Here is a 140,459-nt window from a genome sequence, read left to right as displayed (position 1 = left end):
AGCCACAGTAATATCGCACGCTCTGTCTGGACTGACCCTCAGATGGTGCAGACATTGGAAGCGTGCCTTCAGGAGGCCAAAGGTCATCTCGATCCGAGCCCTTGTCCTGGCATGGGCATTGTTATATGCCTGCTGTGCTCCCTGAGGGTCTGCGTAAGGTGTGAGGCAAAAAGGCTCACAGGCATACCCTCTGTCCCCCAGCAGCGTGCGCCATCAGGCAGTGGCCTGGCTTTGCTGATCAGGTAGTCAGCATTGCAGACCATCGGAAATGATAAGATGTAGACTATTAAACCAATCAATGCACATCACAAGCAATGTACAGTGTTCATTAATGTCATAAAGTCATATCCACCTGAACATTAATGCTGTGAAAGGATTTCCTGTTCACAAAATTTCCCTCATGGGCACCTGAGGGGTTAGGTCAGCTAGTGGTGACCCACCACCCGTGCCTTGCTTGTGTTTTTTTTTTTTTTTTTTCAATTGCTATAAGTACAGACAATATGTGAGCAGGCACCCTCTGGGTACAAAGTATGTACATGCATAATATTTGTCAGGGCACTTACTGTTCTGCAGGATGTTCTTGTACTTTATCCTGACTTGCTGCCAAGTTCGTTTGGGCCCTGTCATGTTTAATCTGAAAATAATAAATTAAATAAAAAAAGGAACAAAGGACACACACACATAATGAATGAAACAACAGAAGAGCATGAGGAGAAAATACGGAGCTGCATTTACATGATTTTACTCACATCTGCAGTCAATTTCACTGGTAGTTCCAGCTGTTTCATAATCAGAATACAACTATGTTTTTGGGGATGTTAACCCATAACAACCCACGGTGACACAGGTGTCACACGTCCAAATTTTCCTAAAACATGAAATAATCCGAGTTCTCAATGCCCAATGTGACACATCATTTGAGATCTTGGACAGTAGAGGGTGGTGTTTTGAAAAAAAAGTCAGAAATGTGTATATGTGGTCTATTTAGTCTGTCTTATATCCCCCATAATTTTCCTAAAAGCAGAAATGGGTCCTGGTTCTTATGGGTTAAGGGTCTTCTATGGGTCTCTCACCTCTTCATATGCGTCCATAATTATCTCCTGCTCCAACGGAGAGAAGTAAGCTGCACGAGATGCCACGGTGAATCAGTGAATCTGTGATTGATTGCGGGCCCTATTTGAGGAGCAGTGTGCTGCAACTTATCCAGGATTGGTTTCACCTGGCTTGATAAATCCGTGTCTACTTATCCTGGCCTGGCGTTTGTGCAACCAATTAAGCCTGAACTCTGTTATTTTGGATTGGTGGAGCCAGGCTCAATAACTTATCTTGGATGTCTAAATCCTACTTTTGTGCAACAGGCCCCTGGTTTCACTGGATGTTTCATTGATGGCTGTTCTACTGTACAGCGGAAAAAGTAGCTTCTGGCTCACTTAGGACTAATTGAGGCACACTGCATGAGCAGTGATGGGCATGGGTCATATCTGTAAGCACTAGTGGAAGAATTTATGTGGTAGGCAGGGTTTTTTGTTGTTGTTTGTTTGTTTTGACATCATAGAGCAAAAATTTAGAAAATCGTGTCTGACCACATCCAGGCTCCACACTGAGCCTCTTCCTCATTATGTTCAATGCCTATGTTCAATGCCATGGTGCATGTAGCCACAAGTGGTGAAGAGATATGATGACAAATAGTGGGGAATAACTTCTGAGGGCAACCTTTGTTGTCAATTTGAATTTGTGGATTTGGTGGGAGGGGCTTAGGAGAGTGAGTGTTGAAAGGTTTTGAATATGTTTGCACTGATTTTGCAGCTTTAAGTAAAAATAGTAATACCACAATGTAAACTGAACTGGGTTGAAATCTAGTATGGCTGGACCATGTATGGCCATTGTGCTCCTGGGTCTGCGCCAGGCGCTAAAGTGTGCACACTCAAAGGGAAGTGATCATGCCTCTTGCATCAAGCATATAGTTTGCACAAGTAGTTGTGGTGTATGATGATAAAGGGGTCTATCTGCAGTCCAGCCAAGTAGTTCTGGTGCCTGAACGTAACCGTTTCGAAGGTATATAATGTAGTTGGCATGTCCTGTTGTGTGTCCGCCATTATGCTGCAATCCATCGCAAGTCGGAAGTTAATAGTTTCAAGTCCAACTTCCAATTTGAATTCATCTCACTGCATCTGCTTAGGATGGATGCATGCTCACAAGATAAAATGAGATTTGATAAAACTTTATTAATCCCATGCTGGGGAAATTAAGTTGTTACAGACAGCAATATATATATGTGTGTGTGTATATATATATATATATATATACACACTTTTTTATATCTTTCTATGTCTCTCTTTTATCCAATCTTCCTCTGTCCAATGTCTGTGTTCTTTTGCCCATATTAATCTTTTTCTTTTATTGGCCAGTCTCAGATATGGCTTTTTCTTTGCCACTCTGCCCTGAAGGCTGGCATCCTGGAGTCACGTCTTCACTGTAGATGTGACCCCAAACTTTTGAACGGCAGTGTATAGCCCTCACACATCTGGACAAAAAAGACTCTTACGTCAGAATGCTGCTCATAGACTTCAGCTCAGCATTCACACAATCATCCCGCAACAGCTCATCACAAAACTGGACCAGCTGGGATTAAACACCTCACTGTGCAACTGGCTGCTGGACTTCCTGACTGGGAGACCTCAGGCAGTTCGGGTCGGCAGGAACACATCCAGCACCACCACACTGAACACGGGGGCCCCCCAAGGATGTGTGCTGAGCCCCCTCCTCTTCACTCTGCTGGCCCACGACTGCACACCGTCGCACAGCTCCAACCTCCTCGTCAAGTTCGCCGATGACACAACTGTGGTGGGTCTCATCAGCAACGACGACGAGACGGACTACAGGAGCGAGGTGAGCCGCCTGGCCTCGTGGTGTGAACACAACAATCTCTCTCTGAATGTGGAGGAGACGAAAGAGATTGTTGTGGACTTCAGGAGAAGACGCCCCCAGCATGCCCCCCTTACCATCAATGGTGCTACGGTGGAGAGGGTAAGCAGCCCCAAATTCCTGGGAGTGCACGTCACTGAGGACCTCTCCTGGACCACCAACACCACATCGCTGGCCAAGAAAGCGAACCAGCGCCTCTACTTCCTCCGCAAACCTCCCCCCACACACACAAACACACACACACGCACACACACACACACACACACACACACACACACTGGACTCTGAAATGCCTCCACCACACACACACACACACACACACCCTGGACTCTACAAACTCTCACTGATGTGAACTCCTCCCCTCAGGAAACAACACATAGTCACTTTATTCACCTCCAGTCGTTAAGCTAATTCTTTTTGCACTACCAGTTACATTTGCACTATTACATTTTCGCAATTTCGATTCTCTGTCTGTCCTGGACATACTGTAGAATTGACAATAAAGCTGACTTTGACTTAGACTTTGATATATATATAGTATATACATTAATATACATTATACACAAGAAAAGAAGAATACTGTTGCCATGAAAAATACTTTTGCCAAATTTAATTGCACATGAGAAAAAATGCTATTGCCATATTGAATTTCACATGAGTCAGATATGGATAATAAATATGTTTTTTTTACCATTGCGCAGTAGAAAAAAATATACAACACAGTAAAAAATATGCAACATTGCACAAGATGTAACGAATATGAGTGTATGTTAGCATAAATAACAGCAGTGCAAACAGTAAGTTTGTGATGTTGTAATGGGAAACAACATGCCATGTTAGATAATGCTGGAGTAAAATAGTCTGACTGTCACACCGCGGTGAGGTTTGTCTTGTCATGGGTTTTTTGTCTTGTTATTTCCTGTTTTATTTTGAAGGCCTAACTCTCCTCTCGTTTCAGAGCACTTGCCCTTCCTCATGTGTCCCGTGTGTCCGCCCTGATTACCTATTGTCTCCACCTGTTCCTGATTACCCTCCACGTGTTAAATAGTCTGCGTCTCCCTTGTCTTGTGCCAGTGTGTCTTTGTCCGCCAAGCAATTCACCCGAGCCTGTCATCTCCCTTGCCCGTCATCTCCCTTGCCCGTACCACAGCCACAGTTATTGTCGTAAGCTCTGGTTTCCTCTTCGTGAGTGTTTTTTGTTTGTAATTTTGATAACTTTTTGGTTTATTTTTGTAAGATTCTTCTTAGCCGATTTGTTTTCCTCTTTATAGAGTGATTTTCTGTTGTGATAGTTTTGCCTTTTTGTTACCTGTTCCTCCATTATTTTCGGAGTAGATTTTGAGTTCATTGTTTTCCTTACCTAGTCTTGTTTAGTCATAGCTGTTTGAGTTTCCTCCTTCGGGAGCGATTTTTGTTTCTAGTATTCATAGTCGTAGAGTTCCTTAGTTATTCCTCTTAGTGAGTGTTTTCTGTTCTTTGTTATTTTTCTTATTATTGATATTATTATAGATATAGCATTTTGCCTAGATTAATTTTATAGCCGGTTTGTTTAACACGCGAATTGGTTCCTGAGTGTTCAATAAACTTCTGTGTGTACTTATCTCTGCGTCTGAGTCCTCTTCTGAGTCCCCGCCTGACAGTACACACTGGCCAGCATGGACTCAGCAGAGACCAGCCAGCTCACCGCCGCAGTCCATGCCCAGGAATCTCGCCTTTCCCGTCAGAAAGAGTTCCAGGCAGCCATGGCGTCACAGTTAGGTCAGTTGTCGTCTCAAGTCCAGGATCTGATTGATCACTTCCGTCAACCTACCAGAACCATGGCAGCACCACAGCCCTCCCCGACACCGGTCCCGAGTTTCTCCGGCACCGGAGTCGGACCCAAGCTCGCTCCACCGGAACTCTACTCCGGAGAACCGGGTCAGTGCAAGGCATTCATGATAGATTGTTCTATTCATTTTGAACACTCTCCCTATGCGTTTCCCACAGAACGATCTAAGATCGCGTTCATGATCTCCCACCTGACCGGGTGAGCAAGGGCTTGGGCTTCAGCAGAGTGGGATCGAGAATCACCATTCCGTTCCTCCCTAAAAGACTTTAAGGAGGCTTTGACAAGGACTTCTGACCCGGTGACAACCAGCCGGGAGAAGGCTCGAGAGCTGAGCGGCCTCAAACAAGGCTAGAGCTTCGTCAGCGACTACGCCATCCACTTCCGCACTCTGGCGGCGGAGAGTGGGTGGAACTCCACAGCACTGTACGACGTGTTCCTGAAGGGACTCTCCACCTCCATCCAGGAGATGTTGGTTCCCTTGGACCTCCCCCCGGACCTCGACTCGCTGATAGCTCTGGCTATCCGTACCGAAAGCAGGATCCACGAACTCAAGCAACACCGAGGCAGCCGGACACTGGAGGAAAGGGGCTCTCATGCTCTTAATCCTACACTGCTGGAAGCCCTTCATCCGTCCCCAGACTCGTCCCAGCACTCGGGTTCCGAGGGAAAATCCGAACCCATGCAACTGGGTCGAACTCGGCTGACACCCGAGGAACGTCGACGCAGAATAACCGAGGGACGGTGCTTCTACTGCGGAGAGACGGGTCACCTCATTGCCTCATGCCCGGCCAAAAAGAAAACCAAGCCGGTGAGTTCAACCCCCCTGGCGGTTGCTGCATCACGAATCTTCACGCCGATTCAGGTAAAACACAATACCATTATCTCACACCTGAACGCACTCAGACTCAGGGGCAGACGAAAGTCTGATGACATGGGATTTAGCAGCTAAGTTGGGGCTCAAAACTGAGCTTCTGACTACCCCAGTGCGAGCTCGCGCTCTGGACGGTAAGGAGCTGTTCGTCATCACCCATACCACTGAGCCCCTGGAAACCTATGTCCAGGGTCATAAGGAAATAATGAACTTTTTCCTGTTTCACTCTCCCTCACAGACTTTGATCCTGGGTTATCCCTGGCTGCGGGAAAACAACCCCCTCATAAACTGGAAAACTGGAACTATTATGGGATGGGGGGGTGAATGCACTAATCACTGTAAGTCCCATCAGAACCAAGCTGAGAATGTGTCTACGATTAACCATGTCTCTCTTAATGTCACATCTCACAGACCCTACGACTGTGCCATAGACCTGCTCCCGGGCTCCACCATTCCCAAGGGCCGGCTTTATTCGGTTTCTGGACCGGAGAGGAAGGCTATGACGGATTACATCCAAACCTCTCTCAAAGCAGGGCTGATACGCCCCTCCTCCTCTCCGGCCGGAGCAGGGTTCTTCTTCGTGGGTAAGAAAGACGGGTCGCTTCGCCCATGCATTGACTATAGTCCGCTTAACGCTATAACTGTAAAGAACCGTTATCCCCTTCCCCTCATGTCGTCAGTATTTGACCAGCTTCAGCAGGCCCGAATATTCACTAAACTTGATCTCAGAAACGCCTATCACCTGGTTAGAATCAGGGAAGGGGATGAGTGGAAGACGGGGTTTAACACCCCCAGTGGACATTATGAATACCTAGTCATGCCATTCGGACTCACTAATGCACCCGCGGTGTTCCAAGCCATGATAAACGACGTATTAAGGGACTTTATAGATCAATTTGTGTATGTTTAGTTAGATGACATACTGATCTACTCTCCCGACCTCGTTACACACCAGAGACACGTAGCGGCCGTGCTCAAGCGTCTATTGGACAATAAACTGTATGTCAAGGCAGAAAAAAGTGAGTTCCATGCCGAAACCATCTCCTTCCTGGGCTTCATCATAGCCCCTGGAAGGGTGCAAATGGACCCGGCTAAAGTTAGCGCTGTGGCCGAATGGCCCACTCCTGATAGCTGTCGCAAAGTTCAGCAATTCCTAGGTTTTGCTAACTTTTACAGACGGTTTATCAGAGGCTTCAGCGCAATAGCTTCTCCTTTGCATGCTCTTACCTCCTCCAAGGTCCACTTCTCCTGGTCACCCGAAGCTGAGAAGGCCTTTCAGAAACTCAAAGCCAGCTTCACCACAGCACCCATTCTCATCCTGCCTGATCCACAGCGACAATTTGTGGTGGAAGTGGACGCTTCCAATGAAGGCATCGGGGCCATCCTCTCCCAGTATGCTGAACGGGATGGCAAGCTGCATCCATGCGCCTTTCTGTCACGACGGCTGTCTAAGGCGGAACGAAACTATGACGTGGGTAACAGGGAACTTCTGGTGGTCAAGGTGGCGCTGGAGGAGTGGAGGCACTGGTTGGAGGGGGCTGAGCACCCATTCCTTGGTTTGGACTGATAACAAGAATCTAGAATACATCCGTCACGCAAAAAGATTAAACTCACGCCAGGCCAGGTGGGCGCTATTTTTTAACTGATTCTCATTCTCTCTTTCTTACAGGCCGGGGTCCAAGAACGGAAAGCCGGACGCCTTGTCCCGACTCTACGACCCCGAGCCGGTGGCCAAGGAACCAGAACCCATCCTTTCACGAACCTGTGTGGTCGGAGCGGTAACTTGGCATATGGAAAATGAGGTCAAGCGAGCTAATGGAGTAACCCTGCCACCTAGTGGGTGCCCTGAAAATCGCTTATTTGTCCCGGTTAATCTGCGCCCACAGGTGATCCACTGGGCTCACTCCTCGCTGCTATCGTGTCATCTGGGGGTGAAACGAACTATGTTCGCCATCGCCCGGAGGTTCTGGTGGCCATCCATGGAGCCGGAGGTCCGGGAGTACGTAGAGGCTTGCTCAGTCTGCGCCCGAAACAAGCCGTCCTCTGGATCACGCATGGGGTTGTTACAACCTCTGCCCGTTCCCTCCAGACCGTGGTTCGACATATCTATGGACTTCGTCACGGGGCTCCCGGTCTCTCAAGGTAACACCACAGTCCTCACAGTGGTAGACAGAGTTTCTAAAATGACTAGATTTATTGCCTTACCAAAGTTACCTTCTGCTAAAGAAACTGCAGAAATCATGATTGATCATGTATTTAAAATCCACGGATTCCCCAAAGATATAGTTTCAGACCGGGGGCCCCAATTTGTGTCGCGATTCTGGGGGGAATTCTGCTGTCTCATTGGGGCCAAAGCTAGCCTGACTTCAGGCTATCATCCAGAGGCGAATGGCCAGACTGAGCGTCTCAACCAGCAGCTGGAAACCGGACTCCGGTGCCTGGTGTCCCAGAACCCCTCTACATGGAGCAAACACCTGGTCTGGGTCGAGTATGCTCATAATTCATTACCCACTTCAGCCACTGGTTTTTCCCCTTTCAAATGTGTTTATTGTTATGACCCTCCAGTCTTTCCAGATCAGGAACCAGAGGTCTCAGTTCCCACGCCGTGATCCGCAGGTGCCAACGCATCTGTGCTGCTGCCCGGCAGGTCCTCATCCGCCAAGGGGACCGGGTCAAAGTAGCTGCTGACCGCAAGCGTCGACCAGCACCCGCATACCAACCGGGCCAGAAGGTCTGGCTCTCGGCCAAGAATCTCCACCTTCGGGTGCCTTCCCAGAAACTGGCACAGAGATTTGTGGGACCGTTCCCGGTCACCAAAGCCGTTGGTCCTGCTGCGGTCCACCTCCGCCTCCCTCGCTCTCTTCGGGTCCACCGCACCTTCCATGTGAGCCAAGTCAAACCTGTCAAGGAAAGCTCCATGGTCCCTGCCCCCCCACCCCCTCCTCCTCCGGAGATGGTAGACGGGGGTCCGGTCTACAAAGTCAAGCGCTTACTGGCCGTGCGCAACAGAGGCAGGGGCAAGCAGTACTTGGTGGACTGGGTGGGTTACGGCCCAGAAGAGAGGCAGTGGGTGCCCTCACGTTTCATCTTCGACAAGTCCCTCATCAGACTTTAATCGGGACCATCCTGAGCAGCCTGGACTGTCTGGTAGCCGGTCCTAGAGGGGGGGGTAATGTCACACCGCGGTGAGGTTTGTCTTGTCATGGGTTTTTTGTCTTGTTATTTCCTGTTTTATTTTGAAGGCCTAACTCTCCTGTCGTTTCAGAGCACTTGCCCTTCCTCATGTGTCCCGTGTGTCCGCCCTGATTACCTATTGTCTCCACCTGTTCCTGATTACCCTCCACGTGTTAAATAGTCTGCGTCTCCCTTGTCTTGTGCCAGTGTGTCTTTGTCCGCCAAGCAATTCACCCGAGCCTGTCTTCTCCCTTGCCCGTACCACAGCCACAGATATTGTCGTAAGCTCTTGTTTCCTCTTCGTGAGTGTTTTTTGTTTGTAATTGTGATAACTTAGTTTTTGGTTTATTTTTGTAAGATTCTTCTTAGACGATTTGTTTTCCTCTTTATAGAGTGATTTTCTGTTGTGATAGTTTTGCCTTTTTGTTACCTGTTCCTCCATTATTTTCGGAGTAGATTTTGAGTTCATTGTTTTCCTTACCTAGTCTTGTTTAGTCATAGCTGTTTGAGTTTCCTCCTTCGGGAGCGATTTTTGTTTCTAGTATTCATAGTCGTAGAGTTCCTTAGTTATTCCTCTTAGTGAGTGTTTTCTGTTCTTTGTTATTTTTCTTATTATTGATATTATTATAGATATAGCATTTTGCCTAGATTAATTTTATAGCCGGTTTGTTTAACACTTCGCGAATTGGTTCCTGAGTGTTCAATAAACTTCTGTGTGTACTGATCTCTGCGTCTGAGTCCTCTTCTGAGTCCCCGCCTGACACTGACAGCTGTTTGAATGAAGGACCTGCGATAGTGTAGGAGCTGCCTAAGGTCCCCACGGTCTCATACAGGGGGTGAGAGGGGTTGTCCATGGGTACATCCCAAGTCTCTTAAATTGCATCCATGTTTTCCTCACATGCGTCACTTGGAAACCACGCAAGGAGAGAATAAGGGAGGAAATATGTTTTATGGAAACTGAGACATCCTGTCCTCTGAAGTGTCATGTGAAGCAACGTCTGTTTCTGATGACGGTGGCACAGCTGGATCTGCTGCATAAAGGGGCCTGCATTTACCATGAAATTCACACTGACACAAACACGCCTGCCCTTATTACTCCATTTAGACACATTCACTTATATTTACAGTATCAGAAAAAAGTCACCTGTACTAGCAAATCAGTATGTAGCACCTTTATTAATGCACATGAGAATTAATTAAAGTACTACATACTTATTTCTGAGTGCTGAATACTTCATTTACCAATTCTGTGATATTTGGGTGAACACCTATTGTACTCTGAAGACATTTGTGTCAAGCCAGGTTAAGAAAAGAAAGTCATTGTGTGTGTGTCAGACCAGGACTCAGAGGAGGACTCAGGTGCAGAGAGTTCAAATGGCACAGGTTTACTGAACACAACCCAGAGACCTCTTCGCAGAGTGTAACAGAATAACTATGAAAAGACTAGCAATATAAATCAAGTGAGAAAAGCAAAGTAACAAAAAACGCTCCGTAAGGAGGATAAGAAAAAAACAACGATGGTTTTAAAACTTACTGAACAAAAAAACACTCCTGAGGGAGGAAGAATACAAACGGCTATGAAAAAGACTAAGAAGCTCACTAGCAAAACTATGGAAACAAAAATTCACTCCTAAAACACGGAGGAAGACAATCACTAACTCTATAATACAAACGAACAAAAGAACACTCTTAAACAGGACTATGATTCGGCTATGATCAAATAAAAAGCAAGACAGCAAAAACTAGACTATAGAACTGACAACAAAAAACACTCACGAAGAGGAACTAAGGATTTTGTAGGCAAGAACACTGTGACTATGGCGATGATCAAAGGCAGGCACGGTTGACCGAAGGATCGACCGAAGGACAAAGGCACACTGGCACAAGACAAGGATGACGCCGACTATTTAAACACGTGGAGGGTAATGGGGAAAAGGTGGAGACAACAGGTGATCAGGGCGGACACACCGGTGACACAAGAGGAAGGGCAAGTGCTCTGAAACGAGAGGAGAGTGAGAGTTAGACTTTCAAAAAAAAAACAGGAAATGACAAGACAAAAAACCCAGGACGAGACAAACCTCACCACGGTGTGACAGAACCCCCCCCCCCCCTCTAGGACTGGCTACCAGATACTGGGAGGGTCATAACCTAAACACATTTGAATGGGGAGAAACCAGCAGCTGACGTGGGAAGTGAATTATTAGCATACTCAACCCAGACCAGGTGTTTGCTCCATGTAGAGCAGAGGTCTCAAACTGATTCCATAAAGGGCCATGTGGCTGCAGGTTTTTGTTCCAACCGAGGAGGAGCACACCAGGCTGGAATCAATTAATCAGCTGATTGTTATGATCAGTAGCTATCACTAGGTGTCTGCTGTCTGGACTGGTACTGTTTGAATTAGGCAGCAGCAGAAGGAGATGCTCTGTGTTATATGTGAACTCTGTCTTGTTGAGTTGAGCTTTCACCAGAGAAGCTGACGTGGATTGAAGTCGCCAGAAAGCCTGGACCTGTTGGGAAACGTTGATGAAAACTGGCGTGCATTCAAGTAGTGGTTCAACTTGTATGTCACGGCCATGGGACTGGAAACAAAGCCAGACACGAGAAAGGTAGCACTTTTGCTAATATTAGCAGGGCCAAAGGCCATTGAAATGTTCAAAATTTGCGGCTGAGGACAGAGAAAAGATGGACGCCATGTGAACTTCTCAGTTGTGAATGAGAAATGTGAATCACTGCTGGGTGATAAGAGCTGTGAAGAGCTTGGGCTTGTGAAAAGAGTGTACTGTATTGAAACAAATTCAAAATGTGACATTAATGCTATTGTGCAAAATTTTTCTGATGTGTTCAAAGGTTTTGGTACACTGTCGTTTACATATAAAACCCAACTAAAGGACGGTGCCCAGCCAGTTGTGCATGCACCACGTAGGGTCCCAGCACCACTACGTGAAGCTCTTAAAGGAGAACTGGACAGGATGACCAACCTGGGTGTGATCAGAAAGATCCAGGAGCCTAAAGATTGGGTCAACTCCATGGTTGTCACCAAGAAAAAGAACAGTGAGTTAAGAACATGCATGGACCCAAAAGATCTGAACAAGAACTATCAAATACCCAGAGAAGAGGAGATAATCAGTGAAATGGCAGGAGCTAACTATTTCACAAAACTTGACGCTTCACAAGGTTTCTGGCAATTAAGACTGGATGAGAGCAGTGCTAAATATTGTACCTTTAATACACCTTTTGGGAGGTACTGTTTTCTTAGACTGCCATTTGGAATAAAATCTGCACCAGAATATACAACAGAGCAATGGAACAGATCGTTGAAGGCTTAGAGGGAGCCAGAGTTTACATTGATGACATTATTGTATGAGGCTCGACTCTCCAAGAGCACAACCAGAGACTTTACAAGGTAATGGAGCGTATACAGCAGTATGGACTGAAACTCAATAGAGCCAAGTGTGAGTTTGCAGTGCAAGAAATCCTCTCCCTCGGAGACAAACTCACAGCTCAGGGTGTACAACCAGACCAAGACAAGATAAAAGCAATACTGAACATGCCAAGACCAACAGACAAAACAGGCATCTTGCATTATGGGAATGGTAAACTTCATATGCAAATTTATTCCCAACCTCACGCCAAAGACTTCTTGTATCCATGAGCTCTTACACAATGACTGCAACTTCAAATGGGCTACCAAACATGAGCAAGAGTGGCAAAGTCTAAAACAGACTCTCACCAAGGCACCAGCATTAGCCTACTATGACCACACAAAAAAGCTCAAAGTGTCAACAGATGCCTCCAAAGATGGTATTGGGCAGTGATTCTGCAAGTTGAGGGACAGCACTGGAAACCAGTAGCCTATGCTTCTAGGGCTATGACAAATCTGAATGCAAGTATGCCCAGATTGAGAAGGAATGCTTAGGTGTAGCTTATGGCTTGGAGCGGTTTCACAGTTACATCTATGGACTACCGTCGTTCACTGTGGAAACTGACCACCGCCCACTGGTCTCCATTATCAAAAAGAATCTAAATGACATGTCACCACGCATCCAGCATTTAATGATGAGAATGCAAAGATGCGTCTTTGAACTGGTTTATACACCTGGAAAACACCTGGTACTCACAGATGCCTTGTCCAGAGCACCTGCTGAAAGCTGTGTAAGTGCAACAGATGAGGACATTGAGAGTCACATAAATATGGTATCAAGTGCTCTGCCAGTATCTGACACCAAGTTAAGAGAAATAGCTGAAGCAACATCACAGGACGCAGAGCTGCAGCGTGTTATTCAAAACATGGATGACGGATGGCATGCGGGCTCATGCCCTCACTACTACCATGTTCGAGCAGATCTCAGTTTTTTTGATGGCCTTTTACTACAGAAAGGGAGGATAGTCATCCCAGAAGCTCTGAGGCCAGATCTGTTAAAAAGGATACACAAAGGACATCTCGGCATTGAAAAATGTAAAAGGAGAGCGAGAGAGTCAGTGTATTGGCCCGGACTAAACAAAGACATTGAGACATTTGTGAGTAAATGTGAAGTGTGCCAAAACACAGAAACAAACAAAGCAAAGAACCAATGGTGTTAGCTGAAGTGCCTGCATCCCCTTGGCACAAAGTAGGGATGGTCTTGTTAAGGTTAAGACTACCTTGTAGTTGTATATTATCTGTGCAACTATCCAGAAATGGCACTACTCACAAACACATCATCAGCACGTGTGATTACCCACACCAAATCCATATTCGCCAGGCATGGCATTCCACACATTGTAGTGAGTGATAATGGACCATGTTTTAGTAGCAGAGAATGGCAAAGGTTTGCAGAGCAGTAAGAGTTTCATCATGTCACGTCAAGTCCACACTATGCACAATCTAATGGACAAGCAGAAAAAAGGTGTCCACATCCTAAAGCTGGAATACAAAAGGAACGGTGTTGCAAGAAGTTGCTCCAAGATGGACAGTGCTTCAGTCTCCTGAAGCTTCCTGTGAGCCCAACAATACTGAGTTGGACTGTAACGCAAACATTTCACCAGACAAACATGAACTCAGAAGGTCAAATCTTGAAATAAAGGAACCTGACCGACTGAACTTACAGTATAAAGGTTGAGATTTTAAAAAAAAAAGTTTAAACATATGTAAATTTGGTATTTCTTTGGAGCATGGTGGTTCATTGAAAGTTTTGGTTTACACAAGTGTTGGCCTATGCACAAAAGGAAAAAGCATTGTTATATTTTGCTGATAACTAATGTGATCCCTTGATGTTGATTCGTTAGCCAGGTGTACTCCTACATGGTTAGAATAAAAACCTGCAGCCACTTGGCCCTTTATGGAATCGGTTTGAGATGCCTGATGTAGAGGGATTCTGGGACACCAGGCACCGGACGCCGGTTTCCAACTGTTGATTTTAGGCGTTCAGTCTGGCCATTAGCCTCCGGGTGGTAACCTGAGGTCAGGCTGGCTTTAGCTCCGATGAGCCGACAGAACTCCCTCCCAGAACCGTGACACGAACTGGGGCCCCCGGTCTGACAGAATGTCTCTAGGGAATCATGATTTCTTTGGCTGAGGATAATTTAGGCAAAGCAATTAATCGGGTCATTTTAGAGAACCTGTCAATGACAGTGAGGACTGTGGTGTTTCCTTAGGAGACCAGAAGCCCATAGATACAGTATGTTGGACCACGGTCTGGAGGGGATGGGCAGAGGTTGCAAAGGTGATAGTGCTCATCCTCTGCGTGGGATTAGCTGATTGCAGCGGTTTTTCCCTCTGAGGTAGGTCTGTTTCATTGCTGCTGAAGTTGTTTTGTAACAATGAGCTCCAATAATGGCTGCATTTCATATTCTACCCTAGCTCTCTGTGTGGCTGCAGAGCCGCCCACATCTCGGCTTCCGGTTCCCTGACGCCAACTCATCATTCGGCTCCAGCCCGGCTGGTCGCTGTACTGCAGCAGGCCTGACCTTATTCTTTTGGCCATCGCGTGTTTTATTGTTTGTATATGATTCTACTAGAACTACTCTTAACCCGGAGGAAATATGCCATTTACTGGAACTCTGCCTAAAAAACACCTATTTTCAATTTAGGGGAAGGTTTTACAGGCAAAAACATGGGTGTGCGATGGGCTCACCAGTATCCCCCATTGTGGCTAATCTTTACATGGAGAACATGGAAAGAACGGCTCTGAACTCTTTCAAGGGAACAACACCAAGTCATTGGTACAGATATGTGGATGACACTTGGGTAAAAATCCAAAGCCAAGAAGTGCAAGCCTTCACCGAGCACATTAACTCAGTGGACAAGAACATCAAATTCACTCGAGAGGATGTCAAGGACATGAGTTTGCCTTTTTTGGACTGTGATGTCCACATTGGAGAGAACAGGCGCCTCCAGATTGGGGTTTACAGAAAACCCACTCACACAGACCAGTACCTCCTTTTTCACTCACATCACCCACTGGAACACAAACTAGGTGTTATCAGAACTCTCCAACACAGAGCTGATAATGTTCCAACCAGCCAAGGACAAGGAACACAAACACCTGAGGGGGGCCCTCAAAACCTGTGGTTACCCCAGCTGGTCCTTTGTGAAAAGTTCAGCTGCTTCCAGAAAGAACAGGGTGACAGAGGAGGAAAAGAGGGACAGGCGGCATAACATCGTCATTCCATATGTGTCTGGTGTATCGGAGAAACTCAGGCGAATCTTCAACAAAAACAACATCCCGGTACATTTCAAACCTGGGAACACTCTCAGACAAAGGCTGGTGCACCCCAAAGACCGGACACCTCACACTCAGAAGAACAATCTGGTGTATGCAGTCCGGTGCAGTGAGGAATGCACAGACTTGTATATTAGGGAAACCAAACAGCCACTGAGCAGACGCATGGCACAACACAGAAGGGCAAACTCTTCAGGGCTGGACTCAGCTGTTTACCTGCATCTCAAGGAGAAAGCACACTGCTTTGAGGATAAAAATGTGCATATTCTGGAGAGAGAAGACAGATGGTTTGAAAGAGGAGTACGAGAAGCCATCTATGTCAAGGTTGAAAAACCATCTCTGAACAGAGGGGGAGGTCTGAGACACCACCTATCTCCCACATACAATGCTGTCCTTTCATCTCTCCCAAAAAGATTCAAAGATTTAGCCTCTGAGGATAAACAACAAAGCCATTCACACATGGCTCCAGGAGCCTCCCAATGACAACAATGGGACACTAACAAGGCAAACGACTGTCGTTGACATCCAAGGGTTGCACCCCACCCCGCCTTAATGGGGGGATCGTTTGCCTCACAATAGAGTGATACCATTCTTGGTTTTGGGGGTTGGCCTCACTCAGGGGATAAATACTTGAACCTAACACCATTGCATTGGACTAGAGCTGTCCTATCTAGTCTGGTTGCATACGAACTGATGAAGCCTGAGCCTGAGCCTGATGGGCCCTTGGTGTGTCGACAACAGCCAGGCCACTTTGCACGAGACTGCGATGGTGAGCATGTTCCTCCTCGTGCTCGTGTTAATTCTGCTTCGGGTCTGCCTTCCCACTCTTCCCCCCCGCAGGGAAGGTTCAAGGTTCAAGGAGTCTTTATTGTCCCTGTGGGGCAAATTGCTCTACAGCCAGCAGTAACAAAAACAGTCAACAATCACAGATTGCACAGATGAAATAATACATGGAACAGCAGATTAATCAATCACTTATTCAGAAGACCTATGGCAGCAGGGACAAAAGAATACTTAAGTCTATTAGTCCTGCATCTTGGCAGGATGAACCTGTGGCCTGACGGGAGCAGCACAAGCTCACCAACCAAAGGGTGACTCTCGTCAATGAGAAGTGAGTGGGCCTTATTCAGGGTCCTGACCTTATACATGTCAGCAAGATCGTTGAGGTCAGTGCCTGTAATTTTGCTGCACACTCTCACTATACCCTGCAGTCTGTTTTTGTTCTTGAGGGAAAGTAAGGCGTGCCAGCAAATAAAATAAAAGGTCAGAATAGACTCAATAAAGCAAGAATAAAACATTCTCTTAAAAGTGCAGTCAACATTAAAACTCTGCAATTTGATGTGCCTTCTTGCAAGCAGCATTGACATGGAAATCAAAAGACAGCTTGTCATCAATGTTAGTGCCAAGATATTTATAATTACGGACCAGCTCAACGGCTTGATCCTCAATGACAAGAGGAAACTGAAGCCCACTGAGCCGCAGAGCCACAGTTCAGGTGGGGAGTCCACAGGCTCACAGGAAATGTCAACAGCTGGGCTGATGTCCACATGTCCTACCCTTGATGTCTTGATTGGTGGCGTTTCTGTTTCTTGTTTGGTGGACACTGGGTCCATGGTGTCCACAGTAACAGAACGCTTCTTTTTGGAACAGTTTGCACCTTGGGGCCATGACCGCCTTCAATCCTGTCACTGGTTGCAGCTGCGAGCAGCCAATGGGCTCGCCATACCATATATTGGTTACCTGGAGCTGGATATGGAATTGTGTGGCAAGGTTATCCCTCGTTGTGGCATCTTGGTGGCTGGGGATCCCCCAGCTCCAATTTCTTCTGCCCCTGGAATCCTGGGGATTCTATTACAGAGAGCTGTTTGGCGAGTATGGTCCATCTCTTTTCGATTGTCCTCTTTTGTCACAGGCTCCTGGCCCCGTTCGTGAGGCCCTCCAGCAGACTGAGGTGAGAGCATTACTCCAGAAATACAGTTCTGTCTTTTCTGCCAATGAGAGTGATTTAGGCTGTACCAACCTCCTCTTTCATGACATCCCTCTTCTTGATGATGTCCCCATCCAGCAGCGGTACAGATGCATTCCACCATCAGAGTATGAAGCAGTGAAGGCCCACATCAATCAGCTCCTCGAGGCCCAGGTAATCAGGGAAAGCAGCAGTCCATACGCCTCCCCTATTGTCCTGGTACGTAAGAAGGACGGGACTCTACGGCTGTGCATAGACTTCTTAACCAGAAGACCAGGAAGGATGCATTTCCCCTTCCTCATATTGAGGAGAGTTTGGATGCACTTTCTGGGGCCTGCTGATTTTCCACTATGGATTTAGCTAGCGGGTACAACCAGGTCCTGGTAACTGAGCAGGACAAGCCCAAGACTGCCTTTTGTACCCCCTTCTGCCTGTTCGAGTGGAACAGAACAACACACAGAACAAGTGATGGCCGATGTGTGTAATCAAAACGTCAAAGTTGCTGACGTGTGAAGTTAATAAATAACAGAGTGCTGTCGTCTATGTGATCAAATATGTTTCACACATGCTGGGAGGCTGCTGTTAGTGAGATTTATAACATAACAAAACAGGTTGTGTGGTGTGTGGATATGTGAGGCTGGGGGTTGGGTTTTGTGTGTGCTCTCTCTGACAGTATCGGTGTGGCTTGCGTGTTGAGGAGGAGCTGGCTGCACACACCTGTGCCTGATCTTCATCAGGAGCTTACATAAGGCGGGCCCGCCTGTGTTCTCGCTGCCAGATTGTCACCGCTTTGTGGTAGATCGTTCGCTAGTGCCTCAGAGAATTGCCATTTGTGTTTTCTTATACTTACCCGTGTTCTCTATATTCAGGATCCAGCTCGTTACCCTCAAGCCACCCAGCACCTGTGCCAGCCAGCTCGAGCCACCACTGCGCCACACGGCCTACCGTGTCCCCTCATTGTACAGGCCATCTGTGTTGTTAGTCTAGTCCAGTTAGTTGTTGAGGTAATGCCCAACTATTTGTACTTGCCCACATTCTCAATGTCCAAACACTGGATGTTCCCTGGTGTAATCTGTGGCACCTTCCTGCACCTTCCATTTCCTTAGTCTTGCTGGGATTTACGTGCAGGTGGTTCAGTCCACATCAGGAGACAAAGGTGGTGATGACTTGCCTGCATTTTAGTTAGTTTTCCTGTGATACATGTCCAATGATGGCTGTAACATCTGAGAACTTCTGGAGGTGGCAGCTGTCAGCGTTCTGCAAACTACCACTCCGACACACAGTTGCAGAGCCTCACATACTGCTGTCTGCTGGTGAGGTAGTTGATGGTCCACACAGCCAAGTGGCTTTCTACTGTGGCTCCTTCCACCTTCCCCCTCAGCAGTGATGGCTGGATTGAGTTGAAAGCAGAAGTCAAAAACATGACCCTCTCTGTGTTCCCAGTGCTCTCCAGATTGAAAAGACAGGGATGGAGCAGGTAAATGATTTCTTCCTCCACACCAATGCCTGGTTGGTATGCCAATTGTAGGGGGTCCAGCTTGCTGCTCACCAGATGAAGGAGGTGGTTAAGTATAACCGTCTCCAGGGCCTTCATCTGGTGGGATGTTACGGCTACTGGCTTGAAGTGGTTGGGCTCCCTGGGATGCACAGTCTTTGGCACCGGAACCACGCAGGAAGTTTTCCACAGGGCAGGAACTCTCTCCAGACTGAAGCTCATGTTGAGTATGCGCAGAACAACCCCGCAGAGCTGATCTTTACAGTCCCTGAGCAGTCTGGAGCTGATACCATCAGGGCCAATGTACCGACAGCAGCTGAAATATACTAAAATGTATATAAATAGGAAACAATAAAATATACCAATGAAATGAAATACCAGTGGCCCTGTAGAAGTTGATGAGCAACTGAGAGGAGAGTCCAGCCCATTTCAGTTTCCTGAGGAAGAAGAGCCTTTGTTGTGCCTTCTTCACCAGGCGGGAGGTGTTCATGGACCAGGAAAGATCAAATGTGATGTGGAGGCCCAGGAACATGATGTTGTCCATACGCTCCACCACTTCTCTGTCCATGAGGAGGGGGCCGTGATCCGTCTTCCTGGACCTCCTGAAATCCACAATGACCTCCTTGGTCTTCCCTGTGTTCAGCACCAGGTTGTTGGCTGAACATCAGAGATGGGGGGACTCGAGTCGATGACTTGACTCGAGTCAGACTCGAGTTGCCATATTTGTGACTTGTGACTTACTTGATCAATATGAACTTAAGACTTGACTTGACTTTGACTTGCCTCTCCTGACCTGTGACTTGACTTGGACTTGAGTCGTGTGACTTGCCAAGTCACTGCACTCTTGTTTTTTTTTAAATCAACAAATAAATTATTACATGATGAACATTGCTTTATTGTGCGTGAGTGCTCTTGACCTGTAGCATATCAGCAAACCTGGCAACCCCGCTCTACCACGCGACAAGCGACACGCTGCTGCGGGCGGAGTGATGATTAGACAGAGCATGGCAGAGAGATGGATTGCACCACCCTCGTCCCGAAAATCGTACAATTTACAAAGATTATACAACAACACAACACAGAAGAGGAGCTGTCTGCAAAATCTGCAATGTTAAAGTCACGTATACTGCAAGCACCACATCGAATTTTATCAGACATCTCAGGACTATACAAGTATACAAGTAACGTTAACATGCCGTGAAGCTTGCTGGATGGATAAAGTTAATGTCTTGACGATTGTTTTTTCGCTATTTGGCTGCTGACAAGAGAGTACTAGGCCAGTGGATTGATAACATTTTGATATCGACAATTCCACAAATTCGACAAATGGCTAAAATTGCAAATTTGGCGGCAACGAACATGAGACAGTAACCATGGAAAGAAGAGGACAAATTTCGAGCAATTTTTAATTCAGCCCCGATTACTGTCGGCTGTAACCACGCCGATCTCACTCGCTCGCTGTGACAAACACCACACATGCATCCAGGCTCCCTCACCTCTTTCCCCGCCCCCTCTGCCCTCTCGGCCAATGCCTCTGACAACTCTTGGTGCGTTCATGAACCGAACAGGTATAGGAATTTTCACCAGTTCTAAACTTGTTAACAAACATGTTAATTTTGTTATTTATTCATTCATGAATTAAATAAATGTATTTCTATTCATCCATAAATTTATATATTGTAGAAACTTACTGTTATATTTGTGTCATGCTGTTAAGTGCAGAACTCAAAAGTTCCTACTGTTCGCTGCCATGCACTTGCCATTTACATCCAAAACATCTATACATGCCTGCCTAGAATGAGGCTGTACGAATCAAAACTTTATTCTCAGATGTTTTGACTACTTTGTAGGCAGTAATGACAAGCTGTGCAATGAATACATGGGTTTAAAATGAATCTTCTTCTCCCTCTGTCCCAATGTTGAGGTATGAAGAATAAATAATGAGTGATTTTGTTTGTGCTTTTTCTTTGCTGAATTGATTCTCCAAGAGTCAAGCAAAGCGGCGCCAACTCCATGCGGAGAAGAGGAGGAAGAGGTTGAGGACACAGAACCTTCGTCAGCCTTTTTGCGTCTTACAATAGGAAGAGGCAAAAGAAGGATTCCACTTCAACACCACATATGCAGCTTACACACTTTTTGGACATTTGTAGTGGACAAGACTGCCTCCATTTCTGGACACTAAACAGACACACCCTTCCTTCTCTCTTGGAGGTTGTGGCAAGACTGTTGCATATTCCTGCATCCAGCGCGCCAGTAGAGCGTGGTTTCAGCCATGGTGGTGTGATCATGGGACCTCATCATTCCCAACTCAGTGCAAAAGTGTTGACTCATCTGATGTTTTGCAAGTGTAATAGCCATTGGTAATGGCTCACACAACTCAAGATATTCTGATGCTCTCTAAGGCGCACACACACCACACACTGTTCTTTTTCTCTCTCTCTCGCATACACTGATATACTGTAAAATTCCAATAGCCTAGTCCTGAATAGAGGCCGAAGGAAGGATATATCCTTACTACCCCCTCAATCCTCTCTCTCTCACACACACACACACACTCACTCTCACACACAGACATAGACAAACACATACATTTTTGTTGGATTAAGTACATTCTACCTCAAGTTTCAGTTCCGGTGTTATTTTTTCCATGTACGACAGTAATGTGGTTGTTTTTAAGTAATAAAAAACTGTTTAAAATTCATTCATGTTGAGCTGATTCATTAACTTATCAGCTTACTTTAAAAAGAAAAGATATTGATTCTGAAAAACAAGATTGGTGAAATACAGACATTTGAAAAAAGTAATTAATTTGATAATGACTTGACTTGTGACTTGACTTGACTTGCTTGACTAAAGCTATGCTTGGACTTGACTTGCTCGATCCTCCTTACAGACGACTTGGGACTTACTTGAGGGGTAAGACTTGGGACTTACTTGGGACTTGCATGTATGGGACTTGCCCCCATCTCTGCTGAACACCACCATTGTCCGGGAGGCAGACACCCTCTCTACATTTAAGAGCAGGCTTAAAACTTTCCTCTTTGATAAAGCCTAAACTGTTAAAAATTACCAGCATTTCACAATAATTAACAGTATTTTTTTACAGTAACTTGTTGTAATCATGTTCCCCCGTAATATCCCAATGAATACCTGTAAAAACTACTGTATTCTTAGATTTTACAGCATTTACCTGTTTTACAGTAAAATGCTGCAATCAAAAAACCCCAGTTACATCACAACAAGGTATGTAATATCACAGCAACACAGTAAAAAAATGCAAGAATTTCACAGCATTCAATAGTATTATTACAGTGAAACACTGTATTCAAATATTCCTTGGTAAGTCACATGACGTAACTGAACTGTAAAGCTATAGCCAGTAATCCTGTTCAGAAAAACTTTTTGTTATACTGGATGAAATGGACCTTCCATCCTGAGAGAAGTCAATACATCAAAAAAAAAAAAAAAAAAAGGAACAAAAGAACCAGACCTCTGTGGCCGCTGCAGGCTTGTAAACACTTTGACCAATCCTTGCCTTTCGGTCTGAGTCGAAAGAACCAATCAGATGCCTTCATGTCTCGTCCTGCCCCGCACACTCACCACGTTTCACAGTTGCCAGAAATATTAAGCACACTCCTCAGCAGAAATACCAAGTTAACAGGAGAATAAGTTGATAAGGGTACATATGGCTCATGTAACTGATAGTATCTGAACTTCCTACACGGAGAATTGAGCGAGCAAGTTTCTGGAGGCGTGGCTTTGGATGGAGCACTGACGGGAGGAGGGGGTGGAGCTCAGCAGAGGCGCCGCTTTCAATTTGTCTTCTGAGCTGAATGGAGGAGGTGAGCTGCATGCCTAACGTCCATTTGCAATGCACCCAAGTTGTTTTACATGATAATAATATTTATTTTCAAATGAACGTCTATCGCATGACACCGTTCATATTTTGTTAGCAAGTGCCTGAAACTGTCGGAAGTTCTCTCACGTCCCACTGTATGTAAAAGTAATTGGCGAACGGTAGCAGTAGCAACTTTTAGCACTATTAGGTAACCAGCCAACGTTAGCTTGCTAAAGCGTTTGCCTGTGTGGTCTGATATAGGCTAGCTAACGCTAGCTAGCTAACGTTAGAGTTTGCTGTTTACCACAGCCTGGATCAGACAAACATGAGGCAGCCGCTCTAATTATTTAAATTTCAATACCTAAATACTGTACATTGTGCTTTTACTGAACTGTTTTAAGCATTTGTGTAGCATAAGATTATGAAGGTACATAACTCAGCATTTGATCAGATATACAGTAGTTAGGTGAATCATCATTATATTAATGGTGAAAGTTTTGCATGGCGGTCAACCTGTTATGCATTTTTTTAGTAATTGTCTAATTGCCTATTTTCAGGAATTATCCAAAAACATTTGGCGACATTGGCAAGCACCCTGATATTGCTGGAGACGGATGTCACTCTCTTCTGCAACAAGGAGCAAGAGGAATAATACTCTTGCTCGACGCCGCAGCGAAGGAAGACCGCGCAGGGGAACGGCAGGAGAGGCCAGACTGGCAAGAGGTCCTGTTGACCAATACGGGTATGTGACAATATACGGGTAAAGTCTGTCAACATTTTGATCGAAAGCATTGTATATGAACATGAATAACCCTGAAACAGGACAAAACATACTTTTCTCTTGACTACTTTATTGACACTTTAACATGGACCCTTTTCACGTCAAGCATGTTTTGGTGTCAATAGTGTAGTAAACACAGATGTAGACCCTTCAGCCATGAGACGACCTGCTCCAACTTCTGAGCTATAACCACCCCCAATAGCATTGTTACCCTGTGATGCCCACCCCTAGGTGTGTGAGGTAGGGCCCAGCAGATTTGCCAGTGGGGGAGACCGAGGCAACGTTGGAGAATATTAAGAGGGATCTGCTCAACATCTACTCAGGCATGCAATCTACTGTCTTTTTTTTTTTTTTTTTAATTTTGTGCAATGCAAATTTGGGTGACTTTAGTCAATTGTTACTTGGGTACTAACAATACATTTGTGTATCTGTATACACAGAGGAAGGAATGAGTGGGGCAGAGAGAGCAGAACCAATAATGACGAAGACATACGTCATCCTGCGGAAATACCTTAACAAAGTGCCTGCCCCAGTGATGTCCGAGATCAAACTGGAGTGGCCCTTTCTCTTCTCTCAGAAATGCCTATTCTATATAAGATTTTTTTATTCAAATATTTAAAATGCAAAATGAGTGATTACATTGTACGCCATTTATTACCTTGATACCTGATTTACCTCTGACCAATGAACAATATTTATCCTTTAATGTTAAATCTATGCTATTGTGTGTTACTGTGTTACAGCCATGTGCCACTGCTGTGGATGTTAATACTGCAGAACTCCCCAGCACCCCCTGCTTGATCGTTCAAGGTATTGTTACTTGGATTTTGAATCAAAATTTCCAACAAAGCTCATTGACTTTGAGTGGGCATCATAGTTTTTTTTTTTTTTTTGCTGCAGGATTTGTCTGGCTCAGTTTTGAATATTTCTTTTTGTATTTTTTTGAAGACAACACTACAAGATTTTTGTAGTGTGGCAACGCTGTGTACTGCATGGGTTATAGAATGTTTGAGACTGAGAGGAGCGCATCACCCCGTGGTGACATCCCTTCATCGATCTCTCTCTTACTCTCTTACCTTGCCATGTAGGCCTCATTCCCATTCTCGTACTGTTATTGTGACACAGCTGGGTAGCCCGGACAAATGCCTTTCTCATGTATTAAATTAAATAAGGTTAAAACAGAATAACATGTCTGTTGCTGTTATTGTGACACAGCTGTGGAAAGTTTATGACTCGGATGTTAATTTCTTGAATTGCTTGGCAGTTATGGTGAATAACCCTTGTAGGAGCCAAATATGTGTGTTTTCTGTTATAAGGTTTCTGTGTGTCATTCACTGATGTGAACATGGGGTGTCGCTGTAATGCCAGCCTATTTGGGCTAACTTATAAAGGTAGAAGGAAGTATGTTTACGTCAGGTGTTCAACCCAGAAGGGGCAAATGGTTTTTGACCGCTGTGGCGCGGAGGGATTACTGCGAAGCTGTATGTTTGGTCTTTGATATCTGTCACGATCGGTGCATCAGAAAGCAATAGAGTATTGTCAAGTTGCAACAAGCGCTGCCTGTGGATTATTGACGAAGCAACAGAATCACGGTATCTCAAAGTGAAGCGCGTTGACCAGGTCACACCGGGGGAAGACATCTCAGGAGTTAGCACTGGGCTAAGCCCTTCAACCCTTTTTTGTATATAAATATGTAATTGGGCTAACATTGACTTTACCTCAAAGTGTGGTGGCAGTGGGGGGTTTGATTTTAATTGTATAATGATTGTACTGTGTATTCCTGTTGTGGTATTGTGTGGATGTTGCCTTTCTTATGTATTAAATTAAATTAGATGAAAAAAAACATGTCTGTTAATGTTTTTGTGACACAGCTGGGTAATTGATTCGCAAGTTTCTGCATAAATTCTATGCATTTTAAGATGGCTTTGGAAAGTTGATGACTAGGAAGTTGAATTTCTTGAATTCTTGAATTTTTTAGCTGTTATGCTGAATAACCTTTTTTCTAAATAAATATGCCATTGGGCTAACATTGACTTTGCTTCAGAGTGTGATTGCTATGGGGGGGGTTTGATTTTAATTGTACAATGATTATAAATTCACAGTAAATGGATACTTCATCTGCATTACTTTCACAGTAAATTACTGGCAAATTTTTGCATGACTTCCACAGTATACATTGTAATTTCACAGTGAATTACTGTCAGCTTGTGCATTACTTTCACAGCACACACTGTAATAGTGCAGGGCCCTGTTGTAATGATGTACAGCAAAAGGTTGTAATTCCCCAGTAGTGTACTGTATTATCACAGTAATTGCTTTGTCATTGAAACTGTGAAGTTACAGTATACAGTTGTGCTTTTACAACAATGCATTATAATATCACAGATGTGAAATTACAGTAAATTGTTGTGAGTACATTTCACAGTATAATGCTGTAATCCTTGCTGTGAAAGTCATGCAAAACTTATCCAATAATTTATTGTGAATTCACAGCGAAAAATTTTGCAGTGTACATTTAGGGCTGGCTCAGGCTTTTGTTCCTACTCCTGAGCGATATGATGGAGATTTTGGTTGCTGTAAAGCGTTTTTGACACGAGTTTCTTTAGTCTTTGATTTACAACCCTATTCATACGCTACAGATAGATCTCGAATAGCTTATCTGATTAGTTTATTGTCTGGACGAGCAAGAGATTGGGGCGCTGCAGCATGGGAAGAACAAACAGCCTTTTGTCAGACATATGCCCTCTTCACTGCAGAAATGAGAAAGATTTTTGATCATCCCATCAGAGGACGTGATGCGGGAAATCGTCTGACCACTCTCCAGCAGGGGACACGGAGTGTGGCAGACTACGCTGTGGAGTTCCGTACGCTGGCAGCAGAAAGCGGATGGAATGATGTTGCACTACAAGGTGCGTTCTACCGAGGACTCTCAGAGAGAGTCAAGGATGAATTGGCCTCCCGAGATGATCCGTCTGACCTAGATGCACTTGTGGATGCAGCCATTTGTCTCGACACGTCTCACAATCCTTTCCAGTGTCTGTATTAATTGATTCAGGAGCAGAGGAGAATTTTTTGGACAGTAATCTTGCAGAACAGCTCCAGATCCCCCTGGTTTCTTTGAAGACGCCTGTGGAAGCTCACTCCCTTAATGGATTGCCACTAGCACATGTAGTTAAGAAGACTGTACCTATCACTTTGATTATTGCTGGCAACCATCAAGAAAATTTATCTTTTCATTTAATGGACCACTCTAACCCTGCAGTCGTTTTAGGTTTCCCTTGGCTGAAGCTGCATAACCCCCAGATCGACTGGTGCAACGAGGTTGTGAGATCCTGGTGTTCGCGGTGCCATGAAACCTGCCTCCGGTCAGCATTGACTCCTGCTTCAACCGTGCCGAAGGCCTCTCCCAAGCCTGTCGATCTCACAAAGGTACCCAGTGAATATCATGACTTAGCCCCAGTATTTAGTAAGAAGATGCTCTGTCTTTACCACCTCACAGGCCCTATGATTGTACCATTGACTTGTTTCCTGGAGCCACGTTACCCAGTAGCCGCTTATATACTCTGTCCAAACCCGAGGAGGAGGCTATGGAGACGTATATAAGGGACTCGCTTGCTGCTGGAATAATCCGTCCCTCTTCTTCCCCAGTTGGTGCCGGATTCTTTTTTGTCGAGAAAAAAGATTCGACACTGAGGCCATGTATGGATTTCCGTGGGTTAAATGAAATTAAGGTAAAGAACACCTACCCTCTACCCTTGATTTACTCTGCCTTTTCCTCACTGCATGGAGCGCAGATTTTCTCTAAACTTGACCTTCGGAATGCCTACCATCTGATTAGGATTAGGGAGGGGGATGAGTGGAAGACTGCTTTAAACACTCCATTAGGGCATTTTGAATACCTTGTAATGCCTTTTGGACTCACAAATGCACCGGCAGTGTTTCAAAACCTGATTAATGATGTTCTGAGAGATATGATCAATAGATTTGTCTTTGTCTACCTGGATGACATACTGATTTACTCTCCAGATTCTGAACAGCATGTACAGCACGTACGTATGGTGCTGGAACGCCTGTGGAAGAATAGACTCTTTGTGAAAGCAGAGAAATGTGAGTTTCATGTCCCAACTGTCTCTTTCCTGGGCTATATTATCTCTCTAGGCCAGATTCGGCTGGACCCATTAAAACTGACCGCTGTCAAAGAATGGCCTACCCCGGAAACCAGAAAACAGCTGCAACGTTTCCTAGGGTTTGCTAATTTCTACCGTCGGTTCATCCGGGATTACAGCAAGGTGGCTGCTCCCCTCACTGCCCTGACCTCCACCTCTCGTCCATTTGTTTGGACCCAGGAAGCAGATGCCGCCTTCTCCGATCTAAAGATTCGCTTTACCTCAGCACCTATACTCATCCAACCTAACCCTAATTCTCAATTTATTGTTGAAGTAGATGCATCGGACACTGGAGTGGGCGCAATCCTGTCTCAACGGAGCCCCAATGACAACAAGCTCCACCCGTGTGCGTTCTTCTCACGCCGTCTGTCCCCAGCAGAGAGAAATTATGATGTAGGTAATCGAGAGCTCTTAGCAGTAAAAATGGCATTGGAGGAATGGAGACACTGGCTTGAGGGGGCCAAGCAACCGTTCATCGTGTGGACGGACCACAAAAATTTAGAATATATCTGGACAGCTAAGAGACTAAACTCCAGGCAGGCGCGGTGGACATTATTTTTTGACAGGTTTAAGTTTACTCTAACCTATTGCCCTGGCTCTCGAAATGTTAAACCTGATGCTTTGTGTCGCCAATTCTCTGCAGAGGAAAATACATCTGATCCTGAACCCATCTTGCCTTCAACTTGCCTGGTCGCTTCTCTCACCTGGGAAGTTGAGGAGAAGGTCCAACAAGCACAGACCCTTCAACCCGACCCAGGTAACGGCCCCCCTGATAAACTTTTTGTGCCTGATTCTGTCCGCTCCCAGGTCCTTCTCTGGGCACATTCCTCCCGGCTGTCCTGTCATCCTGGGGTTTCCCGTACCTTGGACGTCCTTAAGCAACGTTTCTGGTGGCCATCACTTGAAAAAGACACTCAGGAGTTTGTGGCAGCCTGTACAGTTTGTGCCAGGAACAAGAATTCTAACCGCCCCACTTCAGGCCTTCTACAACCCCTACCAGTACCTTCACGACCTTGGTCTCATGTGGCTGTGGATTTTGTTACGGGTCTCCCTGCATCAAGTGGTAATACTGCTATTTTCACTGTCGTTGATCGTTTTTCTAAGGCTGCTCATTTTGTTCCTCTGCCCAAACTCCCCTCTGCCAGAGAGACAGCTGACCTGATGGTGAATCATGTGTTTCGACTACATGGAATTCCTGCGGATATTGTTTCGGACCGGGGTCCGCAGTTTGTTTCTGAGGTTTGGAAGGCTTTCTGCACAGCTTTGGGAGCCACAGTCAGCCTGACCTCTGGCTACCACCCACAGTCCAACGGACAGACTGAACGGACAAACCAGTCTCTGGAAACATCTTTAAGATGTCTGATTTCGGAGAACCCCACTACGTGGAGCGACCAACTCTCATGGGTGGAGTATGCGCACAATTCTTTGGTTAATTCTTCCTCTGGTTTATCTCCTTTCCAGTGCTCTTTAGGATACCAGCCTCCCTTATTCCCCTCTCAAGAGCAGGAGCTGGCAGTACCATCAGTGTAGCACTTTATTCGGAGATGTCAAAAACTTTGGAAGAAGGCGCGGGCATCTCTCCTGCGTGCCACCCAAAGAATGGAATCACAGGCTAATCGGCGACGTACATATGCCGTTGGCCAGAGGGTCTGGTTAAAGGCCAAAGACCTCCCTCTGAGGGTAGAATCAAAAAAACTAGCCCTTCGGTTCATAGGCCCTTTCCCTATTGTAAAGATTATCAATCCCAGCTCTGCCCGTTTGAAACTACCAGCCTCCATGAGAATCCATCCCTCATTCCATGTATCACAAATAAAACCTGTCTTTGAATCGGCTCTGATGATCACAGCTGCGGCGAGGAGTGGCCTTCCATTGTCCACACTGCAACCTACTTTATAAGAAGCCAGCCGACCACGACTCAACGCCGGATCGTAAAAGTTCTTTTATACCCTCCTCCGTGCTGCATCTCATCTCCTGCCATTCCACAACCTGCTCTGCTGCTTCTACTGGCTCCTGTTCCACCTTCATCTACCCTCACCCTCTGCCATCCAGGAGTTGTTCCTGCCCTCCATTCAGTCCGTCGTCTCCGGCTCTGTTGCTAAGTGTGCTTGTGCCTTACCATTTCTGTTCGTCCTTACAATAAACCTAGGTTAGAGATTTTGTGTTAGTTATTTAGTATCTCCGTTCTGGTTAGGTTAGTATTGTGTTAGGTAGTTCACTGCTATAGTTATCCACCAGCCTGTTAGAGGACTGTGTAGGTGTCAGTTGATTGTATTTTGGTTTTTTCCTATGCCTGACCTGCATAGCGTTTTGTGTTTAAAATAAATCCTTGATATATTGCCCTTCTTGTGTCTGCCGAGTTTTGTGTCTGCACCTGAGCCTCTGAGTCCCGAATTGTGACAGTTTAAAGGCTAAAGAGATAAGTTTTTAGCTTTCTTTTGGAAATATTTAGCTAGTGACGTTTATCAGCCAGTCCTGCTGAGCAGCGGTGTGATGATGGTTTAGAAAGAACAAGCTTGCGTTAAAGAGAACTTTATTAACAAGCAGCATCAGATGAGATGCCGGCCATCTGAGAGAGCTACAGGGTCAGATCAGAAAACTCTGTGGTTGACATACAGACAACACAATATATAGCATGCCATTTTGTCTTACTCCACCCATATCTCTCCTAACTCAAAAACAAGATAATGTTCTGGAAATTGTCATGTTTTCCTCTGCTGTACAGATGATATGTGTCGAACTGTTGTGTTCACCTTCGTAGAGGATTTACATCCAGATAGGTTCCTATGTTTTCACCACCACATCTGTTCTCCCTCTTACTGAGGCTGCTACAAAATCAATGAATTGCTCATTCTCACACATCTGAGGCAAAATAAGCAATAGCCCACTCTTTACCAAGTGCCAGGGTTAATGGTGTTTTGGAACAGCGACCAGAATTGCTTCTTAAATATCTCAGTATTTAAAATTTCGCACAAGTGGCTTCCTGTGTGCCTTAATGACGTTTCAAGTGAACAATCCAAGCTTCTCCCTCTTAGCTTTCTCAATACCTTTAGAAAATGCATTTTAATTCCTGTTCCAATACCTCTGTACGGATGTGGGATAAACTGTTTTGGTAAACTTCTTTGTTTACATACTTTGTTAGAGCCGCCTTGCTTACCTCGATAAGATCTTTATGGATAATTTTAATTTATCTTGGAATCGTTCACCTCTTTCTTATACTGATGGCATTCACCCAGGCGCATCTGATGTGTGTGCCCCAGTAGCTAATATATCATATGTAGTGCAAAATGTAGAGATTTACAGTGTAACCCCCAGAACTTCTTCATGGTGTGGTTCTGCCCATAACCATGTCTCCTAAGTCCTACTCTTTTTATAATAAGCAATACTCAAATTCTTATCCATATTGTCCCATAAAATTGGATAAAGTGCACATTACCAAGCGTCGCCCTAGAGCAGGGGTCTGCAACCTTCAACATCAATAGACCCATTTTGGCCCTTTTCAAACAAATGAATTTGTCACACCGCGGTGAGGTCTGTCTCATCATTGGGTTTTTGTCTTGTCATTTCCTGTTTTATTTTGAAGGCCTAACTCTCCTCTCCTTTCAGAGCACTTACCCTTCCTCATGTGTCCCATGTGTCCGCCCTGATCACCTATTGTCTCCACCTGTTCCTGATTACCCTCCACGTGTTAAATAGTCTGCGTCTCCCTTGTCTTGTGCCAGTGTGTCTTTGTCTGTCGGCGATTCACCCGAGCCTGTCTTTCCCGTTCGTCCTTGCCACAGCCACAGTCTTTGTTTCGTAAGCTCTTGTTTCCTCCTCGTGAGTGTTTTTTGTTTGTAAGTTTGATATCATAGTTTCTGATGTATTTTCTTAGCTTAGTTCTCAGCCGAATTGTTTTCCTCATTGTATAGTGATTTTCTGTTGTTTCTGTTTTAGTATTTAGTTTCTTGTTCCTCCGTTTTTTAGGAGAGTATTTTGATTTCATAGTTTTTCTTATATAGCTTCGTTAGTTTCCTGTATTCATAGCCTATAGTGTTTTCCTCCTTCTGGAGTGTTTTTTGTTCCTTCTTTTATTGTCATAGTGATTTCTAGTTTTTCCCTCATAGTGAACGTTTTCTGTTCTTAGTTATTTTTCATTTCTTAGTGTTCTCTAAATTTAATCCTCTTAGTGAGCGTTTTCTGTTATTTGTTATTTTCTTATTCTTGACAGTCATAGTTATAGCCTTAGGCCTAGTATAATTATATAGCCTATTTGTTTGACACTAGTGGATCTTGGGTTGAGATCAATAAAGATCTGTGTGTTCAAATCTCTGCGTCTGAGTCCTGATCTGAGTCCCGGCCTGACAGAATTCACATGGAGCCAAAAAAAAAAACCTATTTGAGTCCCTAAAATGTAGGTAACACAGCATATAAAGTTTTATTTACAGTTATGATATGTTTAAAAGAACTTGAATTTGTTGCATTTATGAAATCACAGAACTTCAAAAAGACAACATATATTGCTGTTTTGTAACAAAGGAAAATGCCAAAAAAAAACCCCCTGGCATGTATAGGGTTACTGTGATGGCTGCAACTGCTGCCACACAGCTTGCATAAATGTCGGTAACTCTCTTATATTCACATGGTTTTCTTTACATTTAATCTCTTAGTTGGCCTTTTTGACCTCATGACATCCACATTGCACATGCAGACAGGAAACACAAAGGACAACACATACCTTTTGTTTTCATACGAGACATTTATTTAGCATAAGTTGACAGTACATTAGTTTCTAATTGTAGCGTGCATTTAGTTTAGGAATTTTATTTATTTCAAGTTATAGTAGAGGTTTTGGTGTTTTTGTTTAGGTTAATTATTAAAATTTTCTACTGATTGGTTGTCCTGTTTTTTTTTCTTGTACATAAATCAATTTTTTGTGGAAATCCACCTGTGACTCCTGATGCCTGCCTGCTTGGTCCCTCAGTTACTTTCAAATAAAATGCATAATGCAGGCCTGTTTAAGTCCTTCCCTTATCTGTGGGGAAAAGTAGAAGAAAAAGGCAGTCCACTTTAAAATTAATATAATATATAGGCAGCATATTCATTTTAAAATAGAACAAACATAAAAATATGCCATTTTATATTTATTTATGACTGAAGTCTTCATTATTTTTATTTTTTTATTTTCTTTGACACATACAGCTATCAACTGTCAGGCCTGAACATAAAACACAACTACATCAATTCAGGGTGAAATATATCATGTGTTTTTGCAAAATAATAGCCTAATAAATGGTAGCTTTCTCACTTGTTTAATGTGACTTCTTTTCTTGCACATCACTGCAGGATTGCAAGCTGTCTTCCATGAGCCACAAGCAATGTTTGCGTTTTATGTAGTTCATGCCGGAGAAAACCTGCTTGCCTAAGTATGTGTCATGTCTCATCCTGTCTGTTAATGTGTTTTGTTCGCTGGAGTCAAGTCTTGTTATGCACTTCTGGTTTTATTGTGAAACCCTAACTCTCCTCTCGTTTCAGACCAATGACTCCTGGTGTCCTTCCCGCCTGTCTGATTGTCTGCCCCACCCTGATTGTTCCACCTGTTGATTGTTGCCTTGTGTATATATTGTCCATGTCTCCCTTTGTCCTGTACCAAATTGTCTTGTGTACCTTGTCTTGCGTCCTTGCTAAATCTTGCCTAGCTAAAAGAAACCTTATTACCTTGTTTAGTCTTTTGATTACCTTGCGCCTTTTGTTTGTTGCCCTTGATTACCTTGTGCCTTTTGTTTGTTACCTTTTGATAACCTTGCGCCTTTTGTTTGTTACCTTTAATTACTTTGTGCCTTTTGTTTGTTGCCCTTGATTACCTTGTGCCTTTTGTTTGTTACCTTTTGATAACCTTGCGCCTTTTGTTTGTTACCTTTAATTACTTTGTGCCTTTTGTTTGTTACCTTTTGATAACCTTGCGCCTTTTGTTTGTTACCTTTAATTACTTTGTGCCTTTTGTTTTTTACCTTTTGATAACCTTGCGCCTTTTGTTTGCTACTTTGGATAACCAAGTGTTTTGTTTTGCCTTGTTCCTGATCAGGGATTTTTGTAATAAATACAGCCTGCGAGCTTGTAACTTTTCTTGGTGTTTTGAGTTCTTGCATTTGAGTCCTCCATCCCTAGAGCCCACGGGTGTGTTAGTGTGTGGATCCAAACATCGACAGGACTCCAAATGCATACTTTTTCATGTTCATATAAGTGTCAGGAATGGCATTCCATCTTTCTAACAAGTTAGAAAGTTTGTTTGGGTTTGGGGGAGGTTTTGGATAAGATAAGATCAGACTTAATTAATCCCCAGCCAGGGAAATTCTGGTATTAAAGGCAGCGGGTAATAGCAGTTAAAAAAAACCAAACAAACAAAAACAAAATAGCAACAGATAGAGAAATACAAAATAAACAAATAAAACCTGACTATATATACATTTTATACAAAGGAGTATATAAAAGAAAAAAAATACGTAAAAAATATATATTGCCACAAAGAACTATAAGAAAAATTGCCATAAAAATATACAGCCAAAAATTCGATAGAATTACACAGTTTATTCAAGATTCAGATTCAAGAGTCTTTATTGTCATTGCACATGTCAATGAAATTTTCATTGCAACCCCCATGTTAGATGGTAAGAAAGATAAGGCTAGAAAGAGTGAATAAAATTAAGATAACTACAATAAAATAAAATAAACCAACATGCAATAAAAAAAAAAAATATTCGTGAAGCAATTAAAAATATAACAGAATGAAAATATACTTAGGCAATAAAATATACTAAACAATAAACAATAAAATATGGAAGTGAAATGTGCAAACAGAATAAAATATACAAGCAGAATAAAATATAAAATATACACAGTGAAATGTTCCGACAGAATAAAATATGCCAATGAAACTGAAATGTGCTGATATACTAAAATGTATATAGTTATAGTATATGTGTGTACATAAAAGTCAAGTACACAGAAGGTGCAGATGGAGGTGTAGGTGTAGGTGTAAAGTGCGGTGTGCAGTGTTCACAGTTCACACAGTCTCTCACTGCAGTGAGGGGCTGTTGGGGGTGATAGCTCTAACAGCTCTGGGGAAGAAGCTGTCCCTCAGTCTGTTAGTGGTGGTGCGGATGTTCCTGTACCGCTTTCCTGATGGAAGCGGTACAAACTATACACAAATAGCACTTGGGTAGAAATCGCACATGGTCTGTATGGATAAAGCGTAAACAGCATTTATACTATTGCACAGTGATAAATATATGTCACAATAGAATATTAGTATGTATTGATAGATAGAGTACAATTAGAGTAAAAAAACAGTAATATTGCACAAGGTAAATTGTGTATGATAAATTACACATCAGTGCAGAAAAACAGTCTGAATATGGACCCAGTGCTACATTAAGCAACCCTGGAGTTGAACACTCTGACAGCTGTAGGAATGAAGAAACTGCAGTAGTTCTTACAGAATGGATGCAGCAGTCTGTTGCTGAAGGAGCTGCTGAGGGCCCCAACTGTGGGAGGGGTTGTCAATAACAGATGTCAGCTTGGCTAACATCCTCCTCTCACTTACATCCTCAGTGGTGTCCAGAGGGCAGTCCAGGACAGAATCAGCTCTCCATTTATGCTTTTGAGCAAGGATGGCCTTCTGGCGAGCAGCATCTTCAAGATCAGCTGTCAGGCTTTTGAACTTAGACACCTATATGTCTTTATCAGCTGTGTTGGTCAGTTCAATTTCAAGATCAGGTTGATTTACATCTGTAAATGCAGCCATGTTCAACATGGATGGATCAATGTGCAGGGGAGTGACAGCCACCTTCCCCCAAACGCAGTTTGCATTACCATGATTGCACGCTGTAAATACTCATAATTTATCTGATTGTGTGCTTCTTTCAACTCTCTCAAAGAGGGGAAGTGAGACAGCATACCTCTCTGTACCTCTCTGGCAAACATTATCATTCTCAAGTGCCAAAACCTCCTTCAGCCTCTGAACGGCTTTGCTTCCTTTACCCTGAAGAGTTTTGTTCAACCTGTTTGTATTGATCAACAAAATATTAAAACACTTTTAATTTAATGTTACAAGATCACCTCAATCTCCACAATAAGAAGTATTCTATCAAAAAAAAAAATGAAATAAAATAAAATACAATAAGATAAGATTATTTGCCATGGCTACAGGGAGCCATGGCAGAGGGGTAAAAGAGCCTCTACAGAGCTGTGGGTTGCCGACCGCTGCCCAAGAGAGCTGAGAGAAACATGGTCATACTGATGTCATGTCATGTGGCTGTGACTCATTTAGCTGCCAGGAATTCCACCTGTGGTAGAAATATATTGGACGCACCACAAGGAAGACGCAGAAAGCAAGACATGGCCTGTGAGGCCTTTTCTATTCTGGCAATTTTCTCTGGAAAAAACTCCCTGCTCATATCAGACAGTTAGGCTCTGAAATCTAAGCTCAAAACTCATCGTTTTTGCCATATTGTTCAATAAGTGCTCATCCTTTGATTTCTCAAGCATTGTACCATTACCATTAAGCTCATTAGCATTAAGCTCTCAATGAATCTATTAACCTTTGGACTTATGGCCCATATTTTCACTACTGACCAGAAATCAACAAACTGTAAACCCCTGATAATCACAGAATTTCTCTGACATTATGTTTGTTTTTGTTTTCCATACATAACCAAGCTGTGTGCCTCTCTTTCCTTTTTCTCCCTCTCTCTCTAATTTGCTCCTGCTTCTCCCTTTTCACTCAGGCGCCTCTCTGCTGGACCATCGGCTGTCCTCGGACCTCTCTCTCTTCTCACTGTTGGTGCCACTGTGCCAGGTCTGCGTTACCGCCCCTCGGGAGATTCAATGTCTCCTCTCCCTTGTTCGCATGCTATCATGTCTCTTTCTCCCTCTTTGACTGTCTCTCCTATCTGTGTAATTGCTCTGCTGCTGACACCTGAAGATGATCATCATCCTCCTGGTCATTCTTTGCTTGGATATATGGCAATATGTATTTTATCAACTGATCATAAGGGTTATTAGGTCTGTGTTACAGAGGGTCCCTGTTTATATTTGCCTTACATGGTTTTCTGTATTTTTTGTAATTACATATATATATATTCTGTACACACATCTGTCATCCCGGGAGAGAGCCCTCCTCTTTTTCTCTCCTTGAGGTTTCCTCCTTTACTAAAGGATATTTTGCAGGGATTTTTTCCTGATTCTAATCAACGGTCTCAGGACAGAGGGTGTGGTATGTTGCACAGATTGTAAAGCCCCTTGAGGCAAGTTGATTTGAGATTTTCGGCTGTATAAATAAAATTGACTTGACACAGGGCTCTGAATAGAAGGCACATCAAATAAAGTATGACCATTATGTTCACAAATATTTTGAACTTGAAATATAAGGCATGTTATGGATGTGCATATGATTTGACATGTCATTGGTGTCACTAGCAATAATTCATGCACATTTTGTCAGGAATGCGGGGACTATGGGGAACTGAACCCAAATGCAGACACACAAGGGGGCGCTAGGTTCAATTAATAAATTTATTAAACACAGGGAAAACACAAGACAACCAAAACTCAGGGGACTAATGACTGACAGACAAGGGTAACAGAATTCACACCACAACGACGCAACACAGGGAAAGACAACACATTAACACAAGACACATGAGAGCTAGGGACCAGACTATGAATAACTAACAATGAATAAAATAAAGAACAGAAAACGCTCCCGAAGGAGGAAAACACAAAGGGCTATGGATCGGAACTGACCAACTGAAAGAACTAGGTAAGAAAAACTAACTCAAAATACATTCCTATAAACGGAGGAACAAGAATCTAAATAACAAAAGTAATCAAACAGAAAATCACTCTTACATGAGGAGAACAATTCGGCAAGGCTATGAACTAATAAAAGAAAACAGAAGCTAAGTTATAAATGTAACAAACAAATAACACGCACAACAGATCTATGGTCTGGGGAAACTCAACACAGCTAGGGAATGGCAGACAACACTAAAGACAGATATACTACATAAAACAAGACAAACACGAACGAAGACAACAAGACGATAACCTAACTAGAACTGTGGCAAACTAATGACAAAGACAAACCAAGGAACAACTCAAACCTGAACAGAAACATGGACATGAACAAAGGTAACGCAACAGGAAACACAACTCGGACAGGACAAAGGAATCACAATGACAAACACTCACTTACTGGCTAGGACTATGACAAGGAATCAAGGGCAACAAGGATACATGGACTTGGCTATGAAACACAGACAAACAAAGGGATAACACAGACTTGAACGGAGACACGAACATGAACTAAGAAAACTCTACGATGAACACATATACGAAACACGACTCGGACATAACAAAGGAATCACTACAACAAACACTCACTAGGCTAGGACTATAACTAAAGCTGAAATCTTGGCAGTGGCTGTGGCTATAACTATGATTAAAACTAAATACGACAAGGTAACATAAAGGCAAGGTAACGCAGACAACACTAAAGAAACGCGCTTACTTAAACTGGTAACAACAAGAGACGTTGACGAAACTAGAAACAAACTTACATGGAACAGGACGCGGACATGACAAAGAAATCACACGACAAACACTTACTATGGCAATAACTATTACTGTGGCTGTGGCTGAGGCAGGCGGTAAGGGGACAAGACAATATGGTAGCACTGACAACGACCCGACAAGGACAAAGGGGAAGACACGGACTTAAATACACTAGGGAGGAACACTAATGAGACACAGGTGAAACACATCAGACAATCACACAGGAGGAAAAACACAGGAAGTAGAGCAACACAAAGACACATAGCATGAACCTTCAAAATAAAACAGGAAGTAACCAAAACCAGGCAAAGACAAGACACAATGGGAAACTTAACCAATATACAAACAAGACAGGACAAGGGTAGAGACTAAGACAATACAAAACTCTCATACATAAAACATGGCAAGACTGAGACAACACTAACTAAATAAGGCAATGGCAAGGATCAAACAAGGAAAACTAAACAAAACCGGCGTGCATGGCACGGGTCATGACACATTTATAATACTTCACCTACTACTTTAAGAAATATAAAATGATAAAAATGATAAAAAGTGAGTAATATGGATGTAGAAAATGCTGCCATAATATCAACTCCAACTGGGGAACTTGTAGGTGCAAATAAGTCATGAGCCTTTTGTCACACTTTTACTGTTCAGTGACAAGACAAAGATAAACTTTATTAATCCCCAGCTGGGGAAATGTTGTGTTACAGGCAGCAGCAATATAAATAGCAACAGCAAGGCAATGGAAAAAAAAAAACAAAAAAAGAAGTTGAAAGCTGTTGTAGTTTCTACATCTATAGAGATTCAACACCACGCACCACCATAAGTGCCCATGCACTGGTTCAACTGAAAACTCCAACTATGATAGTATTGCTTTTTTCACAAGTGTACAAAATACAACAAGATACAACATCAAGTTCTGGTAAGATTTCTTGCCCACTTGTTTAGCCTGAATTCTCTGATAGTGGGCATGTCATTTAATTACCTCAACTGATAAGAGATGCAGGTCATTCATAGACAGATATTCTAAGTACATTTCAAGTAACGCCCCCTGCACAAACCTTGCAGAATGCTTCATATGAGTTCTCCAAACAGTGGCTGTGTAAAGTTAATTAATGACATGTGATTTCAATATTTATTTTTAATTTGGATGTATTCTATTAGGGATGACTACAGTAGCCGACAAGGGCAAACATGCTGCAACTGCCCAAAACATTTCCTTTAGGAGAAACAGACTGCACCTTGGTGCAGATGCAAATTCAAAAGAACATACAAAAATCCAAAATAAATACAACAGCAATGTGCTGCAAATGACAAAAATGGGCTGCAGAATGCCAAAACAAATGCACACAACACACAAACACACTGCAAATAACACAGGACTAAAGAGGTAACATGAAATAAAATGATACTTTTTCTTCTTCTTACATTTTGCCCTCTTACATTTTCTTGCATTGAGTCCTGTGTTAAATAAATTCACCAGTGAGATGAGTTTTTTTAAGAGAACATGAGGGCAGTAGAGATGAAGGTGAGGTGGAATAAGTGGTGTGGACATTATACTGAAATCACCAAGTGAACCTTTGCAAGATAGGTATCTTTTTGAGAATTCTTTGATTTTATACAGCATGGATCAGATAGTATTAGTGAATTTGTGAGGACTATGGAAAATGAACAAAAGGTTGAAGTCTGAATGGAGACTAGCCTGCTAGTATCTTAAGGCTGAAAACTTTTTTCCAGTGGCTTAGAAACATTAACTTAAATGTCCCTGCAGCATGGTTACAACAATATTTGCATTGCTCTATTGGTCACATTGGAATGTCAATGTGAAATAAATATATATATATTTTTCCAAATAAACAATAACTAAATTAAATAATATTACATTATCCACTATGTATGGCAAATATAAGCTCGGGTGATTACATTTCTGAATCTGTATCTACATAATACCCTATATACACAGGGACCCTCTGTAACACAGACCTAATAACCCTTATGATCAGTTGATAATATACATATTGCCATATCGCCAAGCAAAGTTACAGCTTATTGAATTACCACAAACCATCTGCCGAACAGTGAACCTGAGGCTTTTACAGGCCTCTGGCCCCAGGGCACTGTCTTGCCTGACTGGTTATTCAGTCTTGGTCAGAAGCCTCTATAAGCCATATGTAGCCAGCCTATCAAGACATTTGCACACTTTTTACACTTTGTACTGTATGGTAGTTGACAATATTTGATAGACCTGTAATAGCTAAACGGTAGCTGATTTCAGCAGAAATAAATTTGGCAACAATGATGACCTTAATGAGCATTAATAATAATGAATGATAGCTTGCTTCAGAGAAGCACTCTGGAATGTTAATAAAACAAATAAGATATCTAGTATAGCATAATATAATGTAGAAATGCAGTAATATACAACTCATCATTCTTAAAAGCTCTTTGTCTTTCCCCATTACTGTGATTCTTTCACTGACTTTGACCTGCATGAGGATTTAATTTGCAGGTGACTCGAATATGATTGTAAGGCATGTATTTTAGCGCAATGCCATTCAACTTTTCACATGACTGATATAGTATAGCACTACTGAACAGTGCCATGTGTACCCAGAAGAGGCCTTCATGGGTGCACAAGTTTCCTGGTAGCCGAATGGAAATTCGATTACCATAGGTCATAGGTGTTATTCTCCATTATTAGTTCTTGTAGGGTTTGTTGATAGTCTTGTCAATCCATCGCAGGAACCTGCTAACACGTGTGTACACCCCAGGAAAAGAGGGGTTACCACAACCATGACCCCAGGAGATGACTCCTGTCAGCACCCAACGTCCACCCTCCCCCTGACATACCAATGGACCCCCACTGTCACCCTGGCAACTGTCCACACGGTGGCGATCTGACAGGCTCCCAGCACACAGCATGCGGCTCGTGAAGCGATCACTGTATCGCTTCTTACACTTCCAGGCTGGAAGCAGGGGGATCCAGGCCTGAAGCAGTGTCCGGGAGTACTCTGAATCTGACCGCAGGAAGCACATGGGAAGAAAACAAGTCTCATTTACATGTAAGTATGGTAAACATGTTAAGTAAAAAATAAAAAATACAAATAATGATCCTTGGAAAAACCTTTCACAACAGAGTACTGTTGTGATAGGTTTAGTCTCTCTCAAATTGATCATCTGGTTGATAGTGCTACAGATTAACAGCGTATGACACTTGACTTTATTGCCCCCCTAGAAAAGAAGATAACAAAACTGAAGAGGTTAGCTCCTCAGTATAGCCCCAAACTTGCAAATTAAAGCAAACATGAAAACTTGAAAGGAAATGGTGTTCCACTGTGGTGCCCTTGTGGCATGAGGAGTGTTCTGGCCTGAGTCTCATGGTAGGACTCATTGAAGCTCAGCTGATTGGTAACTCAGCACACCTGGCGAGTGTGGTTACACTCGCCAGGTGTGAGGTTACAGAGTCTCAAGAAGGCTCAGGGAAAATTCTGCTTCGACAAACGGAGGACAGGATCCCGCCTGACGTCAGACACGGGTTGCGAACAGTGGACGCTCCTTTTATTTTTGATAAGTGAGTATGATGTTATGAATCATTTGCTCTGTAACTGTTGTGATGTTGTAAAACCTAGGTAGACTGTTGAAGTGAAGGGCATTATCCGCATAATTCCTTTGTGGTCGCGGAGTTCACCCTGGTGGTGAATTAGGTTTTGAGATCTGCATAATTCCTGTGTGGTCGCAGAGTTCAACCTGGTGGTGAATTAGGTTTAGCCCGTGTGTCCAGTGTGGCACTGAGTTTGGTACCATGTGTTGAGAAGTCCAAGAAGGCACCAAAAGAAAAAAAAATTTGATATGAACGTACCCGCACTGTAATGCAAAAAAAGTGTTGGCTTGTTATAAGGGAGAAGGGTGTTATTATATAGACATTATAGTATTACATATGCTATTACATATTCATATATATAATTATGGATACTGTTGTACCATAATCTAGAATATAAAGTGTCCCAAAAGAAAAATGTTGTTCAGTGTCTAGTATACAGTGTGTATACTTCGGGGGTGCGTTGCTCGGAACGAATGTGTCGTACAAACCACCTGGCTGAAGAGAGTTACTCAAAGGTAGTGTGTGCTTGATAAGATCCAACCATAGACTGGTATGGGAAGATCAGAGTGAGAGTGAACTTTGTATGAATGATAAGCCCATTGAAAGTTGAAGCACAGCTATCCCAGTGAGTCAGTAGGTAAAACTTGGGGAACAAAACAGGGAAATTAGAATCTCTATCTGACCTTCTGACAGGCCCTGCTAAGATAATGGTGGAAAAATGGGAACAAAGTGTGGTGAATGATATATTTATATGTATGTATGTGTGCATTAGGTGTCAATAGCGGACGTCAGTCACTAATAGAGTGAGACGTAAGACAGTACAAGTAACGCAGAGCAACCCATACGTTTGGAATGAATTGTTTTTGTCACTACTTTTGCAGGTAAGATGCTCAGAAATCATAACCAGAAGGAAATATGAAAAGAATATAACGTGTATAAACCTCAGATTGTGACTGAGACATGAGTGAGTTGGAAAATTGAACTTTGAATGTAGACGAATGAGCCCGTCATAACGAGTAGTAACTAAGTATGGCAACGTGGCACTAAAAATATTCGAAATATTCTAAAGTGGAGAAACAAGTAATCATAGGTAGAATGACAAACAGTGAAACAGTTCTGGCTAGCGAATAAGTTGAAATGAGTTAAATCTTTATTTGGGTACAAATGAGCAAAGGCTAATGGCACACATGCTAACAATAATGAAGCCTGCGCGTATTGCAGCATTGACCGACGTCAGTATGCAGTTTCCGGTTGTTTTTTCAATATAAGAGCGGAACGAGATATCGAACATGGATGTTGTTAGATTTCAAAATAAGAGTTTAAATGGATGACACAATTTCAGTATTAGATTTTAATGTTATTTTTGAGCAACATAGAGATAGACAGAGACAATAATAAATACTGGTGAGTTAAAAACAGTTTTGGGTTAAGTTAAAAAGGTGGAATAGTTCATGAGAGAATAAATAGAGATTAAAAAGAAGTTTGTAGAGGCCAGCTCTTTGTGGCAGCTATAGCCACAGTAATTTATTGTTATTATTATTGTATTGTCACATCAGGGTAGGTGGGCCATGTGGTGGTACGTAAGCATCAGATGTGGTATAGTCAGCTGCTCACCTGGTATTGGGGTTTTGAACTGAGAGGGGGTGAACAGGAAGGGCAACTTTTGTCATGACCCTTGCTATGCACGCGAGTTTTTTGTTAAGTTTCCCCTTGTGTGTTGTCTTTGCCTGGTTTTTGTCACATCCTGTTTTATTTTGAAGGTTTATGTTATGTTTCTTGGTTTACTTTACTTCCTTCCCGTCCTTGTGATTGTCTGATTGTTTCCACCTGTGTGTCATTAGTGATTCCCTTAGTAAGTGTTTGTCCATGTGCTGTCTTCCTCACCTTGCTGTCTGCGTTTCCCTAGCCATTACCATAGCCATAGTCATAGTCATACCCCCCATAGTGAGTGTTTGTCGTTGTGAAATCTTTGTCATGTCCGTGTCGTGTTACATGTGATTGTTTTCTTGGTTTGTCTTTGTTCTAGCTTTCCACCGTCTATGTAAGTGTTTCTAGTTTTGTCTTTGACTTTTGTATGCCACAGTCCCTGTAAGTTTGTTTCTTGTCTTGTTCTTGTCTTTGTCCATGCCATAGCCAAAGTGTGTTTCAAGTCTGGTCTTTGTCTTAGTCTTGCCATGTTTTATGTAACGCAAGTTGCTAGTCTTGTCTGTGTCTAAAGTTCTGTCACGTTCAATGTTAGTTAGTTTCTTCTTTTGTCTTTGTCTTTAACCATGCCCCGTGTCCTGTAAATGTTTGTCCACCATTTTCGTGTGAACTCAGTTCCCTTCCCATGTCTTGTCCCTTCATGTTTCTCCTAGTGTGTTTCATGTGTCTTTGAATATTTGTTTAGTTTTCCCTAGACCCTTTTACCTAATTTCTTGTGTTTTCTAGTGTTCTCTTTGTTATTACCCATGCCCTGTTGTGTTTTGTGTTTGTGTGTTGTGTTTCCTTGTGTTGCCTTGTTTTTTGTGTAAGCCCATAGTTTTGGTTTTCTTTGGTTTTCTTTTGTTGAATAAATTTAGTAACTTGAACCAGCACCCCCTTGTGTGTCTGCATCTGGGTTCAACCCATAGCTCCCTTAAATCCCCCCTCCCTGACAACTTTTTGCTGACCGCTTGATTTTGTTGTTGATGGAATTCCTGCCTTTCTGATGTAGGTGCTCTGTTTTAATCACCAATAAATGCACAAAGCAGTACTTTTGGAGCAGGTTATTGTTTGAACACAAACTTCAGCCAGCACGTCGGGCAAGGTATGTTTTTTTCCCTAATTCAGCCTCTCAGCAGCTAAGTGGATCAGGATAGTCGCCTATAAAGTTCATTGAAGATATATACTGTTGGTGAAAAAAATTGTTTACAGGATGGTTTATTACATGATTGCATGGTTGTAATTTGAATGTTCATGACTTGATCAATTTGTAATATGTGTTCTGAGATGTGTCAGTCACTAATAGAGTGAGACATAGGACAGTACCAGTAATGCAGAGCAACACAGATGTTTAGACTGAATTGTTTTTGTCACTACTTTTGCAGGAATAAAAAAAATAATGTGCTACCCAAGGGATCGACCAGTGTCATATTTTGGCAAGCCAGCCAGGAGAGGGCGTAGGTGGACCACAAGACCATCAACCCCCCCTCCTTTACCCAAGAGACGAATCTTCATCAATCTTCAACAAAATGGAGGAAATTCAGCTTCTGCTAGACCAAGTGAGTGCAGCTCTATGGCAGCTGAGGGGGAAACCTCTTATGGATGTCTGCAGGTCCCTGAAATGTGATGGCCTGGACAGTAGAGAGCTCGGCAGTGTGCTCCAGAGACTGCTCATCAGGAAAGCAGAGGAGGCACTGGACAAGATGGAGGTCATTCGCTGTCATGGAAAGCTGAAAATGAGGAGACCATTATATCCTAGCCACCATCCAGCCACAGAGCCATTGAGACTGGACTATTGAGTGACTCTGAAAAATTTAACATTAAAATCCCAGATGAGGACCTCATAGAGAAAGTGAATGAAGCCTCAAGAGTGAAAAACGAGCGACAAGAAAAGCGAAGGAAAGTCACTGTTGCTAAAGGCCCCAGAGTTCAAGAGCTCAGCTCCGCTATGCAGACCGGTTCCGTCTCCTTCAAGGTCCCTTGTGAGTCCAAGGAGCCCAGGACAACAGTGACTGTCAAAGCTGTGAAAGGTAAAGAAAACAAAGCGGAACAGACTATGAGCACACAACAGATGATGGAAGAGCTGCGCACAGAGATGAAGCAAATGTGGCCAACCATCATCCCTCTGTGGTGAAACAGAGACTGAGAGGTTGTCAAAAGTGCAGAAATGAGGGAGCAGGTGAAAACTGTCCACACTGCTTCAGGTGTGGGCAAGAGGGCCACTTCTCCCTTGGATGCAAAGCATAGAGACAGTTACATGGAAACGGGCCAGGACTACAGGGGCGGGACCACAATAGTCCAGGACCTAGCTCGGGCTGTCTATGTTAGAGCATGTGTGAATGCACGAGCACTAGGCCAGGACATGCTGTTCACGCCAGACTCAACCCCCCACATAAAGGTGTGTCACTCAATGAAGTACTGGTGCATATCCCTGAAAGAAAAACTCCATACGTACCAGTCCCCATTACCAACACCACTGACCACCCCATCTATCTGGATCAACATAAAGTTGTTGGACGTCTAGAGACAATAAAGACAGTATATTCAGTGGGCTCTTGGCCTGAAGAAAACAAACAAAAAGAGACACTGAGCAAAACACAGAGGGCACCAGAGCAGAGTACCCAAAAGTATGGGACCCACCAGTTGACCTCGGCCACGTTCTTGAGGCCCAACAGGAAGTGGGTAAGGCTGTGCTGAGAGAGAAATGTGAATGGTTTGCATATGATGTTGATGATGTAGGCTGAATTCCATCTTTAAAGATGACATTACACTTCATGATACCAGTCCAGTACAGAAAACCTGCATGTCGGTCCAAAGACCCCTTCATAAAGAAGTGAAGGAGTGCAGGATTTGTTGAACAGGGGCTGGATAATGCCTTCATGATCCCCTTATTCATCATCAGTGGTATGTGTCCGCAAGAAAGATGGCAGCCTCCGCCTCTGTTGTGATTACAGAGAAGTGAAATGCAAATCAGTGCTTGACCACCATCCGATCCCAAGAATACAGGACATGCTGGAGACACTTTGCGTACCACCAGGGCTACTTGGATGAAGAGAGCCATCCGTTAACAGCCTTCATCATGCCCTGGGGGCTCTATGAGTGGGTCCGCATTCCTTTTGGTTTGAGCTCTGCACCTGCCGAGTTCCAACGTAGCATGGAGCACTGTTTAGCTGGCCTGAGGGACACTGTTTGCCTCCCGTACTTGGATGACAACTTGGTACACAGTGGCAGTTTCAATGTACATCTAGAACACATGCGCCTTGTTCTCCAGCGGTATAAAGAACGTAAAGAAATGTGAGCTGTGATTGCTCTGAAGGAGAGGATGCCTGCAACTGTGGGGGACCTCTGCCAAATGCTAGGCTTTCTGTCCTATTATCGCTCCTTCATCCCCAACTTTGCCAGTGAAGCAAAGCCATTGTACAACCTTCTTGCCCCGCCCAAGTCCAAACAGCATGACCCAGAACCACTGCCAGGAAAACAAAAGAGACTGAGGAAGACAAAAAAAGGTCACTTACCTTCTCACACACCGATCCATTGGACTACAGAGCACCAGGAAGTGCTGAATCAGTTGGTCGAGGCCCTCACCCCATCCTTGGATACCCTGACTTTGACCAACCTTTTGCACTTCACTGTGACGCCTCCCAGGATGGGCTGGGTGCGGTGCTATACCAACGGCAACAGGGGAAGTTGAAAGTGGTGGCGTATGGCTCCCGCAGCCTCAGCCAGGTTTTAAGCGTTGAAGTGGGCCATATGTGAACGCTTAAGGGACTACCTGTACCATGCCCAGTCATTTATGGTTTATACAGACAATAATCCATTGACATATGTACGCACAACTGCAAAACTCAATGCTGCAGGACACAGGTGGGTGGCAGAGCTTGCTGATTATTACTTCACAATACGCTATCGCCTCAGAAAGAACAACAATGATGCCGATAGACTGTCTCGGATGCCGCTCAGCACTGACGACTATACGAATAGCTGCACGAGTGAGTGGACTTATAGAGAATGTAAAAGTTGGAAAGAGAGACCCATGCCAGGGTATTGGAGTGATCCGGACCTGTGCCTTGAGCCTTATCAGAGACTGTAGCAGCACGACTGGCAATCCCTAACCAAATCACAGATCCGTCAGGCTCAGGAAGAGGATGAAGTACTGTCACAAGTCATCTGGTACAAGAGCTGCAAACACAGACCAAGTAGAGTTGAGATCAAAGCAGAACAGCCAGCAGTTGCTACACTGCTAAAGCAGTGGCTAAAAATGGCTTGGATGAAAACGGTGTCCTCCGCCGTAGGACTTTCCAACGAGATCCGCTAGTAGCTCCCAAGTCCTACTACGCACAGATCTTCAAAGAACTGCATCAAGACATGGGCCACTTGGGGGTCGAAAGGACACTTGACCTGGTCTGAGAGAGGTCCTACTGGCTGCAAATGCACTGGGACAAAGAACATTTTGTCACCAAAGTCTGTGAGTGAGTGCGTGTGTGTGTAAGAAGAAGAAACCAAGTAGGCAGACCCGTAAACCCCTGACTCCGATCCAGACCACGTATCCATTCGAGCTTGTTTCAATCGACTATTTCCACCTGGACAAGATAATTCAAGATTCAAGATTCAAGAGTCTTTATTGTCATTGAGCATGACATGTCAATGAAATTTTCATTGCAACCCACCATCATTGCTCAATTTAGTTGAGCGTGTGTGTACTTAAAAGTTAAGTACACAGAAGGTGCAGGTGGAGGTGTAGGTGTAAAGTGCGGTGTGCAGTGGTTCACAGTTCTCACAGTCTCTCACTCCAGTGAGGGGCTGCTGGCGGTGATAGCTCTAACAGCTCTGGGGAGGAAGCTGTCCCTCAGTCTGGTAGTGGTGGTGCGGATGTTCCTGTACCGCTTTCCTGATGGAAGCCCGGATGGCTGGGGTCCTCAAAGTCTTGCCCGACACTTTATGCACCTGTAGCTCTGCGGGTGTTGATCCTCCTCAGGGTTGATGTCACCTGTTGCTGCTGCAGGATGAGGGGCTGGTGCTGCTCCTCCAGCCGGGGTAGGTGTGTAGCTTCTCTGCTGCCTGATGTGTCGAAGCGGGCAAAGAAGCTGTTTAAGGTGTCAGGCAGGGTGGGGTCGTGGCTGGCAAGCTGAGTGTTAGGCTTGTAGTCCGTTATGGTTCTGATGCCTGTCCACATGTTCTGGGGGTTGTTGTTATTGATGATCTTCAATTTTGTTTTTGTACTGGAGCTTGGCCTGCTTAATTCCTTTTCTTCAGCTCTGCTCGAGTGCTGCTATAAGCCAGCCTGTCTCCAGCTCTGTAGGCAGTATCCCGGGCTTTCAGCAGGGACCGCACTGTGATGTCCAGCCATGGTTTCTGGTTGGGAAACACTGTGATGGTCTTGACTGGGAGGACAGCATCAGTGCAGAACTGAACATAGGACAATACAGATGATGTGTTCTCCTCAAGGTCTGCCTCTTCTCTGAACACAGTCCAGTCTGTAAGCTCAAAGCAGTCCTGAAGTGCAGAGGAGGCCTCCTCAGTCCATATCTGTACTGTCCTGGTGGTTGGCTTTGTTCTGCAGGCCAGAGGCTTGTAGGCAGGAATAAGTTTCACAGAGATGTGGTCTGACATGCCCGGGTGTGGAGCTGCTACAGCCTTGTCAGCAGCAGGGATAAGCATGGCTACAAATACATATTAGTGGTTATGGATCACTTCACAAGGTTTGCACAGGCCTATGCTACAAAGAACAAATCAATGAAAACTATGGCTGACAAGCTCTTTGATCATTTCACTCTGAAGTTCGGTTTACCCAGCAAGCTGATATGGGAGGAGAGTTTGAGAACAGACTGACGGCTAGGTTGAAATCCAGGGCACTCACGACACCATATCACCCACAGGGTAATGGACAGGTGGAGAGATTTAACCGAACTCTGCTCTCCATGCTGAGTACCCTGGAGGAAGAGGAAAAAAGGATTGGAAGGACTCGCTGAGCAAAGTTATCCATGCATACAACTGCACAAAGAATTAGACCAAAGGCTACACACCTTATTACCTCATCTTTGGACGCTCTCCACGCCTGACAATCGGCCTGCTGTTCAACATTGAAAGAGACAAAGCCCAAAGCCATGAGGACTACGTGAATCACTGGAAAGAGAGATGCAGGAGGCCTACCGCGTCCTCTATTTAACATTTTGCTAAGTCGACCCTCAAACAACTCAGTTAGTCCAGCAAATGCTCTTTAGCCATACTGTGACTCAAAATGCCAAGAAAGAAAACAAATTATCAGTTGAAAACGGCAACAGGTGGCGTTGACGATGATGATGCTGGCATGGACCACGCCTCAGTGGATGGCGAGATGGACTCAGAAGAGACTACTGCGGCTCACCAAGACAATGGTGCTAACATTTTAGCTGCCATTCATTTAATGAGAGCCGACTTTTCAACTCAACTGCGTGAAGTTGTCTCGTCTAACCAAGAGATAAAGGAAGCAATTGGTGTGTTTTTTGAGAGGCTAACGGCGGCCGAGTCCCGCATTAGCAAAGCTGAAGACAACATCTCAGAGCTAACTGGCAAGGAAAAGTCCCTTCAAAAGAAAGTTGAGGACCTTACACTAAAACTTGATGACCTCGAAAACAGACACCGGAGATCGAACTTACGGCTGATCTGCTTGCCAGAGAGAACCCAGGGAGAAGACGCGGTCGCATTTCTTCAAACCTGGCTGCCCGAGATCTTCGGACCTGACACGCTTCCCAGACCCGTTTTGATTGAACGTGCCCACCGGCTTCCCGGCCGCCAAGACCCAAACGGAACCCCGCGTACTCTCATCATGAGGTTTCTCAACTATCAAGATAAAGTTCGGGTAATGAGAGCAGCTCGTCAAAAAGGAAAAGTGATGTACCGGGAGCATCAAGTCGTGTTTTTTACAGACCTGTCTGTGGAGGTACAGAAACAACGGCGGCAATACAATGGTGTGAAGCAGAAACTCCGGGAGTTACGTATGGACTTTGGACTTATATTTCCAGCAAAAATGAAGATCTTTCACAAAGGCAGCTAGCACCTATTCAACACACCAGAAGAGGTGGAAGCATTCATCCAGCGTGCTCGCCAACAGAAAGACGGGTAAACAATGACCAAACTTAACCATGCTAAATACAATATTAAACACATGTGTCCCATGTGGGACAGTTCAGAAAATTGTCACAGTGTTTAAATGTTGTCTATCTTGAATACAAGGAAATCTGATTTGGATGCTGACACTTGCATTCTAAACATGAGGGTGATGGTTGACATAATTAATATTCACCGGGATCGGAGCACTTGACTTAGATAATTTAGGTAGAACTTTGTCTGCTCTTTTTTTCTCTCTCTTGCTCCTTTTAAAGGATCGGTGAACATAACCAAGTCACTACAAGTGGGGAGGGTTTTCTGTGTTAACTTGATCACAAGGGGTGGGAAGGGTTAACAGTTCTGTGTTGTTATGAGTGTTTTAATGTTCTTTTTTGTTAACTTAAAGGTGCATGTCACAGGAATGGCAAAACGTTATCATCAGGGCTATGCCATATTCACAGTATTAACACATTAATAGGAATTTAGACCTTCAGATAATTTCCTGGAATGTTAGAGGCCTAAGAAAACTAGTAAAGCAAATTATGAATAGGATTAAGCAATATCCTCCCAAAATAGTTTTTTTTTTTTACAAGAAACACATTTGCTTTCTAATGAAACAGGACGTTTGAGGAAAAGATGGCCAGGTCAGATAGTCACATGCTGTTTTTCATCTTATGCTAGGGGAATTGCAGTGCTTATCCATAAGTCTATTCCGCTTCGCATTCAGAAGACTGTTTTGGATCCAGCGGGCAGATATATTATTATACAAGCTTCATTAATAAACCAAGACTTGATTCTTATGAACTTATACGGCCCTAATAATGACGATCCCAATTTTTATAATAATCTATTTTTGTTAATTTCTTCTCTCCAAGGTGCCATAATAATCAGGGGTGATTTTAACTGTACCCTTGATCCAAAACTTGATCGCTCATCAGGTATTGATCTAACCCATGCAAGAAGCAGGAAAATAATTCAGCAATTTATGCAGGATCTTAACCTAATCGATATTTGGAGAATAAAAAACCCGACAAAGAAAGAATACTCCTGCCATTCTGCTACACATAATACATACAGCCGCATAGATTACTTTCTTATGTCCAAATCGTTTGTTCCGGATGTTGGTGATTGTATGTATAAGAGTATTCTCATTTCTGATCATGCGTTGCTTCTGCTTAATTACTCAGCTACAACCGCAGTCAGAGGGAAAAGCCTTTGGCACCTAAGGCCACAGTGGTTACAAAATCCCAAATTCCTTGAGTACGTCGGGCAAAATATTGATGACTATTTTCAGTTAAATACAACAGAAACATCTGCCTCAGTAAGATGGGAGGCTTTCAAAGCTTTTATTAGGGGCCAAATGATGGGTTACACAAGAAATAAATCAAATAAACAATATCTAGAGATGCTGGTGCTGGAAAGTGATATAAAGGAACTCGAATTGGAACTAACTGGTGATAATAGCAAAGAAAAACAACAGAAATTAGCAATTCTAAAAGCGAAGTACAATAGGTTATCCACCAATAAAGCCCTGGCAGGATTAATTAGACTGAAGCAGACCTATTATGATCAGGGAGAGAAGGCAGGGAAATTACTTGCATGGCGCTTAAAAACAGAACAAAATGAACGAACCATCACAGAGATTGTGACTGCTAATGGTGATAAAATATCAGACCCTCAAATAATTAATACACTTTTTGAATCATATTACACACAGTTATATTCATCGGAGTGTTTAGCAACCAACAAATTATTTCAAGATTTTTTTGAACAGTTAAGGCTTCCCTCTCTTAGTGAGGAAGCGAAAGCTGATTTAGACTCCCCATCACATCAGCTGAATTATCTGAAGCAATTGACAAAATGAAAGGGGGAAAGGCCCCTGGCCCAGATGGGCTAACTATTGATATTTATAAAATCTTGAAGAACAAACTATTATCTCCACTGTTAGATGTATTACTAGAAAGCTTCAACTCCAGCAAACTTCCACCATCCATTTGCAAGGCACTTATAATTTTGATACTGAAGCCTGGAAAACCAGCAACAAAATGTGATTCTTATCGACCGATTTCATTGATTAATTCTGTACTGGCACAAAGACTTGAAAAATACTTGCCTTATCTCTCTGATCCAGACCAAAATGGATTTGTTAAGGGTCGACAAGCCTTCCACGGTGTCCGCAGGGTTCTTAATATTATTTATGCGAAGTCAGAGCATCCTGATACAGCAATACTTTCGCTAGATGCAGAAAGAGCATTCGATCAAGTCGAGCATCAATATCTCCACCACGTACTTGCACGTATTGGCTTTGGCCAGTATTTTTCAAATTGGATTAAAGTTTTATATAACAACTCGGCTGCATCTGTATTAACAAATAATATTATATCCAAGCCCTTTAATCTTTTAAGAGGCACACGCCAAGGGTGTCCCCTTTCACCTCTTTTGTTTGTGTTGGCGATTGAACCCTTGGCTATTGCCATCAGGAACAATCAACATATTGCAGGCATCAAAGTAAGTGATATTGACAACAAAATAGGCTTATTTGCGGATGATATTGTAATTTTTTTTTTTATCCCATTTAGAACAATCACTGCAACACCTGTTCAATACCATTAACTCTTTTAGCAAGCTATCTGGCTACAAAATTAACCAATCAAAATCTGCTATACTTTTCCTTAAACATTCGGAAAGAATAAATCCCCCTGTTCAAACACCATTCAAAATAGTTAGGGATAGCTTCACTTACCTTGGTATTAGGATCACCCCTAAAATTGAAGATTTAGTAGAGACAAATTATAATTCGGTGATAGAATCAGTTTCACAATCTATTAATAGATGGTCAACGCTACCAATTTCCATGATAGGGTGGATCAATATACTCAAAATGAATGTTCTTCTGAAATTTCTTTGCCTCTTTCATTCCATCCCTTTTGGTCCTCCTATTAAATTTTTTTCAAAGATGAAAAGCATGTTCTGTAATTTCATTTGGAACAACAAATGGGCTAGACTTTGCTTATCTTGCTTTATCTTCCCTATGATAGAGGAGGCTTGAAACTCCCAAATCTCCAGTGGTATTATTGGGCTGCTCAGCTCACTACTGCCTCTTGCTGGTTTGCACAAGAAACGGCACGTTCCTGGATGAATATGGAAAGAAGTATGTCATCCCCTCTACCACTTAATTCATATCTATATTCAGCTAAATTAAAAGAATTAAAGGCAAAAACACATAATCCCTTTGTTAAAAACATGATTCTGGTTTGGTATGAGGTTCACAAACACAAAGATGTGATACCCGTGTTATCTCAATATACACCAATCTGGGGCAACAGTGAATTTAAACCCGGCAAGCAAGATATGGGCTTTAAAATCTGGGCAAACAAAGGCCTTAGTAAAATTGCAGATTGATTTGACAACAACATTCTCATGTCATTTGAAGATCTGAAACAAAAATATGACATCCAACCAAAACACTTTTTTAAATACCTGCAGATAAGAAGCTATATATTTAAGTTACAAAAGTCTTTATCCATCTCTACCTAGTCTTAGCTCCATAGAAGAAATAGCAACAAATCAACATTCTAAGAGGGGATTGACTTCAAGCTTTTATGCAATAATTACGGAAGATTCAAAGGTGTCCTCAGATATTAAAAGACTGGCATGGTGTGAGGATATAAATTCTGTTATCTCACTGAGAAATGGCAGAAAATTTGCTTAAAATCCCAAAGACAAACAATAAATACCCATTTTAAAATACTCCAGTACAAGTGGATGATGAGAATATATGTAACACCAACTCAGCTGAATAAGTTTAACCCCAATATCCCTGACTCGTGCTACAAATGTGGTAGAAAGGGGACTTTATACCATTGCTTATGGGACTGCCCACAAATTCAGGCCTTTTGGAGTGAAGTGATCGATATGATCTTGCATGTTATAGGTATAAAATTAAAATTAGACCCCAAAATATGTATTCTTGGCATCTTTCCGACAAACCATAACATTTAGCAAAGCAAACAAATCTATGATTACTTTTTGCATGTTACAAGCCAAACACACTATAGCCAAATCTTGGAAATCCACTACCAAACCAAGTATTAGTATCTGGCTTACAGGACTATCAGATTCTCTGACACTGGAAAAACTCACCTTCACATTAAAGGGTAAATACCCCATCTTTGACAGTATGTGGAGATATTTTATGGTGTTCTTAGAGGGGAGGAAAGCATTGGAGGCATGTTCCCCCTGTATGTAAACCTTCAACAAATGGAATTGCCATGTATTACTATACGTCTGTTTGTTCCTGCTTTGTTTTATTTGAAATGTTTAATTTGAAATGTTTTTCTCTAAGGTAAAGGACAGTGTATGTTCTGCACTGCGCAGACTAATAATCTTATTGCCCTGTGATGTCTCTTATTGTAGATGAGCCTTACTGTAATTGTTCTGTATTGCAGACGTAAGACTGGTCCTGTGGCAGATCTGCCACAGGACCAGCAGCGAGTGGCATACGCTGCATGGCACCACGCGCGGCTGACAACAGGACGCTTCAGGTGTTGTAAAAAAAGAAACCTGAATTTAAACCAGGTGTGGAGAGCATGCCATGTTGTGTCTGAGCATCAAGTGGCCAGACTGTTGTCATCTTGTAGAGTCCATCTTTGTCAAAAACAGGCAGTTAACCTCTGACAAGATGGACTCAGATTCTCAGAGACTACAGCAAGATCAGGCAGCTGGTCCTGTGTAATGGTATGGTCATGCACAACACTACTCTGCAGTAGTTTGATGTGAATCAGACGGTGGCACAGCAAGCGACTGACGAGGCAGAAATGTAGTATTCTGCTGCAAGGAGTCAACCTGCCTGCTGCCTCTATTCCTGCTGCTCCTGTGTCTATTCCACCTGTACAGCCACGCCCCACAGCCTGCTTCTTCTTTCAGCCCATTGCTGTAATAATTTAATTATCATCCCATGTAACAGGTCTGGTATTTCAGGAAAGTCAGCATTACAGAAATAACATACTGTATATACTGACAAATATTGTGTGTTCCTGGCAAAGTGTGTCGATATTGTGTTTTAGTATATATATATATATATATATATATATATATATATATTGTAGAGCAGTGTTTTCTAGCTTTAATTATTATATTTTGTATTCAGTTTATTTATTATATTTGTTTTATATATTTCTTACATTCATTTCTTTGTGTGTGTGTGTGTGTGTGTGTGTGTTATGGTTACAATTGTGTGCATGAGAGATAATTAAGGTGTATATTTTCTAATAAATTTGAAATATATTTCTACAGCAGTACTAATGAAAAATTTCTACTAAACATATCTGTAAAAATAGCAGTCAGGTAAAGTTAAACTTTTTTGCAAACTCAAGCAAGAAATAACATGAAAAGGAAAAGGAGAAATAACAAGAAAGGAACCAAAAAGTATTGCAAACAGTTGCACATTGTACAGTCAGCTAGACAAGGCAGATGCATTGTTGCAGTGCTTTATTCCATTAGTTGTTAATTAGATTGTGTCCTTAAATTGCATCTATTGCTAAAGAAAACACACAAAGTTACTCGTGTGTATGTGTGGTTCTAAAATGTTGCTATTCCATATAACGGACGTTCCTATTTGTCTTTTCCTTTTTAAGTGATTTTCGAACGATTCATAACACTTTGTAAGAGTTCGGGTTAGTGGAGATATGATCCATGTTGGGATTGAACCGGCGACCTTTGGAACCAGAGTCCCCCTACTGTACGCCAGCAAAAATTCATGTTTGGACGTATTTCTCAAACTATTAGCATAAAAACTCACTCCTATCAACTGGTCAATTCCAAGATGGCGGCACGTGCAGACGCAGTGGCTCGTAGCTCCCGTGTTTACGTTTTTGTTTGTTTGTTTTTACTCGTTTCCACTTTTACTTCTCCTCTGGAAGCTCTGACACAGTACAGCAGGTCTGAACTGTGGAACTTTGGAGTACAGTTTGGACTTTACACACGCCCTAAACTGGACTTTATTCCACTGGAGCTGCTACGGACCCCAGAGCCCACCACCATCCCCTCACTGCTGCCAAGGAGACGGAGGAGGCACCGTAAACAAAAGCGTGGCAAGAGAGCCAGCGTGCGTGCTAGGCTACAAGCTAACCCTCACAGACAGGCTCTCCCCAGTCTCTTCCTCACCAACGCCAGGTCTCTCACCAACAAAATCGGCGAGGTCTGTCTAAGGATAGTCTCTCGCCGGATGGACAGCTGTGTTACTGTTGTCACAGAGACCTGGCTGGACGACAACATCCCGGACGCAGCGGGGGAGATAGCGGGGCACTCTCTGTTCCGGGAGGACAGGACTGCAGCTTCAGGTAAGAGCAGAGGCGGAGGCTTGGCGCTGTATGTACACAATGCCTGGTGTACAGCCACACGCACCATCAACACGTCAACACGTGCTCTCCTGATTTGGAATACCTGGTGGTGAAATGCCGACCGTTCAAGTTGGTTAGAGAACTCTCCATCCATCCATCCATCCATCCATCCATTGTCTTCTGCTTATCCGGGGCCGGGTCGCGGGGGCAGCAGTCTAAGCAGGGATGCCCAGACTTCCCTCTCCCCAGACACGTCCTCCAGCTCTTCCGGGAGGACCCCGAGGCGTTCCCAGGCCAGCCGAGTGACATAGTCCCTCCAGCGTGTCCTGGGTCTTCCCCGGGGCCTCTTCCCGGTGGGACATGCCCGGAACACCCTCCCAGGAAGGCGTCCAGCAGGCATCCGGTAAAGATGCCCGAGCCACCTCAGCTGGCTCCTCTCGACGTGGAGGAGCAGCGGCTCTACTCTGAGCTCCTCCCGAGTGACAGAGCTCCTCACCCTATCTCTAAGGGAGCGCCCCGCCACCCTGCGGAGGAAACTCATTTCAGCCGCTTGTATCCGAGATCTTGTTCTTTCGGTCATGACCCAAAGTTCATGACCATAGGTGAGGGTAGGAACGTAGATTGACCGGTAAATAGAGAGCTTTGCCTTTTGGCTCAGCTCCTTCTTCACCACGACGGACCGGTACAACGACCGCATTACTGCAGCTGCCACACCGATCCGCCTGGCAATCTTACGTTCCATCCTTCCCTCACTCGTGAACAAGACCCCAAGATACTTAAACTCCTCCACTTGAGGCAGGATCTCTCCCCCAAGAGAGGGCAAGCCACCCTTTTCCGGTCGAGAACCATGGCCTCGGACTTGGAGGTGCTGATTCTCATCCCAGCCGCTTCGCACTCGGCTGCAAACCGCCCCAACACATGCTGGAGGTCCTGGTTCGAAGAGGCCAACAGGACAACATCATCCGCAAAAAGCAGAGATGAAATCCTGTGGTCCCCAAACCAGACTCCCTCCGGCCCTTGGCTGCGCCTAGAAATTCTGTCCATAAAATAATGAACAGAACTGGTGACAAAGGGCAGCCCTGCCGGAGTCCAATATGCACTGGGAACAGGTCTGACTTACTGCCGGCAATGCGAACCAAGCTCCTGCTCCGGTCATACAGAGACCGGACTGCCCGTAGTAGAGGGCCCCGGACTCCATACTCCCGAAGCACCCCCCACAGAATGCCACAGGGGACACGGTCGAATGCCTTCTCCAAATCCACAAAACACATGTGGACTGGTTGGGCAAACTCCCATGAACCCTCGAGCACCCTGCGGAGGGTATAGAGCTGGTTCAGTGTTCCACGACCAGGACGAAAACAGCATTGTTCCTCCTGAATTAGAGGTTCGACTATCGGCCGAATTCTCCTCTCCAGTACCCTGGAATAGACTTTACTAGGGAGGCTGAGGAGTGTGATCCCCCTATAGTTGGAGCACACCCTCCGGTCCCCCTTCTTAAATAGAGGGACCACCACCCCGGTCTGCCAGTCCAGGGGCACTGTCCCCAACTGCCACGCGATGTTGCAGAGGCGTGTTAGCCAAGACAGCCCCACAACATCCAGAGACTTGAGGTACTCAGGGCGGATCTCATCCACCCCTGGTGCCTTGCCACCGAGGAGCTAGAGAACTCTCATCCATTGTTATTGTGGCTGCTTACATCCCACCGCGGGCTAATGCTAAGTTAGCGGGGGACTTTAATCACGTTGAACTGAAGGCGGTGTTTCCCAAATTTCACAAGTACATAATGTTTCCTACCAGAGACGGTAACATTTTGGATCCAGTTTACTGCAACATCCCTGCTGCTTACAAGGCTGTAGCAGCTCCACACCTGGGCATGTCAGACCACATCTCAGTTAAACTCATTCCTGCCTACAAGCCTCTGGCCTGCAGAACAAAGCCGACCACCTGGACAGTACAGATATGGACTGAGGAGGCCTCCTCTGCACTTCAGGACTGCTTCGAGCTGACAGACTGGACTGTGTTCAGAGAAGAGGCAGACCTTGAGGAGTACACATCATCTGAATTGTCCTATGTTCAGTTCTGCACTGATGCTGTCCTCCCAGTCAAGACCATCACAGTGTTTCCCAACCAGAAACCATGGCTGGACAGCACAGTGCGGTCCCTGCTGAAAGCCCGGGATACTGCCTACAGATCTGGAGACAGGCTGTCTTATAGCAGGGCTCGAGCAGAGCTGAAGAAGGGAATTAAGCAGGCCAAGCTCCAGTACAAAAACATAATTGAAGATCACTTCAATAACAACAACCCCCAGAACATGTGGAGAGGCATCAGAACCATAACGGACTACAAGCCTAACACTCAGCTCGCCAGCCACGACCCCACCCTGCCTGACACCTTAAACAGCTTCTTTGCCCGCTTCCACACATCAGGCAGCAGAGAAGTCACACACCTACCCCGGCTGGAGGAGCAGCACCAGCCCCTCATCGTGCAGCAGCACCAGGTGACATCCACCCTGAGGAGGATCAACACCCGCAGAGCTGCAGGACCGGATAAGCTGTCAGGCAAGACTTTGAGGACATGCGCTGACCAGCTAGCAGGAGTGTTCCTGGACATTTTCAACCTGTCCCTGCAGCTGTCTATGGTTCCTGAGTGCCTCAAGTCCTCCACCATCATTCCGGTACCGAAGAAGACATCCATCACCTGCCTGAATGACTACCGGCCTGTTGCTCTGACCCCAGTAATCATGAAGTGCTTTGAGCGGATTATTCTCATGTACATCAGAGGCTTCATCCCCTCGGACCTAGACAGCCTTCAGTTTGCCTACAGAGGGAATCGGTCCACAGAGGATGCTGTCTCCATCACCCTGCACACAGCCCTGACCCACCTGCAGCAGCCCAACACCTACGTCAGGATGCTATTTGTGGACTTTAGCTCAGCTTTTAACACCGTCATCCCAGACAAGCTGGCGCTGAAGCTACACGCAGTGGGTCTGCCTGCGTCTCTGTGCCACTGGATCAGAGACTTTCTCACCAACAGGCCTCAGGTGGTGAGAATAGGGAACATCACATCATCCCCTCTGGTCCTCAGCACGGGCACGCCACAGGGTTGTGTGCTCAGCCCGTCCCTCTTCACCATGTTTACTCACGACTGTGCTGCCATACACCCCACCAACACAGTCGTGAAGTTTGCAGACGACACTACAGTAGTGGGTCTCATCTCAGATAACAACGAGACCCACTACAGAGAGGAGATACGCCAGCTCACCCAGTGGGGTTCAGCCAACAACCTGGTGCTGAACACAGGGAAGACCAAGGAGGTCATTGTGGATTTCAGGTGGTCCAGGAAGACGGATCACGCCCCCTCCTCATGGACGGAGAAGTGGTGGAGCGTGTGGACAACATCAGGTTCCTGGGCCTCCACATCACATCTGACCTCTCCTGGTCCATGAACACCTCCTGCCTGGTGAAGAAGGCACAACAAAGGCTCTTCTTCCTCAGGAAACTGAAACGAGCTGGACTCTCCTCTCGGTTGCTCGTCAATTTCTACAGGGCCACAATTGAAAGCATCCTCTGCCTTAGTGTGACAGTGTGGTATGGCAGCTGCACGGCACAGGAGAAGAAACAACTGGCATGGGTGGTTAAAACTGCACAGGGCATCGTGGGCTGCCCCCTTCCTGACCTAGACTCTATATATGAAGGCCGGGTCAGGAAGAGGGCGAGATCCATCGCCACGGACCCCAGCCATCCGGGCTACAGACCGCTTTGTACCGCTACCATCAGGAAAGCTGTACAGGAACATCCGCACCACCGCTAACAGACTGAGGGACAGCTTCTTCCCCAGAGCTGTTAGAGCTATCACTCCCAGCAGCCCCTCACTGCAGTGAGAGACTGTGAGAACTGTGAACCACTGCACACTGCACTTTACACCTACACCTCAACCTCCACCTGCACCTTTTGTGTACTTAACTTTTAGGTCCACACATATACTTCACTAAATTATATACATTTTAGTATATTGGCACATTTCATTTTCATTGGCATATTTTATTGTCCACTGGTTTATTTTATTCTGTCGGTACATTTCACTGTGTATATTTTATTCTGCTTGTATATTTTATTCTGTTTGCACATTTCACTTCCATATTTTATTGTTTATTGTTTAGTATATTTTATTTATTTTGTCAGATGAGGCTGCTAGGTCTAGTCAGTGGATATGGATCAGGAGAAATAATAGTAGTTGGGGGGTGAAATAGGGACAGTGAGGGAGGGGGGGAGGGGGGGCAGAGGACATGCATGCCTAACCCGGCGGGAGAAGAGGTTAAAGTCTGAACAAGACACCTCTCCTCTGCTCTGCTTTCCCCGCCCCATCTTCTCGCTCTGCCAATAGGAAGAGAACCAGGAAGAGGAAGTTTAGATAAGGTGGGGGTGTGGCCAGCTAGAGTCTCTCTTTGGGACCATGCGGCCTGTTCAGGTGAGTTTGCGTTGTAAGATACAGAGTTGGCTTGTTATTTGATCTTTTTGGTTGTTTTCCTGTTTTGTTTGCTTCTTGAAGGAAATGTTAGGGTTTGTTTTCCTGCTCTGTTTGCTTTTTGAAGGAAATGGTAGGGTTTGTTGCTTCTTGAAGGAAATGTTAGAAGAGGCTGTTAAATCTAGTCTGTGGTTTAGGCCTCCACCTTCAGCACCCTCTAAATTTTCCACCCCCTACCCGAACAAGGGTCTGTATCCAATCCCTACTTTCATCTTTTGACTCTACCTCTTTATTTTCTACCCCCTACCCGAACCAGGGTTTGTATTCCCACCCCGCTTTTTTGGTGCAGTTGGTGAGAGGCAGGTGCAGATGATGGTAGTGTGGCAATCGGCAGTTACATGTGGCATCTAGGCCTGTGGTAGCATTGTAGCAGCTAACAATAGCTAAAACGGTGAGAGTATGATAGTATCTTAGCAGTTAGTATTGGTAGCTAGCAATTAACATTAACAGTATAGGTGAATCTAGCTTTATTGTCTTCTTCTGTTCCTCTTAGCAGGTAGCGGTTAGCACGTAACATTAGCTAAATGGTAGCATCGGAACTGTATTGTCTTCTTCTGTTCTTCTTAGCGGTTAGCATTAGCAATAGTTAAATGGTAGTATCGGTACTGGCCACTACCTGGAGCATCTCTGGGTCAGTTGAATGTGGCGGTGCTGTTTGGATTGTGTAGGAGCAGTGTGAACTGGCACTAGGGGGGGTGACTCTGGGACGCCGGAGTTCACTGCCTAACCTCCTGGAGGTGTAGTGGAACTAAGTAGGCGAAACACTGTTGAAGGGAGGTTTCCACCTGATGACCCCCAGAGATGTGTTAGGAATCACTGCTCTTTGGCATATATAGAGGCAGATTAGAGCTCCAAGGTTCTTCACTGAGAATGAATCCTCTTTTTGAGCACAAGTATCTTGTGTTTAAATTAACTATTGCCTTAGTATATTTTCATTCTGTTATATTTTTAATTGCTTTACGAATATTTTTATTGCATGTTGGTTTATTTTATTTTATTTTATTGTAGTTATCTTAATTTTATTCTTTCTAATCTTCTTATCTTTCTTACTATCTGTTCCTAACATGGGGGTTGCAATGAAAATTTCATTGACATGCTCAATGACAATAAAGACTCTTGAATCTTGAATCCTATAACTTCCGGCGGGCAACAGAGTCGATAATCACTGTCATTCACTTTGTTTCCTCCTTTTTTCTCTCTTTTTCTTTCTTTTTCTCCTTCCCCCTTCTTCCCCCCTTCTTCCCCTTCTTTCCGCTTCTTCCCCCGACCATACAGACTATTGTTCCCCAGCTTCCTTCACCAACTAATCTCAACAATTTCCTCATCAAAATCAACAACCTGTATTTTAGACCCCCTCCTGAACAAGCTGCTTAAAGACGTTTTACCAGCTTGTCCTGCTTTTAGCCAACTATATACCTATATCTAACCTCCACTTTCTCTCTAAAATCCTTGAGAAAGCAGTTGCTAGTCAGCTGTGCAACCTTCTGCATAATAGTTTATTTGAGGATTTCCAGTCAGGATTTAGGGTGCATCAACCTAATTGCATCAGACAAAGGACTTGACTCTGTACTAGTCTTGCTAGTTGTTAGTGCTGCATTTGATACCATTGACCATGGTATCCTATTACAGAGACAGGAGCAATTCATTGGCATTAAGGGAACTGCATTAAAACTGCATTAAGCTAAAATCCTACTTTTCAGAATGATTTCAATTTGTACAGGTTAATGATGACTCCTGTGTATGCTAAAGCCAGTCACAGGCAACTTCCAATCGCACACAGAGTCTCTCTGTTCTTTTCTCCTTCACCATCTACATGCATTCCTGTCCCACCAAGGCATGTAACTAACTTGGCTTCTTCCCTGAGCCACCAGGTTTGGTTTTATGTTCTGAATGTTGTTAGGTTTAGGCTAGTAAAACACTGAATTTACAGTTAGGGAAATATGGTGGTTGGTTAAATACTGAAAATTCTTCATTTTCCTGTCTGTGGTTCTCTGTTCTGAATGTACAGAAATTTGCTATCTGTTCATCTGATGCTGGACTGGGCAATTGTTTCCTGGTAGTGATCAACAAACCTTCATGTTTGATTAAAAATTAAAAATATTTTTTGTCACTTTGTGATGAAAGTATTATGGAAGACAAATAGACAAAAAATCAAATGCTACAATTATTTTATCCCTTTGAGGACAGTGTTCAACACGCGACGGTTCGAAGAGTGAAATTACCTGTGATGCCCCAGCCAGTGATTACACAGGTAGTAGGCCTCTTCTCCCACTTTTTATGTGGCTCTGGCAGACACACTGCACCAGTGTGAGGGTTGAATGCCACACAGTTGCCCTCTGTGCCTTTGAGCCGAAGAAGGGCGATGTCATACTCCCAGCCCTGATTGTGGTACTTTCTGTGGATAACGATGCGTTCAGGGGACAAGGTGCGTTCAAAGTCATCCTCCTCCTCAGTATGGTGGTCACCCAGGCGCAACACATAGCGGAACGGGTCTCTTCCAAATCTGGAGGAGCATAGAAAAATGGGAAATGATGGTCTAATCCCATCACAGTAGTGTTACTACAGCTCAGGAGGATTTAGTTTTGACAAATACAAAGTACACAATATTACACACCCATGGTGAAGCCATCTAATGTAACAGGAAAAAAAAAAACACTTATACATTGAAGTGACTCTTATAGGGACTTAAAGTGACTTTAAGTTGTATGTGTAGCCCTGGTTAAAAGTCATTTAGACATTAAAATATAAATAATTTGCATACCATGGTCATAATATGGTTAAAAAAAATATGGTTAAAAATGTTCATATGAAGGGATAAAAGTAAGGAAACTTAAAAGTAGTAACCTGTACAGTTAAATCGTTGGAGTTCATGCAAATGAACATAGTTTTGACATGTATTTGAGCCAGCATGTGAAATCATAAAAGACCATCCAACTTGGCTAGCAGCCGCTGCTACTACATAGTACATAGATAATTATGGCTGGAAAAGGGACTATGTGGCATCAATGTGAGCGACGTATCATATTTTTTAGCTTTGTAATGTTTCTAATGATAATAGGTGATCATTAGAGGGAACTGTTTCGTACCTCTTGAAGCAGTGGGCAGCTGTCACAACCCAGCAAGGGTTGATGAGTGATGCGCCACACAGAGGATGATTGCCTTTAGACTGAGACCTGAGCCACAGAGACACCTGCCAAGGCCACTCACCCCTGAAATCACAAATACTAGAGTTAGGCCTTCACAGGGCTGCTGCTCCACAATTCCATTGACTTGTCTGGACAACTGAACACACACACACACACACACACAAAATCATGTTTTCATCACTTTTGGGGATATTACATTCATTTGGAGACTTAAACTAACCCTATCCATAACCACTAGTTGCCTAACCCTAACCTTAACCTAAACCTAAACTTATCCTAGCCTTAACCTCTTAACCTCTAGATTTAGGTTTTGGGAACTTGCACTTTGCCCCAATAAGGTACACACACACACACACACTCACACTGAAGTGACTCAGTGCTCAGGGCTAAAATGGACATACTACATAGCAAAAATTAGGCGGTGTAAGTACTGTCATAAGGCCTATGTTGGTGTTCCATGGCTACACATGGGCTGAAAGAGACAGAGAATCAAACTCAGCTCTAACATTTGAGTGTGTGAATCTACAGACATTACCTTGCAGCAAGACTGTTGTGTCTAGATGCTAACCTCAGTGACTTATCTCCTCCTATGATCCTGCGTCGACGAAGCTGGTTATTGAGTTTCAGGCCACAGGACTGCATTGCCATGGCACGATCTCCCACAGGATCCAGGGTGTAATCACAAATGACACCTGCATCCTCACTGTGACGACAGTCATGGCTATCTTGATCCAAAGGGCACTGACCTAAGGACATCTCAGTGCCCAAGCACTGAACATTGTCCAGATGGATGGGACCTTGACCCTCGCCAAAGTACGCCATGGATCGAGCTTTAGCCACACCACTGGGAGGACAGCGCACAGAGCATCATTACTATTTGTTCCTTTTCATTCTATGTATTCGTTCTATGTATTGCCAAAAGATAGATAGATAGATAGATAGATAGATAGATAAATACACACATACACACACATAAATGTCTGTACAAAATTTCATAGCAATTAATACAGTAGTTGTTGAGACATTCCAGTCAGTCAGCTTGTCAAAATGTCAAGCTGGAATGGACATATTTCCTGGAAATTTTCTGTGTACATTCATGCTCCCAAAAGGATGAACCCTTTCCATTTTGGACAGTTTTTGTCTAGCTGTGTTAGGCAAAAATATCAGAGAAAGTGTAATAATACTGACATGAATCCCAGCTGTCTGCAAACAACAGCTGCATTGATATCATTCCAGCCATCATCACATACACTTCCCCACTGGCCATTAATGAAGACCTCCACTCTACCCTCTTTCCTGCTCTCTCCAGCAACCAAACGCACCAGAGGGCCTGCAGACGAAAATAACAGGAAAAAACGTGTGATTATTGTGTTGTTGATGATACTTATTTCTGCCCTAAGGTTTTCAGATGCTGGCAAGTTTTGACATATCCTGAGGTATGCTTGCCTTTACAAAGATAACAAATACAAATCTTACAAACAGGAAAAGGAATTATCTGCCTTCTTTTCTCCATAGCCACCCTTGTGTGTACTTACCAATAGGGGGCAAAAGGCCTGGTATCTCATTAGTATCACCTTCCCTCTCACAGCGGACACCTACATCCTCACTGTGAGAGCAGTCATGTTGGCCCCACTCCGCGTGGGTGCAGGCTAGTAGAGTGGCTTCCGTTCCCCGACACTGCACCTCATCCAGCAGAATCAGCCCGCGGCCTTCCTCATACATCCTGTCATGAGCCACCTCTGCTCGGCCGCTGCAAACAAGTCATGACCACAGAACATTTATCTCTCTATGGGCAGTTGTTTTAATGGTATGAAGAACAACATCACCAAAACTGTGGTTATTGTGGGAAACACTTTTGTGCAAATACTCATGTTAAATGTTATGCTAAATCTGTGTTGGGGTTACATAATGATTTATCTGTAACAACAGAAATAGAATAATTTGCTTTAAATTGCAGATTCCATTCGATTCAATTTGTAATGATTTTCTCCAAAATCTGATGGATGCAAATAAGTTTTTCTATGGATTTATACCCTTGTGCATATTGTGGTTCTCAGTATTATGAAATTGGTGGAAAAAACACAAAAACCTTACATTGTTATTTATTCACAAGAATGACACAAGTAAAGTGTATAATTTAACAGTCGGATGGCGCTGCGGATGGCTGCCTCGGTATTGCACTCTCTACTACTAAAACTACTATTTTTGTTTATTTGTTGCACTTTGAGCTGTCACTCACTGATACAGTCAGGAGGATCTGTCAAACACTGGTTAATCTACAGGTCAGACTGTTTCTCCACTTCTCATTGAGCCACAAAGTTTTTCTGAATGTCCTTTCTGTTGGAGGAGCAACAGCTCTGTGTGGGATATGCAGGAAACAGAAGGGGGAAGTGCTCATTAAGGTGAGACAGTGGGAAATTCGTATAGTGCTCCTGTCCTATCCTGCCTATAGTTAAAGTATAACTTTCGTTTTTTACAACCTGGACTTTATTTGTAGCATTAAATACGACCATTTAGACACCCAGACAACTTTGGTGGCATTCAGAGTCGTTTTGAAGAAATTAGCCCCAGAAGAGCAGCGCGTATATCCGTATAATGCGAGTAATTAGGGCACCCGTGCGTAGCCTCTATAAACGCATAATCTGCGGCGAAACTCGTTCATATTCCAATATTTTGTTATGACACGCTGGCGCTATTCCCCTCTGAGCCCGTGGTGGCATGTTATCAACATCTAGTGTCTCTAGACAACTACTTCTGATGTGGATGACGTCATTTTCGAGCACCGTGCGCTGCGAGCGACCAGCCACAACACGGCTAACTCTCGGCTAGTTTAGCTGTAGTTTGCGACTGTTATTTTTCACAAAATGGATGAATATTTTTCCGACTCTGAGGTGGTGGACGATGACTTTGTTTACGATGGACGTCCTTACCGTGTGAGCCAGAGTACACGGACGAGGAGCTTGTTGAAAGGAAAACGCGGATGCAGAGAGAGGAACAGCTGGCCAAACAACAAAAACGGCTGCGCGTCCACGAGTAGACGGTAACTGGTGGTGTTCTTGTGGACAATGTTCATCGATGACAACAGAGGAGGAATGCCTCTGTTGCTCAGAGTATTACTTGCGGCCCACAGATACGCATCTGGATGTGTAAATGTCTGTGTCACAACACTGGAGGATTTCCGCGCAATGATAAACTTTCTATCAAACAAAACCAAGGCAAATAAACAATCTATACATGTGTGTAAGCTACTTACTCAATCGAAAGTTGCCCATTTGGTCCTGCAGGCTTTGGCTCAGTCTTCCAGTTCACTTTAGGGACACGAAAAAACGTCTCCACCACTGCCCGGTTCATCATTGTGCGGAAATCCTCCAGTGTTGTGATACAGACGTTTATTGACACATCCTCCTCTGTTGTCATCGATGAAAATTGTCCACAAGAACACCACCAGTTACCGTCTACTCGTGGACGCGCAGCCGTTTGTTGTTGTTTGGCCAGCTGTTCCTCTCTCTGCCTCCGCGTCCTCCTTTCAACGAGCTCCTCGTCCGTGTACTCTGGCTCAAACGGTAAGGACGTCCATCGTAAACAAAGTCATCGTCCACCACCTCAGAGTCGGAAAAATATTCATCCATTTTGTGAAAAATAACAGTCGCGAACTACAGCTAAACTAGCCGACCGCCGCAGAGTTAGCCGTGTTGTGGCTGGTTGCTCGCAGAGCGCGGCGCTCGAAAATGACGTCATCCACGTCAGAAGTAGTTGTCTAGAGACGCAGGATGTTGATAACATGCCACCACGGGCTCAGAGGGGAATAGCACCAGCATATCATAACAAAATATTGGAATATGAACGAGTTTCGCCGCAGATTATGCGTTTATAGAGGCTACGCACGGGTGCCCCAATTACTCGCATTATACGGATATACGCGTCGCTCTTCTGGGGCTAATTTCTTCAAAATGACTCCGAATGCCACCAAAGTTGTCTGGGTGTCTAAATGGTCATATTTAATGCTACAAATAAAGTCCAGGTTGTAAAAAATGAAAGTTATCCTTTAAGACAATCGAAAAGATGGTCCATTGATGCAAAGCTGGAACTACAGGTCTGCTTTGATTGTACTGATGAGAGTGTTTTGGGGGCTGGAGCAACAGATCTGGGTGAAATCACTGACACTGTGACATTTTAGTTTGTGTGAGGACTTGTGTGTGCCAACTAAAAGCTTCTGCCCATATAAACTATGTTTCTCGGCTAATCTCAGGGCACTTCGCCAGGCTAAGGAGGAGGCCTATGGAAGTGGGGACAGAGCCCTGTATAACCAAGCCAGAAACACACCTACTAGGGAGATTAAATTAGCAATGATGTGCTACCAACCCTTTGTCAGTGTGGAAAAAACTGCAGGGGATTACCTACTAGAGCAGACCATCCCCCCTGGGTGAATTATGGATGAAATTACTTTTTTCTGCTCTGTAAGTTAGTGCCTTGGTGATGATTTTTAGATGCACACTAAGGAGAGAAAATGGATGGCAATGGTTAGATTGGGTCTTTATTATGTTTAAGGAGGAGGAATTGTACCTGTGTTCATGTTGAACACTTTATTTTGAATTTTGTTTTATTTCAGATATCAGTCTATTGAAGAGTAGGGCTAGAATGGACCAGAGGTGTTCATAGAACTCTGCAGGGAAGCCATCGGGTCCTGTTGCTTTGTTATTGGACACAAGATTGAGGGCAGTGGAGAGTTCATCCAGTGTTGTTGGCGTTGTTGGCATCTGCAATCAAGACTCCCCTGCTACATAAGTATTTAAGCACCAGCTTTCAATCCAGTATGCATCAAATTGTCTGTTATGCAACATGGTAACACCGAGTCTCCAGTCTCTGAGTTAGCCCTGTCTCACTGCTGCTTACCTGCCTTCCTGATCCCTGTGTGTTTTGTCCAATTCCATGGATATTCCACACTACAAATTTTAGTGATGAAATTTTGAAAGGGATGCTATAAGTCAGACTTAAATGTTGATGTACTGTTGATGATGGAATGTCGGGTGTTTTGGTTGTTCTTTTTGTTGTAGTTATCAAATTTAGCATTGATCGACCGTGGTAGGTTGTTGTTGAGGCTGGGACTTCCCACCAGTCAGTCTCTTGGATGAAAGGCGAAATGTCAAGAAATGTATTGAATGTATCTAGCAAAGCTCTCATTTCACAACTTGATCTACGTTTCAACCTCCATCAGCAATCATGGTCGTGACATCATGAAATCAAGTGGATGAATGGATGCTCAGACATCCCAATGAACTTCAGAAGGAGTAAGTCATAGGAAGGGCACAGGAAGGAGAAGTACAGCTCCTTTTGAATTGAAAGGAACCAGTTGTGGCAGTTTAGGATTTTGATCAGGATACCTCATAGACCCATCTCCGAGGAGGTATTGCTGGCACGTGCAACTTTGAGGAGATCCCTGTGCAAATGAACATGCTGTATTTATGATATATCGCAGGAAATGCCTTGGGATCCCCAGAGTAAGCTGGAGGATGTGGCTTGGGAGAAAGGCATCAGGACTATTTTGGCAAGCCTTCCATCACAACTGGAACCCAGATACAAGGCATGAAAATGGATTGATGGATATTTATAAGACTCTACGAATAGCAAAATTGTGAGTTTGTTGTTCAGTCTTTGTGGGTTTTAAAAATGATTCATTTTCCTTTTGCTTCATAATCGAATAGAAACTGTTCATAAGAATGACTATCTGCAGACATGATGGCACATGGCTGTTCACCCCTACTTTAGATTGATATGAAATCAGAGGGCAGTATACAAGCTTCTAAGACACAGAGGTGTTCCGTAGTGACTCAGATGTAGTGAAGCACTGACCTGAAGCCCAGCTGTCTACACACTACCTGGGCGTTGAGCTTGGTCCAGTTGTCATCACACACACTGCCCCATTCTCCCTGGTAGTAAATCTCCACACGACCGTGCCAGTGACTGTCTGCTCCAACCAGACGAACCGCACCATCTGCAGTTTAAAAAAAAACAAAACTATATAATGGCAACTAAATTTGCTGTACATTTTTGAAAGGGTTTTGTGTCTCATAAAAAAAGTAATGCACAGACATATACACTAGGGCTACAAAACATCCACTGAACAAGTGCATGGCCCAAAAACAGGGCCAATTCCTGGGTCAAGATGCAGTAGCCTACCAACATCTTTGAGAACACAATAGAAAGAGAAGATCATTTGATTGAAAGGGAAAGATGGACAGCTATTTTAAATTGGAACAACCATCAGACTGGAAGATGTCTCTACTTTAGCATTGCAGTGCTTTGACTTAGATTCTAGCAGTAGCATTTAGCTCAAAGCTAAAAGGCAATGGCAACGCAATGGCAGAAAAATGCTAACATTCTGTCATACAGCAGGTGTAATATTTGCTAACATATGCTAATTAGCATTAAACACAGAGTTCAAGGTTCATTTACTTGTTATTCCACACCACGAGGGTGCAAAAAGCAAAATGTGGCTTTTTTTTGTAATTTATTGATAATACTAATAGTAATAAAATTTATTTGTTTCGAACCATTCATGCAATAAAGAAAAGTGCATTACAACAAAGAAATCACATGCACAAAGTGCATAGTGCATAGAATGAACATCTAAACAAAGATAGAAAATTAATACAAAATAAGATGGAGACTAAAACCCACTTGATAATGTTAATAGAAGTAAGATAAAAATAAGGATGAAAATAGAAGCATCAAAAGTCTCCACACTCTTCTTATTCCTTTACTACAGTGACAGTTTAGAATTTAACTTAGTTGGCATGACCTGAGAAAGTATTTTTGCCACTATGTCAAAATATTTCAAAGTAAATAAGCATAACAGAGCCTCCAAATTTCCCAATGGGCACAAATGCATTATTGGGTTTATTAACTGAAAAAAGCCTATTTCAGCCGTTCCCAGGACACCTTCCCATGGGTTTAACCTCACTGTGGGTATTATCTGTGCCAGTCTTTTATAAAGTAGAATGCATGAAGTAGAATGCAAAACATAAGATGGAAAGTAAACCGGACAGCAATAATAAAATATATTCAAAAATAGAGTATATAGAATGCATAAAATCAGGTAAACTACAATATTTTAAAAGAAGTACATACACAAGTGAGAGGCAAAGTGCAAATGTTTCAGGCCTATATCAGGAAAGCCATAGCTAAGTTACGGCTTGGGTGAAAAAATACTAATGCAGACAGGAGGAAGGGCTAGTGCTATTTTTATTGAATTTATTAACCAAGATAACGAAAAAACAAGTAGGCAGGCACAAATCTAACAAAAGTCAAAAGTCCAAGAAGGTAGCACAAATCCACACAGGAGTCTGGGTTCAAAAATGAGAAACAAAGCAAAATCCAAAAACTTCCACAAGAAGAAACAGAAATCCTTAACTCAAGGCACTCAGTCCAAGATAGCACAGCACAAGTGGCAGCCTCTCTAAGCATCTCCGACCGTTCTTCTCTGTTTAAGTGTTTTCCTGTGTGTTTCTCATCTTTTTTCCGTCACTAGTCTTGGTCAATCGTGCATTCTTGCGGATGTACAACTGGTGAGACTACTGATTTGCTTTTTACTCTTTGTGGACTTTTAAAAATGACATTGGGTGACCCATTCAGCCACAGCTCCATTGTTTACACTCGGGGCCAGCTGTTAGCACTGCGCAACACCGGCGTACTCCCAGCGGAAAGAGAGCTGGCGTTTAGTGCCGGGACAAGTGACAACGGTATAAACCATCCATACCGTCTCTTATTATGGGGAATGTAAGATCTCTCCCGAATAGGATGGAAGAGCTAACGGCGCTAACCAGACTGCAGCGGGGGTATCGGGAGTGTAGCGTCATGTGCTTCACAGAGACGCAGCTGAACAAACTCACGCCGGACACGCATGCCGCTTTAGATTATTTTCATCTGCTGGGAGCGGACAGGCGAGCGATGAAGTGTGGTAAGAGGAAGGGTGGAGGCATACCGATGTTTGTGAACAAAAGATGGTGTAATCCAGTGCATATTAGTGTAAAGGAGCAGTGCTGTAGAAGAGACTTTGAGCTGCTAGCTGTTAGCATCTGGCCGTATTACCTGCCGAGGGAGTTCTTGCATGTCATCGCGATAACTGTGTACACCCCCCCTCCCCTCGGCCGACGTGGGAGCAGCGTGTGTGCTCCTACACAATGTGATCTCACAGCTGCAGACATCGCACCCCCAAGCCTCCTCCTTATCTCTGGAGATTTAAATCATGGTTCCCTGTCCTCAACTCTCCCCACCTTCACCCAGTATGTCAAATGCCACACCAGAGACAATAATACACTGGATTTACTGTATGCAAACACCAAGTATGCTTACAGCTCTTCACCCCTCCCCCCACTGGGCAGATCTGATCACAACCTGGTTCATCTGCAACCTACTTACATACCTTTGGTGAGTAAACAATGGCCAACCATTAGGTATGTGAAGACATGGTCAGATGAGTCCAGTATGACACTGAGGGACTGTTTTGACACCACCGACCCGGGGAGGACATTGACAGTTTGACAACATGCATCTCGGACTACATTAACTTTTGTGTGGACGTCACTGTGCCAACCAGAAAGGTTTCCCAAATAACAAACCCTGGGTGTCCCCTGATCTGAAAACCATACTGAATGAGAAGAAACTGGTTTTTAAGTCTGGGGACAGAACTGAGTTGAAGAGGGTGCAGAGGGAGCTGAAAAGCAGGATCAGGAAAGGCAAAGAGAGCTATAGGAGGAAGCTGGAGGAGCGCCTGCAGGGGAACAAGGCGAGAGAGGTTTGGAGGGGCCTGAAAACCCAGAATCTGGAGACCGAGAATGGGCAAATGAGCTGAACCTGTTTTTTAACAGGTTTGATTCTATCCCCATTCCCTCCCCCATCCACCTGAGCCCAGACCAGACGGAGTTACCTCCCAGCATCCCCTCCCTTCCCCCCAGTGCATCCCTGACACCAGCAGCTCCGTCTTCACACCACTTCACCCCCCTCCAATTCAAATCACAGACTTCAGACCCAGCACCCCTCCTCACCCAACAGGAGCCACCCCCTGTCCCCCACCCGGCCTCTACATAACAGCTGATCAAATGAGGAAGGAGCTCAAGAGGACGAAGATAAGGAAGGCTACTGGCCCTGATGGCATCAGCTCCAGACTGCTCAGGGATTGTGTAGATCAGCTCCATGGAGTTGTTCAGCACATCTTCAACTTGAGCCTCTGCCTGGAGAGAGTTCCTGCCCTGTGGAAAACTTCCTGTGTGGTTCCAGTGCCAAAGACTGTGCATTCCCAGTCGTGAAACATCTTCTACAACCTCACGCAAGTCCAGTTGCCTTTGTAAAGCACTTAGAACTACAGACAGACAGATGTGAATTGAACCTCCAAAAAAAGAGGAAGAAATTAGACTCAAGTTTTCTCCTCTACTCCACAGGAAAAACTGATTGTTGCTGCCAGTTTTCAAATAGAACTTGAACAAGCTACCATGACTTAAATGAGAAAAAGTGTGTGTAGAAACATACAAACACATTTCTCAGCACACTAATTATTTTGCTGTGCTCCCATACAGTGGTAATGGGAGAAAATAATAAATCACATCTGGTATGTAAATTATGTTATTGACGCTAAACATGCTGTAAGCTTCAGGCTCAGGAGAGGCAAAGGGAGTCTGCATTTTTATGATTGTATGTGTGAACAGTGTGTTGCAGGGCAATCCGGAAATCTCCTTCCAGCTAGTTTTTAACACCCTTCCACATCCAAAGTCATCTGACTGTTTCATGACAGCCATGTTACCTAACAACCCGCATGTGACATCAGCAACTCTCAATGTGTAAATGAAGAGATAAGACTTAACCTACAGAGATTAAGTGCCCAGGAATCCCCACCAGTCAGTCAAAACAGGTATTCAGATAGGAGATGAAATGTCTTCAAAACTATATAGCAAGTCCAATTGCCTTTGATTTAGCACTCCTAGAAATCACAGTGGTATCTGTTATTAGAGGTTTCCTGCTTATATGTTGTGGCTTGAAAAAGTATTCATATCCCTGAACTTTTCCACATTTTGTCACGTTCCTTCCACAAACATAAATACATTTTATTGCCATTCTATGTGAAAGACCAACACGAAGCGGCACACAATTGTAAAGTAGAAGGAAAATTATAGATGATTTTCAATTTTTTTTTACAAATAAAAAACTGAAAAGTGTGGTGTGCAAAAGGATTCAGCACCCTTTTTCTCTGAGTGCAACCAGTTGCCTTCAGAAGTTGCCTGATGATTGCTGAATGATCAAATGTTGACCAAAATGTTGACTGAGCTTGAGTTGTTTTGCAAAGAAGAATGGGCAAAAATTTTGGTCTCTAAATGCGCAGAGCTGGTAGAGACATACACCAAAAGACCTGCTGCTGTAATTGCAGCGAGAGGTGGTTCCACCAAGTATTGACACAGGGGGGCTGAATACTTTTGCTCGCCACACTTTTCAGTTTGTTTTCAACAAAAATTTGAAAATCATGTAGAATTTTCCTTCTACTTCACAATTGTGTGCTGCTTTGTGTTGGTCTTTCACATAAAATGGCAATAAAATATATTTATGTTTGTGGTCGTGTAACAGGTGTGTTCATGCATCACAGTTATAATTCACCAAAAGTCCATCCTTAGTATTTATTTTCATTTTGTCATATCGTTTTCATGTTGGATTATTTATTTGACGTATATTGGTATTTTATTTTGAAATTCGTTTTATTTTGGTGACTTCCTGTAAGGACGGCACTTCCTGTAATTTCGCGCTACTCTCCTCAGACGGCGTGAGACTCCGCTGAGGAGAGGTAACTTCATTTAGTCGCTCTGGTTCTCAGAGCTCAAGTACAGTTAAAAACACTCCGAAGTTGTTGAAATTTGTGTTGTTGGGTTCACATGTATCATATGAACATAAGGTGTGCTTTGTGTTGACTTTTTTGAGGCACCATGTAACGTACAGTAGCGGTATTCACATGCTAGTTTACCGATCTTTAAGCTAGGCTAAGAGAAGAGCATGTGTGTTGTTTCTCATGCAGTTTGCCGTGTTTCTCCTCTTTCTTTTAGAGGTGTGCATGTAGAAACCCAGAAGAGTTGCTGTACTTATTTTTATTTCATTTTGCACAGGTATGTGAGCTCATGGTTTGTCATTGATGTTATAATGTTCATTATAAAACATAAAAATTGCCACTGTTGAGTGTAAAAATGTATTTGTGTTTCCAAATGTTAGGTTGAATGAATTATATGAATTTATAAAAACATGCATTAGCTCAGACGGCGTGAGACTCCGCTGAGGAGAGAGGTGTGCATGTAGAAACCCAGAAGAGTTGCTGTACTTATTTTTATTTCATTTTGCACAGCTGGCCTGAAATAAATCCTGCTCCAGTGGCAAAACAGCTATGGTCCCCGTCTCATCCATTTGCACAACACAACGCAGAGATTTATCGCAGTGAGACAAGAGTGGTAGGCCAGACCGGCTACAGTGGTGCCGTGACCTGGATCCGCTCCACTCCAGGCTGGTTCGTCGTCATCGTGGTTCCTGGAGCTGTGGATCAACATCAGCTTGGTCACCAGAGGTTGCTTTGTCTCACATGTTAATGTTAAGATTTTTATTAACATGGTTTTAAAAAACTAAGAAAAAAAGGTTATTCTTCTATTGTTAAACATTTTATGTCCTTGAGGTGAGTTTAAAGGCCAAAGTTTTTTTTCTGTATATTTAAGTTATTCAAGTGGTTAAAACTGAACTTTATATGTCTTTTCTGGAAAAATGGATGATAAAGGTCAGCTTAACAGTTTCAGTCTCGGTTTTGGGAGAGGTAGGCTGCCTGCCACCCCAGTTAGACATGTAAATGTTGCAGGCTCTCCAGCTTTCTGTTCTACTCGCATTCATGACTGTACAGCTGCTAGTCTCCAGCACAGTAACACACTCCCTGACAACTCCGCTACAACTGACCCGGCTTTAAATGACTTAATAATACACATTGCACAGCAGGTGGGACAAACTATAAGGGATCAGTTAAAGGAAGAATGTAGAGAAAGTGGTGTACAAGCTCAGAGCAATGTCAGCCAGTTGCCTAGTGACTCTACTTACCTTAACCTGACCGGTGCCAAGTTGGTCCTACAGTCAGATGTGAAAGAGCCCCCCAGTCTTCAGAGGAGATGGGTCAGACAAGATCACAATGTGCGAGTGGGAAGAATTGATGAAAACCTACTTCAAGAAACGAGCCATACCCGTAACAGATCAACATTCTGAGATAATGTCTAAGTTAATGGGAAAAGCCAAAGACATTGTAAGAATCACTCTAAGGAGCAGTCCTTCACTGAAGCCACAAGAGAGCCCAGAAGTAATCTACAACATTCTCAGTCAACATTTTGGTGAGGTGAGTTATTCATGTATGCCCATGGCAGACTTCTACGGTACAGTCCCGACAGCAGGAGAAACTCCTCTAGAGTATTGGGTTCGGCTAAACAAGGCAGTTGATGCAGCCGAAGAAGGTTTGAAAAGGCTGGGTCGACATTTAGACAACCCCTGTCAAGAAGCTGCTATGATGTTTGTTAAATACTGTCCAGATCCCTCACTCGCAGCAGTCTTCAGGTTTAAAACACCAGACAAGTGGACTGTTAGTGATATTCAAGAGCAGACAGATCAATATCAGATCGAGGCCAGAGGACAGAAGCTCTCCAAGTCAAAGCAGCCTGCACTTGTCACAGTTAACATCCAGACTCCTGCACCTGATAACTTAACACCAACATGTCAACCCAGAGAGTCCCCTGTGCAGGTTGAGGATAACCCAGCAGTCAAATCCCCCTGTAATGACAGTTGCTTGAGAACACTGATTGGTCTCTTTGATCGTGCTTTATCACAAAATGTCCTGGCCACAGACAAACCAATCCATCCAGCACAAACTCACCAAAGATCCTGTAGAGTCTGTCAGTCTCTCAAGCACTCCACCCTTGCACACTGCAGGCAGGAACGCTTGTGTCTGTCATGTTTTGAGCCAAATCACATCAAAAGAAACTGCCCTCGTCGCCTGCCTGCTCAAAGTCAGTTTGTCCCTCAGCCACAAAACTCCCAGCCTTTAAACTGAGTGGTCCGCATTGGGAGAGGGGGCATGTGGACACTAGAGAAGAAGCCCTCAGTAAAGACGACATTGAACAGCATTATATTAAAGTATGCGCAGCTGCTCCAGTCAATGCAAAGGTGATAGTTCAGAATACACAGAGAATGGGTCCTTTTGATGAACTGTTTTACACCTCTGTCAGCATCAACAACAAGTCACACATAAAGGGGATGCTGGACTCTGGTTCCATGGCCTGCACACTGAGCGAGCAAGCAGAACTAAAGATGTTAAGTGACAATGTTCTATCAAATTCTATTCCTCTGACTGAAGAGATTGTTCTTGTGGGCTGTGGTGGAAAACTCAGCAAGCCCAAGTGCATGTATGAAGTTGAGATGAAAGTGTATGGAGAGACCTGTGTTGTTCCTGTTCTTGTTGTGCCAGGCCAACGTGATGATTTAATCTTAGGCACAAATGTTATCAGGTTTCTCATGCATCAGCTGAAAATAACCAATGACTATTGGCGTCTCGTCTCCAGTGGCAATCTTCTTCCTGAGTGTGAGCAGTTTCTTGACCTCATGGCAAACTCATCCAGGTGGAGAGGTGAGGAGCTCCCGGAAAAGATCGGCACATCTTGTGTGGGGTAAGCTACCGTACAATGTCCCTATGTCACCAGGAAGTACAGTCATTGTCGAACCCACCTCATCAAAGACCATGCCACGCAACATCATGGTTGGCCGTGTCATTACGCCACTTTGGGGAGACAGATGGGTTCCCATGAAAGTGACTAACCTGTCCAACAAGCCAATAACCCTCAAGAGAAACAGTAAGCTGACAGATGTGTCTCCCTGTTTAGCTGTAGAAGACTTTGAAGTTTTCCAGGGTTCCAGCCAGCCTGAAAAAGCTGAAACAGAGAACAGTCATGACTATGTCAAGCTCACAGATCTGAAACAGCGGTTGCAACAAGTCGGTCTCAGCAACATTGACATCGACCTGTGTCACGCTGGTGATGAAGGGAAAAAGAAGTTAGTTGAGCTGCTCGAAAAGTACAATGACATCTTCTCAAAACACACGTTGGATTGTGGTGAGGCGAAAGGTTTTACCCACCACATCAGACTTACCGATGAGAGACCTTTTCGCCTTCCTTACCGCCGCGTGCCACCAGCGCACTACCAGAAATTGCGGCAGGTCCTGTCTGAGATGGAGGAGCAAGAAATAATCCGGAAATCAGTGAGTGAATATGCATCTCCTCTGGTCCTGGTGTGGAAAAAGGACGGCAGCTTAAGACTATGCACTGACTTTAGGTGGCTGAATGCTCGCACATTCAAAGATGCGCACCCACTGCCACATCAGTCGGACTGCCTCGCTGCGCTGGGAGGAAACACTTACTTCAGCACCATGGACCTGACCTCTGGGTTTTATAACATCCCAAGGGCGGAGGGAGACAAGAAGTACACTGCATTCACAACCCCTGTGGGTTTGTATGAATATAACAGAATGCCACAAGGTTTGTGCAATAGCCCTGCCTCATTTATGCGCATGATGCTCAGCATATTTGGTGACTTGAACTTTAGCAGCCTGTTATGCTATCTCGATGATTTGCTTGTGTTTGCTTCGACAGAAGAGGAAGCTTTGGAGAGGCTTGAGGTTGTGTTTCAGCGGCTGCGACTTCACAACCTTAAGCTGAGTCCTAAAAAGTGTCACTTGATGCGATCTTCAGTCAAGTTTCTTGGTCACATCATAGATGGCAATGGAGTGGCTGTGGATCCATCAAAAGTTGATGTAATCACAAAAATGTCCAAAAGTGATCTGATGGAAGAAGATGGCTGCACCCCATCAGTGAAAAGGATAAAGTCTTTCCTCGGAATGGTATTCTACTACCAACACTTCATTCCAAGTTGCTCTGCCATAGCAAAGCCACTCTTTGCTCTCACTGCTGGACAAAAGAAAAGAGGAAAGGTCCATTCAAAAGCAAATGTTGGCTCAATCAGGAAGCTCAAACCCTCAGATTGGTCCAGTGAGTGTGATGCGGCTCTGTCTAAGCTCAAAGATTGTCTTTTGAACTGTGTCGTCCTCACACATCCAGATTTCACGCTGCCCCTGATCCTGTCCATTGACGCCTCGCTAGATGGGCTCGGTGCTGTATTGTCACAAGTACCAGCTGGACAAGAGAAAGCCCGCCCCATAGCATTTGCCAGTAAGACCTTGAGCAGTTCTCAGAAAAGGTACCCAGCTCACCGGCTAGAATTTTTAGCCTTGAAGTGGAGTGTGTGTGAGAAATTTAGCCATTGGCTGAGGGGTCATTCATTTACAGTATGGACAGATAACAACCCACTCACTTATATCATGACAAAGCCGAAGCTCGATGCTTGTGAGCAGCGTTGGGTGTCCAAGCTTGCTCCTTACACATTTGACCTGAAACACATACCTGGTTCAAAGAACACAGTTGCTGATGCTCTCAGCAGAGATCCCTTTGCGACGACAGTCAGTCATCAGCTCATCACAGAGCACTACAACCAACTGCTTGCTGAGGCCCAGGATGTCAGCTATGATGGTATTCAGGACACCTTCCGTTTAAAGGTCCAGTGTCATCGGGTAAAGAAACCATCCCGTACCAGCCCATCATCTCAGGTTAGTCCAACTAGACACTCCTGTGACACTGTGGCTGTCAGGGCTCTTTTGGATGCTCATGACCAATGGGACTCAGCTGCTGAGATTAGAGCTGTGGAGCTGTTTCAGTCTGTGCAGGATCTTTTGACACAAGGCCAAGATTCACTTCCTGTCTTCACCTTGGATGAACTCCAGCGAAGCCAAGAGCTTGACGCCACCATCTCAAAGCTTGTGCCGTTTGTCATTCGAAAAAGGCGACCATCCAGGCGTGAAAGAGCAGGCCTTGACTCAAAAGCTGTAGGGTTACTCAAACAGTGGGACAGACTTCACATTCAGAACGGTGTCCTGTACCGTGTGACTAAAGATCCCCTCAGTAAACAAAAGAGGCATCAGTTTATCTTGCCAGAGACTCTCAAGAAGAAAGCGATGCATGGTATCCATGACATCGCTGGACACCAGGGGCAGGCAAGAACTACACACCTGGCAAGACAACGTTTTTTTTGGCCCAAGATGGAGTCTGATGTAAGAGATTATGTCAAGTGCTGTCACAGATGTATTCTAGCAAAAACACCAGACCCTTCTGCTAGAGCACCACTTGAAAGCATCAGAACCTCTTTCCCCATGGAGCTCGTATGTTTGGACTTTTGGAGTGCAGAAGACAGTAAGCAGCGCGCAGTCGATGTTCTTGTCCTGACAGATCATTTTACAAAGCTAGCCCATGCCTTTCCATGCACAAACCAGACCGCCAAGCAAGTAGCTAAAAAGCTGTGGGACCACGTCTTCTGTGTGTATGGGTTCCCAGAACGGATCCACTCCGATCAGGGGGCGAACTTTGAGAGTGAGCTCATAGCTGAACTGCTCAGACTGTCAGGAGTCTCAAAGTCACACACTACGGCTTATCACCCCATGGGAAATGGAGGAACAGAGCGCTTTAACAGAACATTAGGCAGCATGCTCAGATCGTTGCCCCTCAGGGAGAAACACAAATGGACACAACAAGTACAGACTTTGACGTTTGCGTATAATGCAACAGTACATGAAACCACCGGATATGCTCCTTTCCAGCTCATGTTTGGTCGTATTCCAAGGCTCCCCGTGGATGTGATGTTTAAACAGGTGCTTCACGATCCTGTGGTTGTCGATCACAAAAGCTATGTGAAAACTCTGATGTCACATCTTAATGAAGCAGCCAGGATCGCTCAGACACATGCTGTCAAAGAACAAGACAAACAAGCAAGAGAGTACAACAAAAAAGTAAAAGGTACTCACCTGAGCATTGGAGACCGAGTACTCATCGCAAACAAAGGTGAAAAGGGAAAGAAAAAGTTAGCTGATAAGTGGGATTCAACGGTGTACACAGTTAAAGACAGAAATCTGCAGACTCACACATACAGGCTGGAGGACAACAAGGGCAAAACAAAAGTAGTGCACCGCAACTTAGTCCTAAACATCAGTTTCTTACCTGTGGTGGCGACTGAAAGAGAACTGTGTGCCACTGAGAATGAGGATGGATCAAGTGTGACAAATTCCCTGGATTCTTTGGAGGAGGAGAACTCAGAGGAGAGGACAAGTGCATGGGTGATGAGTGAATCAGCAGACGTCGAGAGTCAGGTCAGCCTGAGTGAAGGGCAGTCAGAACTGGACCAGTCCAGTCAGGATGCTGCAGAGTTGGATCATGAGGAGCTGTCTGCAGATGAGTTGATCCAGTGTGCACCTGATGGCAAAGACTCCAATAGAGACAGTGACATTAACAGTCTAGCTGCAGAACCTGATTCAGACTTCCCACATTCTTTAGACGTGCTCCCAGTAGACACAGACACCAAGTCTGATCCAGACACTGACTGTGACATAGAGTCAGGGTTACTTCAGGCAGGCCCAGTGCTTTCTACAGACTCACAGGTGCCTCCAGTAGATGCTGTTCATGACAGAGGCACACAAGTTAACCTATCAGCACCTAAGGAACATGTAGTCAGGACACGGGTTGGCAGAGTCAGTAGAAAGGTCAATCGTCTTATTGAGTCCATGGTTCAAAAGCCTTTTGATTTCAAAGATATGGCAAGTTCATTCAGCAGGAGATCTCAGTCACTCTTGAGTTTGTTTTAGTGCATTAGGGTGTCCAGATAAGTGAATGTGTTGTGTAAAATGGACAACGTCACTACTGTAATAATTTTGTGTGCAGTATGTTTTGCAAAGTTTAAGGTGACGGAGAGTTTGTATGGTGTACACGGCATCATATCGACCTTGGAGAGACTAAGGCTTGATCACCCTTATGTTCTTTCTGAACCTATTTTGTGGGTTTCTCATAGAAGGTAAAGCTCAGAGCTTTTTAACTACTTCCGTCAGGTTTCACAGAGTGTGTGACTTGTCTGTTTTTTTTGAAACACTCACATGTACAGTCTGGATTTTGGTGAAGTTAGGAGGGGTGGATGTAACAGGTGTGTTCATGCATCACAGTTATAATTCACCAAAAGTCCATCCTTAGTATTTATTTTCATTTTGTCATATCGTTTTCATGTTGGATTATTTATTTGACGTATATTGGTATTTTATTTTGAAATTCGTTTTATTTTGGTGACTTCCTGTAAGGACGGCACTTCCTGTAATTTCGCGCTACTCTCCTCAGACGGCGTGAGACTCCGCTGAGGAGAGGTAACTTCATTTAGTCGCTCTGGTTCTCAGAGCTCAAGTACAGTTAAAAACACTCCGAAGTTGTTGAAATTTGTGTTGTTGGGTTCACATGTATCATATGAACATAAGGTGTGCTTTGTGTTGACTTTTTTGAGGCACCATGTAACGTACAGTAGCGGTATTCACATGCTAGTTTACCGATCTTTAAGCTAGGCTAAGAGAAGAGCATGTGTGTTGTTTCTCATGCAGTTTGCCGTGTTTCTCCTCTTTCTTTTAGAGGTGTGCATGTAGAAACCCAGAAGAGTTGCTGTACTTATTTTTATTTCATTTTGCACAGCTGGCCTGAAATAAATCCTGCTCCAGTGGCAAAACAGTTATGGTCCCCGTCTCATCCATTTGCACAACACAACGCAGAGATTTATCGCAGTGAGACAAGAGTGGTAGGCCAGACCGGCTACAGTCGGAACGTGACAAAATGTGTAAAAGTTGAAGGGCTATGAATACTTTTTCAAGCCATTGTAACTACAGTAGAAATTCTGCTATTTAGAATCTTCTCTTCTTTGGAATATTATACTGTTTTCCACAACAATGATTACCATGTCATCTAATACGCAGATTACAAAAAGTTGGGGAGCAATGTAAAAAAAAGTAAAATAAAATGTGATTTTTGACAAATACAAAAATTAAAAAAACGGTAGAAAGAAAATATATTTAATGATTACCTCATCAACTTAACTTATCCACCTACTTTTGTGAATTTGATGCCAGCAACATGTTTCAAACAAGTTGAGAGAGGGACAACAAAAGAAAGGGAACAACAGTTGAGGAATACTTAAAAAAGAACTGTCTAAAACATTCCACAGGTTAACAGGTTAATTGGTAACAGGTGACAGGATCATGATTGGGTATGAAAGGGGCATCCTCAAAAGGAGCAGCCATTCACAAGCAAGGATGGGATAAAGTTCACCACTATGTGAAACACATGATTGTATAAAGGATATTATTATATGAGTTCGGCAACACTTTGTAAAATCATTGTTGGTAAACACAGTTCATTTGCAAATGATTGCATTCATGTATGTTTTACAGAGCAGTTTTTTACACATAATTGGAATTAGGGCTGTATGAGCATGTGAGTTAACACGTCTTTCCTTCCTTGGCTCTGACCTGTGTATGGGTTGCACGACACACCTGCGACTTCCATGTGGTCACAGCCGTGCTGTTCCCACTTGTTATGAGGGCACTCCTCCAGAGACAGTTCATTGCCTTTACACTGAACCCAATCCAGCAAGATGGGCCCAAAACCCTGGCTGAAGTGGGCCCATGTCCATGCCTTGGCCAGGCCCCTGTTGGTTAGGAAAAACAAACACCACTCAAAGAACTACATTTGGCATCTGAACATATGTACATATACACTATGATTTTATGTTTTTCTATTGCAAAATCTATTGTTGAGTACAGTGCTGAGTAAAAACATCAGGTGCAACAACATGTAAAGTTAAATATTGTACTGAAAACTGGATATACAGTGCACATAGGCTAAAATAATAGCATTCACCCTCATTAATAACAGAAATATACCATAGACATGTTTTGGGTGTAATTGACCTTGTGCTACAATAATGTAAAGACAGCAGGAGAATATATCCAGAATTGTGTTTTTGCTTGGGTTGATTCATAAAAAACTGGGGTAATATCAGGTCAAGAGGCTTATAATAGAATGGAATGTAAGATAAAATATTGCCTATTGATTTCTCCTACTTGGATTAGGATACAGGATTTAGGATCAAATACATTTTCCAGGACTACAGCAGAGTGCAGGAGATTGGTGATTGGACATCTGACAATGTGTATGATAATACAATCATTCTGCACAATGAGCAGTTTTACTTTTGTAAACTTTTGACGAAAACTCAGTGATAGTGAGTGTCTCTGTGTGATTTGGCCTTCATGATTGTGATGCTGGCAAAGGCTCAAAGTACTGGACCCAAATGCACGACTCAGACACCTTTCTCAAAACAAAAAGGCTTCAGACCTATTTATTAGAAAACACAAAAATTATCTCACAAAAATAGAAATGAAGAATGCTCAAAAATGCAAAGTACAACAAAAAAACAAAAGTACTACCAAAAGCGCTAGGGATATTTTCTGTGATAATCAAACACTAGACTCTTACTAAATGCAGGGATCACAAGGACAAAACGCTGGACTGACGTGTAACACAGGGTTGGCATGAGACAATCTGGCACAGGACAGGGGAAACGCAGACAATATATACACAAGGTAACAAGGAACAGGTGGAGACAATCAGGGCGGGGTAGACAATCAGACACGCGGGAAACACCGGGAAGTCAAGGGCCTGAAATGAGAGAAGAATTAATTTTCACAATAAGACAGGAAGTGCAAGACACAGACCAGATAGCAGTGAACAACACCTCAACAGACCCGACGATACATAACAGTACCCCCCCCTCTATGGCCGGCACCTGACGGCCCAGGCTCCTCTGGGTGTTGTCTTTTAAAGTCCCTGATCAGAGTCTTATCAATAATGAATCGGGCAGGTTGCCATGAACTCTCTTCCGGCCCGTACCGCTCCCAGTCCACCAAATACTGTACCCCCCGCCCTTGTCTGCGTGCAGCAAGAATCTTCTTCACCGTATAGACCGGTCCTCCATCCAACATGCGTGGAGGTGGAGGTGGTTTGGCTGTGGGGGTCATCGAGCTCTCCTGGACTGGCTTAATTTTCGAGACGTGGAATGTGGGAATGATTCTCATAGACCTGGGGAGTTAATGATTTTGATGTCGCCCGGGGGAGGGCTGCAGGTCCTACAGGGCACCGTCCTCAACCCTTGGCCTACTACGAGACTACTACACGAGGGAAGGAGGGGGGTGAGGGGCCAAAGGCGGCGTTGAATTGAGGGTAAGCCAAGACAAGCTGACTGCTTCGCCAAGTTGGTATCCGTCCGGCGAATGTGCTCAGAATTTGCATCCAGTTTGCGATTGAGCTCACAAATCACTTGAGTCTGAGTGCTGGCAGCCCTGCACATTCCCTCGAGGCGAGCAGCTTGCCAATTTCTGCCAGCGTCTGTGTGTGCCCACTGAATAACTTCAGGCCGCAGTTGATCCGGTACGAACAACCGGTCACTGGGACATTCGGCAGGTGATTTCACCCCCTTACTGGCTTGCTGCACATCCTTTTCTATTTGCCAGGAGACTCCTCCTACCACACAGTTCCATGGTAGGATGGGTTCGTGCTCCTTGGCTCAGGTTCATAAAGTCGAGATAGCGTGTCCAGCTTGGTGTTTTGTGACCCGGGTCTGAATGACACTGTGAACCTGAACCGACTGAAAAACAAAGCCCACCTAGCTTGTCGAGCATTTAGTCTTTTGGCTTTTTTAATATACTCCAATTTTTTGTCATCGGTCCAGACCAGGAAAGGCTGCTCGCACCCTCCAGCCAATGTCTCCATTCCTCCATGGCCATTTTAACAGCTAACAACTCTCGGTTGCCTACATCATAATGCCGTTCGAGGCATCCAACTCCACCATGAATTGCCTTTGTGGGTCCGGAACTGTGAGCACCAGCGCCGTGGTGAAGGCTGTCCTCAGGCGCTGGAAGGCTTTATCAGCTTCAGGCGACCACTGAAAAACAACTTTAGGAGAGGTGAGCCATGGATACCCCAGAATGATATCATACTGAGCTGAGTTGAACAGGTGAAAAGTCACATATTCGGGCTTTCTAGCCCCCACAGTCAGTTCACAAGGTTCAGTACAATGAGTGACTTGGAAAATGAACTGTCTATTTAGAGCACTAGCGTTCATTAGACACTCTAATTTTTTAACACCTACTTATTGAGTGCGAGCGAGTTTCAAATCCATGAAGTTATCATCTGCACCGGAATCAATCAAAGCCTCTAGCTCCACCAAGTGGTTGCTTAGAAGAAGTGTCACCTTGGTCAAAATGCGAGGAGGGTTTCGATCTTCCATTTTTCGGCTCACCAACGCCCCCCTCTTGGTTGGTGAGCCTCCCCTTTTAGCTGACACTCCGCCACTTTATGCCCCTGCTCTCCACAGTAGAAGCAGGCTTTTTCCTGAATGCGGCGGCGTCTTTCTTCCAGGTTGAGCTTGGTCCGGCCGATCTGCATGGGTTCCTCTGAAGCAGGAGGGGGCGATGTTGGACCGGGGAGAGCTGAAGAGTGATGAAGATGATTGTGGTGCTCGGCTGTCACAGCGGGGCATCTTTTGCTCCAGTGGCGAGCGGTCTCCTTACGTCGATCCCTCTCCCGTTCCTCGAGTCTGGTGTCGATTCTGATCGCTGTGTTTATGATGGCCTCCAAGTCCGTGGGTAGATCCAGTGGAGCCATCAGGTCTTTTAATTCCTCAGAGAGCCCTTCAACGAAGGCGTCGTTCAGCGCAGGTCCATTCCACCCACTGTCTGCTGCGAGTTGGTGGAAGTCGATTGCATAATCGACTACCCTGCGGCTGCCCTGTTTCAGTAACCTGGAGGCTTCTCTAGCTGGGGAATCATGATCAAAAATATTTGAGAGAGTCTTAGAAAATACCATAGCGTCAAGGCAGATTGTCGATTCTCTGGCCCATTCGGCGGTCGCCCACGTAGCTGCCCGTCCTGTGAGATGGGAGATCATGAATGCCACCTTTGCTTGCTCAGTGTCATATGCACCCGGAAAATGCTTGAAATGGAACTCACACTGGACCAGGAATGATCTGCAGTCGCCAGAGTCGCCGGAGTATTTGTCCGGAGGTGGCAACGGGAGGCATGGCGGCAGGTGGTATGACAGGAGACTCTGTGGCATCGGGCTGATGAGGGCTGGCCATGTGGGTCGTCAGACGATGAATCTGCTCGGTAAGTTGGAGTATTTGATGCATTACCGTATTCTGCAGATCCAGCTGGCGATCCGAGAGATCTTTTACGCCAAGGCCTTGCTCCGGAGCTGATCCTCGTGTTGGTGGAGGAGGCTCCCTTTAGCTGACAAGGTGTTTTTTAGGTGATTCGAGTCGGCTGAGTACATTCTTGGTCAGATTGTACTGTAATGCTGGCAAAGGCTCAAAGTACTGGACCCAAATGCAGACCAGACAGCAGTGAACAACACCTCAACGGACCCGACGAGACATAACAATGATGGACATTATCAAGTACCTTTGTACATTGATCTTCAAGCTCCAGCCAGCTTCCCAGCTCTTTTCTCATCATTATGTATAGGCGAATTAAACTTCAAAAGGGTAACAGTGTGTATTTTTGTAGTTTGCAAGAACAAAAGCCTGCTAGTGTGGTAGAATTTGCTCATGTACTATGCACTCATAATTCTGGAAAGTTACTGGCACACCCTATCCTGTGAAAGTCTCTGATACCTTTACAATAATAGGATACTTAATATTGTGTGTCCTGTGAATGCTCAGGTCATGGATAAATAACTGAAAAGCTCAGTCATGGTAATGTGACGTTCGCAATGAAAGCACCATGTAAGGAACATGACCTAAGATTAACTACTGTGAGCCATTGTAATATTGAGAATGATAAATATCCCTGGTTGGGCATCTTTCCAAAATGAGTGGGTGTTGGCCAACCATGTCTGCAAAAGTATATAACTGAATGTAGACAAGGTAGGACAGAACTTTTCTGTTGAAGATCTGTATGTGCTAGCTCATTGAATAAAGTGCCACTCTGGCTGCCTCTGCTACACCCTGTCATCTGTGTCATTTCCCTCCACAACACTATGACTGACTATCTGAATATGCTGGTGAGTGTGCAAAAGTCCTTTAACCGTTGGTGAGAGGTTTCAGGACATGAAAAGTAAACAAAAGAAATGTAACATATTTGCTATGCCACTTGATGTGGAACCTGTGCCTGACAACCAACATGAAATCACTGAGCTACAAAGCAACAATCTACTACTGTGAGCAACTCTTTTCCAATCTGACTCTTGCAAAGTGTCTTCTGCTCAAGACTGACTGACCCAAACCTGGAAAACCAGCTGCATCATCATCAATACCATCTGACATCAGACACCTCACCAAAGAGAGGCAGTTCCAGCCATTGCAGAGGTTCGTGTGATATATGTGTTAAATGATTCAGCATGTCATAAAACTGTAATGGCCCTTGATAGAAAAAAGGTTTCTCACCCCTGCTCTAGTGGATTGACGGGTATATTAGACCCTTTGGCATGAGACCTGGTTGAGAATGTGCATATAGTATATATGTATAATATTCTAAAAAAATACGCAAGCAAGCAAATATATGACAACATAGCCAGATAATAATAATATTTATATGAAAACATTACTTTTTTCAAGTAGCTTTGACTAACAAATAATATTTAGCATTTTGGCATTATGTCATCATGGTGTAGCAAGCTCCAACTGTGCAATATCCGTGTGAGAAAACAGCCATGTCTTCACTGACAGAGCATAGGGTGCTTTCCAGGAACAAGCTATGATCCGTTTAGTAGCTGTGAAACCAGCTAACAAGAAGTGCCTTTCATCTGTAGTTAGCCCCAAAGAGGAGGTGTCATTAGGTAATTGCAGACACCATGACTGAGGGATGGCCCCAGTAATATCAGCAGGGATGGCTGGTATGAATGGGCTAACAGGGCTCAGCCCTCCCAAGCTAGCACACAAAAGATGAGACAATTATGTTTTAAATAACTTACAACAGATTGTTTTGAGTTTAGGTGAAACCAAAAGTAGCAACAGCACCAATATGTCAAAAGAAAAACATAGAATATCTCTAAATGGGCTTATTTTGTACAGCCCCATCACGTACAGTCCGCTTTCATTCATTTCGTTCTTGTAAGTGATTGACAGGTGTCATGTCATGCCGCTGTGATTTACTGGCCGCTGATTTTTGACCAATAGCAGCGGCCAATAGCAAAAACCTTGCCAAACCTTGCCAGAATTATCAATGATATGGACCAAATATAATATATAATAAAAAATATATTCTTTTCATCACTTTGTACAGTGATCTGTGTAGTTTTATTAGAGCAGGGGTCGGCAACCCAAAATGTTGAAAGAGCCATATTGGACCAAAAAAACAAAAAACTAATATGTCTGGAGCCGCAAAAAATTAAAAGCCTTATATAAGCCTTATAATGAAGGCAACACATGCTATATGTATCTATATTAGCCGACTATCAAAATGACTAAGTTGGCTACAAATACATAATGAGCCTTCATGATTAAATGTTTATTTTCCCTGCAGTGCATCCTGTAGAGAATGACGCACCACGTGACTACGATGCCGCCTCAAGTTTAACTTCATTACAATATTAATGAATTATGTTTCATTGCTTTGATGAAATTAAAGAAATGCAATAAAGAAATCAGATTTTTATTTTGAGGATTCGAAAAAACAACATCAAAGTGGAACGTGCATAACGTGCCCCTTATCTGGGCAACAAACAGAATGCAATAAAACGCAGCCTGCATTTATAAAAATAAAACAGCTGCCTTTTGAAAAGATAAAGTATATAAAATCAAATTAATACAGTTTAAGTTTGATTTCTGTGCAAATGCCAAGCAAGTCAGTGCAAGGGTGAAACGCAGCAGCATCCTCTTCTCTTTTGACACGCAACCAACGCAGCTATCCTCGGACCTGAGCAACAGAACACAATAATATCCCTAAGTGTCATTCCAAATATATACTGACAAAAATCATAAATCACTTTATAAAAACAGACACTTTGTTACCAAATAAGTGCCTATGACAGGATTGTGTTCTTACCCGTTTAAAGTGACTTCTGTTTTTCACTGGTCAGCTTCTCAACATCGGGCACGTAAGATGTAACTTAAATCTTGACGCAGGACTGCAAGCTCTCATCTGTGAGGCGGGTGCGATATTTTGATTTGATGTAGTTCATTTTTGAGAATATCTGCTCGCACAGGTATGTTGATCCGGTTTGTTTACAACAGCCACCTGCCTGGCATCCCGCCCTGCTGATAGAAACGTGTGTCGCAGGCTATGACGCACATCTTCGTTGACAGAAATGTTGAAATTTAATATTTATTCTACACATTTTTACAGCATTGGAAAACGTTAAGAATGTTTGTGTTGTGTTTGTCCTCCTACAGAAACCATATTAAAACAAAAAATATATTTCCCTCCCCCATCTTTTTCCATTTTCAAACATTTTTGAAAAAGCTCCAGGGAGCCACTAGGGCAGCGCTAAAGAGCCGCATGCGGCTCTAGAGCCGCGGGTTGCCGACAACTGTATTAGAGGATCAATATATTGATATTATATGGGTGGCATGGCCCACCGTCAGGTGGGATTGGTTCCTGCCCCACGCAACTCTTCAAAGGATAAGCAGCTAAAAGTAATGGATGGTTTTATACTGTATATTGATATTGATACATTAAGTTAATGATTCTCACCTTCCCATCTGTAGGTGGCCAAACTGTGCACATGCCTTGGTACTTCTGTAATCTTTTAAACTGAGAAGGTTTTAAATCAGAAGAGATACCAAAAAGGTGCCACAGCTGGGAGTTTTAGCCTGACATTGTGGAGCAGTAGCAGTAGTAGTTTCTTACCCCAGGTTCAACTGTCGGCAAACCACCTCAGCATCAGCGTCATCCCACTCGTCATTGCAAATGGTTCCCCACCTGCCATCATGGTACACCTCAACACGCCCCTCAAAGTCCTCCTGGCCTCCCACTAACCTCAAAGGAATACTAATACCTGAGAAGAGATAAGATAAGTTAGACTTTATTAATTCCCAGCCAGGGAAATTTGGGTATTACAGGCAGCAGGTAATGGCAGTTGGAAAAAAATAGCAACGGAAATAGAGAAATACAAAATACAAAATAAAAGCTGACTATATACATGTACATTTTATACAAAGGTCTATCTGAAAGAAAAAATATGCAAAAATATATATATTGCAGCAGAGAAATTAAGTAAAGTAAAATTAACATAAAAATATACTGCCAAAAATTCTGCAAAATTTCACAGACTTTACACAAAGGAAACAAAAGGTAAAGCAACAAGTGAGCCAATAATACACATATTACCAAAATATGGTGCTGCTTTTGGATTTCAGTTCCTCTGTCTCTGCAGTGCTGGACATGCACTCTTGGCCCTGTATGCCCTAAGCTATATATTTTCTGTCTATCTATCATTATGACGATTGTCACTGTCTTCAAAGGCTCCAAAGAAGCCAATGTTCCAGCTCTGTCACATATAATGTACAGTACAGGCCAAAAGTTTGGACACACCTTCTCATTCAATGCGTTTTCTTTATTTTCATGGCTATTTACATAGTAGATTCTCACTGAAGGCATTAAAACTATGAATGAACACATGTGGAGTTATGTACTTAACAAAAAATGGTGAAATAACTGAAAACATGTTTATATTTCAGTTTCTTCAAAATAGCCACCCTTTGCTCTGATTACTGCTTTGCACACTCTTGGCATTCTCTTGATGAGCTTCAAAAGGTAGTCACCTGAAATGGTTTTCACTTCACAGGTGCCCCTTATAAGGGTTAATTAGTGGAATTTCTTGCTTTATCAATGGGGTTGGGACCATCAGTTGTGTTGTGCAGAAGTCAGGTTAATACACAGCCGACAGCCCTATCAGACAACTGTTAAAAATCATTTTATGGCAAGAACCAATCAGCTAACTAAAGAAAAACGAGTGGCCATCATTACTTTAAGAAATGAAGGTCAGTCAGTCCGGAAAATTGCAAAAACTTTAAATGTGTCCCCAAGTGGAGTCGCAAAAACCCATCAAGCGCTACAACGAAACTGGCACACATGAGGGCCGACCCAGGAAAGGAAGACCAGGAGTCACCTCTGCTTCTGAGGATAAGTTCAGTTCACAACAGCAGCTCGGATCAGAGACCAGATGAATGTCACACAGAGTTCTAGCAGCAGACCCATCTCTAGAAGAACTGTTAAGAGGAGACTGCGCAAATCAGGCCTTCATGGTCAAATGAAGGGACAACAAGCAGAAGAGATTTGTTTGGGCCAAGAAACACAAGGAATGGACATTAGACCAGTGGAAATCTGTGCTTTGGTCTGATGAGTCCAAATTTGAGATCTTTGGTTCCAACTGCTGTGTCTTCGTGAGATGCAGAAAAAGTGAACGGATGGATTCCACATACCTGGGTCCCACTGTGAAGAATGGAGGAGAAGGTGTGATGGTGTGGGGGTGTTTTGCTGGTGACACTGTTGGGGATTTATTCAAAATTGAAGGCACACTGAACCAGCATAGCTACCACAGCAGCCTGCAGCGACATGCCATCCCATCTGGTTTGCATTTAGTTGGACGATCATTTAGTTTTCAACAGGACAATGACCCCAAACACACCTCCAGGCTGTGTAAGGGCTATTTGACCAAGAAGGAGAGTGATTGAGTGCTGCGGCAGATGACCTGGCCTCCACTGTCACCGGACCTGAACCCAATCGAGATGGTTTGGGGTGAGCTGGACGGCAGAGTGAAGGCAAAGGGGCCAACAAGTGCTAAACACCTCTGGGAACTCCTTCAAGACTGTTGGAAAACCATTTCAGGTGACTGCCTCAAGAAGTTCATCGAGAGAATCCCAAGAGTGTGCAAACCAGTAATCAGAGCAAAGGGTGGCTATTTTGAAGAAACTAGAATATAAAACATGTTTTCAGTTATTTCACCTTTTTTTGTTAAGTACATAACTCCACAGATAGATAGATAGATATACTTTATTTATCCCAGTCTGGGAAATTGCAGTGCACCCTCTCCTGTGGGAGAAGGTGCTCCGCTGTCTGTCCACTGTGTGATGGAGAGGGTGCTGATAATTGTCCATGATGGATAACAGTTTATTCAGCGTCCTCCTCTCCAACACAGTCTCAAAAGACTCAAGTCTGAGTCCAAGTACAGAGCCAGCCTTCTTGATGGTCGTATCAAGTCTGTTGGTGTCGCTGGCTCTGATGCTGCTGCCCCAACATACAACAGCAAAAAAGATGCCGCTGGCAACAACAGACTAATAAGATCTCCAACATTTTGCTGCACATGTTGAAGGATCTCAGTTTCCTCAGGAAGTAGAGTCTGCTCATCTCCTTCTTGTACACAGTCTCTGTGTTGGATTTCCAGTCCAGTCTGTTGTCGAACACCACTCCAAGGTATTTGTAGTCCTCCACCTCCTCCACCACCTCCCCTCTGATCCGTAGTGACTGTGTCTTCCTCCTCCTGAAGTCAATCACCATCTCTCTGGTCTTGCTGATGTTCAGCCTCAGGTGGTTTTGTTCGGACCACTCGACAAAGTTGTCTATCAGTGTCCTGTACTCCCCCCTCCTCTCCCTCTTTTATACAGCTGAGTCAGCAGAGAACTTCTGCAGGTGACATGACTCAGAGTTATACTTAAAGTCAGTGGTGTATAAGGTGAAGAGGAAGGGGCGTGGCAGGGGGGCGTCTGAGAGGTGGCAGGAGGTGAGCTAAACCTGTTAAAAAACTGGTTTGCTCTGTCCAGGCTTCCTGATGTCTGCCTGTCTTTCCCCTTCATCTCTGAGATGTGCTTCATTCTTTTGGGCAGTGATTGTTTCACTTCAGGCTTCATCCTGTCAGGGTTTATTTCTCCATAGGAACCTGCTCACTCTACATTATCCCACTTAGAACATGGCTTACTATTAAAGCGTTCAGTAATGTGACAATAAATAATTATTAAAACAGATTTAATTCATTCAAAAGTCTGTCTCTTCTGTCACTGCTCTCACTATGCAGCCGCACTGAGAGTAAAGTATGTTGCATACCAACTGCCTCTCACTGTGTGCTTGACAGCAGGAGGGAGAACATATTTCTTTACAGTTATTTAGCATAATATATATAATTTGGAGAAGTGACGGGATATCCCAGACTTAAGAGAGACATAGCTCACGAGTATGGTTTCCCGCTATTATATTGTACTGATGGATAAAAGACCCGCAGCAGCTGATTTAGGCATTCAGTGTCATACATTTTAAAGTCTGTTTCCATTTTTCTCCACTAACCAGTTGAACGTTGAATGCCCAGGCTGTGTTTTTCGTGGTGTTTTTTTCGTGTCTGTCTGCGTGTCCGCTCTCCGTCCAGTGTTGTTCTTTACTTTCCTTTTTTACTGGGGACATTCTCCAGCCACATGTTAAGTGTTCTGTCCTCTCCAAACAAATTAAAAATAATGTCCAAAAAAATGCACCATATTTTGCCACCCAAATCAGCTGGCAATTTGTTATTGCGCTCGGTACATTATAATGTAGTGGTCCCCAACCCCCGGGCCGCAGGCCAGTACCAGTCTGTGGATCAGTTGGTACCGGGCCGCACAAGAAACAATTCATTGTTTCCGCTTTGTTTATTATCTGAGTCTGAACGATCTTTTATTTTGAAATATCTCTTATTTTGAAAAATGACGGGATTCTCTCGGTTACATCTCAGTCACTTGAGAGCTCAAATTTATCCCACAAGCCAGCAAAATTAGTAAAAAACAGACGTCTTTGGAAAGTTTCTTTGTGAAGGGGGAAAGGCCTAGTGAAGAGACAGAAGAAGAGTCTCCAACTTCTAAGTTGTAAAAAGAAAGCTTTTAACAAACAATACCAGGAGTCCTACTTGAAATATGGATTTGTCGCGACAGGTGATTCCCACACACCAAGGCGATGAGGCAATGAAGCCTTCAAAACTGCTTTGCTACTTGGGGACCAAGCAGCCTGGATTAAAAGACAATGTTGTTAGCGCAATGTTACGACGAAGCTGCTAATAAGGTTGCATACGAGTACACAGTGGATTTACGTTTATTATTATATTTACAATATAAACAATCTACATACACCCCCTCCCATCCCGGCCGCGGTAAAATTGTTTTGACCTGTCCACGGTGATAAAAAGGGGACCACTGGTCTCTCAAGAGATAAACACCCCTAATTTTTAGTAACTGACCAATCAGAACTGAGTATTTAAGAGTGCCGTGTCCTAATTTTGGTTATAATCTGTTACTAAATTCTGAGAGAATAGGGGCATTGCAACTATTCTGAAAGAAACAAAGATGTGCATATGTAGCTATAATGTCTCCACAATACATTGTAGCCACAATTTGACACACGTTATCACACATAGCCAATATTATCATAGCCAATCTGAGGTGACTCTCTGGCCTCACCTTCAGGTTCAGCACAAACCACTCCTGCTTCGTTGCCATGGTTGCAGTCGCTGGTGACATACTTCCTACTCCTGCACTCCAGTAGGGAATTCTCATTACCACGGCAACCCAGACGCTCATAGTGGAAGACAGAGCCCAGGCCAAAGTAGGAATGCTGCAGGGCTGTACCAATCTCACTACATTGACAGCAGATACACAGAGACACTCTTTTAAACACACATGCAGGCTCCTACCCTCAAGGCAAACATCATACAAGGCCAATGGAATTGTCAAAAAAGTAAAAAAGTATCTAAATGACAATTCTAAGCTCAAAAAGCACTGGTGGTATGTATTTGGATTCTTTACATAAAAGTTGTAGTAAAACTATGTAAAATAACCACAACTACAAAATCATAGTAAAAAATCGGAATTCAGAATCAGAATTACTCTCAATCTATACTTGTACTTGTATGCTTGCTTGAATCTTGGATGCTTGGACATATATATATATATTTTGAAACTCATTCCTGCCTACAAGCCTCTGGCCTGCAGAACAAAGCCGACCACCAGGACAGTACAGATATGGACTCAGGAGGCCTCCTCTGCACTTCAGGACTGCTTTGAGCTGACAGACTGGACTGTGTTCAGAGAAGAGGCAGACCTTGAGGAGTACACTTCATCTGTATTGTCCTATGTTCAGTTCTGCACTGATGCTGTCCTCCCAGTCAAGACCATCACAGTGTTTCCCAACCAGAAACCTTGGCTGGACAGCACAGTGCGGTCCCTGCTGAAAGCCCGGGATACTGCTTACAGAGCTGGAGACAGGCTGGCTTATAGCAGGGCTCGAGCAGAGCTGAAAGAAAGGAATCAAGCAGGCCAAGCTCCAGTACAAAAACAAAATTGAAGATCACTTCAATAACAACAACCCCCAGAACATGGGGAGAGGCATCAGAACCATAACAGACTATAAGCCTAACACTCAGCTCGCCAGCCACGACCCCACCCTGCCTGACACCTTAAACAGCTTCTTTGCCCGCTTCCACACATCAGGCAGCAGAGAAGTCACACACCTACCCCGGCTGGAGGAGCAGCACCAGCCCCTCGTCCTGCAGCAACACCAGGTGACATCCACCCTGAGGAGGATCAACACCCGCAGAGCTGCAGGACCGGATAAGCTGTCAGGCAAGACTTTGAGGACATGCGCTGACCAGCTAGCAGGAGTGTTCCTGGACATTTTCAACCTGTCCCTGCAGCTGTCTACGGTTCCTGAGTGCCTCAAGTCCTCCACCATCATTCCGGTACCGAAGAAGACATTCATCACCTGCCTGAATGACTACCGGCCTGTTGCTCTGACCCCGGTAATCATGAAGTGCTTTGAGCGGATTATTCTCAGGTACATCAGAGGCTACATCCCCTCGGACCTAGACAGCCTTCAGTTCGCCTATAGAGGGAATCGGTCCACAGAGGATGCTGTCTCCATCACCCTGCACACAGCCCTGACCCACCTGCAGCAGCCCAACACCTATGTCAGGATGCTATTTGTAGACTTTAGCTCAGCTTTTAACACCGTCATCCCAGACAAGCTGGCGCTGAAGCTACACGCAGTGGGTCTGCCTGCGTCTCTGTGCCACTGGATCAGAGACTTTCTCACCAACAGGCCTCAGGTGGTGAGAATAGGGAACATCACATCATCCTCTCTGGTCCTCAGCATTGGCACGCCACAGGGTTGTGTGCTCAGCCCAGCCCTCTTCACCATGTTTACTCACGACTGTGCTGCCATACACCCCACCAACACAGTCGTGAAGTTTGCGGACGACGCTACAGTAGTGGGTCTCATCTCAGATAACAACGAGACCCACTACAGAGAGGAGATACACCAGCTCACCCAGTGGTGTTCAGCCAACAACCTGGTGCTGAACACAGGGAAGACCAAGGAGGTCATTGTGGATTTCATCATGTTCCTGGGTCTCCACATCACATCTGACCTCTCCTGGTCCATGAACACCTCCCGCCTGGTGAAGAAGGCACAACAAAGGCTCTTCTTCCTCAGGAAACTGAAATGGGCTGGACTCTCCTCTCAATTGCTCGTCAATTTCTACAGGGCCACGATTGAAAGCATCCTCTGCCTTAGTGTGACAGTGTGGTATGGCAACTGCACGGCACAGGAGAGGAAACAACTGGCACGGGTGGTTAAAACTGCACAGGGCATCGTGGGCTGCCCCCTTCCTGACCTAGACTCTATATATGAAGGCCGGGTCAGGAAGAGGGCGAGATCCATCTCCATGGACCCCAGCCAACCAGGCCACAGACTGTTTGTACCGCTTCCATCAGGAAAGCGGTACAGGAACATCCGCACCACCACGAACAGACTGAGGGACAGCTTCTTCCCCAGAGCTGTTAGAGCTATCACCCCCAGCAGCCCCTCACTGCAGTGAGAGACTGTGAGAACTGTGAACCACTGCACACCGCACTTTACACCTCCACCTCCACCTGCACCTTCTGTGTACTTAACTTTTAGGTACACACATACACTTAACTAAATTATACACATTTTAGTATATTGGCACATTTCATTTTCATTGGTATATTTTATTGTCCACTGGTATATTTTATTCTGTCGGTACATTTCACTGTGTATATTTTATTCTGCTTGTATATTTTATTCTGTTTGCACATTTCACTTCCATATTTTATTGTTTATTGTTTAGTATATTTTATTGCCTTAGTATATTTTCATTCTTCATTCATTCATTTTTTGATTGTTTTAACGAATATTTTTACTGCATGTTTATTTAATTTTATTGTAGTTATCTTCATTTTATTCTTTCTAATCTTCTTATCTTTCTTACTATCTGTTCCTAACATGGGGGTTGCAATGAAATTTCATTGACATGCTCAATGACAATAAAGACTCTTGAATCTTGAATATATATATATATATATATATATATATATATATATATACACACACACACACTTATACACATATATATACATATATATAATTTATTTATTTATTTTTAATATATGTCTTGTCACAGAGGTTGAGAGTAACGCAATTTCGATTCTCTGTTTGTCTTGTACATATGGCAGAATTGACAATAAAGCTGACTTTGACTTTGACTTGACTTTGATAAGTATCTCTCATTGTTCACATTTGAGAGCAGGCTTAAATTTTTCCTCTTTGAAAAAACTTATCGTCAGAGCTGGCTCTTTCTGAACCATCCCCTCAGGTGAGCCGTGAACCATCCCTCCCCCACCCACCAGAGTCCAGACCAGACGGCGTTACCTCTCTGCACCCCTTCCCTCCCTCCCAGAGCATCCCTGACATCCGCAGCTCCCTCGTCGCACCACTTCTTCCCCTACTCAACTCCAGACTGCTCAGGGACTGTGTAGATCAGCTCTGCAGGGTCGTTCTGCACGTCTTCAACATGAGCCTCAATCCGGAGATATTTCCAGCCCCGTGGAACACTCCCTGTGTGGTTCCAGTTCCAAAGACTGCTGCGTAAGCATGCAAGCTCCTACACACAGCAGTCTCACGGCTTCAGACATTGTGACCCCAGGGGAACGACGCCACAAAGGTTTGGACAGCCCCCCCCCCCAGCTTCTCCACTGGCCCTAATGGAATCAGCTCCAGACTGCTCAGGGATTGTGCAGATAAGCCCTGCAGGGTCGTTCTGCACATCTTCAACCTGAGCAATCATGTTCAATCTGGAGATTTCCAGCCCTGTGGGAAACTTCCTGTGTGGTTCCTGTTCCAAAGACTGTGCATCCCAGGGAGCCCAACCACTTCAGGCCAGTGGCCTTAACTTCCCACTCAATTAAGACTCTGGAGAGGATTATGCTCAACCCCCTCCATCACCTGGTGAGCAGGGAGCTGAACCCCAACAATTTGCACACTGACCAGGCATTGGTGTGGAGGACGCAGTCATCTACCTGCTGCCCTGATCGCTTTCCTACCGGGAGAGCACTGGAAGCACTGTGATGGTCTTGTTTTTTGACTTCTCCAGTGCTTTTAACACAATCCAACCATCACTGCTGAGGGGGAAGTTGGAGGGAGCTGGAGTAGATTGCCACCTGGCTGCTAAACTGGTCAGGAGAGCTGGCTCTGTCCTGGACTGACCTCTGAACACCATTGAGGACATGGTGAGAGGAGGATATTATCCAAGCTGACATCTATCATTGACAACCCTTCTCACCCCCTGCATGACACTGTGGGGGCCCACACACAGGGACCTGGTGGCCAATATTTCCGAGTGGCACAGAGGGAACCATCTACTACTGAACGTGACCAAAACCAAGAAGCTGACCCCATTAACATTCTGGGAGAGGAGGTGGAGGTGGTGGATACATACAAATACCTTAGAGTTCATCTTGACAACAGACATGACTGGAGTGGAAACAGAGTTTACAGGAAAGGACAGAGTGGACTCTACTTCCTGAAGAAATGCAGGTTCTTTGATGTGTGATCTTTTATCTGTTGTTCTAAGAATTGTTTTCTTTGCTGTAAAGTACTGTGGAACTACCATCAGAGCTGGCGACCCAGACTGATCAGAAAGGTCAGCTCTGTTCAGGGAGCTACCCTGCCGCCACTAGAGGTGGTGGTGGAGAAGAGGATGGTGCAAAAATGGATGGAGCAATTTCTGAACCAGATTATATTATCTTATCCTATCTTTCTATCTGTTTTACTGTAATTTTTTTAAATGGATGTGTTTTGTAAGTACAGCTGTCAGCTAAAAACAGATGTGTAAAAGGCTGAAATGTAGTGAGGAAAAAATGGAAGTGCCAAGTTGCTTCAAACCTGTATTAGTGTGAGGGAGCTGGGAAGCATCCCCCTCACTAAGAGTGAAACATGCAAATTGACAATTACAGACTGACACAGCAAGTTTTTTTTGTTTTGTTTGTTGTAAAAGACACTAGTTAACTGCTCTCTCTCTCTATCTCTCTCTCTGAGATCCATTTTAGGGGTTAGGCACTTCATGGAGTGCACACATGAAGATGCGGCCGCAGCATACCAGCAGTTGTCATTTACCTTATTAGGTTAAGCAGGGGGATCATAGAGGAGAGAGGGGAGGAGTTGTAGGGGGATTTTTGTTGAGTTTGGTCATTGTTTAGTGTTTCTTTAGAGTATTAGGTGGTTTTGTTAACTTTGTCAGGCTGTAGTTATTTGCATTGTGTAAAATAAGTGTCAGTGTGTTAAATTATACACGTGTGTGTGTGTTTTAAGTTAAGTGTGGGCAGGTGGGGGGGGCTCTGCTCTGCTGCAATCTGCTGCAATCTGCTGCAATCTGCCACGTGCCCTTTGATTCTGCCTGGTTCATCCAGTTTGTAGAGGTTGAGCACATCCAAACCCTACAATAAGTCAGCAGCTTTTCATTGCTGTTCACAACCATGGCTTTGAGTAGTCATCTCCACATGTAAATTTTCATTAGAAACATGTCTGGCTCTGTAACATTGCTCTCACCCCAGTCTGAGCTGTCTGCATATGACGCTGGCATCACGGTCAGTCCAGTGTGTGTCACATACTGCCCCCCACTGGCCATTCAAGTAGATTTCCAGACGCCCACTGTTGCCTGATGACCCCCCCACCAATCTGGCTGCACCTGCAAATGATACAGGAAGAATTCACACAGGTAAACCAGTTGCAATATATGGAAAAATTAACAAATAACTTTTTTTTTTAGTTTGGTACCTTTATAAATAATGAGCGCATTCCTGGTTGTTCTGCAATGTATTGTATCTGGCAGCTGTGATGGAGCCAGAAAACAATGCAGCCATGCCTGTCACACCGTGGTGAGGTTTGTCTCGTCTTGGGGTTTTCTGTTTTGTCATTTCCTGTTTTATTTTGAAGGTCTAATTCTCCTCTCATTTCAGAGCACTTGCCCTTCCTCATGTGTCACCTGTGTGTCCGCCCTGATCACCTGTTGTCTCCACCTGTTCCTGATTACCCTCCACGTGTTAAATTGTGGGCGTCTCCCTTCTCTTGTGCCAGTGTGTCTTTGTCCGTAGGCCGATTCACACGAGCCTGTCCCCTGTTCCCTTGCCCTTTGCCACAGCCACAGCGCTATTGTTCTTGTAAGCCTTGTTCCTCTTTGTGAGTGTTTTTTGTTTGTAAATTTAATAATCTCGTCTTTGTTTTGTTTTATCCTTGAGCAAGATACTGAACCCCAAGTTGCTCTCGATGCTCGTAATGAGCAGGTGGCCTAGCTACCACGGGTGAATGCAGGCTCATGTTGTAAAGCGTTTTGAGTGGTCGCAAGACTAGAAAAGTGCTATGAAAATACAGTCCATTTACCATATTATAATAATCAAATTAACACACAGCATTATCCCATTATGCCCACTATGGTGACATCCATCAATCCATTTGTCCATCCATCTATGCATCCATCCTCAAGATATCAAGTGCTAGATGTATAAACAATGTGTACACACAAAAATCAATATGCTTTTTCCCACATATAAACTGTATTTTTTAAAGAAGAATGGGCAGTGAGAATATGTGCACCTTTATGCATACTTGACTAGACCAGGGGTACACATGATTTTCAAGAGATAGCTGTGGATGAAATGATAAGGGGAGAGGGAATAAAATATAATGTGAGAGATGGATGTAGCCATATAGTAAATCAGTTAATTAGGTTTTTTGCCAGTTCAATTGATTATATTATTACTTTGCAGTACACACTGTGTCCTGTAAAATGCTACTCAAAGGCACACTTATAAATTGAATTTGATATTATTTGAGTGCTTAAATTTGTCATTCTTTTCTCTTCTTCTCATTGACAGATCTAATGAGTGATGGAGCAAGCATAGTATCAATATGCAAACAAACACTTATGGGCGTTTCTACATCCATGAATGGCTACTGAAGTGGGAATGAAGCTTGTGTAAATACACCAAGGTCCACATTGATTGATATTGATTTTATTGAAATTGGAATCAGGCACACATGTGGTTTTACAAATCTGTCAAAAAGAATACGTGTGCATTTTTTAAATCTTTGTGTGTACACACAGTTTTATTCGTGAATCTACAGAGTTCTATGCATCTGGCTCCAGGTGCCCTCCCTCAGCTCACCCCGATGGCAGTCACAGTATGCCCAGCTGATGGCACCAGAGCTCTGTCTGAAGAAGCACCAGGGGTTGGTCTCTCGGTCTGGGCTTCGGCAGAAGCTGTGGTCCCCTAGGCCTCGGCCTGGGTACTGCTGCATGTAGCCTGGGAAGTCTGTCCACTTCAGGCAGGGGGAGCCTGAGTCCGTGTGGGAAACTGAGCCATTATAGTAGCCCAGTTGTGTAAAACCTTCAGTACAGGAGATCAAAGCTGCAGACACAGAATAATAAGATGATTTCAACAAACTTATCACAACTTGGAAAGAAACGAATAAACCTGTGGTTTAAAGGGTCAAACCTCCCTACTCTGTGTAAATAATGTCTTGTCTGTGAAAACTAATAAAAACATAACATACATAAATTATTCATATCTCACATTATCTTCATAGTATAATGGATGCACTTAAAACTCACAATGGACACACTACATTAAAAATGATATTGGATTAGCAACATGCACTGAAATGTTATTAAAATTCCCACCCAGATCCCGTTAATTTTCTGCAGTGACAGAAATTAACTACATACATTTAATTATTGTAAGTATTTTAGTATTGTGTATGTGTTGTGCTGAAGAACAATATTGAGAAACTTGTATTTTGCTTTTTTTTGCTACTTTATACCTTTACTCCACTACATTTATCTGACAGCTGTCATTTCCAGACACTTTTTTGATTAAAGCAAATGCTGTGCATGTCATTGTTGTTCTGCCTTCTGACATAGGTTTCCTTTTCCTGACTGGTAAATGGACTGAATTTATATAGTGCTTTTCTAGTCTGACCGACCATTCGTAGAGCTTTACAACAGCATAGACACACACATACACTGGTAGCAGAGGCTACTATGCAAGGTGCCACCTGCTTATCAGGAGCAATAACCATTCAAACGCAGTGTGGAGGAGGGGCATGGTTTAGACCGAGCTGCAGGAGGGAGGTGGGGGAATGGCTCAGGGAGTCAGTGCCAGAGCTTGTCAGGTGTTTTCACTCTGCTGATTACCTTTTCTCTCTCTTAAGCAGTAGTGTGCTGGGCCTGTCGAAAAAAAAACTCTCATGGAAGAAGTTGCACATGGCAGCAAGACGGTGAAGCTCTCCAGACCAGCCAGGCCAAGAACTGGAGATGATTTTGAGTTTTGTTTTGGATGATTGAAAATCAAAAGCTTGAGCCACTGTTGGAGTCGAGTCTTATCTGTGCCTAGAGACCTGCACACACACACACACACACACACACTCCCTCTCAGTCTTGCCTCAGGCTGTTTTTTCATCAGCCCAAAAGACAGGAAAGCATTCAGTCTGCAGCACAGCGGGTCGCTGGACATTCTTTTACAACAGGCTTGTTTGTTGTTGACTGTCCCATAAATAAGTCAATAGCATACATGAGCCTCTAGGATAAACAAAATACTTAGCTGCTCAAGTGATCACTGTCTTTTTTCCACTAGGATTTTATTTTTTTGGCATTAGGAGCTGACTGGATAGTTTTCACACTTCATTAGTGGGATCAGAAGCAGCTTCAGAACTTTTCCTCAGGTATGGGATCCTGTAATGATCGGTAAAAACTAATTCTACATTCTATTCTTCTAATTCATTTTACATGACACTTTCATCTGCTGGGCAGATGGTGGTTTAACAAGACAATGCTGTGGCTGACATGCAAGGAAGACAGCTAAGAGCTCCCAAAAGCACCGCCAGCTATAAAACTGATCTATAACACTGCTCCCAGGGGAGTTCCTATGTGACAGGTTCAAACACACACAAACACACCTTGGTTTTTGCTTAATTGGCTTCAAAATATCTTGCCAAAAGACTGGAGTTGAAAATTGGCCAGCTGACTTACATTAGCACATTTTTAGATATGCAGATTAATGTACATTGACCTTATAAATGGATAAATGAAATGAAATAAGAACATCCCTGATTTACTAAGAATCCTACAGTCGATTACTCAAGATTGGCACATGTAGGGTCTTGCCAATGCAACTCTCAAGCATAAAATATTCAGCAGTCAACTCATCTATTCCAGTGGGAGTATCTGAGTATAAAGTGAATGGATCTTTCTTCCTAGTCGAGGCGAATCCTCATTGCCGTGAGGCAAGAAGCATGAAATTCAGGAAATCTACAGGGACTCCACTGCTTTAACTGTGAGTGTGAGCTATGGGCATAGGATGGATAGACAGACTGCCGGTGGGGGTGGGGGTAGAACAGTGAACCACACTGGTTTATTGTGTACATGCCATGACTGGAGGGGAGAGAGCAGGAAGCTGAGCTGATGAGATAGAGAGTTAAAACAAACTTCTACCAGCTGTCAGTAATTACAAATTAATCACAAATATAAAATAAAAAAAAGTGATTGGACAAGATTTAACCACCTGATGTCGTGCGATAAGGTCAGAATTGGTGCTCTGGTTTTCTTGAAGGTGTTAAATGAGGATGAAATCAGGGCTCTGTGCAGGCTAGTCAAGTTCTGCACCAGACTATGGAAACCATTTCCTTAAGTTTGTAAAGTGTTTGCTTTGTTTGTGTATGCTGCTGTATTAAGATTCATGGAAAATAAATGGCCAGAACCAGAAAAGGAAGACCAAAAGTATGTGAACAGAGAAGTGCACATGCTTAAATGAGATGGCAGCACATTGACCACTTTTCTTTGTTTGTTGAATGGTGTACACGCCCCCCTTGGCCGATGCTGCGTAAGCATGCAAGCTCCTACACACAGCAGTCTCACGGCTTCAGACATTGTGACCCCAGGGGAACGACGCCACAAAGGTTTGGACAGCCCCCCCCCCAGCTTCTCCACTGGCCCTAATGGAATCAGCTCCAGACTGCTCAGGGATTGTGCAGATAAGCTCTGCAGGGTCGTTCTGCACATCTTCAACCTGAGCAATCATGTTCAATCTGGAGATTTCCAGCCCTGTGGGAAACTTCCTGTGTGGTTCCTGTTCCAAAGACTGTGCATCCCAGAGAGCCAACCCACTTCAGGCCGGTGGCCTTAATTTCCCACCCGATGAAGACCCTGGAGACGTTTATACTCAACCACCACCGTCACCTGGTGAGCAGCGAGCTGGACCACCTACAATTTGCATACCAACCAAGCAAGGAGGACTGCACAGATCTCTTTCCCATCTGGAGAGCACTATGAGCACTGTGAGGGTCCCGGTTTTTTGCTTTCAATGCAATGCAAACATCACTGCTGAGGGGGAAGCTGGAGGGAGCTGAAGTAGACTGCCACCTGGTTGCTTGGACCATTAATAATACTAATAATAATAATCATACATTTTATTTGTTAAAAGCGCCTTTCAGGACACTCAAGGACACTTAACATCACAAGGAATATCAAACAACAATACGATAAAACACAATAAAATAAAATAAAGAAGTGACAAAACAAATTAGTGTAAAATCAGACTGACCAGTTGACCTCAAGTAGGATAAGCAACCAGTTGAAGTTTATGAAGTGACTTGACAGGAAGACCAAATAGAAGGGAATTACAGTAATCCAGACGAGAAGTGACAAGGCTATGGACAAGGATGGCAGTGGTATGGGGGGTGGGGGAGGGGCGAAGGCGATTAATGTTGCGTAGGTGAAAGTAAGTAGACCGGATAACATCATTGATGTGCGATTTGAAAGACAGAGTGCTGTCGAGGATGACACCCAGACTCTTAACGTGTGGGGAGGGGGAGATAGAGGAGTTGTCAATTTGAATAGAAAAGCTGTCTGGTTTGGATAGTGTTGATTTAGTGCCGATGAGGAGAACCTCAGTTTTGTCACTGTTTAATTGGAGGAAATTTGAGGTGAGCCAGGTTTTTACTTCAGTAATGCAGTCAGTAAGGTAAGTGGTAAGTGGAAGAAGGTTTACTTGAGAGGTACAGCTAGGTGTCATCCGCGTAGCAGAGGAAATGAATGTTATATTTTCAGAAGATATTGCCAAGGGGGAGGAGGTAGATAATGAAGAGCAGGGGCCCACAGAGCCCTGGGGCACACCTGTATTGACGGAGGAAAGGTTGGAAAGATTTGAGTTGAATGAACTGTGTGCGATCTGTGAGATAGGATGAGAACCAGTGAAGTGGGGTGGAGTAATGCCGATGGAAGATAACCTGTTCAGTAGATTGTTGTGACAGATGGTATCGAATGTTGCGCTCAGGTCAAGGAGGATGAGAATAGTGAGGAGCCCAGAATCAGATGCCAACAGGAGAGCATTTGTTATTTTAATGAGTGCTGTTTCTGTAGTATGGAGGGGGCGGAAACCAGACTGGAACTATTCATACAGATTATTGCGAGATAAGTGAAAATGGAGCTGGGTGGCAACTGTTTTTTCAAGAATTTTGGAGATGAAAGGTAGATTAGAGATAGGACAGAAGTTATTGAAGTTTGAAGGGTCAGCACCAGGTTTTTTCAATATTGGGGTAATTGCAGCGGTTTTGAGGGATGCAGGAACGGTTCCAGTGGTAAGAGAGGAGTGGATGATAGCAGAGATGAGGGGGAGAGGGGAGGGAGGCCTTAACCAGAACTGTGGGGAGGGGGTCCAGCTGACAGGTGGATGGTTTGGACATATGGATTATATCTGAAATTTCGGAGAGGGTGGGGAGCTGAAAGGTGGAAAAAGAGTGAGTGGTTGGGTGGGATGCAGGTGAAACGTAAGGAGAGGGGTTATGGCAGAGACTCTGGTGGATTTTGTGGATTTTTGCATCAAAGAAGGACATCAATGAGTTACAGACGACAGTGGAGTAGATATGTGGTGGCAGAGAATCCAGGGGTCGGATGAGATTGTTAAACAGTGAGTAAAGTGACTTTGTGTTACCTTTACGTGAAGAAACCAGAATAGTAGCGGGATTTGGATTGAATAACACAGTCCTTATAATGTAAAATATGGGTGTTGTACATTTCTTTATGAATAAAAAGTCCAGTTCTTTTAAAAAAACGCTCAAGTCGCCAACCTTTGGCTTTCATAAGCCGAAGATCATGCATGTACTAGGGGGCGGAGGTGGAGAAGGACACAGACCTGGTCTTTAAGGAAGCAAGGGAGTTAAAAATATTATGAAGTCCTGTGTTATAATATGAGACCAGTTCATCAGGGGTGGATAGGTTGTGAAAGTCCAGAAGGCAGCCAGTTCGAGAGGAGAGAGCATGAGAATCCTTAATGTCCTTAATGTTACAGAATGAAATGACACGTGGGAGCTTAGTGGTCGAGAGAGTTAGCGGGATGTTGAATGAAAGGAGGAAGTGATCAGATATTGAGAGGTCCTCAGCTTTAAAGCCAAGAGGGGTGACACCAGAGCAGCAGATTAAATCCAGAATATGTCCTTTTGTGTGTGTGGGAATGTTGGTATGCTGCTGAAATCTCTAGTAACAGGGTGATTAATGTTGTCTATATGAATATTAAAATCCCCCAGCAGTATTGCGTTTGGGGAGAGAGTGGATAGATGGGTGAGAAAAGCAGCAAAATCATTTAAAAAGTCATTGTTTGGTTTGGGAGGGCGGTATATAGTTGCAATGATGGTAGGAGTAGGTCCAGACAGTTCACACACAGTGGATTCAAAGGAGCTGAACACAGGGACAGACAACGGCGAGACTTTCAGTTTCTTACTGTAAATCATTGCAAGGATGTTTAGCAGACCGAAGCTGACAGTGGTGTTGTCGCAGTTGGTGTCAGTGTAAGCCGACCGGGGAAAGGTGGCTAACACACTGCGGTCCACGTCCCGTCCGCTGTTGCGAGGACGACGTCGGGTGCTGGACCAGATGGACTGTATTGAATGTGAGTTGTCTGTCTGGAAACCCCGGTGGATGTATCTCCGGGAAGGCAGGAAGGTGATGTCTGGATGAAGGTTCAGTACAACCGGCAGAGACTCAGACAGGCGGCAGCGTAGCCGGAGGAGCTCAGCAGCCGTGTACTGAAATAGACCCGTCACAGGGTGGTAGACCGGCGACTGGAAAAGCCAAACACACACGGTCTAGATGGATATCCTGCTGATCCACATTGTAGATAAGGTGTCAGAAGGCGAAGACGTCGGGAGAATACACCAGGTGAGTCTCAACAGCCAGGACGGGGCAGGTGGGCTAATGCTAGCCAAGCACACTGACAGATTGGCTGACGTATAGTCCAAACCCACGCGGTACTATCGATCGCAGGTTAGACGTGAAATAATCTTCCCAGTGAGGATAATTGCACAGTCAGTCACTTGTAAAACAAGTTTTAGAAGTTTACGCTAAAATAAATTAGAAGTTACCAGCGAGCAGTGGCAGCAAGTTGTGCCAGCGTTCACTCTACCGGAAGCCCATTGACTACCTCACCGACAGACCACGTTATGTGTAGCTTTGTGCCTGTGTGTTGGATGTGGTAGTGGCAGCACAGGGGCTCCACAGGGTAGAGTGTGCTCTCCTCTTCTCTTCACACTACACACATTGGACTTCAGACATAACATGGACACCTGCCACCTCCAGAAGTTCTCAGATGATATCCATCATCAGATGTGCCACAGGGAAACCGACTGGAATACAGCAATTCATCACCAACTTTGTTGACTGGTGTGGACTGAACCACTTGCACATCAATGCCAGCAAGACCAAGGAGATGGTAATAGATCAGATGTGGAGCCCTACATCTCTTTCTCATCTAAATACTGGTGTTTTGCTGCCGTTCAATAACTTTACAGTAGTTATGAGACCACACATTTCAGACAGGTTCATGTAGCTTTACCCTTTCCCCCAAAACAGACACACATGAAAAAGATGATCCTTACCTGCACTCTGCATAGTACTCAAGTATCCACCTTCATTGATCTGAGGAAAAAATACACCACAGAACAAATATTGAGTCTGACATAATGATTTACAAGCAGAATGCAGAAGATGGCACACATGGGATGTACTGCAATACTTTTACACTGTTTTCATGCCACAGACCAACTTTCATCTAAAGTACTCAGGACCATATGATGAGAATTTCCTTGTTTGAATTTGTTGAATTTTGAATTTGCAACACAACTGACTATTCCAGCCTTTCCTCAACTATAGTCAAGACTCAGTCTGGGCTAACAGTGTATTAGTTGTAAAAGATCAGTCCCTTGCTCCCACTTTCGTTTTTGAACTTTCATTGTATGTGCCTGGGCATGTGATAAAGACAAAACACATATGGGGATGGAGTTTATAATGATCTATATTTAAGCCTATTTTGACAAAATTATGTTTGGAACATACTGAGCATACAGATGGTCTGTGAAGAAGATGATTATGCTGCAGGAACTGTTTTAACATTTCTATTTGTGTTGGAATATGTTTCGAGACATTTTTTGTTATGAAATTGGGTGTCCATTGTAATCCACTTCAACAGACTACATACACCGGAGCCAACTGCAAACCTTTCTTTACCACTTTTCAAACCTGCAGGGTGTGCGTGTGTAATGGTTTAGGTCAAGTATTCTTTTAAGATTACTTAAAGTAACAGTTCCAGTATTTGTGTAGTTTTGGAGAGGCTTATTGCTATTACTGCTCCAATAAGTTCCTTTTTTGGTTGCTGCTCTGATTTTGTTGTGCAGCCCTGATCCAAAAGAAGTTGGGAGGCTGTGTAAAACATAAATTAACTAGACTGAGTCGATATTACAGTCATTAAAACCACTTGGGTCATTTGTGCTCCTGACTGTGTAACGGCAGTCAATAAAGTTGGAGTCATCTGGCCCCTGATACATACCTGTATGTATCAGGTATACACCAGAAAATCTGACTCTCCACCACAAACAGACTTGCACAACATGCAAAGAAGAATATACAATATAAATATGGCTGGGACTGTAACAGTGCTGATATATGGTTGGCCCATTGGGGGCATAAGCAAAGTAAGAAGCTGCATGGGGACACCAGAGAGCCAAAACATGAAAATTAAAGTCTTGTGCTCATTTGTTGTAGTAAATATGAGTAACTAAAGCAAAGTAAAGTTATTTGAGCTTTTTTAAAAATTGCTCCTTCTATAAAATAGAGAATGTGGTGGACAGGTATTGTTTTAGTTTCACCATGTTAATGCAGTTTCTTTTCCATAATTCTATTTGGATTTGAACAGGGTTTGATGGATTAAGGGGTCATGAAATCAGTCCTTCTCAAACACTTTTGACAGCTTTGTTGTGGTCGTGTGTGTAGTGTTTGTCTCCTGTCCTGCCTGTGCCCCCCCTGCTCTCTCTTCTCCTCTCCCTCTGTGGAAGGGGGTGGGGCTGAATCTTCTGGCTGCTTCTGAGACACACCTGAGCTGCATCTGCTCGTCAGTCAGTGGCTATGTCAGCCAGCTCCTCCACCTGCTCAGGGCCGGCAGATTTCTTTGTCTGCCCACATGTGTCTTGCCACGCTGCATGCCTTGTCTCCTTCCTTGCTTCCAGCTCCTGTGCCTTATCGAGTTTGTTTAGTTTAGTTTTTTACTCCGAGTGTTCCCAATGCCTCAGGTGATTTTCGAGTTTCCCATTTTTGTCAATTTTGAGTTTTCCTAACAGTATTTCCCTTTTGTCTTGCAGCATTGCATTATTCTTAGTTTTGTCTTTTCTTAGCCTCCATAGCCTTTTTTCCCCTTGCAGTGTTTTTTGTTGTTCTTTTGTTTGCACTTTGCTTTTTTGAATAAAAATTGTTACTCTGTCTCTGCAACCTGGGTCCTGGCCTTGATTATTGCTGCACAAACAGTAACAGAATCTTCCGGCCGCAATGGACCCAGCAGAGATAGAGAGTCCAGAGGACGCTCTCTCCACCCAAGTGTTTGTTGGTCAACAAGAGTCAACACTGCTACAGGTTATGGAGCACCTGCAGCAATTAACTGCCAATGTGACTCAGCTGGGCAGCCAGCTCTCTGCCGTAAGGGATTGGCTCCCTTCCTCCTCCTCCTCCTCGGGCTCCTTGCCTCCCTCGCTGCCTGCCTGCTCAAGAGAGCCATTTATCCCTATCCCTCCCAGGTACTCAGGGGATTTAGGCACATGTGCACAATTTTTATATTATTATTATGTTCACTAGTGTTCAGATTGCATTTGTCATAACCTTACTGACGGGTCAGGCAGCAGCCTGGGTTCTAGCCATTACTAATGGGGATTCAGATATCACTTAGGATTACAAACAGTTTACTGATGAGATGAAGCACATTTTTGGCAATTGGCATTCTGGCTGTCAGTAGCAGGTGGAGGGAGTCAGCGACACAGGCGCTTTTTCAGAAGGGGTTAGCGCAGGGGTGGGCAAACTTTTTGACTTGTGGGCCGCAAAGGGTTCTAAAATTTGACAGGGGGGGCGGACCAGGAGCAGATGGATGGAGTGTTTTGGAAATCCACCTCATAAGAGAAAATAAAATATCATGGGATATGTTGAAAACATGTGCTTTAATTTCATTTGAAAATGAACAAAAGCATTACAACAAAATATCTGTCTTTAAAGTCCCACAGAATTGAGCTATTTATTGAAATGACTCTTAAAACACTGAAAATTAAATGAATAAAATATTTTTTTTATTACTAACAGTTATTATTTTTAAAGCACTGAAAGTTGTGTTATCCTTCAGGATATTATCATCATCACTCTCCTCCTGACTGTCTTTATTTAAAAAACGGTAGGAGATGCAGGTCTACTTGTCCTGCTCCTTCTATTCAATCATCCCTAAGGCCCAAACTCAACAACGACCAGCGCAAGGACGAAACAGTGACAACGCGCCAGTATGCGGAGTGCGTTATATGTGATCGCTTTGCATTTGCGAACGTACATGCACCTGCGCACCACATATGTGCATCCCTTAACATAAATTACATGTAACATGTAAGGCTGAACAAATTATTTTCAAATGCATTTTTTACATAACATTATGGAGAAACTTACTTTTAATTTCAGTGGGAACAGTGTTGTTGGTCTCCCTTTTTATCCAGCGCATCAAAGTCTGGAGTTAGTTTTGTTGTTGTATCATACTCTTTAAACACCACCACAGTCTCTTGGCATATCAGGCATACAGCAGTTGATTGGTGTTCAGTAAAAAAAAATATTTAGTTGTTGTCAATCCTTATTAAAAACTCAACATTCTCTGTCCACTTTTCTTTTCTTAGCTCCGCTCATCTTTACAGAAGGGCTGAGGGTCGAAGAGTAAAGCGCAATTGTGGAGTAATACGCCGCACCGCAACAAAGCTCAATGTATCTAGAATGCAGCATCTATTGGGAAAAAGCCAAAATTGCAGCGAAAATAAAACATCAAAAAGATTTATTAATATAATTTATAACTTCAAGTTTGGCGGGCCGGAGTAAAAAGCTGAACGGGCTGCATATGGCCCCCGGGCCGTAGTTTGCCCATGCCTGCGTTAGCGGGTGACATAAAGGATGAGTGCACACAAGCTAATTAATTTAAGCACATGCATAGACAATAGAATTAGAGAGAGTCAGAGGGAGAGGAAGACTAACCAGGCTTGTCGTACCCCAGTTGTCATCCACACCAGCCCTCCAACCATCGCTCCTGCCGATTTTGTTGAAGCAAACAATCTTCCCTTGAGCCCATTGGCCTCCCCCAAAGAGGTGCTAGCCATTGATGGCAAACGTTTGGACACGGTCACTCACAGAACCACACCACTGAAGCTGATCCTCTCTAGTAATCCCCACAAACATAGAATTCTTTGTTATTTCATTACCACTCACTCAGGTATTGAAAAGATTGTTAGAAAACAAGCTATTTGTAAAGGCAGAAAAATGTGAATTCTATGTCACCACTGTAAACTTCCTGCGGTTCGTAGTAGGAAAGTAGCAGCTCAGGGCCGACCCTTCCAAGATAGAGGCGGTCAAGGGGTGGCTGGTTCCTGCTCAAGCTCCCCGCCTCTCTCAAGGTTCACCCCGTGTTTTAATGTTTCCCACCTCAATCCAGTCACCGACAGCCCAGCTCATCAACCCCAGCACAGTCCAGCTCCAGCTCCCCACCTCTCTCAAGGTTCACCCCGTGTTTTAATGTTTCCAACCTCAATCCAGTCACCGACAGCCCCCTCCAGCCACTAGAGCCACAGCTCAGCACGTGTCTCGCCACACTGTGTGCCTTGTCTCCTTCCAGCTCTCTAGTTTGTTGTTATTTTTTTTAGTGTTTTAGAACTATAGTGTTAGTTTTTTAGTGTTTCCCCTGCCTCAGGTGATTTTTTTTTTACTTTATTAATCCCAAGACTGGGAAATTACTTCTCTGCATTTAACCCACACACATGAAACATGCACCATGCAGTGAAAAACACACAGGAGCAGTGGGCTCCTTAACTGCCTCCTTGAGTGCCTCCCAATAGCCTCCTGTAAGTGCCTTGCTCAAAGGCACACACACCAGCCAGCTAATGGAGGGGGAAGTAATACTCCACAATACCCAAATTTTTCTGCCGTGGGGGAATCAAACCGGCGACCTTCCGATCACAAGCCACTTCTCCAACCTCTAGGCCACGGCTTTTCTGACAGTATCTCCCTTTTGTCCTGCAGCATTGCATTATTATTTTGTCTTTTTGCAGCCTCCATAGCCTCTTCCCCTCAGTGTTTTTTGTTCTTTTGTTTGCACTGTTTTTTGAATAAAAATTGTTAGTCTGTCTCTGTAGCCTGGGTCCTGGCCTTGCTTATTGCGGCACAAACCGTAACAAGCTTTCCATGAAAGAGCTGTTAAACTGATCTTTACCTTTCACTCTTATCTGCAAGTATGTGATATAAATAAAAATGAGTATAGACTTTGACCTGCTGATAATATGAAGCAAACAGACCAACTGCCAAAGAATGAAAGAATGAACAGAGTGTGGCATTTGAACATATGTTATGTTTTCTCTGTGCTCCAGGACATTGGGTCTGAACTGATACAGTGACTATGATCTTAAGGTGCTGACTCTCAGCTTGTATTTAAGTTTGTTTAAATGCAAAGTTGGTGATCAGTGCAGGAATTACAGCCCTGTCTTCCAACACTGTGGAACTATGTATAAAAAGGGGTACATGTCCTACAATGTTTACCCAGCATAGATGTGAACACCCTAAAACACCTTAAACCTGACAGTCAACCTTTCAAAATATTTACAGACTGCATTTTAGACACATTTACCTGTAGATTTTGGAAAACATGTTCTAAAATTTATGTTGTTTTTACACACATAGGGATTAACATACCAATTTGGAGCAAGCTAGGAGTTAGGTTATCTGAGTCAAATATGTAATTGTAAAATGTTTGAGGTTTGCTATTGCATAGCAGAGGTTGCTTGGCAATCAAATCTGTATGACTTGTTGGATAATCATACAGAATCTGGAGATTCAAAAACAAAAGTATAAGGTAAAAATTGTATTTGGAAACGGATCACATCACCAGATAATGATTATTATAATTTGTGGTAAAATGCTTACTCCTTAGTATGTTTTTACATGAGCCGACTATGAGAAAAAAAGTCTTAAGTGAGCAAGGCCATATAGAAGGTGAGGGTTAATGTTACAAGCATCCCCACGTCCTCCCTTCCTGCTTACAGCCTTCTTTTACCCCTGCTGAAAGCTGTTGCTTTGGGTTAAATTAGTGCCCACCTATCATTTCCTGACGGGATTAACTTAATTGTACACTTACTTAAACATTGAAAAAAAAATTTAAGAGATGCTGTGGATCTACCATTTGGTTTACTTTTTTTTTTTTTTTTAGTTCTTTTTAATGACAATGCAAGTTGATCAATTTGACTGTGGGACTAAATGTGGCAGTGTTAGCCAAATGACTAATTTTGAACTGTCCTTCCTTGGCCAGACATTGCTTTGACCACTTTATTCTTTATTTCAAATTGCTGCTTGTAAACAGTTAATCAGATTATTTAGATTATTTTTTTTGGGGGGGGATTTAGAGAGCCATAGAAAAAAGTGTTCAGTTCTCCGGTTCACTCGCAGCCAAAACAGATGGGCGTAAAATGTCCTCCGTGACTACGTGACAGATCCCCGTCCAGACTTAACGGCAAATCGTAAACATCAGCTCTATATAGGCGAAGAGTGTTTGGCACCAGTCAGCTTACCTCTGTAAAGAAAGACAGGACCACCATGAGACAGCAAGGAACGAACCTGGGCACGACTTTCCTTCGGTACATCCCGCTAAAGGAATCATCTCCTCCACACCTTCCACACACAACTTCACCAACTCACCCCGCCTTCTGATAATCTTTCCCCTGCAAGCGAAAAGAAATTAACGGGAAAACACTCTCAGACACCGACTCTGGCCTGCTCTGAACTCAACTCCAGACATCCCGAGCTAAAAATGACGCGCTGTTGGTGGGGAAAGGCCATCTCTCTCTCTCTCTCTCTCTCTCTCTCTCTCTCTCTCTCTCTCTCTCTCTCTCTCTGTCTCTCTCTCTCGTCGCGCCGGCGTTTTCCTTATAAATAAAAGGTGTGAAGGCCTCATATTTAGTCGTTAGAGCTGATATTAAAGCCTCTATCAACAACTAATCTTTACACTTTATAACAGTCTTACAAATAGCGAGATTCTAAGAGTATATGTTAAGATACCCTTCATATATATAATTGCTTTAATTGCTTTTACGAATATTTTTATTGCATGTTGGTTTATTTTATTTTATTGTAGTTATCTAAATTTTATTCTTTCTAATCTTCTTATCTTTCTTACTATCTGTTCCTAACATGGGGGTTACACTGAAAATTTCATTGACATGCTAAATGACAATAAAAACTCTTGAATCTTGAATATAATATAGGTAGATATAGAGAATATAACGCAGCCAGTGCGCTACAGTGCAAAAAAGCCCTGAGGTCCTTGAAGACTCACAGAGAGCAGCAGAGTAGAGCTGACATCACCACGGGGGAAGGGATCTTAAATTATGACTGAACAAACCAATCAGGCTAAAACCTGCTGAGCATGCATCCACCAGGACTAACTGGAAAGCTGTATTAAGCCCAAATGGTTCATCATGGTGAAATACAATAAACTGACCAATGACGTCCAATGAATCTATGAATTTAGACTGGAGTTGACAGAACTGGACTGACTTTAAAATTAATCACTCATGACCCCACTTAAATTTTAGCCTTTTGACTTGGAAAGACCTAAAATCCTCTCAAATCTTAAAATAAGAGTATAGCCAATTAAATCTTCATTAATATGACAGAAGATCCTCTTAGAATCAACCCAGTTTATTAGGTCCACCTTCCTAAAACTAATGCAGTATAATCCAACAGTCCTGCAGTAAATCCTCCCCTAATGAATATTACACTATGTACTACAATTATTAGGCAATCCAAAGTCAATCCAAAATGTTAATTAAAAATGTTAACCTCAAACCTGAATATTTAAAAAAGTTAAAGTGAGGTTTTGGCTTTCTCAATGGAATGTGGGCCCACTTGTAATAAGGGAGTAGAAGAGTGTAGCGTATGGGCAGCGGTGAGGACAAGAAGATGGGCGGCTGAGAGGCATGATGTTTGCCAGAGTCAAACTTCACTCTGGACAGCTTCCCAGAAAGTGGTTCCAGGGCAGGATCAGGCAGGTTGATCTGGCTGCGTTCATGCCAAACAACTAGTCAACTGGCTGGAAGCTAGCAGTCTGAAGGCTGTCTGGCTCTAGACCAAGTTAAGCAGAAAAGAGACCAGGGAGCTTGATGACCGGGAGCCTTGCTTTCTTGTGGGGGGCATCTTAATTGCTAGATAGGTCCCCCACAAAGGGGACTCCTAGGATTCATTCAGAAAGATAGTCAATTCGGGTATTTGGCCAGTAGCTAGCTGACTCAGGAGATGGAGCTGGCAGGGAGCAGTCCGGGGGGTTGGTTCAGGATAGGAAAACTGAAGTTGAAGAAGAAGAGTTACTTAGCCAGAGCTAAGTTTGTATTGGCTACAAGGAGCCTTCCTCCCAATATCCTTGATGCAGAGGAGATCAGAACATGACTCATACAGTTCATGAAGGGAGGTGCTGCTAGGTCCATGTATGGCTGGCCAGTTCACATTGTCACACTTGAGGTGGGACAGATTCAAGCAGCCACCAGCAGTCAATGCAGCATGCACAAGATGCAAGGTGACAAGAGCCTGGACCAGAATCCTGGGTGAGGAATGCAGCTTTATATTACAAATTACAAATATAAGATACTGATTACAGATTCAACAGCAACATGTTTTTGCAGAAATAGTGGCACTGTTACTCTGGATAATCCACAGATCAGACTGTACACACATTTTTGGACTAAATACAGTAAGTTAAGTTAGTTAAGAATTAGTTATTTCTCACTGCTGCTAAAGGAAATGCTGGCCTTTAAAATCCTGGAAGGTATCTCTCAAGAAAGGTGTGTTGTCTAGAGTGTTCAACCTGAAGTTACGATTAGGGATTTTCTGTAACTAAATCCCAGCAAGACTTCAATGGGGGGTGGTTTTCAAGGACAGTCACTGAATTGGTTTTTAAGTAAATCAAATAAAAGTTACAAACCATAGAATGTATCTAAGTGCAATATCAATACTAAACTGTGGCTAAAAGATATGTAGATTCAAGTGTAATATTATTAGGTATTGATTACTATGACATTGCAGCTCCATATGTCAACATTTAGAGCTACAATGTCACAGCAGCTCCTTAGGACAATATTTGGAGTTAATGTCTACAGCCTTGCAATGTCTATTGCCCCCTATAACATGAAAGTGTTGAACTTAGCTGATTTTGGATTGTACTTTCTCACAGCTGTTGTACTTGTGACAAAAAGAAAGGTCAAAATCAAAGCATCAGTGGATTGTGATGTTAAGTCCCTATGAGTCAAGCTCCAAAACACTGGATCCTATACATCCCATAATGAAACACAATAGCATACTCAATAGCATCTGCCATTAGACCCTTCCTGCCTCTTTAATACCCACATCTTTCAAACTCCAGTTTGTAATATAGGCTGTTATACATTTGTAGACTTGCAGGCCAATTAAGTTTCTCAAAGTTGACAAAGCTCCTCCAAATCCTTAAGGCCCTGAGACACAATGTGATAAAACTTCATATTTCATTGAGGATTGAAATAATCTTGATGGAGAGAAAAATTTGGCCAGCTCTGATAACTGGAAAACAGCACAGTTCTCTCAAATTCCAGCCAATTATTTTGTTTTCTTGTGAGACATCTGAGCACTAGCATCTCACAGGGTTTCTACTGAAGATTTGAAAGAGAGTTGCAGCATCTCTGTTGTGTCTGATTTTACTATGTGAAATAAAGAACATTGTAAATGGTAAATCAACTGTATTGATGTAGGGTTTTTCTAGTCACCCTAAGCATGTTTACAACACAAGTCAGCATTCACACATACATTCGTACACTGGTGGTTAGGTGCCACCTGCTCAATACAAGCAGTAACCACTCACACGCACATACCAATGAAGCAATTCATATTTTATTCAAGATCTTCTGATAAGTGGATGACTGCTCTACCTCCTGAGTCACAGCCACCTGAGTAGGCAGGTTTTGTTTTCCCTATCATTTTAGTAAATTGCCAGCACAATAGCTGTGAACCTAAGTTAGCAGGCAGTAGAGTTTATGTTTTGTTTATTGATTTGGTGATATCTGCAGTCCTTTTCCCTTGTTTACTCACCTCAGTTGATTCTTTGGTATCATTTTGTACTTGATTTCAAGTTTGTGAATATTATTTATTTGCCAACTGGTCTCAACAATCAGTTCCTGAGTACATTATGTTGCTTCCCTTACACCTAGACCTCTCTGGGACATAACAGGTGAACATAATTTAATTGCCTACTCTTACTAAATTAGGCTAAGGTTTACATAGATAATAATCAGAATTCAAAGCTTATTCAATTAGGAATAAAGGAGTGAATAAGAAGCCTGACGACACGTAGTAGAGAGCGAGTGATCGCTGCGGGCTTTGGAGGAGGTTCCTCTGCAGTTTAGATGTTTGGCAGGATGTGATAAGCGAGGTGGGGAAATGGTTCTGTATAATAACAGGCAGATAAACAGGGATACAGCAAAAATACCACATTCCGACAATAGTGAGTGCAAACATAGCACATAATCCGTCCTGTCTTTCAGACAAAACATGAAACCTAATACACACTTTTATCATTGTCATTATTTTTAAAAAATGAGGAGAGTGGAGAACGGAGGTAAAACCAGAAAATTAGCAAAATAAAAGGGAGAATGGTCATTTAAAAGGGGTGAAGGATCAAAGTAACAGTCCAACTTGAGACATACTTGCATGTCTGCTTCCAGTAAGGTGAGAGAGGTGACATGCATTTTATGTATGCTACTTGCCACTGGTAACTACAGTATAGTCTAGCTTTTGCACAAACATTGGAGACGGGGGGATTGCAAACCTGTTGCTTGTTGCTGCTGGTTGAGGTAAAACTGATGATGATAAGAGGAGCATTACTCAGCCTGTGTGTGGCACTGTCTGGATGAGATATGTTGTTAAATGAGAAAGTAACCTGGTCGAGGTAGGTAGAGCAGAATGTCCACTAATTACAGGACTTTGGTTCAGTCCCCATCTCATCCTGGGCAAGACACTAGATCCCCAGTTGTTTCAGATGGTCAGGCCAGCACGTTGCTTAGTAGCAACTTTATGAAAGTGCAATACAACATTAAGTACCCATTTAAATAACCATACCCTTGCTTTTGATTGATGCAGACTATTCAATACCCATGCATTCAGTAGCTCTTTATTACAAGAACTGTTAGAAAGTCAAAGCAGGAGACAAACTCTAAACATACATGATGCTTGTGTTATGTGAATTTGGAGCCTTCTTGCATTGAAAAGGCTGCTTGTTTGGCAGTCATCTGACAAAAGAGATCAGAAAAATGCAACACTGGAAGACTTCTTAAATAACACAACATACCTTTAACAAAATATTATTAGTCAGTAGAGTAATACTGGTGTGAGTTTGGAGCACCAGTTAAGCACATGGTGAGGACAGATTAAGGCCTAAGCAACTGAAATGCATTCAGGAATATTCTAAACAACCAAACTGATCTTTTCTTACTAGTACTGTGTCTAACGTTATCTGTCTGAGTTTGGCTGATTTTATTTAAATGTCAATCTTAGCCGCAAGCACGACAAACCATAGAAGTGTTCAGCGATAACAGGAAACTCCGAGCCAGGAGCCATGGAACCTAAGGAGAATAATTCCATCACACCCACTAATAACATCTCTGCAATGAATGAGACCACTCTGCAAAAATGGACTGAGACAAAATGGCATAACTTTCATCAGGGCCAATTTGGGACATGAGGAGAAAGTCACATTATATTTCAAACCATAAAACACAGTGTGTTGTGAATACAAAGGGTGTACCATTACAGCAGCAATATGAAATGATTGAATAAACTTTAGCATTCTGATATTACATACTGAAAGTGTAGTGCAGTGCGTTTCTCATTGTTATGCTCCTGGATTTAATTATTTAATAAATGTATATTGGATCAAAAAGCTGTTGACAACTCTGGACAACAGCTTGCCATGATGAAACAGAGTTACAAGAGTCTGATGGCCTCTTTTTACCCTGCACCTGTATGGCTTATTCATTGAAACATTTGTTTCCTAGATCTCATTGCGCAGGTTGGGATATCTCTTCAGCAGGGTTGTGGCTTGTTTTGGGTGCAAACGCCCCCCCTGGATGCTGGTTTGGTCAGACTTATTCCTCATGGCAGCCTGTGAAAGAAGAGGATGATTTGTTACAAGTGCTTTTTCATATAGTAATGTGTTTGTTAAGTACAACTAGGAAACTTTTGCACATTGGAAGCCAAGAATGATTAAATGTGCTTCACCACACAGAATCTCTGCATGACGTCAGCAAACACATCTAAATGTGAAAATCATGAGGACATTCTTGGTATATCCTTCTTTTTCTGTAGGGACCAAATACAAATACTGTCATTTCTTCTGTGGAGAGACTTCTCAAGATCGCTGAAACTGTGAGATCTGGGGCCAGCTTCACAGAGATTTTAGACTGTTCTGCAGTGTTTATGCAAGGCTTCATTTTTCTGTTAGATCAGTCTGATACAAGTTAGACAGTTAGCCACCCTACCCCCTGGCTAACTTGCCATGTTTCCATAGTAAGTGACACCTGTTGTCCAGTGCTTACCATCTGAGGCACCTGGATTTGCTAGATCGCGAGATCATGGGAGCTGAAAATCCATTGCCAAGCTTAAAGTTGTGTGTTTGTGGCCAAACAGTGGATTGGACTGATCAGCGTCCAATGAGAAACAACTGGCAGCTAGAGGTGGGCGTTGCTTAGGTGAGTCCACAGAGAGAGAGGTTACTATTTATTCAAAAACGACAATGGAGGCTCCTAAAAAGGTTAGCACAGATGCTGCTATAGCATCAGTAATATCAGGACTGAAGAGTATTTCTTCAGCAATAGAAGAGCAAAGACAGCGTCTGCAGGTTTTCTCAATGGAAAAGATGTCTTGGTGTCGCTGTTCTCCCAACTGGCTTCACCAAGTTTTGCTCTCCTGCCACGTCATATGGTTTGTTAATATTATTGAAGTCTTATTGAAGTTGGCCCGTGACAGTGACCACTACAAAATTATCAGCTTCTCTGATAAACCCTGATTTTCAATCACAGCTTTCATGCACCTTGGCATGCTCTCCACAAGTCTTTCACATTGCTGTTTGGTGGCTTTATGCCACTCCTGGCGCAAACATTTCAAGCAGCTCTGCTTTGTTTGATGGCTTGTGACCATTCATCTTGCTTTTGCTCACATTCCACAGGTTTTCAGTGGGGTTCAGGTCTGGGGATTGGGCTGGCCATGACAGGATCTTGATCTGGTGGTCCTTCATCCACACCTTGATTGACCTAGCTGTGTGGCATGGAGCATTGTCCTGCTGAAAAAAAAAACAATCCTAAGAGTTGGGGAACTTTGTCAGAGCAGAAGGAAGCAAGTTTTTTTTCCAGGATAACCTTGTTCTTTGATTCATGCATCCTTCGCAAAGACGAATCTGCTTGAACTTGTAAACTTCAGTCTGGCTCTTCTTTGCCTCTCATTGACAAAGTGCTTTTTTCTAGCTTTACACGACTTCAGCCCTGCCCGTAGGAGCCTCTTTTGAACCGCTCTCGCTGTGCACTTCACCCCAGCTGTCATTTGCCATCCTTTTTGTAGGTCACTTGATGTCATCCTACAGTTGCAGAGAGACATTCAAATGAGTTGAAGGTCATCCCAATCAGTGGAGAGTAGGGATGTGGAGATTCACCGATTCATATCGGTGGTCCGATATAAACGTTTGCGATGCGACTGCACCGGTAGAATGAACGTGCATCGGATATAATTTACGGGTGAATTCGCAGTGCATCTCTTCTAGCCTGTCTACACCGGCAAATCCCATTGTTAAATCGACTATTTCATGTTCTAGTATTTTCAAGGCAACCTGAATGCACCATCGCGTCCCCAGGCAGTGACGCAAGCAGGTGTTGTACGCAACAGACAAACGAGGCAAACGAGAAAGACGATAGCCGCGACGAGATATTTAATGCACCAAAAAAGACACATTAATCAAACGTGTGGCAATATTTTGGGTTTTTTTTAAGCGGGGGGTCAGCTAGACAAGACGCACGCAATTTGCAAACAATGCCGTGCGGCTATCAAGTACGTCGGCAGCACGACGCAACAAGCGTCCCCTCTGAACGAGTGTTCAGTACCACTGGTGACACAGTAATAATAATAATAATAATAATAATACATTTTATTTGGAAGCGCCTTTCAGAACACTCAAGGACACTTTACAGAGCGGGTAAAACACAAATAACACAAGATAAATACAAGCAGAATATTGTTATTTGATTTTCATTCTTTGTAAGAAATCAGTCAACTTACTGAAACAAGCACATCATTCTGGCAGACAGTCGTATGTGTTGCTGGTCATGTTATTTGCACTATTCACATTGTTAATACTGTGCTTTCTGAAACAGTTTAACTGTAAAGTTTTATACATTTTGTATAATTATAGAGACAGAGAACATAATTGGGAGTTAGGAGTGCTAATTATAAATACAATTGAATGCTCTGTCTACTGAAATATGTCTTTTTTAAAAATATGATTTATTGGTTACTCCATAAAAAAACAAATATTAGATACATCCCGCAAATCGATACAGAGAGTAAAGCAGAATTGTGCTATTGAGGTAAAAAAAACCCTGATGTTACTATTACTCTCTCATACTGCAACTAACTGTATTGAATGATCACATCATATCGAAACATCCTTTTATAGTTAAGTCATATCGTTATCAAATCATTTTTGAATCGCATCGTATCGTGAGCAGGAGTGAATCGTATCGCATTGTATCGATGGGAGCTTCAGTGTATCGTAACTGTATCGTATCGGTGTCAGCGCATCGAGATGCATACCGAATCGACCTCAGTGGTGGAGATATACAACCCTAGTGGAGAGTCATTGTCGCCCTCTGCCGGTCTGTAGCTTTGTTGTCCCCAATGTCTGCTGCTTGACCTTGTTCTTATGAACTGCCGGCATAGAAATTTTAAGGATTGAAGCAACCTAACGCTCACTGTATCCCTCTGCCAGTAAAGCCAGAATCGAACCCTTCTTTTTCTCACTCAAAACTTTTCTTTTCAAGTCTTTTGGCATGCCCAATCATTATTTTTTTGGATTCCAATTACTTTTAAGGTACTACTAGCACTGTTTTTGCCATCCAGCTGGTCCTATTGCAAGAGGATAGTGATGACCACAGCAGTGTTTTTCATACTTTTCCTTGTTATTTGGTTCAGGTGATGACCTTATCAGTACCTCATTAAGTAGAATGAGGTGTGCTTGTAGTGGAATTCAACAGACACTGGAATGGAATGGCTGTCATACATGTAGAGATTCTGATATCAGAAAAAATTGCAGTGGTCTCTTAATTTTTTTCCGGAGCTGTAGATGGTTCATCCATTCACCTTCCAAGTATTCTTTGGAGTGCCTGCCCTTAGCAGTTTCAAAGGACAGCGTCCTGCATGGTTTTGTGCAACAAACCCTCTGGTGCATGAGAATAGTCCAGTCCCACCAAATGACAAATAAGCAGAAAACATGGCTCATAGTAAGTGGTTTGTTAATAATGTTGTGAAGTGAGTAATGAGAGGTTGAGACAGTTTTTAGAGAGCACCACTTGTTTTTTTGTTTGCCCATGGAAACTATCCTGAGCATGACAGAAAAGTTAGAAGTATTGGAACCTGCTACATTAATGCTTATTGTTCTCATAATAAAAAGCTTTGTTATATGCAACAGCATAAAAGATATTCGACCACATAGAATCAAAAGGTCATCAACAGAGGTTATTGGCCAAATGCCCTCCTTTTAGCCTGTGAGCTACAAAAAAATTATCAACAGCCAACAAGGGAAAAAAATAACATAATGCATTTTCGTACAAAAACGTTACTTCAGTAAATACTTGCATTTTATAGTCCCTTTAAAATTATTTCATCCTCATTTTTCAATGGCTGACTTTTCAATGGAATGATCTTCTGCTTCTTGGCCATTTAGACAATACTAGCTGTTGCCCCTTCTGCGCTCTATGTATTTCCAAATGATGAGAATAGAACCAACGATGTCCCAACGATGCATAAATAATTATATATTTTAACAATTGACTGGATTCTATGGTTCATTTCTATGTCTTGCTTTCTGCCTGGCTCGATCTGCTCTGTGCAGCTTAATGCAGCTACCATCAAAAAAAGGACTAGGCATGTATTATCTGTGGAGCAGAGCCGAGAGCTGCTTCTAAAATGCACTGCTGATGAAATCACCGGCCTTGTCTGGAATGGAGCATATTTACTAAAGCACTGTGTTGAAGTCCCCTCCTTGAACCGCCACCTTATTGTGGTGGAGGGGTTTGAGTACTCAAATGATCTTAAGAGCTATGTTGTTCTGGGCTTATTGCCCCTGGTAGGGTCTCCCAAGGCAAACAGGTCCTAGGTGATGGGTCAGACTAAGAGTGGTTCCACAGCCCCCAATGAAAGATATAAAAAACACTACGTCGCCTGGACTGGTGTTACCGGGGCACCACCCTGGAGCCAGGCCTGGGGTGGGGGTTTGCAGGCGAGTGCCTGGTGGCTGGGCTTGAGGGCGTCCATCAGTGCACGTGGCACCAGGACACTCTAGGCCAGAGGTCAATGATCGACTTCGTAGTTGTGTCATCTGACCTTCGGCCGTATGTCTTGGACACTCAGGTGAAGAGAGGGGCTGAGCTGTCAACTGATCACCACCTGGTGGTTAGTTGGATGGAGGTTGGAGACATTGAGTCCAAATGTTCTCCACCTCCATTGTTGACGCAGCTGTTCAGAGCAGTGGCCGTAAGGTCTCTGGTGCCTGTCGTGGTGGCAATCCCCAAACCCGGTGGTGGACACCGGGAAGTAAGGGATGCCGTCAAGCTGAAGAAGGAGTCCTATCGAAGCGTGGTTGGTTCGTGGGACTCCTGAGGCAGCTGACGGGTACCAGCAGGAAAGCATGCTGCGGCCCGCGGGGTTGTGGAAGAAAAAACTGTGGTGTGGGAAAAGTTCGGGGAGGCCATGGTGGAGGAGTATCGGTCGGCCACAAAAAGATTCTGGCAAACCGTCGGCGCCTCGGAAGGGGGAAGCAGTACCCTGCCAATACTGTTTACAGTGGAGGTGGGGAGCTGTTGACAAGCCTCTGCAACTGGGGACAATAGCAGGGTGGACTGGCAGACCGGGGTGGTGGTCCCACTATTTAAGAAGGGGGACCGGAGGGTGTGCTCCAACTACGGGGGATCACACTCCTTAGCCTCCCTGCTAAAGTCTATTCCAGGGTACTGGAGAGGAGAATTTGGTCGATAGTCAAACCTCGGTGTCAAGAGGAACAATGCGGTTTTTGTCCTGGTCGTGGAACACTGGACCAGCTCTACACCCTCTGCAGGGTGCTTGAGGGTTCGTGGGAGTTTGCCCAACCAGTCCACATGTGTTTTGTGAACTTGGAGAATGTATTCAACCGTGTCCCTCGTGGCATTCTGTGGGAAGTGCTTCGGGAGTACGGAGTCCGGGGCCCTCTACTACGGGCCGTCCGGTCTCTGTATGACCGGAGCAGGAGCTTGGTTTACATTGCCGGCAGTAAGTCAGACCTGTTCCCAGTGCATGTTGGACTTCGACAGGGCTGCCCCTTGTCACCGGTTCTGTTCATAATTTTTATGGACAGAATTTCTAGGTGCAGCCATGGGCCGGAGGGAGTCTGGTTTGGGGACCAAAGGATCTCATCTCTGCTCATCTCTCCAGCATGTGTTGGGGCGGTTTGCAGCTGAGTGCGAAGTGGCTGGGATGAGAATCAGCACCTCCAAGTCCGAGGCCGTGGTTCTCGACCGGAAAAGGGTGACTTGCCCCTTCTGGGTTGGGGGAGAGCTCCTGCCTCAAGTGGAGGAGTTCAAGTATCTTGGGGTCTTCTTCATGAGTGAGAGAAGGATTTTTTTTTTTTTGAAACTCTTTTGGTTTCAACTCTATTGGTATTTTCATTTTTTCAATAAAGCAAATAACAACTGAACAAACAGCCAGGGTCCGGGGGTATAGTCAATACCTCCAAAGGATAAACAGTCCATTTCTGCCATCGTTTCTTACCCAGATCTTTTTGAAGTCGGATTGAGTATGTCATTTGTTCAAGAACATATAGTTGTTTTACTATATTAACAAAGATATCACTGGTGGGGGCGTTTTTCTGGAGCCAACATTTCGTAATGGCTTTCTTACTTGCTGCCTGCAGAACCTTGAAAAGGTAATTATCTGTTCTATTTAACTGTCCATGAGAAATATTTCCCAGATAAAGAGTTGAAAATGATATATCGATGTCAAAACACAGAACCTTTGACATAATTTTAGCCACTTCCTTCCAGAAAATCTGGATGGGAGGGCAGGGCCAGAAGACATGAGTCTGGTCTGCCATGGTCTCTCCACAGTCTCTCCAGCAGGCCAGTTGTATTCCAGTTTGTTTAGACTTCTGCTTGGGAGTTATAAAAAAACGAATTAAACTTTTCCAACAGAAGTCCCTCCAGATCCAGGAGTTGGTAGAAGATGACTGGGTTTCCCAGGCTTTAAGCCACATGTCCTCTGTTATTACAATGTTCAACTCCTTTTCCCATCGATGTTTCACATAGTCTGTATTGTCCTTATTCAGTAAAATGATGCCATGATATAACTTGCTTATAAGTCCTTTAACATTCCCAGAGTTGTATGCATCCATAAATACCTGAATTAGTGCTGGGGACTCTGCTGGATTACAACCTTTAATTTTCTTACTAAAATAATTGCGAAACTGTAAATACCTGAAAAGGTCTTGACTGCCCAGTCCATACATCTGACATAAATTACTAAAGCTGTTAAGTTCCCCTTTTTTAACAATTGTACATACAGCAGTAACACCATAATAAGTCCATTGTCTGTATCTATGATCTTGTGATGCCGGTATAAATTCAGGGTCATATGCTGGCCATCTTAGTAGTTTTATCTCTTTTTGGAGTTCAAATTTTTTGGCCACTTCTCTCCACACCTTGAGTGAACAGTTCACCCATTGGCTCTCTGTCAGTAGAATTTTTTTATCCATTCCTGCGCACCCTAGCAGAGATTGTATCGGTGCAGCTGTTAGAGAAAATTCCATGGCTTTCCATTTAGCTACATATGATGGGTTACACCAGCACACAAGGGATCTCAGTTGGGCAGCCAAATAATAATCCCTTACAGATGGGAGGGCTCTGCCACCCCTCTCCTTCGGAAGCTTAAGTGTAGAAAGTTTAACCCTTGGTCTCTGTTTATTCCATATAAATCGAGAGATATGTTTATCCCATTCTCTGAATTGTTGCGGAGGAATATCTACTGGTAATGATAAAAAGAGATATAATAACCTCGGGAGAATATTCATTTTTATTGATCTAATTCTGCTACCGAAGTCAAGAGGCAGCAAGCCCCACCCATCGAGGTCTTCGTATATCTTTTTGGTGACACCACTATAACTACAACTGAATAATTGTGATATGTCGTTGGGTAGATTCACACCAAGATATTTAATATAGGAAGAATTCCACTTAAAATTATACTTTACGCTGAGTTCTTCAGTAGGAGTGTAATTAAATATCATAACCTGTGTTTTATGTACATTCAGGACGTACCCTGAATATTCCCCATATGTTTCTAGCATTTTCATTAGTAGCGGCAGGCCTGAATTAGGATCTTTTATTGTAATGAATACGTCGTCCGCATACAGACTTATCTTATACTCTTCTCCTCCCACAAAAATTCCATTTAGTCCTGTCTCCTGGCGTATTGCTTGAGCTAGAGGTTCGATGAATAAATTAAATAGGTAAGGGCTGAGAGGGCAGCCCTGTCTGCAGCCACGTTGTAAAGTTATAGAATCAGACAAACTTCCATTAACCGTAATCCTTGCAGTAGGGGAGGAGTAAAGTGCCTGAATACAATGTGTAAAATCCTTGCTGAAGCCGAATTTCTCCATCACTAGATATAAAAATACCCATCCAACAGAATCAAAAGCTTTTTCAGCATCTAAGCTGAGAATAATGGCATTCGTTTGGTCTTTACTAATCTGTTCGATGATATGTAGGGCTCTTCTTATATTGTCTTGTGTTTGTCTATTTTTTATGAATCCTGTTTGGTCCTTGTCTATTAACAGTGGCATTACCGATTCCAATCTTTTTGTTAAAATTGTGGCATATAATTTGTAGTCTGAGTTTAAGACACTAACGGGTCTATATCCTTTACAGTCCCTCTTTGGGGATCACTGATATAAAGGCCTCATTCCAGGAGGGAGGGAGAGAGCCTCCTTTAAAAATATAGTTAAAACTGGGTTCTAATAATGGAAGCAGGTGATCTTTCATTGACTTATACCATTCAGGGGGAAAACCATCTGTGCCAGGTGATTTATTAGTGTTTAAACTTGAGATAGCTGCGCTTATTTCCTCCTTTGTTATTGGTGAGGTGAGTTTGTCGTTGGTATCTTTGCCTAGCATGGGGAGATCTAAAAGCCTTGGAAAATCAATAACTGTATGTTTATCAGTCTGTTTTGATTGGGAATATAAGGATTTGTAATATCTTTCAAATGCTTTTTGTATACCATCTAAAGTATGTGTGATTTTCTTTGTGATAGGGTCTCTAATCTTGTGTATAGTATTTTCTGCTTGTTGTTTTCTAAGTCTCCAAGCCAACAGTTTTGTTGCTCTTGGGCCAGCCTCATAATATCTTTTCTCGTTTCATGAACCTTATGTTTTTCTCCACCTCCTCACCTAATATTTTATCTATTGCCTGTTTGATGTCCCTGATTTGTTGTACAATGGGTGGTTCTTTATTTGTTATATGTATTTCTTCCAAGTCTCTCAGTTTTTCCTGTAAATTTGTTAATTTCTGTGTTTTCATCGGTGAGAGAAGGATTGAGCGTGAGATTGACAGGTATTTATTTATATTATATGTGTTTAAGTACAAATTTGAGGTACTTCTGTACGTGAGTGACCCCATTTTATGATACTTCATACTTCTATTCCACTCTATTTCAGAGGGAAATATTGTACTTTATACTATGCTACATTAATCTGACAGCTACAGTTACTGGTCACTTTGGAAATTAATATTTCACATACAAATGTTGCATATTTTTACATTGTAGTGTTGCTACGGTTACCTTAGTAAGTGATCAAACACTTCTTCTACCACTTCTTTTAACTTGTTTTCTAGGGGTGCACGATAGTTATCGGGCCGATAACAGGAAATCATGACGTCAGTCCGATAAGTCCAATATCATGACGAACAGCCCAGATAACATATGTGTTTTTGTCAGCACGGCAGTGCCTCGCTCCCACTATGAGACCCGGCTGGCCTGCAGTGAATGCTGTGTTCATGTGACGTTGGCATAATCAGAAAAACTCCAAAAATCAAGAATACCTCCTCATGCCAGAAAACAACTCGATAACTCGGGTCATAATTTTGGTAGTTGCTGACTTGAATTAACATTCGCAGCATTTTTACACATGTTACACATAAGGAATAGAAACATGAACTTAAAAAGGCTGGCCGAAAGAACGACTACCAAACGAGGGAACGGGGGAATGTACGTTACACCGTGAATGCAGCATGTGGCACAGCGTGCTTATGAAAACAGTGTTCAGACTTCTTCAAAGTTTCTGAAAACGACTGCAAAGAAGCCACCGGGACTGACACACGTAGGCGAGGCTTTCGAAAAATCCAAGAAATTTGCCAAAAATGACCCACGGGCTAAGGTTATTGAAGATTTAATCATGGACATGATGGCGCTTGCCTTACTATGGACTGCCCTTTTTTCAGTTTGTTTACATAGATAGGTCTAAGTAAGGGATATTGTATCTTTCTTCAGAATGACATAGAAGCCCGGTGCGAAGCGGTGGGGTTTATTTCTCCATAGGAACCTGCTCACTATACGTTATCCCGCTTAGAACACGGCTTTCTACTAAAGCATTCAATAATGTGACATAAAATAGTGACTAAAACACATTTTATTGATTTGAAATGAGCCTACTTGTCTGTCACATCTCTCACTGTGCAGCGGCTCTGAAAGTAAACACATACGTTGGTAGCAACCGCCTCTCACTGTGCGCCGCTGTTTTTGGTTTTGTTTGTGGTATTGATGTCATGATGTTAGGTATATGTGTGTGTTATCGGTTATCGGTATCGGCCTTTAGGAGCTGAAAGTTACGGTTATCGGTATCGGTTTTAAAAAACAGTTATCGTGCATCCCTATTGTTTTCTGAAACACTGTTTTTCTATATATAAATTTGGGGAATGAAATGTAATATTGTGCACTTTATCACTGAACACTGTCTTTTTGGAGTTTAAATAGTTAAGCCAGGCAACAAAGCAGCACAACACACCACAATTGTACGACACAATGGTATAGCATTAAACACATCCATATTCATTTGGACGTAACCCTGTGACAAATGTGCTGGTCGCAACCACATTATCCCTTCAATACACCACAGTACAATTCATGCCGAATTCCACAGGTCATACCCTTAGGCTTATTCATGTCTGTTGATTATTGGCTGTCCTAAAACCAGACTATTGAAACATTACTGCCCAAATCTGGACTGCTGTAGCTCAGTAGATCATGGTGGGATACACTAGAAGTGGTACTAGGAAAAGTGCATGAATGCACACTTAAGTGCTCAAGTGTGGGCATTGAGACAAATCCAGTGTTTTCCACCACTGGTGACGTGAATGTACAGAATCCCCCGTGAGGAGAAAACAAAAGTCTCTATTGTGCACTGGACAGTTATCATGCCTGTACCAAGGGAGCGATAATTAAATAGCATTTATCAAAGTTCAGTAAAATCATATCATGAGGATATAATCTCATCAATATTATTATAAAAAGGAAAAGTTTTCCAAATCAATGAATGACTGTGAGCAAGATATAATTAAAAACCTAGAAAATACATTATTCAAGTTTTAGTTTGTCACATCTGGTTATTTGACATGCATTTGCCATATTTTCATGTACCGTCTACAAATACAAGAAATTTTCCTGTACAATCATGCATACATCCGCTCATCTTATTTTGAACTGAACATACTTGTCAGCACAAACCAGTTCAGGTGAAGGTTAGTTGCATTACTGTGTGTGTGGACATACCTGAGCCTTTTCAACACATGTGTAAAAAGCCTTCATCTCATTAGAGCAGAGACTGTCCACAAAGTTATTTTGCTTCCAACAGGCCATCAAGACTGACATCTCTGTGACACAGGTTGCCTCTGTGGAGAAAAAACGTTCAGGTTTACCCTTTGTAATGACCCCCACTGGTATTATTCAGCAGTGTCTTTGTATTTCCATACATTGCACACACTTCATTGTTGGGCAGTAATGTTGATTAGTGCCTTGTGGACCCAGTGTACCAAGTCTATAAAAGCAGGGTCCTGTTACTCATGCCCTCTGCCTTGGTCTGCTGGCTTTACTTCTCACCCCTTCCCCTTAGGTCCACCTTCTCTGCTAGCTCATTATCAATTATATATAGTAACATAACCAGTTCGCTCAGCATCCCTATCCCACTGCACTTCACAAAGTCTTTGAACACTTGGTGCTTGGAACTGGAAGAGGCTCTGCAGTCAAAAACTGTCAGGAATAATTGTCAGCAACAGCAGAAAGGACTCACATACGTGGATTAATTAAGTTCCTCCGTGAATGCAGAAATCACACCATGTGCATTTTAGCATTTAGCAAGTTAGCAAGGCTGAACATGCACCTGTTGGTCAAGCAACGACATGGGTGTATTTGAGTGTCATGTAGCCCAAACTAACACCAGAGTAGGGGAGAAGGGGTGCTTATTTTCAACTGTTTTGAAACCCACATAGGTGGTCCCAGAATTCCTTCAGTCATGCTAATGTGTAAGGCACCCACACGATTTCCCATTTTTTTCCCCATGTATATCAAATATGCTGACCTTCTTGATGTTCATCCAATGACAATCACAGGCATAAACTTCCAAAAAGAGAAGCAGTGATGTTTTCTCTGCCAGCTGTTTTGGTCACTAAATACGCAAATAAAAAGGGCATTGGCCTTTTTTACATGCTGCTTCCCTGTCAGTGCATGTTGTGAAATCATCCTCATAATGCTGAAAATTAAAAAAGTCTCTCTACCGTTTTGTTTCTTTGAACTACTATGACTCCCTAATATGTTCATTCTGATGTAGGGCTTCAAGAATATAATCAGGGCACTGGGCACTGCCATCAACACTGACGTTCTTCAAACTATTTGCTTGTGGGGATAGCCCAAGATCTGATAGACTCGTCAATCAAGGAATGATTAATTTCATATTCCCTTCTTTATGTTTCTCTGTCTTTGCTGTACATCTTCATCAGGGGTGTCCAAACTATGGCCCGCGGGCCAACAGCAGCCCCCAGTCCATTTTTAATTGGCCCGCAAGAAATTTTACCAGTCGAATAAACAGAATAAACAGAATATGGCCCACTCTTCAAATGTTTGCCGGAGTGTATTGCACTTCTTAGTTTTAACACCAGGGGGAGTGTACTGTTGAACAAGGCTGCTGCCCCACCAAAAAAGGACAATCACAGAACAAATTTACCCCAGGTTACCAAACATGGCAGAACCAAAGAAATGCCAGGTAGAAGGCTCTAGGCAGCATCACTGCTCCCACTGAGTGCAATGCCATTCCCACTTTGGCTGAGTTAAAAATATAGTATCCATGTGTTAACAAGCATGCATGCATGCACAGTATGACAAATATCTATAATGCCATATCAGTTCTGTCACTGCTCCGCTTATGCGCACCACTTTCTTTCTTATACGTGTGTTTCTTGTTAACACACAGAGTACACATCGCTGTGCAGAGCGCACACACTGTGCAAAATCAGCTGATCTCAACTAATGCAGATTCGATCGCTCCTTGATCAAAGTGACATTTTTCCAGATTTTTGGCACGAGTGGCATCGGGTCAGCACTGCAGCTGGATGGTCAGCGCCTCGACCGATTTAAATACCCAGTGCAGCTGAGACCCACCAGATTAACTTACTATAATAATATGCACTCCTGTTATTAAGTCCAATTCAGTCTGCTAACTTTGATAACAGTTTCTAACAAACGCTAATAGGTGTGTTAATAGGCCAAATAACTTAAATAACAAGCTTGAAATGTACCCATCCTATTTTTCCCTTTATTGTTCTTTCTCTGTACAGTGGGGGATCAGCATCCTGACTAAGAAGAAATCTGAGGCTGCTGTTCTGAGAAAATGCTCTTTTTCTGGATAAGTCAATAAAAATCCATTTATGGAAAGCTGTGATGAAGGCAGTTTTTTCTGTAACCGTATTCAACAATACAGCATTTTTGACCAACTTTGAATTGATTTTTCTAACTTAAATACACTAAAGGTAAGGCTATATACCTCACCTCTAGAAAGTGGCCCAGCCCCTCCTATATTTTTCTGTATATGGCCCTCAGTGAAAAAAGTTTGGACACCCCTGATCTATATGCATTAAATACTGTATATCTAGAAGTAATGCATCTGTCAGAAACAAATAAATATTCCAAACAAATATTTGTTTCATTTGTTTGGAACTATTCATGACTCGCACATGACCAGCCCCCATGGAATGGAAAATAATGGGAGGCGAATATTTAATGTAATTTTTTTTTGCATGTGTCACCATGCCCTTATTCATAACATCTGTAGATGTGCGCATATAGTGTGTGGAAACATTTAGCTCATTCTTGCCTTAGGTGTGGGTGCAATGTTCTTATTGCACTGGTCCCATGAGGCATATACTGAGGGCACAGAGCACTATGGCTACCTGTCACAACTGTGACATTGAATGAAAAAGAACATTTATGTTAGTAATACAGAGAACGAAATTATTGTTTTTCCACTATTATATTCACATGAGTGCGCCAGTAACAAAGCAAACAGGCAAACAGACACAAACAAAAGACAACAACACAGAAACACGTTAATGCCCCCTGCAGCGAGCGGTCTAAACGAGGAGGAGGAGAGTCAGTCTGTCGTCGTCGACAAAATGAGCCAATTAAGGAAACGAAGCAGCATTTGGATGCACTTTTCTCTCGTGGCAGACAGTAAGGCTAAATGCAGTATTTGTCAAAAAATCTTTTAAGTCAGGCTCCACAAATAATTTTCACAGAAATTCATTGTAGCCTGCTTTGTTTTTTAATGTTTATACGTGTTCAAGTCATGGTTTACATACATACACAGAATTTGTACAAAGGGTAATTCACGTCACTGTCAAAGCAGAGTGATATGGCGCCACCCTGTGGAATATTTACAATCAATCCAGATCAGAATTTAAAATCTAATCCACACATGTCAAATAAGGTTATAATCAATATTTCACAATAATTCAAACTCATATCGGTGGGATATCTAAATTCCTCCCAGTGATTATTTCCAAGATAAAACGAGTTAAGGCCAGGCTGCCTTCTTAAAACTTAAATTTAAATAAATATAAAAATGAGCCAAATGAGCCAGTTTTTTGTACGGCTCTTTGAAAGGAATGGCTCACCAAGATCCGGTTCCCCTCAAAGAGCCATAAAATCCCATCTCTACTTACTGCCTGTAACGTTGCCTAATATGACGTTTTTCTCAAAAGTGTCATTTTCATACCAGCTCTCCCCTATTTATTTTACTCATCTAGTGGTTAGAGTGTGTACTGTGCATTATGTATCCACTCTTTGTCGTGACATATTGAGTTGCACATCATGTGAAACCCGGACATTGACTGTCCGGGTTTCATATGACGGTACTGCTGACCTTGTGAAAGTCAACCTACATAAGATGCCACAGTCTATACGAGTACAATGAGAAAACCTCGGAAGAGACCAAGCAATCACACAGAATTTCATACCTCCTTTCTTCAGTTTGCGGTTAGCTACAGCATCTCTCAAAGCCAGCGTTCTGTTGGGTTTGAGTACTGGTTTTCCATTCTGTCTGCTGAGTAACCTGCTGATCTTCTCCTGGAACAAGTCGCCTCCCTGTGCTGCCATTTTACTTCATACACCCTCTCCTGCTCCTCAGTAATTGTACATGAGCACAACGGACAGCTGTGAACGAAAAGAAGGAAAAAAAACAGACAGTTTTCAAGTCAACGTCTTATTCTCCCATGAACGTGTGTGGCGCCATATTTTGCCGTAAGACGCAATTCAGTGTCGTAAAAATCACGTAAAGCCATTTGTACGACAAGCCCTAGGGTACATCCCATTTCTCAAAATTGCATCCTCGTTTCCATCACTTGCGTCTTAGTCCCTCCCACCGGGGATGCATGAGAGGACACAAGGAAACCACGCAAGGAGAGAAGAAATGAGGAAATATGTTTTATGAGAATTGAGACGTCCTTTCCTCTGAAGCGTCACGTGAAACGACGTCTGTTTCTGATGACACGACAAAGCTGGATCTGCTGCAGTTACTGTTATATTCACACCCCCACCACCCCCTGCCCTCGATATATTTACATTTTACACTTATATTTACATTATTTTAAAAAAAGTCTCCAGCACTAGCAAATAAATATGAAACACTTTTATTAACACACATGAGAATTAATGAGTTCATTCTTGGCTGGACATCTCTTTCGGGTGAACAGGTGGTCATTTTCTGACCTGAACTTTATCAGCCTCGCTGTGTCTTCTTTCCCTGTTCAATGAGACACATTTCAGAGCTGTCAGTGAAGGGAAACCTACAAACCATGAAACACATTATTTCACTCAGATAACACGCAGAACAAGTGACGACAGGCCGATGTGTTAGTGTTAGAACAGGTTGTAGATAAAAGACTGCTTAGTGGAGACAAAACTGGAGACAGATGTTTTAATGTATGACGCTGAAAGCAGAAATCAGCTGCTGCGGGACTTTTATAAATCAGTAGAAATAACAGTAGTAAACCAAACTCTGTCTCCAGCTACGTCTCTCTCAGTGATGTATCCTTGCTCATGGCTCCTCCGAGGGCCGTCCTCGCTCCTTTTTATTTATTTATTGATAAGTGTCCACCATACCATATATACATTACAATATAAATACAAACACCAGTGTATACATTATATACAAATGTACATATATACATAAACGCTTAGGGTACCATATCTGAGAAAATTAATTAAACATATTGAAGGATTTGCAAATGTCCACAGTCTTCATTGCTCTTTTATCTTTTACGTTGTGTAAGGAGGTCATATAAAACTCTACTTCCTTTATAAACTGTTTTTTTGGAGGTTTTTGACTCCACTTGCATTTGTGAATATAATACTTGCCGTACAGTATGAGTAAATTCAGGATGTAACTCCTTTGATGATCGCTAGTCCTATTTTCATAAAAAAAATAAAACATAATTTTTCCTCAGTCGAATGTTGGAGCCAGTCTGTACATTGTAAAACTGCTCTACCTTTGACCAAAATGTTCGACAATGGAGACATTCAAAAAATAAATGGCAAATAGATTCCGTCTCATGGTTACAGAACACACAGTTTCTCTCCAAAACTCCAAATCTTACGAGAACATGACTTGTTAGGTAACGTAAATGTAATATTTTGAAAGCTACTTCCTTGATTTTATTTGTTACAAAGAATTTCTGATTGAACGTCCATACAGACTTCCATTTAATATTCTCAAATTTTGAATTCCAGATGGATTTTGACTGAGGGATTGAGGTTTGGTGGTACAGTTTCCTAATAGGTTTATTTGTACATTTGTTACTTGTTAATTGTATTCCACCTAGGGATGTGGAGATTCACCGATTCATATTGGTGGTCCGATATAAACGTTTGCGATGCGACTGCACCGGTAGAATGAACGTGCATCGGATATAATTTACGGGTGAATTCGCGGTGCATCTCTTCTAGCCTGTCTACACCGGCAAATCCCATTGTTAAATCGACTATTTCATGTTCTAGTATTTTCAAGGCAACCTGAATGCACCATCGCGTCCCCAGGCAGTGACGCAAGCAGGTGTTGTACGCAACAGACAAACGAGGCAAACGAGAAAGACGATAGCCGCGACGAGATATTTAATGCACCAAAAAAGACACATTAATCAAACGTGTGGCATATTTTGGGTTTTTTTTAAGCGGGGGGTCAGCTAGACAAGACGCACGCAATTTGCAAACAATGCCGTGCGGCTATCAAGTACGTCGGCAGCACGACGCAACAAGCGTCCCCTCTGAACGAGTGTTCAGTACCACTGGTGACACAGTGATAATAATAATAATAATAATAATAATACATTTTATTTGGAAACAGTTTAACTGTGAAGTTTTATACATTTTGTATAATTATAGAGACATAATTGGGAGTTAGGAGTGCTAATTATAAATACAATTGAATGCTCTGTCTACTGAAATATGTCTTTTTTAAAAATATGATTTATTGGTTACTCCATAAAAAAACAAATATTAGATACATGCCGCAAATCGATACAGAGAGTAAAGCAGAATTGTGCTATTGAGGTAAAAAAAAACCCTGATGTTACTATTACTCTCTCATACTGCAACTAACTGTATTGAATGATCACATCATATCAAAACATCCTTTTATAGTTAAGTCATATCGTTATCAAATCATTTTTGAATCGCATCGTATTGTGAGCAGGAGTGAATCGTATCGCATTGTATCGATGGGAGCTTCAGTGTATCGTAACTGTATCGTATCGGTGTCAGCGCATCGAGATGCATACCGAATCGACCTCAGTGGTGGAGATATACAACCCTAATTCCACCTAAATAGAGCTCTGGTGAATATTGTGTGTTCTCTTCCCCTCCCCCTTGCAGAAGTGTTAATAGTCCAGTAGGAATTGCATCAAATACTATTGCATATTCTTTGGGAGTGATAGGAATTTTATATTTCATTAGAAATTCTGTATAGCTGTTCAGGTGTTTGTTTCTATTTAATAATTGCGTGACAAACAGAATGTTGTTTCCAACCCAACCATCAAAAAACAATGTTTTATTTTTATATTTGATGTCTTTGTTGTTCCAGATTAATGATCTGTGTGGAGAGAAATTGTGCTTGTATATCATTAACCATGACATTAAGGCTTGTTTATGGAAATTAGAGAGATTGACAGGAATCTTACCCACATCAAAATTACAATGCAACAAAAATTCAATCCCACCTACCTTCCTGAATAACAGTCATGGGACAACAAACCATAATTTATCTTTTTCTTTTATATATCTAAAGTGGCCCTTTGTCACTTTCCGTGCACACTGATGGTTTCAATGGCTTGTACGCGTGCCAGTGTAAGTGCATGCAGGTGTAAATGCACGACACATCCAATGTCCAAGCATTACTGATTTGTGTTGCAGGTTTATTAAGATACATACAGCCGACTCAAAATGCTCACTTTCACCACAACCCACGATTCTAACCTGCGGCGTTACACGCCATGGCACGGTCAAAAACCATATGAGTTCCCCAGTGTGCGACACCACGCTGATTAACCCACCTACCTATATAGACTCAAACAATGGCCTAAATGGATACTGCCACCTACTGGCACAAATGCGTACAACACTCATAAACACAAAAAATGACAAATTTGGCTCCTACACACCGGCCCCTAATTGTTAATGGTGTGTAAGCATAACAATTCAAACAAACAAACAAAAGGAGCCAAATGTTCCTTTTGAATGGTAAATGTACACACACCATATCCTGTTAGTGCATAAACCAATTAATCATCACAGGCTGCCATCAACAGGCAAAGTCCAGGCCTTTCCATAATACTAGATTTTGTCTTGAGACGGACAGATCGCACAAATCCATTCTTATCAGGAAAGGTTTCCAGCACTTTACCGAGCAGCCTCGAGGAGCCGTCGAGTCCACCACT

At 43.3% G+C, this 140,459-nt stretch overlaps 2 protein-coding genes across 2 annotated transcripts; both read right to left on the bottom strand.

Moving 5' to 3' along the window:
• Window positions 1-38,726: 38,726 nt before the first annotated feature.
• si:ch211-51a6.2 (neurotrypsin) lies at window positions 38,727-116,411 on the bottom strand. The gene is made up of 14 exons (XM_041946884.1): window positions 116,195-116,411; window positions 109,961-110,000; window positions 103,201-103,443; window positions 101,585-101,723; window positions 96,142-96,317; window positions 91,577-91,724; window positions 84,200-84,378; window positions 70,573-70,714; window positions 66,258-66,472; window positions 65,911-66,052; window positions 65,291-65,566; window positions 64,663-64,785; window positions 63,799-64,079; window positions 38,727-41,358 (listed from the first exon to the last, which is right to left on the bottom strand). Exons 1-14 carry the CDS (start codon window positions 116,264-116,266, stop codon window positions 41,039-41,041), a joined length of 2,496 nt encoding a protein of 831 aa, XP_041802818.1. The 5' UTR covers window positions 116,267-116,411; the 3' UTR covers window positions 38,727-41,038.
• Window positions 116,412-120,797: 4,386 nt separating this feature from the next.
• Window positions 120,798-136,763, bottom strand: chchd1 (coiled-coil-helix-coiled-coil-helix domain containing 1). Its single transcript, XM_041947767.1, has 3 exons — window positions 136,488-136,763; window positions 132,754-132,872; window positions 120,798-121,803 (listed from the first exon to the last, which is right to left on the bottom strand). The coding sequence occupies exons 1-3, from the start codon at window positions 136,624-136,626 to the stop codon at window positions 121,693-121,695; spliced, it is 369 nt and encodes a 122-aa protein (XP_041803701.1). The 5' UTR covers window positions 136,627-136,763; the 3' UTR covers window positions 120,798-121,692.
• Window positions 136,764-140,459: the final 3,696 nt, after the last annotated feature.

Source organism: Chelmon rostratus, chromosome 11 (genome assembly GCF_017976325.1).
Source record: "Chelmon rostratus isolate fCheRos1 chromosome 11, fCheRos1.pri, whole genome shotgun sequence".
NCBI classification, from domain to species: Eukaryota; Metazoa; Chordata; class Actinopteri; order Chaetodontiformes; family Chaetodontidae; genus Chelmon; species Chelmon rostratus.
The sequence above is the reverse complement of the archived record's forward strand: the minus strand, read 5'-3'. Positions and strand labels throughout refer to the sequence as shown.

Coding starts and splice junctions, on each gene's coding strand:
- si:ch211-51a6.2 (XM_041946884.1), bottom strand. CDS start 116,266: ATGTACCGAAGGAAAGTCGTGCCCAGGTTCGTTCCTTGCTGTCTCATG. Junction 64,080..64,662: donor GCTGCCCACTGCTTCAAGAG/GTACGAAACAGT, acceptor ATGCTCCTCCAG/ATTTGGAAGAGACCCGTTCC. Junction 41,359..63,798: donor CACTGGCTGGGGCATCACAG/GTAATTTCACTC, acceptor TCCTGCGGTCAG/ATTCAGAGTACTCCCGGACA.
- chchd1 (XM_041947767.1), bottom strand. CDS start 136,626: ATGGCAGCACAGGGAGGCGACTTGTTCCAGGAGAAGATCAGCAGGTTA. Junction 132,873..136,487: donor CCGCAAACTGAAGAAAGGAG/GTATGAAATTCT, acceptor TTTTCTCCACAG/AGGCAACCTGTGTCACAGAG. Junction 121,804..132,753: donor CATGTGTTGAAAAGGCTCAG/GTATGTCCACAC, acceptor CTTCTTTCACAG/GCTGCCATGAGGAATAAGTC.